Consider the following 144,179-nt stretch of genomic DNA (forward strand, 5'->3'; position numbering starts at 1 on the left):
AAATAAAAACTGCAGAGAATTATTCTGGAAACGTCTTCCTGTTCTGTGCATTCAACTAACAGAATTTATGCTTACTTTTGACTGAGCAGTTCTGAAACACTCTTTCTGTGGAAACTGCAGGTGGACATTCGGGGAGCTAAGGGGCCTACAGTGGAAAAAGGAATATCTTCAAATAAAATTACACAGAAACATTCTGTGAAACTTCTTTCTTTTCTGTGCATTCACCTAACAGAATTGATGCTTAGTTTTGATTGAGCAGTTCTGAAACACTCTTTCTGTAGAAACTGCAAGTGGACATTCGGAGCGCTAAGGGGCCTATAGTGGAAAAAGGAATATCTCCAAATAAAAACTACACAGAAGCATTCTGTGAAACTACTTTCTGTTTTGTGCATTCAACTAACAGAGTTGAAGCTTAAATTTGTTTGAGTAGTTCTGACACACGCTTTCTGTAGAAACTTCAAGTAGACATCCCGAAAGCTAAGTGGCCTATAGTGGAAAAGGAATATCCTCACATAAAAACCACACAGAAGCATTCTGTGAAACATTTTTCTGTTCTGTGCGTTCAACTAAAAGATTTGAAGCTGCCTTTTGATTGAGCAGTTCTGAAACACTCTTTCTGTAGAAACTGCAAGTGGACATTCGGAACGCTAAGGGGATTATAGTAGAAAAAGGAATATATTCAAATAAAAATTACACAGAAGCATTCTGTGAAACTTCTCTAACTTCTGTGCATTCAAGTAGCAGAGTTGAAGCTTACCTTTGATTGAGCAGTTCTGAAACACTATTTCTGAAGAAACTGCAAGTGGACATTCTGAGCGCTAAGGGGCCTATAGTGGAAAAAGGAATAGCTTCAAATGAAAACTACACAGAAGCATTCTGTGAAACTTCTTTCTGTTCTGTTCATTCAACTAACAGATTTGAAGCTTACATTTGATTGAGCAGTTCTGAAACACTGTTTCTATAGAAATTGCAAGAGGACAGGCGGAACGCATTGTGGCCAATAGTGGAAAAAGGAATCTCTTCAAATCAATACTACACAGAAGCATTCTGTGAAACTTCTTTCTGTTCTGTGTATTCAACTAAACGAATTAAAGCTTACTTTTGATTGAGCAGTTCTGAAACATCATTTCTGTAGAAACTGAGAGTGGACATTCCGAACGCTAAGGTGCCTAGAGTAGAAAAAGGAATATCTTCAAATAAAAACTACACAGAAGGATTCTGTGAAACTTCTTTCACTTCTGTGCATTCAACTAACAGATTTGAAGCTTACGTTTGATTGAGCAGTTCTGAAACACTGTTTCTATAGAAATTGCAAGAGGACATGCGGAACGCTTTGTGGCCAATAGTGGAAAAAGGAATCTCTTCAAATCAATACTACACAGAAGCATTCTGTGAAACTTCTTTCTGTTCTGTGTATTCAACCAAACGAATTAAAGCTTACTTTTGATTGAGCAGTTCTGAAACATCATTTCTGTAGAAACTGAGAGTGGATATTCCGAACTCTAAGGTGCCTAGAGTAGAAAAAGGAATATCTTCAAATAAAAACTACACAGAAGCATTCTGTGAAACTTCTTTCACTTCTGTGCATTCAACTAACAGATTTGAAGCTTACGTTTGATTGAGCAGTTCTGAAATACTCTTTCTGTAGTAAGTGCATGTGGACATTCAGAGCGCTAAGGGACCTATAGTGGAAAAAGTAATATCTAAAAGTAAAAACTGCAGAGAAGTATTCTGTGAAACGTCTTTCTGTTCTCTGCATTCAACTAACAGAATTTTTGTTTACTTTTCATTGAGCAGTTCTGAAACAATCTTTCTTTGGAAACTGCAAGTGGACATTCGGAGAGCTAAGGGGCCTACAATGGAAAAAGGAATATCTTCAAATAAAACTACACAGAAGCATTCTGTGAAACTTCTTTCTGTTCTGTGCATTCACCTAACAGAATTGATGCTTAGTTTTGATTGAGCAGTTCTGAAAATCTCTTTCTGTAGAAACTGCAAGTGGACATTCGGAACGCTATGGGGCCTATAGTGGAAAAAGGAATATCTTCAAATCAAAACTACACAGAATCATTCTGTGAAACTACTTTCTGTTCTGTGCATTCAACTAACAGAGTTATAGCATACTTTTGTCTGAGCAGTTCTGAAACAATCCTTCTGTGGAAACTGCACGTGGACATTCCGAGCGCTCAGGGGCCTATAGTGCAAAAGGTAATATCTCCAAATAAAAACTACACAGAAGCATTCTCTGAAACTTCTTTCTGTTCTGTGCATTCAACTAACAGAGTTGAAGCTTACATTAGATTGAGCAGTTCTGAAACACTCTTTCTGTAGAAACTGCAAGTGCATATCCGTAACGCTTTGGGGCCTATAGTGGAAAAACGAATGACTTCAAATCAAAACTACACAGAAGCATTCTGTGAAACTACTTTCTGTTCTGTGCATTCAACTAACAGAGTTATAGCTTACTTTTGTCTGAGCAGGTTTGAAACAATCCTTCTGTAGAAAGTGCACGTGGACATTCCGAGCGCTCAGGGGCCTATAGTGGAAAAGAAATATCTCCAAATAAAAACTACACAGAAGCATTCTGTGAAACTTCTTTCTGTTCTGTGCATTCAACTAACAGAGTTGAAGCTTACATTAGATTGAGCAGTTCTGAAACACTCTTTCTGTAGAAACTGCAAATGCACATTCGTAACGCTTTGGGGCCTATAGTGGAAAAACTAATGACTTCAAATCAAAACTACACAGAAGCATTCTGTGAAAACACTTTCTGTACTCTGCATTCAACTAAAAGTGTTGAAGCTTATTTTATTCAGCTGTTCTGAAACATTCTTTGTGTAGAAGCTTCAAGTGGATATTCGGACCGCTAAGGTGCATATAGTGGAAAAAGAATATCATCAAATAAAAACTACACAAAAGCATTCTGTGAATCTTCTTTCTGATCTGTGCATTCAACTAACAGAGTTTAAGTTTACTTTTAGTTGAGCAGTTCTGAAATATTTTTTCTGTAGAAACTGCACGTGGACCATCGGAACGCTATAGGGATTATTGTAGAAAAAGGAATATATTCTAATAAATATTACACAGAAGCATTCTGTGAAACTTCTCTAACTTCTGTGCATTCAAGTAGCAGAGTTGAAGCTTACCTTTGATTGAGCAGTTCTGAAACACTATTTCTGTAGAAACTGCAAGTGGACATTCTGAGCGCTAAGGGGCCTATAGTGGAAAAAGGAATAGCTTCAAATAAAAACTACACAGAAGCATTCTGTGAAACTTCTTTCTGTTCTGTGCATTCAACTAACAGATTTGAAGCTTACCTTTGATTGAGCAGTTCTGAAACACTGTTTCTATAGAAATTGCAAGAGGACATTCGGAACGATTTGTGGCCAATAGTGGAAAAAGTAATGACTTCAAATCAATACTACACAGAAGCATTCTGTGAAACATCTTTCTATTCTGTGTATTCAACTAACAGAATTAAAGTTTACTTTTGATTGAGCAGTTCTGAAACACTATTTCTGAAGAAACTGCAAGTGGACATTCAGAGCGCTAAGGGGCCTATAGTGGAAAAAGTAATAGCTTCAAATAAAAACTACACAGAAGCATTCTATGAAACTTCTTTCTGTTCTGTGCATTCAACTAACAGATTTGAAGCTTACATTTGATTGAGCAGTTCTGAAACACTGTTTCTATAGAAATTGCAAGAGGACATGCGGAACGCTTTGTGGCCAATAGTGGAAAAAGTAATGTCTTCAAATCAATACTACACAGAAGCATTCTGTGAAACTTCTTTCTGTTCTGTGTATTCAACTAACAGAATTAAAGCTTACTTTTGATTGAGCAGTTCTGAAACATCATTTCTGTAGAAACTGAGAGTGGACATTCCGAACGCTAAGGTGCCTGGAGTAGAAAAAGGAATATCTTCAAATAAAAACTACACAGAAGCATTCTGTGAAAATTCTTTCACTTCTGTGCATTCAACTAACAGAGTTGAAGCTTACTTTTGATTGAGCAGTTCTGAAATACTCTTTCTGTAGAAAGTGCATGTGGACATTCAGAGCGCTAAGGGACCTATAGTGGAAAAAGTAATATCTAAAAGTAAAAACTGCAGAGAAGTATTCTGTGAAACGTCGTTCTGTTCTGTGCATTCAACTAACAGAATTTTTGTTTACTTTTCATTGAGCAGTTCTGAAACAATCTTTCTTTGGAAACTGCAAGTGGATATTCGGAGAGCTAAGGGGCCTACAATGGAAAAAGGAATATCTTCAAATAAAACTACACAGAAGCATTCTGTGAAACTTCTTTCTGTTCTGTGCATTCACCTAACAGAATTGATGCTTAGTTTTGATTGAGCAGTTCTGAAACATTCTTTCTGTAGAAACTGCAAGTGGACATTCGGAACTCTATGAGGCCTATAGTGGAAAAAAGGAATATCTTCAAATCAAAACTACACAGAATCATTCTGTGAAACTACTTTCTGTTCTGTGCATTCAACTAACAGAGTTATAGCTTACTTTTGTCAGAGCAGTTCTGAAACAATCCTTCTGTAGAAACTGCACGTGGACATTCCGAGCGCTCAGGGGCCTATAGTGGAAAAGGTAATATCTCCAAATAAAAACTACACAGAAGCATTCCGTGAAACTACTTTCTGTTCTGCCCATACAACTAACAGAGCTGAAGCTTACTTTTGATTGAGAAGTTCTGAAACACTCTTTCTGTAGAAACTGCATGTGGACATTCGGAGCGCTAAGGGGCCTATAGTGGAAAAAGGAATATCTGCAAATAAAAACTACACAGAAGCATTCTGTGAAACTTCTTTCTGTTCTGCCCATTCAACTAACAGAGTTGAAGCTTACTTTTGATTGATCAGTTCTGAAACACTCTTTCTGTAGAAACTGCAAGTGGACATTCAGATCGCTTAGGGGCCTATTGTGGAAAAAGGAATATCTCCAAATAAAAACTACACAGAAGCATTCTGTGAAACTTCTTTCTGTTCTGTGCATTCAACTAACAGAGTTGAAGCTTACATTAGATTGAGCAGTTCTGAAACACTCTTTCTGTAGAAACTGCAAGTGCACATCCGTAACGCTTTGGGGCCTATAGTGGAAAAACGAATGACTTCAAATCAAAACTACACAGAAGCATTCTGTGAAACTACTTTCTGTTCTGTGCATTCAACTAACAGATTTATAGCTTACTTTTGTCTTAGCAGGTTTGAAACAATCCTTCTGTAGAAACTGCACGTGGACATTCCCAGCGCTCAGGGGCCTATAGTGGAAAAGGTAATATCTCCAAATAAAAACTACACAGAAGCATTCTGTGAAACTTCTTTCTGTTCTGTGCATTCAACTAACAGAGTTGAAGCTTACATTAGATTGAGCAGTTCTGAAACACTCTTTCTGTAGAAACTGCAAATGCACATTCGTAACGCTTTGGAGCCTATAGTGGAAAAACTAATGACTTCAAATCAAAACTACACAGAAGCATTCTGTGAAAACACTTTCTGTACTCTGCATTCAACTAAAAGTGTTGAAGCTTACTTTTATTCAGCTGTTCTGAAACATTCTTTGTGTAGAAGCTTCAAGTGGATATTCGGACCGCTAAGGTGCATATAGTGGAAAAAGAATATCATCAAATAAAAACTACACAAAAACATTCTGTGAATCTTCTTTCTGATATGTGCATTCAACTAACAGAGTTTAAGTTTACTTTTAGTTGAGCAGTTCTGAAATATTTTTTCTGTAGAAACTGCACGTGGACCTTCGGAACGCTAAGGGGATTATAGTAGAAAAAGGAATATATTCAAATAAAAATTACACAGAAGCATTCTGTGAAACTTCTCTAACTTCTGTGCATTCAAGTAGCAGAGTTGAAGCTTACCTTTGATTGAGCAGTTCTGAAACACTATTTCTGTAGAAACTGCAAGTGGACATTCTGAGCGCTAAGGGGCCTATAGTGGAAAAAGGAATAGCTTCAAATAAAAACTACACAGAAGCATTCTGTGAAACTTCTTTCTGTTCTGTGCATTCAACTAACAGAATTGAAGCTTACCTTTGATTGAGCAGTTCTGAAACACTGTTTCTATAGAAATTGCAAGAGGACATGCGGAACGATTTGTGGCCTATAGTGGAAAAAGTAATGTCTTCAAATCAATACTACACAGAAGCATTCTGTGAAACATCTTTCTATTCTGTGTATTCAACTAACAGAATTAAAGTTTACTTTTGATTGAGCAGTTCTGAAACACTATTTCTGAAGAAACTGCAAGTGGACATTCTGAGCGCTAAGGGGCCTATAGTGGAAAAAGGAATAGCTTCAAATAAAAACTACACAGAAGCACTGACTTCCACAATGGTTGAACTAGTTTACAGTCCCACCAACAGTGTAAAAAAGTGTGTGGCGATTCCTCAGGGATCTAGAACTAGAAATACCATTTGACCCAGCCATCCCATTACTGGGTATATACCCAAAGGACTATAAATCATGCTGCTATAAAGACACATGCACACGTATGTTTATTGCAGCACTATTCACAATAGCAAAGACTTGGAACTAACCCAAATGTCCAATAATGATAGACTGGATTAAGAAAATGTGGCACATATACACCATGGAATACTATGCAGCCATAAAAAAGATGAGTTCATGTCCTGTGTAGGGACATGGATGAAACTGGAAAACATCATTCTCAGTAAACTATCGCAAGGAGAAAAAACCAAACACCGCATGTTCTCACTCATAGGTGGGAATTGAACAATGAGAACTCATGGACACGGGAAGGGGAACATCACACTCTGGGGACTGTTGTGGGGTGGGGGGAGGGGGGAGGGACAGCATTAGTAGATATACCTAATGCTAAATGACGAGTTAATGGGTGCAACACACCAACATGGCACATGGATACATATGTAACAAACCTGCACATTGTGCACATGTACCCTAAAACCTAAAGTATAATAATAAAATAAAACAAAATAAAAAAATAAAATAAAATGCTACTAAACTAAAAAAAAAAAAAAAAAAAAAAAAAACTACACAGAAGCATTCTGTGAAACTTCTTTCTGTTCTGTGCATTCAACTAACAGATTTGAAGCTTACATTTGATTGATCAGTTCTGAAACAATGTTTCTATAGAAATTGCAAGAGGACATGCGGAACGCTTTGTGGCCAATAGTGGAAAAAGGAATCTCTTCAAATCAATACTACACAGAAGCATTCTGTGAAACTTCTTTCTGTTCTGTGTATTCAACTAACAGAATTAAAGCTTACTTTTGATTGAGCAGTTCTGAAACATCATTTCTGTAGAAACTGTGAGTGGACATTCCGAACGCTAAGGTGCCTAGAGTAGAAAAAGGAATATCTTCAAATAAAAACTACACAGAAGCATTCTGTGAAACTTCTTTCACTTCTGTGCATTCAACTAACAGAGTTGAAGCTTCCCTTTGATTGAGCAGTTCTGAAATACTCTTTCTGTAGAAAGTGCATGTGGACATTCAGAGCGCTAAGGGACCTATAGTGGAAAAAGTAATATCTAAAAGTAAAAACTGCAGAGAAGTATTCTGTGAAACGTCTTTCTGTTCTGTGTATTCAACTAACAGAATTTTTGTTTACTTTTCATTGAGCAGTTCTGAAACAATCTTTCTTTGGAAACTGCAAGTGGACATTCGGAGAGCTAAGGGGACTACAATGGAAAAAGGAATATCTTCAAATAAAACTACACAGAAGCATTCTGTGAAACTTCTTTCTGTTCTGTGCATTCACCTAACAGAATTGATGCTTAGTTTTGATTGAGCAGTTCTGAAAATCTCTTTCTGTAGAAACTGCAAGTGGACATTCGGAACGCTATGGGGCCTATAGTGGAAAAAGGAATATCTTCAAATCAAACTACCCAGAATCATTCTGTGAAACTACTTTCTGTTCTGTGCATTCAACTAACAGTGTTATAGCTTACTTTTGTCAGAGCAGTTCTGAAACAATCCTTCTGTACAAACCGCACGTGGACATTCCGAGCGCTGAGGGGCCTATAGTGGAAAAGGTAATATCTCCAAATAAAAACTACACAGAAGCATTCTGTGAAACTGCTTTCTGTTCTGCCCATTCATCTAACAGAGCTGAAGCTTACTTTTGATTGAGAAGTTCTGAAACACTCTTTCTGTAGAAACTGCATGTGGAAATTCGGAGCACTAAGGGGCCTATAGTGGAAAAAGGAATATCTGCAAATAAAAACTACACAGAAGCATTCTGTGAAACTACTTTCTGTTCTGCCCATTCAACTAACAGAGTTGAAGCTTACTTTTGATTGATCACTTCTGAAACACTCTTTCTGTAGAAACTGCAAGTGGACATTCAGAGCTCTAAGGGGCCTATTGTGGAAAAAGGAATATCTCCAAATAAAAACTACACAGAAGCATTCTGTGAAACTTCTTTCTGTTCTGTGCATTCAACTAACAGAATTGATGCTTACTTTTGATGTAGCAGTTCTGAAACCCTCTTTCTGTACAAACTGCAAGTGGACATTCTGAGTGCTAAGGGGCCTATTGTAGAAAAAGAAATATCTTCAAATAAAAACTGCACAGAAGCATTCTGTGAAACTACTTTCTGTTCTGTGCATTCAACTAAAAGAGTTAAAGCTTACTTTTGATTGAGCAGTTCTGAAACACTCTTTCTGTAGAAACTGCAAGTGGACATTCGGAGTGCTAAGGGGCCTACAGTGGAAAAAGTAATATCTCAAATTAAAAACTAAACAGAAGCATTCAGTGAAACTTCTTTCTGTTCTTTGCATTCAACTAACAGAGTGGAAGCTTACTTTAAATTGAGCAGTTCTGAAAAACTCTTTGTGTAGAAACTGCATGTGGACATTCAGAGCTCTAAGGGGCCTATACTGGAAAAAGGAATATCATCAAATAAAACTACACAAAAGCATTCTGTGAAACTTCTTCCTGTTCTGTGCATTCCACTAACAGAGTAAAAGCTTACTTTTGATTGAACAGTTCTGAAACATCATTTCTGTAGAAACAGCAAGTGGACAGTCCGAACGCTAAGGGGCCTAGAGTAGAAAAAGGAATATCTTCAAATAAAAAGTACACAGAAGCATTCTATGAAACTTCTTTCATTTCTGTGCATTCAACTAACAGAGTTAAAGCTTATTTTTGATTAAGCAGTTCTGAAACACTCTTTCTGTAGAAACTGGAAGTGGACATTCGGAGCGCTAAGGGACCTATTTTGGAAAAAGGAATATCTCCAAAGAAAAACTACACAGAAGCGTTCTGTGAAACTCCTTTGTGTTCTGTGCATTCAACTAACGGAATTGATGCTTACGTTTGATTGAGCAGTTCTGAAACACTCTTTCTGTAGAAACTGCAACTGGAATTTCGGAGCGCTAAGGTGCCTATAGTGGAAAAAGAAATATCTCCAAATAAAAACTACACAGAAGCATTTGGTGAAACTACTTTCTGTTCTGTGCATTTACCTAACAAAGTTGAAGCTTACTTTTGATTGAGCAGTTCCGAAACACTCTTTCTGTAAAAACTGCTAGTGGACATCCGGAACGCAATGTGGCCTATACTGGAAAAAGGAATATCTTCCAATCAAAACTACACAGAAGCATTCTGTGAAACTTCTTTCTGTTCTGTGCATTCAACTAAAAGAGTTAAAGATTTCTTTTGTTGGAGCAGTTCTGAAACACTCTTTCCGTAGAAATTGCAAGTGGACATTCGGAGAGCTAAGGGGCCGACAGTGGAAAAAGGAATATCTTCAAATGAAAACTACACAGAAGCATTCTGTGAAACTGATTTCTGTTCTGCCCATTCAACTAACAGTGTTGAAGCTTACTTTTGATTGAGAAGTTCTGAAACACTCTTTCTGTAGAAACTACAAGTGGAAATTCGGAGCGCTAAGGGGCCTATAGTGGAAAAAGGAATATCTCCAAATAAAAACTACACAGAAGCATTCTGTGAAACTTCTTTCTGTTCTGCCCATTCAACTAAAAGAGTTGAAGCTTACTTTTGATTGATCAGTTCTGAAACACTCTTTCTGTAGAAACTGCAACTGGACATTCGGAGCGCTAAGGGGCCTATAGTGGAAAAAGGAATATCTCCAAATAAAAACTACACAGAAGCATTCTGTGAAACTCCTTTCTGTTCTGTGCATTCAACTAATAGAGTGGAAGCTTACTTTAAATTGAGCAGTTCTGAAAAACTCTTTGTGTAGAAACTGCATGCGGACATTCAGAGCGCTAAGGGGCCTATACTGGAAAAAAGAATATCATCAAATAAAACTACACAAAAGCATTCTGTGAAACTTCTTCCTGTTCTGTGCATTCCACTAACAGAGTAAAAGCTTACTTTTGACTGAACAGTTCTGAAACCTCATTTCTGTAGAAACTGCAAGTGGATAGTCCGATCGCTAAGGGGCCTAGAGTAGAAAAAGGAATATCTTCAAATAAAAACTACACAGAAACATTCTATGAAACTTCTTTCATTTCTGTGCATTCAACTAACAGAGGTAAAGCTTATTTTTGATTGAGCAGTTCTGAAACACTCTTTCTGTAGAAACTGGAAGTGGACATTCAAAGCGCTAAGGGACCTGTTTTGGAAAAAGGAATATCTCCAAAGAAAAACTACACGGAAGCATTCTGTGAAACTCCTTTCTGTTCTGTGCATTCAACTAACGGAATGGATGCTTACGTTTGATTGAGCAGTTCTGAAACACTCTTTCTGTAGAAACGGCAACTGGAATTTCGGAGCGCTAAGGTGCCTATAGTGGAAAAAGAAATATCCCCAAATAAAAACTACACAGAAGCATTCTGTGAAACTACTTTCTGTTCTGTGCATTTACCTAACAGAGTTGAAGCTAACTTTTGATTGAGCAGTTCCGAAACACTCTTTCTGTAAAAACTGCTAGTGGACATTCGGAACGCAATGTGGCCTATACTGGAAAAAGGAATATCTTCCAATCAAAACTACACAGAAGCATTCTGTGAAACTTCTTTCTGTTCTGTGCATTCAACTAAAAGATTTAAAGCTTTCTTTTGATGGAGCAGTTCTGAAACACTCTTTCCGTAGAAAATGCCAGTGGACATTTGGAGAGCTAAGGGGCCGACAGTGGAAAAAGGAATATCTTCAAATGAAAACTACACAGAAGCATTCTGTGAAACTGCTTTCTGTTCTGCCCATTCAACTAACAGAGTTGAAGCTTACTTTTGATTGAGAAGTTCTGAAACACACTTTCTGTAGAAACTGCAAGTGGACATTCGGAGCGCTAAGGGGCCTATAGTTGAAAAAGGAATATCTCCATATAAAAACCACATAGAAGCATTCTGTGAAACTTCTTTCTGTTCTGCCCATTCAACTAACAGAGTTGAAGCTTTCTTTTGATTGATCAGTTCTGAAACACTCTTTCTGTAGAAACTGCAAGTGGACATTCAGAGCGCTAAGGGGCCTATTGTGGAAAAAGGAATATCTCCAAATAAAAACTACACAGAAGCATTCTGTGAAACTTCTTTCTGTTCTGTGCATTCAACTAACAGAATTGACGCTTACTTTTGATGTAGCAGTTCTGAAACCCTCTTTCTGTACAAACTGCAAGTGGACATTCTGAGTGCTAAGGGGCCAATAGTGGAAAAAGTAATGTCTTCAAATCAATACTACACAGAAGCATTCTGTGAAACTTCTTTCTGTTCTGTGCATTCAACTAACAGAGTTGAAGCTTACATTAGATTGAGCAGTTCTGAAACCCTCTTTCTGTAGAAACTGCAAATGCACATTCGTAACGCTTTGGAGCCTATAGTGGAAAAACTAATGACTTCAAATCAAAACTACACAGAAGGATTCTGTGAAAACCCTTTCTGTACTCTGCATTCAACTAAAAGTGTTGAAGCTTACTTTTATTCAGCTGTTCTGAAACATTCTTTGTGTAGAAGCTTCAAGTGGATATTCGGACCGCTAAGGTGCATATAGTGGAAAAAGAATATCATCAAATTAAAACTACACAAAAGCCTTCTGTGAATCTTCTTTCTGATCTGTGCATTCAACTAACAGAGTTTAAGTTTACTTTTAGTTGAGGAGTTCTGAAATATTTTTTCTGTAGAAACTGCACGTGGACCTTCGGAACGCTAAGGGGATTATAGTAGAAAAAGGAATATATTCAAATAAAAATTACACAGAAGCATTCTGTGAAACTTCTCTAACTTCTGTGCATTCAAGTAGCAGAGTTGAAGCTTACCTTTGATTGAGCAGTTCTGAAACACTATTTCTGTAGAAACTGCAAGTGGACATTCTGAGCGCTAAGGGGCCTATAGTGGAAAAAGGAATAGCTTCAAATAAAAACTACACAGAAGCATTCTGTGAAACTTCTTTCTGTTCTGTGCATTCAACTAACAGATTTGAAGCTTACCTTTGATTGAGCAGTTATGAAACACTGTTTCTATAGAAATTGCAAGAGGACATGCGGAACGATTTGTGGCAATAGTGGAAAAAGTAATGTCTTCAAATCAATACTACACAGAAGCATTCTGTGAAACTTCTTTCTGTTCTGTGTATTCAACTAACAGAATTAAAATTTACTTTTGATTGAGCATTTCTGAAACACTATTTCTGAAAAAACTGCAAGTGGACATTCTGAGCGCTAAGGGGCCTATAGTGGAAAAAGGAATAGCTTCAAATAAAAACTACACAGAAGCATTCTGTGAAACTTCTTTCTGTTCTGTGCATTCAACTAACAGATTTGAAGCTTACATTTGATTGAGCAGTTCTGAAACACTGTTTCTATAGAAATTGCAAGAGGACATGCGGAACGCTTTGTGGCCAATAGTGGAAAAAGTAATGTCTTCAAATCAATACTACACAGAAGCATTCTGTGAAACTTCTTTCTGTTCTGTGTATTCAACTAACAGAATTAAAGCTTACTTTTGATTGAGCAGTTCTGAAACATCATTTCTGTAGAAACTGAGAGTGGACATTAAGAACGCTAAGGTGCCTGGAGTAGAAAAAGGAATATCTTCAAATAAAAACTACACAGAAGCATTCTGTGAAAATTCTTTCACTTCTGTGCATTCAACTAACAGAGTTGAAGCTTACTTTTGATTGAGCAGTTCTGAAATACTCTTTCTGTAGAAAGTGCATGTGGACATTCAGAGCGCTAAGGGACCTATAGTGGAAAAAGTAATATCTAAAAGTAAAAACTGCAGAGAAGTATTCTGTGAAACGTCGTTCTGTTCTGTGCATTCAACTAACAGAATTTTTGTTTACTTTTCATTGAGCAGTTCTGAAACAATCTTTCTTTGGAAACTGCAAGTGGATATTCGGAGAGCTAAGGGGCCTACAATGGAAAAAGGAATATCTTCAAATAAAACTACACAGAAGCATTCTGTGAAACTTCTTTCTGTTCTGTGCATTCACCTAACAGAATTGATGCTTAGTTTTGATTGAGCAGTTCTGAAACATTCTTTCTGTAGAAACTGCAAGTGGACATTCGGAACTCTATGAGGCCTATAGTGGAAAAAGGAATATCTTCAAATCAAAACTACACAGAATCATTCTGTGAAACTACTTTCTGTTCTGTGCATTCAACTAACAGAGTTATAGCTTACTTTTGTCAGAGCAGTTCTGAAACAATCCTTCTGTAGAAACTGCACGTGGACATTCCGAGCGCTCAGGGGCCTATAGTGGAAAAGGTAATATCTCCAAATAAAAACTACACAGAAGCATTCCGTGAAACTACTTTCTGTTCTGCCCATACAACTAACAGAGCTGAAGCTTACTTTTGATTGAGAAGTTCTGAAACACTCTTTCTGGAGAAACTGCATGTGGACATTCGGAGCGCTAAGGGGCCTATAGTGGAAAAAGGAATATCTGCAAATAAAAACTACACAGAAGCATTCTGTGAAACTTCTTTCTGTTCTGCCCATTCAACTAACAGAGTTGAAGCTTACTTTTGATTGATCAGTTCTGAAACACTCTTTCTGTAGAAACTGCAAGTGGACATTCAGATCGCTTAGGGGCCTATTGTGGAAAAAGGAATATCTCCAAATAAAAACTACACAGAAGCATTCTGTGAAACTTCTTTCTGTTCTTTGCATTCAACTAACAGAGTTGAAGCTTACATTAGATTGAGCAGTTCTGAAACACTCTTTCTGTAGAAACTGCAAGTGCACATCCGTAACGCTTTGGGGCCTATAGTGGAAAAACGAATGACTTCAAATCAAAACTACACAGAAGCATTCTGTGAAACTACTTTCTGTTCTGTGCATTCAACTAACAGATTTATAGCTTACTTTTGTCTTAGCAGGTTTGAAACAATCCTTCTGTAGAAACTGCACGTGGACATTCCGAGCGCTCAGGGGCCTATAGTGGAAAAGGTAATATCTCCAAATAAAAACTACACAGAAGCATTCTGTGAAACTTCTTTCTGTTCTGTGCATTCAACTAACAGAGTTGAAGCTTACATTAGATTGAGCAGTTCTGAAACACTCTTTCTGTAGAAACTGCAAATGCACATTCGTAACGCTTTGGAGCCTATAGTGGAAAAACTAATGACTTCAAATCAAAACTACACAGAAGCATTCTGTGAAAACACTTTCTGTACTCTGCATTCAACTAAAAGTGTTGAAGCTTACTTTTATTCAGCTGTTCTGAAACATTCTTTGTGTAGAAGCTTCAAGTGGATATTCGGACCGCTAAGGTGCATATAGTGGAAAAAGAATATCATCAAATAAAAACTACACAAAAACATTCTGTGAATCTTCTTTCTGATATGTGCATTCAACTAACAGAGTTTAAGTTTACTTTTAGTTGAGCAGTTCTGAAATATTTTTTCTGTAGAAACTGCACGTGGACCTTCGGAACGCTAAGGGGATTATAGTAGAAAAAGGAATATATTCAAATAAAAATTACACAGAAGCATTCTGTGAAACTTCTCTAACTTCTGTGCATTCAAGTAGCAGAGTTGAAGCTTACCTTTGATTGAGCAGTTCTGAAACACTATTTCTGTAGAAACTGCAAGTGGACATTCTGAGCGCTAAGGGGCCTATAGTGGAAAAAGGAATAGCTTCAAATAAAAACTACACAGAAGCATTCTGTGAAACTTCTTTCTGTTCTGTGCATTCAACTAACAGATTTGAAGCTTACCTTTGATTGAGCAGTTATGAAACACTGTTTCTATAGAAATTGCAAGAGGACATGCGGAACGATTTGTGGCAATAGTGGAAAAAGTAATGTCTTCAAATCAATACTACACAGAAGCATTCTGTGAAACTTCTTTCTGTTCTGTGTATTCAACTAACAGAATTAAAATTTACTTTTGATTGAGCATTTCTGAAACACTATTTCTGAAAAAACTGCAAGTGGACATTCTGAGCGCTAAGGGGCCTATAGTGGAAAAAGGAATAGCTTCAAATAAAAACTACACAGAAGCATTCTGTGAAACTTCTTTCTGTTCTGTGCATTCAACTAACAGATTTGAAGCTTACATTTGATTGAGCAGTTCTGAAACACTGTTTCTATAGAAATGGCAAGAGGACATGCGGAACGCTTTGTGGCCAATAGTGGAAAAAGTAATGTCTTCAAATCAATACTACACAGAAGCATTCTGTGAAACTTCTTTCTGTTCTGTGTATTCAACTAACAGAATTAAAGCTTACTTTTGATTGAGCAGTTCTGAAACATCATTTCTGTAGAAACTGAGAGTGGACATTCCGAACGCTAAGGTGCCTGGAGTAGAAAAAGGAATATCTTCAAATAAAAACTACACAGAAGCATTCTGTGAAAATTCTTTCACTTCTGTGCATTCAACTAACAGAGTTGAAGCTTACTTTTGATTGAGCAGTTCTGAAATACTCTTTCTGTAGAAAGTGCATGTGGACATTCAGAGCGCTAAGGGACCTATAGTGGAAAAAGTAATATCTAAAAGTAAAAACTGCAGAGAAGTATTCTGTGAAACGTCGTTCTGTTCTGTGCATTCAACTAACAGAATTTTTGTTTACTTTTCATTGAGCAGTTCTGAAACAATCTTTCTTTGGAAACTGCAAGTGGATATTCGGAGAGCTAAGGGGCCTACAATGGAAAAAGGAATATCTTCAAATAAAACTACACAGAAGCATTCTGTGAAACTTCTTTCTGTTCTGTGCATTCACCTAACAGAATTGATGCTTAGTTTTGATTGAGCAGTTCTGAAACATTCTTTCTGTAGAAACTGCAAGTGGACATTCGGAACTCTATGAGGCCTATAGTGGAAAAAAGGAATATCTTCAAATCAAAACTACACAGAATCATTCTGTGAAACTACTTTCTGTTCTGTGCATTCAACTAACAGAGTTATAGCTTACTTTTGTCAGAGCAGTTCTGAAACAATCCTTCTGTAGAAACTGCACGTGGACATTCCGAGCGCTCAGGGGCCTATAGTGGAAAAGGTAATATCTCCAAATAAAAACTACACAGAAGCATTCCGTGAAACTACTTTCTGTTCTGCCCATACAACTAACAGAGCTGAAGCTTACTTTTGATTGAGAAGTTCTGAAACACTCTTTCTGGAGAAACTGCATGTGGACATTCGGAGCGCTAAGGGGCCTATAGTGGAAAAAGGAATATCTGCAAATAAAAACTACACAGAAGCATTCTGTGAAACTTCTTTCTGTTCTGCCCATTCAACTAACAGAGTTGAAGCTTACTTTTGATTGATCAGTTCTGAAACACTCTTTCTGTAGAAACTGCAAGTGGACATTCAGATCGCTTAGGGGCCTATTGTGGAAAAAGGAATATCTCCAAATAAAAACTACACAGAAGCATTCTGTGAAACTTCTTTCTGTTCTGTGCATTCAACTAACAGAGTTGAAGCTTACATTAGATTGAGCAGTTCTGAAACACTCTTTCTGTAGAAACTGCAAGTGCACATCCGTAACGCTTTGGGGCCTATAGTGGAAAAACGAATGACTTCAAATCAAAACTACACAGAAGCATTCTGTGAAACTACTTTCTGTTCTGTGCATTCAACTAACAGATTTATAGCTTACTTTTGTCTTAGCAGGTTTGAAACAATCCTTCTGTAGAAACTGCACGTGGACATTCCGAGCGCTCAGGGGCCTATAGTGGAAAAGGTAATATCTCCAAATAAAAACTACACAGAAGCATTCTGTGAAACTTCTTTCTGTTCTGTGCATTCAACTAACAGAGTTGAAGCTTACATTAGATTGAGCAGTTCTGAAACACTCTTTCTGTAGAAACTGCAAATGCACATTCGTAACGCTTTGGAGCCTATAGTGGAAAAACTAATGACTTCAAATCAAAACTACACAGAAGCATTCTGTGAAAACACTTTCTGTACTCTGCATTCAACTAAAAGTGTTGAAGCTTACTTTTATTCAGCTGTTCTGAAACATTCTTTGTGTAGAAGCTTCAAGTGGATATTCGGACCGCTAAGGTGCATATAGTGGAAAAAGAATATCATCAAATAAAAACTACACAAAAACATTCTGTGAATCTTCTTTCTGATATGTGCATTCAACTAACAGAGTTTAAGTTTACTTTTAGTTGAGCAGTTCTGAAATATTTTTTCTGTAGAAACTGCACGTGGACCTTCGGAACGCTAAGGGGATTATAGTAGAAAAAGGAATATATTCAAATAAAAATTACACAGAAGCATTCTGTGAAACTTCTCTAACTTCTGTGCATTCAAGTAGCAGAGTTGAAGCTTACCTTTGATTGAGCAGTTCTGAAACACTATTTCTGTAGAAACTGCAAGTGGACATTCTGAGCGCTAAGGGGCCTATAGTGGAAAAAGGAATAGCTTCAAATAAAAACTACACAGAAGCATTCTGTGAAACTTCTTTCTGTTCTGTGCATTCAACTAACAGAATTGAAGCTTACCTTTGATTGAGCAGTTCTGAAACACTGTTTCTATAGAAATTGCAAGAGGACATGCGGAACGATTTGTGGCCTATAGTGGAAAAAGTAATGTCTTCAAATCAATACTACACAGAAGCATTCTGTGAAACATCTTTCTATTCTGTGTATTCAACTAACAGAATTAAAGTTTACTTTTGATTGAGCAGTTCTGAAACACTATTTCTGAAGAAACTGCAAGTGGACATTCTGAGCGCTAAGGGGCCTATAGTGGAAAAAGGAATAGCTTCAAATAAAAACTACACAGAAGCACTGACTTCCACAATGGTTGAACTAGTTTACAGTCCCACCAACAGTGTAAAAAAGTGTGTGGCGATTCCTCAGGGATCTAGAACTAGAAATACCATTTGACCCAGCCATCCCATTACTGGGTATATACCCAAAGGACTATAAATCATGCTGCTATAAAGACACATGCACACGTATGTTTATTGCAGCACTATTCACAATAGCAAAGACTTGGAACTAACCCAAATGTCCAATAATGATAGACTGGATTAAGAAAATGTGGCACATATACACCATGGAATACTATGCAGCCATAAAAAAGATGAGTTCATGTCCTGTGTAGGGACATGGATGAAACTGGAAAACATCATTCTCAGTAAACTATCGCAAGGAGAAAAAACCAAACACCGCATGTTCTCACTCATAGGTGGGAATTGAACAATGAGAACTCATGGACACGGGAAGGGGAACATCACACTCTGGGGACTGTTGTGGGGTGGGGGGAGGGGGGAGGGACAGCATTAGTAGATATACCTAATGCTAAATGACGAGTTAATGGGTGCAACACACCAACATGGCACATGGATACATATGTAACAAACCTGCACATTGTGCACATGTACCCTAAAACCTAAAGTATAATAATAAAATAAAACAAAATAAAAAAATAAAATAAAATGCTACTAAACTAAAAAAAAAAAAAAAAAAAAAAAAAACTACACAGAAGCATTCTGTGAAACTTCTTTCTGTTCTGTGCATTCAACTAACAGATTTGAAGCTTACATTTGATTGATCAGTTCTGAAACAATGTTTCTATAGAAATTGCAAGAGGACATGCGGAACGCTTTGTGGCCAATAGTGGAAAAAGGAATCTCTTCAAATCAATACTACACAGAAGCATTCTGTGAAACTTCTTTCTGTTCTGTGTATTCAACTAACAGAATTAAAGCTTACTTTTGATTGAGCAGTTCTGAAACATCATTTCTGTAGAAACTGTGAGTGGACATTCCGAACGCTAAGGTGCCTAGAGTAGAAAAAGGAATATCTTCAAATAAAAACTACACAGAAGCATTCTGTGAAACTTCTTTCACTTCTGTGCATTCAACTAACAGAGTTGAAGCTTCCCTTTGATTGAGCAGTTCTGAAATACTCTTTCTGTAGAAAGTGCATGTGGACATTCAGAGCGCTAAGGGACCTATAGTGGAAAAAGTAATATCTAAAAGTAAAAACTGCAGAGAAGTATTCTGTGAAACGTCTTTCTGTTCTGTGTATTCAACTAACAGAATTTTTGTTTACTTTTCATTGAGCAGTTCTGAAACAATCTTTCTTTGGAAACTGCAAGTGGACATTCGGAGAGCTAAGGGGACTACAATGGAAAAAGGAATATCTTCAAATAAAACTACACAGAAGCATTCTGTGAAACTTCTTTCTGTTCTGTGCATTCACCTAACAGAATTGATGCTTAGTTTTGATTGAGCAGTTCTGAAAATCTCTTTCTGTAGAAACTGCAAGTGGACATTCGGAACGCTATGGGGCCTATAGTGGAAAAAGGAATATCTTCAAATCAAACTACCCAGAATCATTCTGTGAAACTACTTTCTGTTCTGTGCATTCAACTAACAGTGTTATAGCTTACTTTTGTCAGAGCAGTTCTGAAACAATCCTTCTGTACAAACCGCACGTGGACATTCCGAGCGCTGAGGGGCCTATAGTGGAAAAGGTAATATCTCCAAATAAAAACTACACAGAAGCATTCTGTGAAACTGCTTTCTGTTCTGCCCATTCATCTAACAGAGCTGAAGCTTACTTTTGATTGAGAAGTTCTGAAACACTCTTTCTGTAGAAACTGCATGTGGAAATTCGGAGCACTAAGGGGCCTATAGTGGAAAAAGGAATATCTGCAAATAAAAACTACACAGAAGCATTCTGTGAAACTACTTTCTGTTCTGCCCATTCAACTAACAGAGTTGAAGCTTACTTTTGATTGATCACTTCTGAAACACTCTTTCTGTAGAAACTGCAAGTGGACATTCAGAGCTCTAAGGGGCCTATTGTGGAAAAAGGAATATCTCCAAATAAAAACTACACAGAAGCATTCTGTGAAACTTCTTTCTGTTCTGTGCATTCAACTAACAGAATTGATGCTTACTTTTGATGTAGCAGTTCTGAAACCCTCTTTCTGTACAAACTGCAAGTGGACATTCTGAGTGCTAAGGGGCCTATTGTAGAAAAAGAAATATCTTCAAATAAAAACTGCACAGAAGCATTCTGTGAAACTACTTTCTGTTCTGTGCATTCAACTAAAAGAGTTAAAGCTTACTTTTGATTGAGCAGTTCTGAAACACTCTTTCTGTAGAAACTGCAAGTGGACATTCGGAGTGCTAAGGGGCCTACAGTGGAAAAAGTAATATCTCAAATTAAAAACTAAACAGAAGCATTCAGTGAAACTTCTTTCTGTTCTTTGCATTCAACTAACAGAGTGGAAGCTTACTTTAAATTGAGCAGTTCTGAAAAACTCTTTGTGTAGAAACTGCATGTGGACATTCAGAGCTCTAAGGGGCCTATACTGGAAAAAGGAATATCATCAAATAAAACTACACAAAAGCATTCTGTGAAACTTCTTCCTGTTCTGTGCATTCCACTAACAGAGTAAAAGCTTACTTTTGATTGAACAGTTCTGAAACATCATTTCTGTAGAAACAGCAAGTGGACAGTCCGAACGCTAAGGGGCCTAGAGTAGAAAAAGGAATATCTTCAAATAAAAAGTACACAGAAGCATTCTATGAAACTTCTTTCATTTCTGTGCATTCAACTAACAGAGTTAAAGCTTATTTTTGATTAAGCAGTTCTGAAACACTCTTTCTGTAGAAACTGGAAGTGGACATTCGGAGCGCTAAGGGACCTATTTTGGAAAAAGGAATATCTCCAAAGAAAAACTACACAGAAGCGTTCTGTGAAACTCCTTTGTGTTCTGTGCATTCAACTAACGGAATTGATGCTTACGTTTGATTGAGCAGTTCTGAAACACTCTTTCTGTAGAAACTGCAACTGGAATTTCGGAGCGCTAAGGTGCCTATAGTGGAAAAAGAAATATCTCCAAATAAAAACTACACAGAAGCATTTGGTGAAACTACTTTCTGTTCTGTGCATTTACCTAACAAAGTTGAAGCTTACTTTTGATTGAGCAGTTCCGAAACACTCTTTCTGTAAAAACTGCTAGTGGACATCCGGAACGCAATGTGGCCTATACTGGAAAAAGGAATATCTTCCAATCAAAACTACACAGAAGCATTCTGTGAAACTTCTTTCTGTTCTGTGCATTCAACTAAAAGAGTTAAAGATTTCTTTTGTTGGAGCAGTTCTGAAACACTCTTTCCGTAGAAATTGCAAGTGGACATTCGGAGAGCTAAGGGGCCGACAGTGGAAAAAGGAATATCTTCAAATGAAAACTACACAGAAGCATTCTGTGAAACTGATTTCTGTTCTGCCCATTCAACTAACAGTGTTGAAGCTTACTTTTGATTGAGAAGTTCTGAAACACTCTTTCTGTAGAAACTACAAGTGGAAATTCGGAGCGCTAAGGGGCCTATAGTGGAAAAAGGAATATCTCCAAATAAAAACTACACAGAAGCATTCTGTGAAACTTCTTTCTGTTCTGCCCATTCAACTAAAAGAGTTGAAGCTTACTTTTGATTGATCAGTTCTGAAACACTCTTTCTGTAGAAACTGCAACTGGACATTCGGAGCGCTAAGGGGCCTATAGTGGAAAAAGGAATATCTCCAAATAAAAACTACACAGAAGCATTCTGTGAAACTCCTTTCTTTTCTGTGCATTCAACTAATAGAGTGGAAGCTTACTTTAAATTGAGCAGTTCTGAAAAACTCTTTGTGTAGAAACTGCATGCGGACATTCAGAGCGCTAAGGGGCCTATACTGGAAAAAAGAATATCATCAAATAAAACTACACAAAAGCATTCTGTGAAACTTCTTCCTGTTCTGTGCATTCCACTAACAGAGTAAAAGCTTACTTTTGACTGAACAGTTCTGAAACCTCATTTCTGTAGAAACTGCAAGTGGATAGTCCGATCGCTAAGGGGCCTAGAGTAGAAAAAGGAATATCTTCAAATAAAAACTACACAGAAACATTCTATGAAACTTCTTTCATTTCTGTGCATTCAACTAACAGAGGTAAAGCTTATTTTTGATTGAGCAGTTCTGAAACACTCTTTCTGTAGAAACTGGAAGTGGACATTCAAAGCGCTAAGGGACCTGTTTTGGAAAAAGGAATATCTCCAAAGAAAAACTACACGGAAGCATTCTGTGAAACTCCTTTCTGTTCTGTGCATTCAACTAACGGAATGGATGCTTACGTTTGATTGAGCAGTTCTGAAACACTCTTTCTGTAGAAACGGCAACTGGAATTTCGGAGCGCTAAGGTGCCTATAGTGGAAAAAGAAATATCCCCAAATAAAAACTACACAGAAGCATTCTGTGAAACTACTTTCTGTTCTGTGCATTTACCTAACAGAGTTGAAGCTAACTTTTGATTGAGCAGTTCCGAAACACTCTTTCTGTAAAAACTGCTAGTGGACATTCGGAACGCAATGTGGCCTATACTGGAAAAAGGAATATCTTCCAATCAAAACTACACAGAAGCATTCTGTGAAACTTCTTTCTGTTCTGTGCATTCAACTAAAAGATTTAAAGCTTTCTTTTGATGGAGCAGTTCTGAAACACTCTTTCCGTAGAAAATGCCAGTGGACATTTGGAGAGCTAAGGGGCCGACAGTGGAAAAAGGAATATCTTCAAATGAAAACTACACAGAAGCATTCTGTGAAACTGCTTTCTGTTCTGCCCATTCAACTAACAGAGTTGAAGCTTACTTTTGATTGAGAAGTTCTGAAACACACTTTCTGTAGAAACTGCAAGTGGACATTCGGAGCGCTAAGGGGCCTATAGTTGAAAAAGGAATATCTCCATATAAAAACCACATAGAAGCATTCTGTGAAACTTCTTTCTGTTCTGCCCATTCAACTAACAGAGTTGAAGCTTTCTTTTGATTGATCAGTTCTGAAACACTCTTTCTGTAGAAACTGCAAGTGGACATTCAGAGCGCTAAGGGGCCTATTGTGGAAAAAGGAATATCTCCAAATAAAAACTACACAGAAGCATTCTGTGAAACTTCTTTCTGTTCTGTGCATTCAACTAACAGAATTGACGCTTACTTTTGATGTAGCAGTTCTGAAACCCTCTTTCTGTACAAACTGCAAGTGGACATTCTGAGTGCTAAGGGGCCAATAGTGGAAAAAGTAATGTCTTCAAATCAATACTACACAGAAGCATTCTGTGAAACTTCTTTCTGTTCTGTGCATTCAACTAACAGAGTTGAAGCTTACATTAGATTGAGCAGTTCTGAAACCCTCTTTCTGTAGAAACTGCAAATGCACATTCGTAACGCTTTGGAGCCTATAGTGGAAAAACTAATGACTTCAAATCAAAACTACACAGAAGGATTCTGTGAAAACCCTTTCTGTACTCTGCATTCAACTAAAAGTGTTGAAGCTTACTTTTATTCAGCTGTTCTGAAACATTCTTTGTGTAGAAGCTTCAAGTGGATATTCGGACCGCTAAGGTGCATATAGTGGAAAAAGAATATCATCAAATTAAAACTACACAAAAGCCTTCTGTGAATCTTCTTTCTGATCTGTGCATTCAACTAACAGAGTTTAAGTTTACTTTTAGTTGAGGAGTTCTGAAATATTTTTTCTGTAGAAACTGCACGTGGACCTTCGGAACGCTAAGGGGATTATAGTAGAAAAAGGAATATATTCAAATAAAAATTACACAGAAGCATTCTGTGAAACTTCTCTAACTTCTGTGCATTCAAGTAGCAGAGTTGAAGCTTACCTTTGATTGAGCAGTTCTGAAACACTATTTCTGTAGAAACTGCAAGTGGACATTCTGAGCGCTAAGGGGCCTATAGTGGAAAAAGGAATAGCTTCAAATAAAAACTACACAGAAGCATTCTGTGAAACTTCTTTCTGTTCTGTGCATTCAACTAACAGATTTGAAGCTTACCTTTGATTGAGCAGTTATGAAACACTGTTTCTATAGAAATTGCAAGAGGACATGCGGAACGATTTGTGGCAATAGTGGAAAAAGTAATGTCTTCAAATCAATACTACACAGAAGCATTCTGTGAAACTTCTTTCTGTTCTGTGTATTCAACTAACAGAATTAAAATTTACTTTTGATTGAGCATTTCTGAAACACTATTTCTGAAAAAACTGCAAGTGGACATTCTGAGCGCTAAGGGGCCTATAGTGGAAAAAGGAATAGCTTCAAATAAAAACTACACAGAAGCATTCTGTGAAACTTCTTTCTGTTCTGTGCATTCAACTAACAGATTTGAAGCTTACATTTGATTGAGCAGTTCTGAAACACTGTTTCTATAGAAATTGCAAGAGGACATGCGGAACGCTTTGTGGCCAATAGTGGAAAAAGTAATGTCTTCAAATCAATACTACACAGAAGCATTCTGTGAAACTTCTTTCTGTTCTGTGTATTCAACTAACAGAATTAAAGCTTACTTTTGATTGAGCAGTTCTGAAACATCATTTCTGTAGAAACTGAGAGTGGACATTAAGAACGCTAAGGTGCCTGGAGTAGAAAAAGGAATATCTTCAAATAAAAACTACACAGAAGCATTCTGTGAAAATTCTTTCACTTCTGTGCATTCAACTAACAGAGTTGAAGCTTACTTTTGATTGAGCAGTTCTGAAATACTCTTTCTGTAGAAAGTGCATGTGGACATTCAGAGCGCTAAGGGACCTATAGTGGAAAAAGTAATATCTAAAAGTAAAAACTGCAGAGAAGTATTCTGTGAAACGTCGTTCTGTTCTGTGCATTCAACTAACAGAATTTTTGTTTACTTTTCATTGAGCAGTTCTGAAACAATCTTTCTTTGGAAACTGCAAGTGGATATTCGGAGAGCTAAGGGGCCTACAATGGAAAAAGGAATATCTTCAAATAAAACTACACAGAAGCATTCTGTGAAACTTCTTTCTGTTCTGTGCATTCACCTAACAGAATTGATGCTTAGTTTTGATTGAGCAGTTCTGAAACATTCTTTCTGTAGAAACTGCAAGTGGACATTCGGAACTCTATGAGGCCTATAGTGGAAAAAGGAATATCTTCAAATCAAAACTACACAGAATCATTCTGTGAAACTACTTTCTGTTCTGTGCATTCAACTAACAGAGTTATAGCTTACTTTTGTCAGAGCAGTTCTGAAACAATCCTTCTGTAGAAACTGCACGTGGACATTCCGAGCGCTCAGGGGCCTATAGTGGAAAAGGTAATATCTCCAAATAAAAACTACACAGAAGCATTCCGTGAAACTACTTTCTGTTCTGCCCATACAACTAACAGAGCTGAAGCTTACTTTTGATTGAGAAGTTCTGAAACACTCTTTCTGGAGAAACTGCATGTGGACATTCGGAGCGCTAAGGGGCCTATAGTGGAAAAAGGAATATCTGCAAATAAAAACTACACAGAAGCATTCTGTGAAACTTCTTTCTGTTCTGCCCATTCAACTAACAGAGTTGAAGCTTACTTTTGATTGATCAGTTCTGAAACACTCTTTCTGTAGAAACTGCAAGTGGACATTCAGATCGCTTAGGGGCCTATTGTGGAAAAAGGAATATCTCCAAATAAAAACTACACAGAAGCATTCTGTGAAACTTCTTTCTGTTCTTTGCATTCAACTAACAGAGTTGAAGCTTACATTAGATTGAGCAGTTCTGAAACACTCTTTCTGTAGAAACTGCAAGTGCACATCCGTAACGCTTTGGGGCCTATAGTGGAAAAACGAATGACTTCAAATCAAAACTACACAGAAGCATTCTGTGAAACTACTTTCTGTTCTGTGCATTCAACTAACAGATTTATAGCTTACTTTTGTCTTAGCAGGTTTGAAACAATCCTTCTGTAGAAACTGCACGTGGACATTCCGAGCGCTCAGGGGCCTATAGTGGAAAAGGTAATATCTCCAAATAAAAACTACACAGAAGCATTCTGTGAAACTTCTTTCTGTTCTGTGCATTCAACTAACAGAGTTGAAGCTTACATTAGATTGAGCAGTTCTGAAACACTCTTTCTGTAGAAACTGCAAATGCACATTCGTAACGCTTTGGAGCCTATAGTGGAAAAACTAATGACTTCAAATCAAAACTACACAGAAGCATTCTGTGAAAACACTTTCTGTACTCTGCATTCAACTAAAAGTGTTGAAGCTTACTTTTATTCAGCTGTTCTGAAACATTCTTTGTGTAGAAGCTTCAAGTGGATATTCGGACCGCTAAGGTGCATATAGTGGAAAAAGAATATCATCAAATAAAAACTACACAAAAACATTCTGTGAATCTTCTTTCTGATATGTGCATTCAACTAACAGAGTTTAAGTTTACTTTTAGTTGAGCAGTTCTGAAATATTTTTTCTGTAGAAACTGCACGTGGACCTTCGGAACGCTAAGGGGATTATAGTAGAAAAAGGAATATATTCAAATAAAAATTACACAGAAGCATTCTGTGAAACTTCTCTAACTTCTGTGCATTCAAGTAGCAGAGTTGAAGCTTACCTTTGATTGAGCAGTTCTGAAACACTATTTCTGTAGAAACTGCAAGTGGACATTCTGAGCGCTAAGGGGCCTATAGTGGAAAAAGGAATAGCTTCAAATAAAAACTACACAGAAGCATTCTGTGAAACTTCTTTCTGTTCTGTGCATTCAACTAACAGATTTGAAGCTTACCTTTGATTGAGCAGTTATGAAACACTGTTTCTATAGAAATTGCAAGAGGACATGCGGAACGATTTGTGGCAATAGTGGAAAAAGTAATGTCTTCAAATCAATACTACACAGAAGCATTCTGTGAAACTTCTTTCTGTTCTGTGTATTCAACTAACAGAATTAAAATTTACTTTTGATTGAGCATTTCTGAAACACTATTTCTGAAAAAACTGCAAGTGGACATTCTGAGCGCTAAGGGGCCTATAGTGGAAAAAGGAATAGCTTCAAATAAAAACTACACAGAAGCATTCTGTGAAACTTCTTTCTGTTCTGTGCATTCAACTAACAGATTTGAAGCTTACATTTGATTGAGCAGTTCTGAAACACTGTTTCTATAGAAATGGCAAGAGGACATGCGGAACGCTTTGTGGCCAATAGTGGAAAAAGTAATGTCTTCAAATCAATACTACACAGAAGCATTCTGTGAAACTTCTTTCTGTTCTGTGTATTCAACTAACAGAATTAAAGCTTACTTTTGATTGAGCAGTTCTGAAACATCATTTCTGTAGAAACTGAGAGTGGACATTCCGAACGCTAAGGTGCCTGGAGTAGAAAAAGGAATATCTTCAAATAAAAACTACACAGAAGCATTCTGTGAAAATTCTTTCACTTCTGTGCATTCAACTAACAGAGTTGAAGCTTACTTTTGATTGAGCAGTTCTGAAATACTCTTTCTGTAGAAAGTGCATGTGGACATTCAGAGCGCTAAGGGACCTATAGTGGAAAAAGTAATATCTAAAAGTAAAAACTGCAGAGAAGTATTCTGTGAAACGTCGTTCTGTTCTGTGCATTCAACTAACAGAATTTTTGTTTACTTTTCATTGAGCAGTTCTGAAACAATCTTTCTTTGGAAACTGCAAGTGGATATTCGGAGAGCTAAGGGGCCTACAATGGAAAAAGGAATATCTTCAAATAAAACTACACAGAAGCATTCTGTGAAACTTCTTTCTGTTCTGTGCATTCACCTAACAGAATTGATGCTTAGTTTTGATTGAGCAGTTCTGAAACATTCTTTCTGTAGAAACTGCAAGTGGACATTCGGAACTCTATGAGGCCTATAGTGGAAAAAAGGAATATCTTCAAATCAAAACTACACAGAATCATTCTGTGAAACTACTTTCTGTTCTGTGCATTCAACTAACAGAGTTATAGCTTACTTTTGTCAGAGCAGTTCTGAAACAATCCTTCTGTAGAAACTGCACGTGGACATTCCGAGCGCTCAGGGGCCTATAGTGGAAAAGGTAATATCTCCAAATAAAAACTACACAGAAGCATTCCGTGAAACTACTTTCTGTTCTGCCCATACAACTAACAGAGCTGAAGCTTACTTTTGATTGAGAAGTTCTGAAACACTCTTTCTGGAGAAACTGCATGTGGACATTCGGAGCGCTAAGGGGCCTATAGTGGAAAAAGGAATATCTGCAAATAAAAACTACACAGAAGCATTCTGTGAAACTTCTTTCTGTTCTGCCCATTCAACTAACAGAGTTGAAGCTTACTTTTGATTGATCAGTTCTGAAACACTCTTTCTGTAGAAACTGCAAGTGGACATTCAGATCGCTTAGGGGCCTATTGTGGAAAAAGGAATATCTCCAAATAAAAACTACACAGAAGCATTCTGTGAAACTTCTTTCTGTTCTGTGCATTCAACTAACAGAGTTGAAGCTTACATTAGATTGAGCAGTTCTGAAACACTCTTTCTGTAGAAACTGCAAGTGCACATCCGTAACGCTTTGGGGCCTATAGTGGAAAAACGAATGACTTCAAATCAAAACTACACAGAAGCATTCTGTGAAACTACTTTCTGTTCTGTGCATTCAACTAACAGATTTATAGCTTACTTTTGTCTTAGCAGGTTTGAAACAATCCTTCTGTAGAAACTGCACGTGGACATTCCGAGCGCTCAGGGGCCTATAGTGGAAAAGGTAATATCTCCAAATAAAAACTACACAGAAGCATTCTGTGAAACTTCTTTCTGTTCTGTGCATTCAACTAACAGAGTTGAAGCTTACATTAGATTGAGCAGTTCTGAAACACTCTTTCTGTAGAAACTGCAAATGCACATTCGTAACGCTTTGGAGCCTATAGTGGAAAAACTAATGACTTCAAATCAAAACTACACAGAAGCATTCTGTGAAAACACTTTCTGTACTCTGCATTCAACTAAAAGTGTTGAAGCTTACTTTTATTCAGCTGTTCTGAAACATTCTTTGTGTAGAAGCTTCAAGTGGATATTCGGACCGCTAAGGTGCATATAGTGGAAAAAGAATATCATCAAATAAAAACTACACAAAAACATTCTGTGAATCTTCTTTCTGATATGTGCATTCAACTAACAGAGTTTAAGTTTACTTTTAGTTGAGCAGTTCTGAAATATTTTTTCTGTAGAAACTGCACGTGGACCTTCGGAACGCTAAGGGGATTATAGTAGAAAAAGGAATATATTCAAATAAAAATTACACAGAAGCATTCTGTGAAACTTCTCTAACTTCTGTGCATTCAAGTAGCAGAGTTGAAGCTTACCTTTGATTGAGCAGTTCTGAAACACTATTTCTGTAGAAACTGCAAGTGGACATTCTGAGCGCTAAGGGGCCTATAGTGGAAAAAGGAATAGCTTCAAATAAAAACTACACAGAAGCATTCTGTGAAACTTCTTTCTGTTCTGTGCATTCAACTAACAGAATTGAAGCTTACCTTTGATTGAGCAGTTCTGAAACACTGTTTCTATAGAAATTGCAAGAGGACATGCGGAACGATTTGTGGCCTATAGTGGAAAAAGTAATGTCTTCAAATCAATACTACACAGAAGCATTCTGTGAAACATCTTTCTATTCTGTGTATTCAACTAACAGAATTAAAGTTTACTTTTGATTGAGCAGTTCTGAAACACTATTTCTGAAGAAACTGCAAGTGGACATTCTGAGCGCTAAGGGGCCTATAGTGGAAAAAGGAATAGCTTCAAATAAAAACTACACAGAAGCACTGACTTCCACAATGGTTGAACTAGTTTACAGTCCCACCAACAGTGTAAAAAAGTGTGTGGCGATTCCTCAGGGATCTAGAACTAGAAATACCATTTGACCCAGCCATCCCATTACTGGGTATATACCCAAAGGACTATAAATCATGCTGCTATAAAGACACATGCACACGTATGTTTATTGCAGCACTATTCACAATAGCAAAGACTTGGAACTAACCCAAATGTCCAATAATGATAGACTGGATTAAGAAAATGTGGCACATATACACCATGGAATACTATGCAGCCATAAAAAAGATGAGTTCATGTCCTGTGTAGGGACATGGATGAAACTGGAAAACATCATTCTCAGTAAACTATCGCAAGGAGAAAAAACCAAACACCGCATGTTCTCACTCATAGGTGGGAATTGAACAATGAGAACTCATGGACACGGGAAGGGGAACATCACACTCTGGGGACTGTTGTGGGGTGGGGGGAGGGGGGAGGGACAGCATTAGTAGATATACCTAATGCTAAATGACGAGTTAATGGGTGCAACACACCAACATGGCACATGGATACATATGTAACAAACCTGCACATTGTGCACATGTACCCTAAAACCTAAAGTATAATAATAAAATAAAACAAAATAAAAAAATAAAATAAAATGCTACTAAACTAAAAAAAAAAAAAAAAAAAAAAAAAACTACACAGAAGCATTCTGTGAAACTTCTTTCTGTTCTGTGCATTCAACTAACAGATTTGAAGCTTACATTTGATTGATCAGTTCTGAAACAATGTTTCTATAGAAATTGCAAGAGGACATGCGGAACGCTTTGTGGCCAATAGTGGAAAAAGGAATCTCTTCAAATCAATACTACACAGAAGCATTCTGTGAAACTTCTTTCTGTTCTGTGTATTCAACTAACAGAATTAAAGCTTACTTTTGATTGAGCAGTTCTGAAACATCATTTCTGTAGAAACTGTGAGTGGACATTCCGAACGCTAAGGTGCCTAGAGTAGAAAAAGGAATATCTTCAAATAAAAACTACACAGAAGCATTCTGTGAAACTTCTTTCACTTCTGTGCATTCAACTAACAGAGTTGAAGCTTCCCTTTGATTGAGCAGTTCTGAAATACTCTTTCTGTAGAAAGTGCATGTGGACATTCAGAGCGCTAAGGGACCTATAGTGGAAAAAGTAATATCTAAAAGTAAAAACTGCAGAGAAGTATTCTGTGAAACGTCTTTCTGTTCTGTGTATTCAACTAACAGAATTTTTGTTTACTTTTCATTGAGCAGTTCTGAAACAATCTTTCTTTGGAAACTGCAAGTGGACATTCGGAGAGCTAAGGGGACTACAATGGAAAAAGGAATATCTTCAAATAAAACTACACAGAAGCATTCTGTGAAACTTCTTTCTGTTCTGTGCATTCACCTAACAGAATTGATGCTTAGTTTTGATTGAGCAGTTCTGAAAATCTCTTTCTGTAGAAACTGCAAGTGGACATTCGGAACGCTATGGGGCCTATAGTGGAAAAAGGAATATCTTCAAATCAAACTACCCAGAATCATTCTGTGAAACTACTTTCTGTTCTGTGCATTCAACTAACAGTGTTATAGCTTACTTTTGTCAGAGCAGTTCTGAAACAATCCTTCTGTACAAACCGCACGTGGACATTCCGAGCGCTGAGGGGCCTATAGTGGAAAAGGTAATATCTCCAAATAAAAACTACACAGAAGCATTCTGTGAAACTGCTTTCTGTTCTGCCCATTCATCTAACAGAGCTGAAGCTTACTTTTGATTGAGAAGTTCTGAAACACTCTTTCTGTAGAAACTGCATGTGGAAATTCGGAGCACTAAGGGGCCTATAGTGGAAAAAGGAATATCTGCAAATAAAAACTACACAGAAGCATTCTGTGAAACTACTTTCTGTTCTGCCCATTCAACTAACAGAGTTGAAGCTTACTTTTGATTGATCACTTCTGAAACACTCTTTCTGTAGAAACTGCAAGTGGACATTCAGAGCTCTAAGGGGCCTATTGTGGAAAAAGGAATATCTCCAAATAAAAACTACACAGAAGCATTCTGTGAAACTTCTTTCTGTTCTGTGCATTCAACTAACAGAATTGATGCTTACTTTTGATGTAGCAGTTCTGAAACCCTCTTTCTGTACAAACTGCAAGTGGACATTCTGAGTGCTAAGGGGCCTATTGTAGAAAAAGAAATATCTTCAAATAAAAACTGCACAGAAGCATTCTGTGAAACTACTTTCTGTTCTGTGCATTCAACTAAAAGAGTTAAAGCTTACTTTTGATTGAGCAGTTCTGAAACACTCTTTCTGTAGAAACTGCAAGTGGACATTCGGAGTGCTAAGGGGCCTACAGTGGAAAAAGTAATATCTCAAATTAAAAACTAAACAGAAGCATTCAGTGAAACTTCTTTCTGTTCTTTGCATTCAACTAACAGAGTGGAAGCTTACTTTAAATTGAGCAGTTCTGAAAAACTCTTTGTGTAGAAACTGCATGTGGACATTCAGAGCTCTAAGGGGCCTATACTGGAAAAAGGAATATCATCAAATAAAACTACACAAAAGCATTCTGTGAAACTTCTTCCTGTTCTGTGCATTCCACTAACAGAGTAAAAGCTTACTTTTGATTGAACAGTTCTGAAACATCATTTCTGTAGAAACAGCAAGTGGACAGTCCGAACGCTAAGGGGCCTAGAGTAGAAAAAGGAATATCTTCAAATAAAAAGTACACAGAAGCATTCTATGAAACTTCTTTCATTTCTGTGCATTCAACTAACAGAGTTAAAGCTTATTTTTGATTAAGCAGTTCTGAAACACTCTTTCTGTAGAAACTGGAAGTGGACATTCGGAGCGCTAAGGGACCTATTTTGGAAAAAGGAATATCTCCAAAGAAAAACTACACAGAAGCGTTCTGTGAAACTCCTTTGTGTTCTGTGCATTCAACTAACGGAATTGATGCTTACGTTTGATTGAGCAGTTCTGAAACACTCTTTCTGTAGAAACTGCAACTGGAATTTCGGAGCGCTAAGGTGCCTATAGTGGAAAAAGAAATATCTCCAAATAAAAACTACACAGAAGCATTTGGTGAAACTACTTTCTGTTCTGTGCATTTACCTAACAAAGTTGAAGCTTACTTTTGATTGAGCAGTTCCGAAACACTCTTTCTGTAAAAACTGCTAGTGGACATCCGGAACGCAATGTGGCCTATACTGGAAAAAGGAATATCTTCCAATCAAAACTACACAGAAGCATTCTGTGAAACTTCTTTCTGTTCTGTGCATTCAACTAAAAGAGTTAAAGATTTCTTTTGTTGGAGCAGTTCTGAAACACTCTTTCCGTAGAAATTGCAAGTGGACATTCGGAGAGCTAAGGGGCCGACAGTGGAAAAAGGAATATCTTCAAATGAAAACTACACAGAAGCATTCTGTGAAACTGATTTCTGTTCTGCCCATTCAACTAACAGTGTTGAAGCTTACTTTTGATTGAGAAGTTCTGAAACACTCTTTCTGTAGAAACTACAAGTGGAAATTCGGAGCGCTAAGGGGCCTATAGTGGAAAAAGGAATATCTCCAAATAAAAACTACACAGAAGCATTCTGTGAAACTTCTTTCTGTTCTGCCCATTCAACTAAAAGAGTTGAAGCTTACTTTTGATTGATCAGTTCTGAAACACTCTTTCTGTAGAAACTGCAACTGGACATTCGGAGCGCTAAGGGGCCTATAGTGGAAAAAGGAATATCTCCAAATAAAAACTACACAGAAGCATTCTGTGAAACTCCTTTCTTTTCTGTGCATTCAACTAATAGAGTGGAAGCTTACTTTAAATTGAGCAGTTCTGAAAAACTCTTTGTGTAGAAACTGCATGCGGACATTCAGAGCGCTAAGGGGCCTATACTGGAAAAAAGAATATCATCAAATAAAACTACACAAAAGCATTCTGTGAAACTTCTTCCTGTTCTGTGCATTCCACTAACAGAGTAAAAGCTTACTTTTGACTGAACAGTTCTGAAACCTCATTTCTGTAGAAACTGCAAGTGGATAGTCCGATCGCTAAGGGGCCTAGAGTAGAAAAAGGAATATCTTCAAATAAAAACTACACAGAAACATTCTATGAAACTTCTTTCATTTCTGTGCATTCAACTAACAGAGGTAAAGCTTATTTTTGATTGAGCAGTTCTGAAACACTCTTTCTGTAGAAACTGGAAGTGGACATTCAAAGCGCTAAGGGACCTGTTTTGGAAAAAGGAATATCTCCAAAGAAAAACTACACGGAAGCATTCTGTGAAACTCCTTTCTGTTCTGTGCATTCAACTAACGGAATGGATGCTTACGTTTGATTGAGCAGTTCTGAAACACTCTTTCTGTAGAAACGGCAACTGGAATTTCGGAGCGCTAAGGTGCCTATAGTGGAAAAAGAAATATCCCCAAATAAAAACTACACAGAAGCATTCTGTGAAACTACTTTCTGTTCTGTGCATTTACCTAACAGAGTTGAAGCTAACTTTTGATTGAGCAGTTCCGAAACACTCTTTCTGTAAAAACTGCTAGTGGACATTCGGAACGCAATGTGGCCTATACTGGAAAAAGGAATATCTTCCAATCAAAACTACACAGAAGCATTCTGTGAAACTTCTTTCTGTTCTGTGCATTCAACTAAAAGATTTAAAGCTTTCTTTTGATGGAGCAGTTCTGAAACACTCTTTCCGTAGAAAATGCCAGTGGACATTTGGAGAGCTAAGGGGCCGACAGTGGAAAAAGGAATATCTTCAAATGAAAACTACACAGAAGCATTCTGTGAAACTGCTTTCTGTTCTGCCCATTCAACTAACAGAGTTGAAGCTTACTTTTGATTGAGAAGTTCTGAAACACACTTTCTGTAGAAACTGCAAGTGGACATTCGGAGCGCTAAGGGGCCTATAGTTGAAAAAGGAATATCTCCATATAAAAACCACATAGAAGCATTCTGTGAAACTTCTTTCTGTTCTGCCCATTCAACTAACAGAGTTGAAGCTTTCTTTTGATTGATCAGTTCTGAAACACTCTTTCTGTAGAAACTGCAAGTGGACATTCAGAGCGCTAAGGGGCCTATTGTGGAAAAAGGAATATCTCCAAATAAAAACTACACAGAAGCATTCTGTGAAACTTCTTTCTGTTCTGTGCATTCAACTAACAGAATTGACGCTTACTTTTGATGTAGCAGTTCTGAAACCCTCTTTCTGTACAAACTGCAAGTGGACATTCTGAGTGCTAAGGGGCCAATAGTGGAAAAAGTAATGTCTTCAAATCAATACTACACAGAAGCATTCTGTGAAACTTCTTTCTGTTCTGTGCATTCAACTAACAGAGTTGAAGCTTACATTAGATTGAGCAGTTCTGAAACCCTCTTTCTGTAGAAACTGCAAATGCACATTCGTAACGCTTTGGAGCCTATAGTGGAAAAACTAATGACTTCAAATCAAAACTACACAGAAGGATTCTGTGAAAACCCTTTCTGTACTCTGCATTCAACTAAAAGTGTTGAAGCTTACTTTTATTCAGCTGTTCTGAAACATTCTTTGTGTAGAAGCTTCAAGTGGATATTCGGACCGCTAAGGTGCATATAGTGGAAAAAGAATATCATCAAATTAAAACTACACAAAAGCCTTCTGTGAATCTTCTTTCTGATCTGTGCATTCAACTAACAGAGTTTAAGTTTACTTTTAGTTGAGGAGTTCTGAAATATTTTTTCTGTAGAAACTGCACGTGGACCTTCGGAACGCTAAGGGGATTATAGTAGAAAAAGGAATATATTCAAATAAAAATTACACAGAAGCATTCTGTGAAACTTCTCTAACTTCTGTGCATTCAAGTAGCAGAGTTGAAGCTTACCTTTGATTGAGCAGTTCTGAAACACTATTTCTGTAGAAACTGCAAGTGGACATTCTGAGCGCTAAGGGGCCTATAGTGGAAAAAGGAATAGCTTCAAATAAAAACTACACAGAAGCATTCTGTGAAACTTCTTTCTGTTCTGTGCATTCAACTAACAGATTTGAAGCTTACCTTTGATTGAGCAGTTATGAAACACTGTTTCTATAGAAATTGCAAGAGGACATGCGGAACGATTTGTGGCAATAGTGGAAAAAGTAATGTCTTCAAATCAATACTACACAGAAGCATTCTGTGAAACTTCTTTCTGTTCTGTGTATTCAACTAACAGAATTAAAATTTACTTTTGATTGAGCATTTCTGAAACACTATTTCTGAAAAAACTGCAAGTGGACATTCTGAGCGCTAAGGGGCCTATAGTGGAAAAAGGAATAGCTTCAAATAAAAACTACACAGAAGCATTCTGTGAAACTTCTTTCTGTTCTGTGCATTCAACTAACAGATTTGAAGCTTACATTTGATTGAGCAGTTCTGAAACACTGTTTCTATAGAAATTGCAAGAGGACATGCGGAACGCTTTGTGGCCAATAGTGGAAAAAGTAATGTCTTCAAATCAATACTACACAGAAGCATTCTGTGAAACTTCTTTCTGTTCTGTGTATTCAACTAACAGAATTAAAGCTTACTTTTGATTGAGCAGTTCTGAAACATCATTTCTGTAGAAACTGAGAGTGGACATTAAGAACGCTAAGGTGCCTGGAGTAGAAAAAGGAATATCTTCAAATAAAAACTACACAGAAGCATTCTGTGAAAATTCTTTCACTTCTGTGCATTCAACTAACAGAGTTGAAGCTTACTTTTGATTGAGCAGTTCTGAAATACTCTTTCTGTAGAAAGTGCATGTGGACATTCAGAGCGCTAAGGGACCTATAGTGGAAAAAGTAATATCTAAAAGTAAAAACTGCAGAGAAGTATTCTGTGAAACGTCGTTCTGTTCTGTGCATTCAACTAACAGAATTTTTGTTTACTTTTCATTGAGCAGTTCTGAAACAATCTTTCTTTGGAAACTGCAAGTGGATATTCGGAGAGCTAAGGGGCCTACAATGGAAAAAGGAATATCTTCAAATAAAACTACACAGAAGCATTCTGTGAAACTTCTTTCTGTTCTGTGCATTCACCTAACAGAATTGATGCTTAGTTTTGATTGAGCAGTTCTGAAACATTCTTTCTGTAGAAACTGCAAGTGGACATTCGGAACTCTATGAGGCCTATAGTGGAAAAAGGAATATCTTCAAATCAAAACTACACAGAATCATTCTGTGAAACTACTTTCTGTTCTGTGCATTCAACTAACAGAGTTATAGCTTACTTTTGTCAGAGCAGTTCTGAAACAATCCTTCTGTAGAAACTGCACGTGGACATTCCGAGCGCTCAGGGGCCTATAGTGGAAAAGGTAATATCTCCAAATAAAAACTACACAGAAGCATTCCGTGAAACTACTTTCTGTTCTGCCCATACAACTAACAGAGCTGAAGCTTACTTTTGATTGAGAAGTTCTGAAACACTCTTTCTGGAGAAACTGCATGTGGACATTCGGAGCGCTAAGGGGCCTATAGTGGAAAAAGGAATATCTGCAAATAAAAACTACACAGAAGCATTCTGTGAAACTTCTTTCTGTTCTGCCCATTCAACTAACAGAGTTGAAGCTTACTTTTGATTGATCAGTTCTGAAACACTCTTTCTGTAGAAACTGCAAGTGGACATTCAGATCGCTTAGGGGCCTATTGTGGAAAAAGGAATATCTCCAAATAAAAACTACACAGAAGCATTCTGTGAAACTTCTTTCTGTTCTTTGCATTCAACTAACAGAGTTGAAGCTTACATTAGATTGAGCAGTTCTGAAACACTCTTTCTGTAGAAACTGCAAGTGCACATCCGTAACGCTTTGGGGCCTATAGTGGAAAAACGAATGACTTCAAATCAAAACTACACAGAAGCATTCTGTGAAACTACTTTCTGTTCTGTGCATTCAACTAACAGATTTATAGCTTACTTTTGTCTTAGCAGGTTTGAAACAATCCTTCTGTAGAAACTGCACGTGGACATTCCGAGCGCTCAGGGGCCTATAGTGGAAAAGGTAATATCTCCAAATAAAAACTACACAGAAGCATTCTGTGAAACTTCTTTCTGTTCTGTGCATTCAACTAACAGAGTTGAAGCTTACATTAGATTGAGCAGTTCTGAAACACTCTTTCTGTAGAAACTGCAAATGCACATTCGTAACGCTTTGGAGCCTATAGTGGAAAAACTAATGACTTCAAATCAAAACTACACAGAAGCATTCTGTGAAAACACTTTCTGTACTCTGCATTCAACTAAAAGTGTTGAAGCTTACTTTTATTCAGCTGTTCTGAAACATTCTTTGTGTAGAAGCTTCAAGTGGATATTCGGACCGCTAAGGTGCATATAGTGGAAAAAGAATATCATCAAATAAAAACTACACAAAAACATTCTGTGAATCTTCTTTCTGATATGTGCATTCAACTAACAGAGTTTAAGTTTACTTTTAGTTGAGCAGTTCTGAAATATTTTTTCTGTAGAAACTGCACGTGGACCTTCGGAACGCTAAGGGGATTATAGTAGAAAAAGGAATATATTCAAATAAAAATTACACAGAAGCATTCTGTGAAACTTCTCTAACTTCTGTGCATTCAAGTAGCAGAGTTGAAGCTTACCTTTGATTGAGCAGTTCTGAAACACTATTTCTGTAGAAACTGCAAGTGGACATTCTGAGCGCTAAGGGGCCTATAGTGGAAAAAGGAATAGCTTCAAATAAAAACTACACAGAAGCATTCTGTGAAACTTCTTTCTGTTCTGTGCATTCAACTAACAGATTTGAAGCTTACCTTTGATTGAGCAGTTATGAAACACTGTTTCTATAGAAATTGCAAGAGGACATGCGGAACGATTTGTGGCAATAGTGGAAAAAGTAATGTCTTCAAATCAATACTACACAGAAGCATTCTGTGAAACTTCTTTCTGTTCTGTGTATTCAACTAACAGAATTAAAATTTACTTTTGATTGAGCATTTCTGAAACACTATTTCTGAAAAAACTGCAAGTGGACATTCTGAGCGCTAAGGGGCCTATAGTGGAAAAAGGAATAGCTTCAAATAAAAACTACACAGAAGCATTCTGTGAAACTTCTTTCTGTTCTGTGCATTCAACTAACAGATTTGAAGCTTACATTTGATTGAGCAGTTCTGAAACACTGTTTCTATAGAAATGGCAAGAGGACATGCGGAACGCTTTGTGGCCAATAGTGGAAAAAGTAATGTCTTCAAATCAATACTACACAGAAGCATTCTGTGAAACTTCTTTCTGTTCTGTGTATTCAACTAACAGAATTAAAGCTTACTTTTGATTGAGCAGTTCTGAAACATCATTTCTGTAGAAACTGAGAGTGGACATTCCGAACGCTAAGGTGCCTGGAGTAGAAAAAGGAATATCTTCAAATAAAAACTACACAGAAGCATTCTGTGAAAATTCTTTCACTTCTGTGCATTCAACTAACAGAGTTGAAGCTTACTTTTGATTGAGCAGTTCTGAAATACTCTTTCTGTAGAAAGTGCATGTGGACATTCAGAGCGCTAAGGGACCTATAGTGGAAAAAGTAATATCTAAAAGTAAAAACTGCAGAGAAGTATTCTGTGAAACGTCGTTCTGTTCTGTGCATTCAACTAACAGAATTTTTGTTTACTTTTCATTGAGCAGTTCTGAAACAATCTTTCTTTGGAAACTGCAAGTGGATATTCGGAGAGCTAAGGGGCCTACAATGGAAAAAGGAATATCTTCAAATAAAACTACACAGAAGCATTCTGTGAAACTTCTTTCTGTTCTGTGCATTCACCTAACAGAATTGATGCTTAGTTTTGATTGAGCAGTTCTGAAACATTCTTTCTGTAGAAACTGCAAGTGGACATTCGGAACTCTATGAGGCCTATAGTGGAAAAAAGGAATATCTTCAAATCAAAACTACACAGAATCATTCTGTGAAACTACTTTCTGTTCTGTGCATTCAACTAACAGAGTTATAGCTTACTTTTGTCAGAGCAGTTCTGAAACAATCCTTCTGTAGAAACTGCACGTGGACATTCCGAGCGCTCAGGGGCCTATAGTGGAAAAGGTAATATCTCCAAATAAAAACTACACAGAAGCATTCCGTGAAACTACTTTCTGTTCTGCCCATACAACTAACAGAGCTGAAGCTTACTTTTGATTGAGAAGTTCTGAAACACTCTTTCTGGAGAAACTGCATGTGGACATTCGGAGCGCTAAGGGGCCTATAGTGGAAAAAGGAATATCTGCAAATAAAAACTACACAGAAGCATTCTGTGAAACTTCTTTCTGTTCTGCCCATTCAACTAACAGAGTTGAAGCTTACTTTTGATTGATCAGTTCTGAAACACTCTTTCTGTAGAAACTGCAAGTGGACATTCAGATCGCTTAGGGGCCTATTGTGGAAAAAGGAATATCTCCAAATAAAAACTACACAGAAGCATTCTGTGAAACTTCTTTCTGTTCTGTGCATTCAACTAACAGAGTTGAAGCTTACATTAGATTGAGCAGTTCTGAAACACTCTTTCTGTAGAAACTGCAAGTGCACATCCGTAACGCTTTGGGGCCTATAGTGGAAAAACGAATGACTTCAAATCAAAACTACACAGAAGCATTCTGTGAAACTACTTTCTGTTCTGTGCATTCAACTAACAGATTTATAGCTTACTTTTGTCTTAGCAGGTTTGAAACAATCCTTCTGTAGAAACTGCACGTGGACATTCCGAGCGCTCAGGGGCCTATAGTGGAAAAGGTAATATCTCCAAATAAAAACTACACAGAAGCATTCTGTGAAACTTCTTTCTGTTCTGTGCATTCAACTAACAGAGTTGAAGCTTACATTAGATTGAGCAGTTCTGAAACACTCTTTCTGTAGAAACTGCAAATGCACATTCGTAACGCTTTGGAGCCTATAGTGGAAAAACTAATGACTTCAAATCAAAACTACACAGAAGCATTCTGTGAAAACACTTTCTGTACTCTGCATTCAACTAAAAGTGTTGAAGCTTACTTTTATTCAGCTGTTCTGAAACATTCTTTGTGTAGAAGCTTCAAGTGGATATTCGGACCGCTAAGGTGCATATAGTGGAAAAAGAATATCATCAAATAAAAACTACACAAAAACATTCTGTGAATCTTCTTTCTGATATGTGCATTCAACTAACAGAGTTTAAGTTTACTTTTAGTTGAGCAGTTCTGAAATATTTTTTCTGTAGAAACTGCACGTGGACCTTCGGAACGCTAAGGGGATTATAGTAGAAAAAGGAATATATTCAAATAAAAATTACACAGAAGCATTCTGTGAAACTTCTCTAACTTCTGTGCATTCAAGTAGCAGAGTTGAAGCTTACCTTTGATTGAGCAGTTCTGAAACACTATTTCTGTAGAAACTGCAAGTGGACATTCTGAGCGCTAAGGGGCCTATAGTGGAAAAAGGAATAGCTTCAAATAAAAACTACACAGAAGCATTCTGTGAAACTTCTTTCTGTTCTGTGCATTCAACTAACAGAATTGAAGCTTACCTTTGATTGAGCAGTTCTGAAACACTGTTTCTATAGAAATTGCAAGAGGACATGCGGAACGATTTGTGGCCTATAGTGGAAAAAGTAATGTCTTCAAATCAATACTACACAGAAGCATTCTGTGAAACATCTTTCTATTCTGTGTATTCAACTAACAGAATTAAAGTTTACTTTTGATTGAGCAGTTCTGAAACACTATTTCTGAAGAAACTGCAAGTGGACATTCTGAGCGCTAAGGGGCCTATAGTGGAAAAAGGAATAGCTTCAAATAAAAACTACACAGAAGCATTCTGTGAAACTTCTTTCTGTTCTGTGCATTCAACTAACAGATTTGAAGCTTACATTTGATTGATCAGTTCTGAAACAATGTTTATATAGAAATTGCAAGAGGACATGCGGAATGCTTTGTGGCCAATAGTGGAAAAAGGAATCTCTTCAAATCAATACTACACAGAAGCATTCTGTGAAACTTCTTTCTGTTCTGTGTATTCAACTAACAGAATTAAAGCTTACTTTTGATTGAGCAGTTCTGAAACATCATTTCTGTAGAAACTGTGAGTGGACATTCCGAACGCTAAGGTGCCTAGAGTAGAAAAAGGAATATCTTCAAATAAAAACTACACAGAAGCATTCTGTGAAACTTCTTTCACTTCTGTGCATTCAACTAACAGAGTTGAAGCTTCCCTTTGATTGAGCAGTTCTGAAATACTCTTTCTGTAGAAAGTGCATGTGGACATTCAGAGCGCTAAGGGACCTATAGTGGAAAAAGTAATATCTAAAAGTAAAAACTGCAGAGAAGTATTCTGTGAAACGTCTTTCTGTTCTGTGTATTCAACTAACAGAATTTTTGTTTACTTTTCATTGAGCAGTTCTGAAACAATCTTTCTTTGGAAACTGCAAGTGGACATTCGGAGAGCTAAGGGGACTACAATGGAAAAAGGAATATCTTCAAATAAAACTACACAGAAGCATTCTGTGAAACTTCTTTCTGTTCTGTGCATTCACCTAACAGAATTGATGCTTAGTTTTGATTGAGCAGTTCTGAAAATCTCTTTCTGTAGAAACTGCAAGTGGACATTCGGAACGCTATGGGGCCTATAGTGGAAAAAGGAATATCTTCAAATCAAACTACCCAGAATCATTCTGTGAAACTACTTTCTGTTCTGTGCATTCAACTAACAGTGTTATAGCTTACTTTTGTCAGAGCAGTTCTGAAACAATCCTTCTGTACAAACCGCACGTGGACATTCCGAGCGCTGAGGGGCCTATAGTGGAAAAGGTAATATCTCCAAATAAAAACTACACAGAAGCATTCTGTGAAACTGCTTTCTGTTCTGCCCATTCATCTAACAGAGCTGAAGCTTACTTTTGATTGAGAAGTTCTGAAACACTCTTTCTGTAGAAACTGCATGTGGAAATTCGGAGCACTAAGGGGCCTATAGTGGAAAAAGGAATATCTGCAAATAAAAACTACACAGAAGCATTCTGTGAAACTTCTTTCTGTTCTGCCCATTCAACTAACAGAGTTGAAGCTTACTTTTGATTGATCACTTCTGAAACACTCTTTCTGTAGAAACTGCAAGTGGACATTCAGAGCTCTAAGGGGCCTATTGTGGAAAAAGGAATATCTCCAAATAAAAACTACACAGAAGCATTCTGTGAAACTTCTTTCTGTTCTGTGCATTCAACTAACAGAATTGATGCTTACTTTTGATGTAGCAGTTCTGAAACCCTCTTTCTGTACAAACTGCAAGTGGACATTCTGAGTGCTAAGGGGCCTATAGTAGAAAAAGAAATATCTTCAAATAAAAACTGCACAGAAGCATTCTGTGAAACTTCTTTCTGTTCTCTGCGTTCAACTAACCGTGTTGAACGTTACTTTTGATTGAACAGTTCTGAAACACTCTTTCTGTAGAAACTGCAAGTGGACATTCGGAGTGCTAAGGGGCCTACAGTGGAAAAAGTAATATCTCAAATTAAAAACTAAACAGAAGCATTCAGTGAAACTTCTTTCTGTTCTTTGCATTCAACTAACAGAGTGGAAGCTTACTTTAAATTGAGCAGTTCTGAAAAACTCTTTGTGTAGAAACTGCATGTGGACATTCAGAGCTCTAAGGGGCCTATACTGGAAAAAGGAATATCATCAAATAAAACTACACAAAAGCATTCTGTGAAACTTCTTCCTGTTCTGTGCATTCCACTAACAGAGTAAAAGCTTACTTTTGATTGAACAGTTCTGAAACATCATTTCTGTAGAAACAGCAAGTGGACAGTCCGAACGCTAAGGGGCCTAGAGTAGAAAAAGGAATATCTTCAAATAAAAAGTACACAGAAGCATTCTATGAAACTTCTTTCATTTCTGTGCATTCAACTAACAGAGTTAAAGCTTATTTTTGATTAAGCAGTTCTGAAACACTCTTTCTGTAGAAACTGGAAGTGGACATTCGGAGCGCTAAGGGACCTATTTTGGAAAAAGGAATATCTCCAAAGAAAAACTACACAGAAGCGTTCTGTGAAACTCCTTTGTGTTCTGTGCATTCAACTAACGGAATTGATGCTTACGTTTGATTGAGCAGTTCTGAAACACTCTTTCTGTAGAAACTGCAACTGGAATTTCGGAGCGCTAAGGTGCCTATAGTGGAAAAAGAAATATCTCCAAATAAAAACTACACAGAAGCATTTGGTGAAACTACTTTCTGTTCTGTGCATTTACCTAACAAAGTTGAAGCTTACTTTTGATTGAGCAGTTCCGAAACACTCTTTCTGTAAAAACTGCTAGTGGACATCCGGAACGCAATGTGGCCTATACTGGAAAAAGGAATATCTTCCAATCAAAACTACACAGAAGCATTCTGTGAAACTTCTTTCTGTTCTGTGCATTCAACTAAAAGAGTTAAAGATTTCTTTTGTTGGAGCAGTTCTGAAACACTCTTTCCGTAGAAATTGCAAGTGGACATTCGGAGAGCTAAGGGGCCGACAGTGGAAAAAGGAATATCTTCAAATGAAAACTACACAGAAGCATTCTGTGAAACTGATTTCTGTTCTGCCCATTCAACTAACAGTGTTGAAGCTTACTTTTGATTGAGAAGTTCTGAAACACTCTTTCTGTAGAAACTACAAGTGGAAATTCGGAGCGCTAAGGGGCCTATAGTGGAAAAAGGAATATCTCCAAATAAAAACTACACAGAAGCATTCTGTGAAACTTCTTTCTGTTCTGCCCATTCAACTAAAAGAGTTGAAGCTTACTTTTGATTGATCAGTTCTGAAACACTCTTTCTGTAGAAACTGCAACTGGACATTCGGAGCGCTAAGGGGCCTATAGTGGAAAAAGGAATATCTCCAAATAAAAACTACACAGAAGCATTCTGTGAAACTGCTTTCTGTTCTGTGCATTCAACTAACAGAGTGGAAGCTTACTTTAAATTGAGCAGTTCTGAAAATCTCTTTGTGTAGAAACTGCATGCGGACATTCAGAGCGCTAAGGGGCCTATACTGGAAAAAAGAATATCATCAAATAAAACTACACAAAAGCATTCTGTGAAACTTCTTCCTGTTCTGTGCATTCCACTAACAGAGTAAAAGCTTACTTTTGACTGAACAGTTCTGAAACCTCATTTCTGTAGAAACTGCAAGTGGATAGTCCGATCGCTAAGGGGCCTAGAGTAGAAAAAGGAATATCTTCAAATAAAAACTACACAGAAACATTCTATGAAACTTCTTTCATTTCTGTGCATTCAACTAACAGAGGTAAAGCTTATTTTTGATTGAGCAGTTCTGAAACACTCTTTCTGTAGAAACTGGAAGTGGACATTCAAAGCGCTAAGGGACCTGTTTTGGAAAAAGGAATATCTCCAAAGAAAAACTACACGGAAGCATTCTGTGAAACTCCTTTCTGTTCTGTGCATTCAACTAACGGAATGGATGCTTACGTTTGATTGAGCAGTTCTGAAACACTCTTTCTGTAGAAACGGCCACTGGAATTTCGGAGCGCTAAGGTGCCTATAGTGGAAAAAGAAATATCCCCAAATAAAAACTACACAGAAGCATTCTGTGAAACTACTTTCTGTTCTGTGCATTTACCTAACAGAGTTGAAGCTAACTTTTGATTGAGCAGTTCCGAAACACTCTTTCTGTAAAAACTGCTAGTGGACATTCGGAACGCAATGTGGCCTATACTGGAAAAAGGAATATCTTCCAATCAAAACTACACAGAAGCATTCTGTGAAACTTCTTTCTGTTCTGTGCATTCAACTAAAAGATTTAAAGCTTTCTTTTGATGGAGCAGTTCTGAAACACTCTTTCCGTAGAAAATGCCAGTGGACATTTGGAGAGCTAAGGGGCCGACAGTGGAAAAAGGAATATCTTCAAATGAAAACTACACAGAAGCATTCTGTGAAACTGCTTTCTGTTCTGCCCATTCAACTAACAGAGTTGAAGCTTACTTTTGATTGAGAAGTTCTGAAACACACTTTCTGTAGAAACTGCAAGTGGACATTCGGAGCGCTAAGGGGCCTATAGTTGAAAAAGGAATATCTCCATATAAAAACCACATAGAAGCATTCTGTGAAACTTCTTTCTGTTCTGCCCATTCAACTAACAGAGTTGAAGCTTTCTTTTGATTGATCAGTTCTGAAACACTCTTTCTGTAGAAACTGCAAGTGGACATTCAGAGCGCTAAGGGGCCTATTGTGGAAAAAGGAATATCTCCAAATAAAAACTACACAGAAGCATTCTGTGAAACTTCTTTCTGTTCTGTGCATTCAACTAACAGAATTGACGCTTACTTTTGATGTAGCAGTTCTGAAACCCTCTTTCTGTACAAACTGCAAGTGGACATTCTGAGTGCTAAGGGGCCAATAGTGGAAAAAGTAATGTCTTCAAATCAATACTACACAGAAGCATTCTGTGAAACTTCTTTCTGTTCTGTGCATTCAACTAACAGAGTTGAAGCTTACATTAGATTGAGCAGTTCTGAAACCCTCTTTCTGTAGAAACTGCAAATGCACATTCGTAACGCTTTGGAGCCTATAGTGGAAAAACTAATGACTTCAAATCAAAACTACACAGAAGGATTCTGTGAAAACCCTTTCTGTACTCTGCATTCAACTAAAAGTGTTGAAGCTTACTTTTATTCAGCTGTTCTGAAACATTCTTTGTGTAGAAGCTTCAAGTGGATATTCGGACCGCTAAGGTGCATATAGTGGAAAAAGAATATCATCAAATTAAAACTACACAAAAGCCTTCTGTGAATCTTCTTTCTGATCTGTGCATTCAACTAACAGAGTTTAAGTTTACTTTTAGTTGAGGAGTTCTGAAATATTTTTTCTGTAGAAACTGCACGTGGACCTTCGGAACGCTAAGAGGATTATAGTAGAAAAAGGAATATATTCAAATAAAAAGTACACAGAAGCATTCTGTGAAACTTCTCTAACTTCTGTGCATTCAAGTAGCAGAGTTGAAGCTTACATTTGATTGAGCAGTTCTGAAACACTATTTCTGTAGAAACTGCAAGTGGACATTCTGAGCGCTAAGGGGCCAATAGTGGAAAAAGGAATAGCTTCAAATAAAAACTACACAGAAGCATTCTGTGAAACTTCTTTCTGTTCTGTGCATTCAACTAACAGATTTGAAGCTTACCTTTGATTGAGCAGTTATGAAACACTGTTTCTATAGAAATTGCAAGAGGACATGCGGAACGATTTGTGGCAATAGTGGAAAAAGTAATGTCTTCATATCAATACTATACAGAAGCATTCTGTGAAACTTCTTTCTGTTCTGTGTATTCAACTAACAGAATTAAAATTTACTTTTGATTGAGCATTTCTGAAACACTATTTCTGAAGAAACTGCAAGTGGACATTCTGAGCGCTAAGGGGCCTATAGTGGAAAAAGGAATAGCTTCAAATAAAAACTACACAGAAGCATTCTGTGAAACTTCTTTCTGTTCTGTGCATTCACCTAACAGATTTGAAGCTTACATTTGATTGAGCAGTTCTGAAACACTGTTTCTATAGAAATTGCAAGAGGACATGCGGAATGCTTTGTGGCCAATAGTGGAAAAAGTAATGTCTTCAAATCAATACTACACAGAAGCATTCTGTGAAACTTCTTTCTGTTCTGTGTATTCAACTAACAGAATTAAAGCTCAGTTTTGATTGAGCAGTTCTGAAACATCATTTCTGTAGAAACTGAGAGTGGACATTCCGAACGCTAAGGTGCCTAGAGTAGAAAAAGGAATATCTTCAAATAAAAACTACACAGAAGCATTCTGTGAAACTTCTTTCACTTCTGTGCATTCAACTAACAGAGTTGAAGCTTACTTTTGATTTAGCAGTTCTGAAATACTCTTTCTGTAGAAAGTGCATGTGGACATTCAGAGCGCTAAGGGACCTATAGTGGAAAAAGTAATATCTAAAAGTAAAAACTGCAGAGAAGTATTCTCTGAAACGTCTTTCTGTTCTGTGCATTCAACTAACAGAATTTTTGTTTGCCTTTCATTGAGCAGTTCTGAAACAATCTTTCTTTGGAAACTGCAAGGGGACATTCGGAGAGCTAAGGGGCCTACAATGGAAAAAGGAATATCTTCAAATAAAACTACACAGAAGCATTCTGTGAAACTTCTTTCTGTTCTGTGGATTCACCTAACAGAATTGAAGCTTAGTTTTGATTGAGCAGTTCTGAAAATCTCTTTCTGTAGAAACTGCAATTGGACATTCGGAACGCTATGGGGCCTATAGTGGAAAAAGGAATATCTTCAAATCAAAATTACACAGAATCATTCTGTGAAATTACTTTCTGTTCTGTGCATTCAACTAACAGAGTTATAGCTTACTTTTGTCAGAGCAGTTCTGAAACAATCCTTCTGTAGAAACTGCACGTGGACATTCGGAGCGCTCAGGGGCCTATAGTGGAAAAGGTAATATCTCCAAATAAAAACTACACAGAAGCATTCTGTGAAACTTCTTTCTGTTCTGTGCATTCAACTAACAGATTTGAAGCTTACATTTGATTGAGCAGTTCTGAAACACTGTTTCTATAGAAATTGCAAGAGGACATGCGGAATGATTTGTGGCCAATAGTGGAAAAAGTAATGTCTTCAAATCAATACTACACAGAAGCATTCTGTGAAACTTCTTTCTGTTCTGTGTATTCAACTAACAGAATTAAAGCTCAGTTTTGATTGAGCAGTTCTGAAACATCATTTCTGTAGAAACTGAGAGTGGACATTCCGAACGCTAAGGTGCCTAGAGTAGAAAAAGGAATATCTTCAAATAAAAACTTCACAGAAGCATTCTGGGAAACTTCTTTCACTTCTGTGCATTCAACTAACAGAGCTGAAGCTTACTTTTGATTGAGCAGTTCTGAAATACTCTTTCTGTAGAAAGTGCATGTGGACATTCAGAGCGCTAAGGGACCTATAGTGGAAAAAGTAATATCTAAAATAAAAACTGCAGAGAAGTATTCTGTGAAACGTCTTTCTGTTCTGTGCATTCAACTAACAGAATTTTTGTTTGCTTTTCATTGAGCAGTTCTGAAACAATCTTTCTTTGGAAACTGCAAGTGGACATTCGGAGAGCTAAGGGGCCTACAATGGAAAAAGGAATATCTTCAAATAAAACTACACAGAAGTATTCTGTGAAACTTCGTTCTGTTCTGTGCATTCACCTAACAGAATTGATGCTTAGTTTTGATTGAGCAGTTCTGAAACACTCTTTCTGTAGAAACTGCAAGTGGACATTCGGAGCGCTAAGGGGCCTATAGTGTAAAAAGGAATATCTCCAAATAAAAACTACACAGAAGCATTCTGTGAAACTACTTTCTGTTTTGTGCATTCAACTAACAGAGTTGAAGATTAAATTTGTTTGAGTAGCTTTGACACACTCTTTCTGTAGAAACTTCAAGTAGACATCCCGAATGCTAAGGTGCCTATTGTGGAAAAAGGAATATCCTCACATAAAAACCACACAGAAGCATTCTGTGAAACATTTTTCTGTTCTGTGCGTTCAACTAAAAGAGTTGAAGCTTCCTTTTGATTGAGCAGTTCTGAAACACTCTTTCTGTAGAAACTGCAAGTGGACATTTGGAACGCTAAGGGGATTATAGTAGAAAAAGGAATATATTCAAATAAAAATTACACAGAAGCATTCTGTGAAACTTCTCTAACTTCTGTGCATTCAAGTAGCAGAGTTGAAGCTTACCTCTGATTGAGCAGTTCTGAAACACTATTTCTGTAGAAACTGCAAATGGACATTCTGAGCGCTAAGGGACCTATAGTGGAAAAAGTAATATCTAAAAGTAAAAACTGCAGAGAAGTATCCTGTGAAAGTTCTTTCTGTTCTGTGCATTCAACCAACAGAATTTTTCTTTACTTTTCATTGAGCAGTTCTGAAACAATCTTTCTTTGGAAACTGCAAGTGGACATTCGGAGAGCTAAGGGGCCTACAATGGAAAAAGGAATATCTTCAAATAAAACTACACAGAAGCATTCTGTGAAACTTCTTTCTGTTCTGTGCATTCACCTAACAGAATTGATGCTTAGTTTTGATTGAGCAGTTCTGAAAATCTCTTTCTGTAGAAACTGCAAGTGGACATTCGGAACGCTATGGGCCCTAGAGTGGAAAAAAGAATATCTTCAAATCAAAACTACACAGAATCATTCTGTGAAACTACATTCTGTTCTGTGCATTCAACTAACAGAGTTATAGCATACTTTTGTCTGAGCAGTTCTGAAACAATCCTTCTGTAGAAAATGCACGTGGACATTCCGAGCGCTCGGGGGCCTATAGTGCAAAAGGTAATATCTCCAAATAAAAACTACACAGAAGCATTCTCTGAAACTTCTTTCTGTTCTGTGCATTCAACTAACAGAGTTGAAGCTTACATTAGATTCAGCAGTTCTGAAACACTCTTTCTGTAGAAACTGCAAGTGCACATCCGTAACGCTTTGGGGCCTATAGTGGAAAAACGAATGACTTCAAATCAAAACTACACAGAAGCATTCTGTGAAACTTCTTTCTGTTCTGTGCATTCAACTAACAGAGTTGAAGCTTACATTAGATTGAGCAGTTCTGAAACACTCTTTCTGTAGAAACTGCAAATGCACATTCGTAACGCTTTGGGGCCTATAGTGGAAAAACGAATGACTTCAAATCAAAACTACACAGAAGCATTCTGTGAAACTACTTTCTGTTCTGTGCATTCAACTAACAGAGTTATAGCTTACTTTTGTCTGAGCAGTTCTGAAACAATCCTTCTGTAGAAACTGCACGTGGACATTCCGAGCGCTCAGGGGCCTATATTGGAAAAGGTAATATCTCCAAATAAAAACTACACAGAAGCATTCTGTGAAACTTCTTTCTGTTCTGTGCATTCAACTAACAGAGTTGAAGCTTACATTAGATTGAGCAGTTCTGAAACACTCTTTCTGTAGAAACTGCAAGTGCACTTCCGTAACGCTTTGGGGCATTTAGTGGAAAAACAAATGACTTCAATTCAAAACTACACAGAAGCATTCTGTGAAAACACTTTCTGTACTCTGCATTCAACTAAAAGTGTTGAAGCTTACTTTTGATTCAGCTGTTCTGAAACATTCTTTGTGTAGAAGCTTCAAGTGGATATTCGGACCGCTAAGGTGCGTATAGTGGAAAAAGGAATATCATCAAATAAAAACTACACAAAAGCATTATGTGAATCTTCTTTCTGATCTTTGCATTCAACTAACAGAGTTTAAGTTTACTTTTAATTGAGCAGTTCTGAAGTATTTTTTCTGTAGAAACTGCACGTGGACCTTCGGAACGCTAAGGGGATTATAGTAGAAAAAGGAATATATTCAAATAAAAATTACACAGAAGCATTCTGTGAAACTTCTCTAACTTCTGTGCATTCAAGTAGCAGAGTTGAAGCTTACCTTTGATTGAGCAGTTCTGAAACACTATTTCTGTAGAAACTGCAAGTGGACATTCTGAGCGCTAAGGGGCCTATAGTGGAAAAAGGAATAGCTTCAAATAAAAACTACACAGAAACATTCTGTGAAACTTCTTTCTGTTCTGTGCATTCAAATAACAGATTTGAAGCTTACCTTTGATTGAGCAGTTATGAAACCCTGTTTCTATAGAAATTGCAAGAGGACATGCGGAACGATTTGTGGCCAATAGTGGAAAAAGTAATGTCTTCAAATCAATACTACACAGAAGCATTCTGTGAAACTTCTTTCTGTTCTGTGTATTCAACTAACAGAATTAAAGTTTACTTTTGATTGAGCAGTTATGAAACACTATTTCTGAAGAAACTGCAAGTGGACATTCTGAGCGCTAAGGGGCCTATAGTGGAAAAAGGAATAGCTTCAAATAAAAACTACACAGAAGCATTCTGTGAAACTTCTTTCTGTTCTGTGCATTCAACTAACAGATTTGAAGCTTACATTTGATTGAGCAGTTCTGAAACACTGTTTCTATAGAAATTGCAAGAGGACATGCGGAATGCTTTGTGGCCAATAGTGGAAAAAGTAATGTCTTCAAATCAATACTACACAGAAGCATTCTCTGAAACTTCTTTCTGTTCTGTGTATTCAACTAACAGAATTAAAGCTCAGTTTTGATTGAGCAGTTCTGAAACATCATTTCTGTAGAAACTGAGAGTGGACATTCCGAACGCTAAGGTGCCTAGAGTAGAAAAAGGAATATCTTCAAATAAAAACTACACAGAAGCATTCTGTGAAACTTCTTTCACTTCTGTGCATTCAACTAACAGAGTTGAAGCTTACTTTTGATTGAGCAGTTCTGAAATACTCTTTCTGTAGAAAGTGCATGTGGACATTCAGAGCGCTAAGGGACCTATAGTGGAAAAAGTAATATCTAAAAGTAAAAACTGCAGAGAAGTATTCTGTGAAACGTCTTTCTGTTCTGTGCATTCAACTAACAGAATTTTTGTTTACTTTTCATTGAGCAGTTCTGAAACTATCTTTCTTTGGAAACTGCAAGTGGACATTCGGAGAGCTAAGGGGCCTACAATGGAAAAAGGAATATCTTCAAATAAAACTACACAGAAGCATTCTGTGAAACTTCTTTCTGTTCTGTGCATTCACCTAACAGAATTGATGCTTAGTTTTGATTGAGCAGTTCTGAAAATCTCTTTCTGTAGAAACTGCAAGTGGACATTCGGAACGCTATGGGGCCTATAGTGGAAAAAGGAATATCTTCAACTCAAAACTACACAGAATCATTCTGTGAAACTACTTTCTGTTCTGTGCATTCAACTAACAGAGGTATAGCTTACTTTTGTCTGAGCAGTTCTGAAACAATCCTTTTGTAGAAACTGCACGTGGACATTCCGAGCGCTCAGGGGCCTATATTGGAAAAGGTAATATCTCCAAATAAAAACTACACAGAAGCATTCTGTGAAACTGCTTTCCGTTCTGCCCATTCAACTAACAGAGCTGAAGCTTACTTTTGATTGAGAAGTTCTGAAACACTCTTTCTGTAGAATCTGCATGTGGACATTCGGAGCGCTAAGGAGCCTATAGTGGAAAAAGGAATATCTGCAAATAAAAACTACACAGAAGCATTCTGTGAAACTTCTTTCTGTTCTGCCCATTCAACTAACAGAGTTGAAGCTTACTTTTGATTGATCAGTTCTGAAACACTCTTTCTGTAGAAACTGCAAGCGGACATTCAGAGTGCTAAGGGGCCTATTGTGGAAAAAGGAATATCTCCAAATAAAAACTACACAGAAGCATTCTGTGAAACTACTTTCTGTTCTGTGCATTCAACTAACAGAGTTATAGCTTACTTTTGTCAGAGCAGTTCTGAAACAATCCTTCTGTAGAAACTGCACGTGGACATTCGGAGCCCTCAGGGGCCTATAGTGGAAAAGGTAATATCTCCAAATAAAAACTACACAGAAGCATTCTCTGAAACTTCTTTCTGTTCTGTGCATTCAACTAACAGAGTTGAAGCTTACATTATATTGAGCAGTTCTGAAACACTCTTTCTGTAGAAACTGCAAGTGCACATCCATAACGCTTTGGGGCCTATAGTGGAAAAACGAATGACTTCAAATCAAAACTACACAGAAGCATTCTGTGAAACTACTTTCTGTTCTGTGCATTCAACTAACAGAGTTATAGCTTTCTTTTGTCTGAGCTGGTTTGAAACAATCCTTCTGTAGAAACTGCACGTGGACATTCGGAACGCTATGGGGCCTATAGTGGAAAAAGGAATATCTTCAACTCAAAACTACACAGAATCATTCTGTGAAACTAGTTTCTGTTCTGTGCATTCAACTAACAGATTTATAGCTTACTTTTGTCTTAGCAGGTTTGAAACAATCCTTCTGTAGAAACTGCACGTGGACATTCCGAGCGCTCAGGGGCCTATAGTGGAAAAGGTAATATCTCCAAATAAAAACTACACAGAAGCATTCTGTGAAACTTCTTTCTGTTCTGTGCATTCAACTAACAGAGTTGAAGCTTACATTAGATTGAGCAGTTCTGAAACCCTCTTTCTGTAGAAACTGCAAATGCACATTCGTAACGCTTAAGAGCCTATAGTGGAAAAACTAATGACTTCAAATCAAAACTACACAGAAGCATTCTGTGAAAACACTTTCTGTACTCTGCATTCAACTAAAAGTGTTGAAGCTTACTTTTATTCAGCTGTTCTGAAACATTCTTTGTGTAGAAGCTTCAAGTGGATATTCGGACGGCTAAGGTGCATATAGTGGAAAAAGAATATCATCAAATAAAAACTACACAAAAGCATTCTGTGAATCTTCTTTCTGATCTGTGCATTCAACTAACAGAGTTTAAGTTTACTTTTAGTTGAGGAGTTCTGAAATATTTTTTCTGTAGAAACTGCACGTGGACCTTCGGAACGCTAAGGGGATTATAGTAGAAAAAGGAATATATTCAAATAAAAATTACACAGAAGCATTCTGTGAAACTTCTCTAACTTCTGTGCATTCAAGTAGCAGAGTTGAAGCTTACCTTTGATTGAGCAGTTCTGAAAGACTATTTCTGTAGAAACTGCAAGTGGACATTCTGAGCGCTAAGGGGCCTATAGTGGAAAAAGGAATAGCTTCAAATAAAAACTACACAGAAGCATTCTGTGAAACTTCTTTCTGTTCTGTGCATTCAACTAACAGATTTGAAGCTTACCTTTGATTGAGCAGTTATGAAACACTGTTTCTATAGAAATTGCAAGAGGACATGCGGAACGATTTGTGGCAATAGTGGAAAAAGTAATGTCTTCAAATCAATACTACACAGATGCATTCTGTGAAACTTCTTTCTGTTCTGTGTATTCAACTAACAGAATTAAAGTTTACTTTTGATTGAGCAGTTCTGAAACACTATTTCTGAAGAAACTGCAAGTGGACATTCTGAGCGCTAAGGGGCCTATAGTGGAAAAAGGAATAGCTTCAAATAAAAACTACACAGAAGCATTCTGTGAAACTTCTTTCTGTTCTGTGCATTCAGCTAACAGATTTGAAGCTTACATTTGATTGAGCAGTTCTGAAACACTGTTTCTATAGAAATTGCATGAGGACATGCGGAATGCTTTGTGGCCAATAGTGGAAAAAGAAATGTCTTCAAATCAATACTACACAGAAGCATTCTGTGAAAATTCTTTCTGTTCTGTGTATTCAACTAACAGAATTAAAGCTCAGTTTTGATTGAGCAGTTCTGAAACATCATTTCTGTAGAAACTGAGAGTGGACATTCCGAACGCTAAGGTGCCTAGAGTAGAAAAAGGAATATCTTCAAATAAAAACTACACAGAAGCATTCTGGGAAACTTCTTTCACTTCTGTGCATTCAACTAACAGAGTTGAAGCTTACTTTTGATTGAGCAGTTCTGAAATACTCTTTCTGTAGAAAGTGCATGTGGACTTTCAGAGCGCTAAGGGACCTATAGTGGAAAAAGTAATATCTAAAAGTAAAAACTGCAGAGAAGTATTCTGTGAAACGTCTTTCTGTTCTGTGCATTCAACTAACAGAATTTTTGTTTGCCTTTCATTGAGCAGTTCTGAAACAATCTTTCTTTGGAAACTGCAAGTGGACATTCGGAGAGCTAAGGGGCCTACAATGGAAAAAGGAATATCTTCAAATAAAACGACACAGAAGCATTCTGTGAAACTTCTTTCTGTTCTGTGCATTCACCTAACAGAATTGATGCTTAGTTTTGATTGAGCAGTTCTGAAAATCTCTTTCTGTAGAAACTGCAAGTGGACATTCGGAACGCTATGGGGCCCTGAGTGGAAAAAGGAATATCTTCAAATCGAAACTACACAGAATCATTCTGTGAAACTACTTTCTGTTCTGTGCATTCAACTAACAGAGTTATAGCTTACTTTTGTCAGAGCAGTTCTGAAACAATCCTTCTGTAGAAACTGCACGTGGACATTCCGAGCGCTCAGGGGCCTATAGTGGAAAAGGTAATATCTCCAAATAAAAACTACACAGAAGCATTCTCTGAAACTTCTTTCTGTTCTGTGCATTCAACTAACAGAGTTGAAGCTTACATTAGATTGAGAAGTTCTGAAACACTCTTTCTGTAGAAACTGCAAGTGCACATGCGTAACGCTTTGGGGCCTATAGTGGAAAAACGAATGACTTCAAATCAAAACTACACAGAAGCATTCTGTGAAACTACTTTCTGTTCTGTGCATTCAACTAACAGAGTTATAGCTTTCTTTTGTCTGAGCAGGTTTGAAACAATCCTTCTGTAGAAACTGCACGTGGACATTCCGAGCGCTCAGGGGCCTAAAGTGGAAAAGGTAATATCTCCAAATAAAAACTACACAGAAGCATTCTGTGAAACTTCTTTCTGTTCTGTGCATTCAACTAACAGAGTTGAAGCTTACATTAGATTGAGCAGTTCTGAAACACTCTTTCTGTAGAAACTGCAAATGCACATTCGTAACGCTTTGGGGCCTATAGTGAAAAAACAAATGACTTCAAATCAAAACTACACAGAAGCATTCTGTGAAAACACTTTCTGTACTCTGCATTCCACTAAAAGTGTTGAAGCTTACTTTTATTCAGCTGTTCTGAAACATTCTTTGTGTAGAAGCTTCAAGTGGATATTCGGACCGCTAAGGTGCATATAGTGGAAAAAGAATATCATCAAATAAAAACTACACAAAAGCATTCTGTGAATCTTCTTTCTGATCTGTGCATTCAACTAACAGAGTTTAAGTTTACTTTTAGTTGAGGAGTTCTGAAATATTTTTTCTGTAGAAACTGCACGTGGACCTTCGGAACGCTAAGGGGATTATAGTAGAAAAAGGAATATATTCAAATAAAAATTACACAGAAGCGTTCTGTGAAACTTCTCTAACTTCTGTGCATTCAAGTAGCAGAGTTGAAGCTTACCTTTGATTGAGCAGTTCTGAAACACTATTTCTGTAGAAACTGCAAGTGGACATTCTGAGCGCTAAGGGGCCTATAGTGGAAAAAGGAATAGCTTCAAATAAAAACTACACAGAAGCATTCTGTGAAACTTCTTTCTGTTCTGTGCATTCAACTAACAGATTTGAAGCTTACCTTTGATTGAGCAGTTATGAAACACTGTTTCTATAGAAATTGCAAGAGGACATGCGGAACGATTTGTGGCAATAGTGGAAAAAGTAATGTCTTCAAATCAATACTACACAGAAGCATTCTGTGAAACTTCTTTCTGTTCTGTGTATTCAACTAACAGAATTAAAGTTTACTTTTGATTGAGCAGTTCTGAAACACTATTTCTGAAGAAACTGCAAGTGGACATTCTGAGCGCTAAGGGGCCTATAGTGGAAAAAGGAATAGCTTCAAATAAAAACTACACAGAAGCATTCTGTGAAACTTCTTTCTGTTCTGTGCATTCAACTAACAGATTTGAAGCTTACATTTGATTGAGCAGTTCTGAAACACTGTTTCTATAGAAATTGCAAGAGGACATGCGGAACGCTTTGTAGCCAATAGTGGAAAAAGTAATGTCTTCAAATCAATACTACACAGAAGCATTGTGTGAAACTTCTTTCTGTTCTGTGTATTCAACTAACAGAATTAAAGCTTACTTTTGATTGAGCAGTTCTGAAACATCATTTCTGTAGAAACTGAGAGTGGACATTCCGAACGCTAAGGTGCCTAGAGTAGAAAAAGGAATATCTTCAAATAAAAACTACACAGAAGCATTCTGGGAAACTTCTTTCACTTCTGTGCATTCAACTAACAGAGTTGAAGCTTACTTTTGATTGAGCAGTTCTGAAATACTCTTTCTGTAGAAAGTGCATGTGGACATTCAGAGCGCTAAGGGACCTATAGTGGAAAAAGTAATATCTAAAAGTAAAAACTGCAGAGAAGTATTCTGTGAAACGTCTTTCTGTTCTGTGCATTCAACTAACAGAATTTTTGTTTACTTTTCATTGAGCAGTTCTGAAACAATCTTTCTTTGGAAACTGCAAGTGGACATTCGGAGAGCTAAGGGGCCTACAATGGAAAAAGGAATATCTTCAAATAAAACTACACAGAAGCATTCTGTGAAACTTCTTTCTGTTCTGTGCATTCACCTAACAGAATTGATGCTTAGTTTTGATTTAGCAGTTCTGAAACATTCTTTCTGTAGAAACTGCAACTGGACATTCGGAACGCTATGGGGCCTATAGTGGAAAAAGGAATATCTTCAAATCAAAACTACACAGAATCATTCTGTGAAACTACTTTCTGTTCTGTGCATTCAACTAACAGAGTTATAGCTTACTTTTGTCTGAGCAGTTCTGAAACAATCCTTCTGTAGAAACTGCACGTGGACATTCTGAGCGCTGAGGGGCCTATAGTGAAAAAGGGAATATCTCCAAATAAAAACTACACAGAGGAATTCTGTGAAACTTCTTTCTGTTCTGTGCATTCAACTAACAGAGTTGAAGCTTACATTAGATTGAGAAGTTCTGAAACACTCTTTCTGTAGAAACTGCAAGTGCACATTCGTAACGCTTTGGGGCCTATAGTGGAAAAACGAATGACTTCAAATCAAAACTACACAGAAGCATTCTGTGAAAATACTTTCTGTACTCTGCATTCAACTAAAAGTGTTGAAGCTTACTTTTGATTCAGCTGTTCTGAAACGTTCTTTCTGTAGAAGCTTCAAGTGGATATTCGGACCGCTAAGGTGCATATAGTGGAAAAAGGAATATCATCAAATAAAAACTACACAAAAGCATTCTGTGAATCTTCTTTCTGTTCTGTGCATTCAACTAACAGAGTTTAAGGTTACTTTTAATTGAGCAGTTATGAAATATTCTTTCTGTAGAAACTGCACGTGGACATTCTGAACGCTAAGGGGATTATAGTAGAAAAAGGAATATATTCAAATAAAAATTACACAGAAGCATTCTGTGAAACGTCTCTAACTTCTGTGCATTCAAGTAGCAGAGTTGAAGCTTACCTTTGATTGAGCAGTTCTGAAACACTATTTCTCTAGAAACTGCAAGTGGACATTCTGAGCTTTAAGGGGCCTATTGTGGAAAAAGGAATAGCTTCAAATAAAAACTACACAGAAGCATTCTGTGAAACTTCTTTCTGTTCTGTGCATTCAACTAACAGATTTGAAGCTTATTTTTGTTTCAGAAGTTCTGAAACCCTCTTTCGGTAGAAACTGCAAGTGGACATTCGGAGTGCTAAGGGGCCTGTAGTGGAAAAAGTAATATCTCCAAATAAAAACTACACAGAGACATTCTTTGAAACTTCTTTCTGTTCTGTGCATTCAACGAACAGATTTGAAGCTTACATTTGATTGAGCAGTTCTGAAACACTCTTTGTGCAGAAATTGCAAGAGGACATTCGGAACGCTTTGTGGCCAATAGTGGAAAAAGTAATGTCTTCAAATCAATACTACACAGAAGCATTCTGTGAAACTTCTTTCTGTTCTGTGTATTCAACTAACAGAATTAAAGCTTACTTTTGATTGTACAGTTCTGAAACATCATTTCTGTATAAAGTGAGAGTGGACATTCCGAACGCTAATGTGCCTGGAGTAGAAAAAGGAATATCTTCAAATAAAAACTACACAGAAGCATTCTGTGAAACATCTTTCACTTCTGTGCATTCAACTAACAGAGTTGAAGCTTACTTTTGATTGAGCAGTTCTGAAATACTCTTTCTGTAGAAACTGCATGTGGACATTCAGAGCGCTAAGGGGCCTATAGTTGAAAAAGAAATATCTCAAAATAAAAACTGCAGAGAATTATTCTGGAAACGTCTTCCTGTTCTGTGCATTCAACTAACAGAATTTATGCTTACTTTTGACTGAGCAGTTCTGAAACACTCTTTCTGTGGAAACTGCAAGTGGACATTCGGGGAGCTAAGGGGCCTACAGTGGAAAAAGGAATATCTTCAAATAAAATTACACAGAAGCATTCTGTGAAACTTCTTTCTGTTCTGTGCATTCACCTAACAGAATTGATGCTTAGTTTTGATTGAGCAGTTCTGAAACACTCTTTCTGTAGAAACTACAAGTGGACATTCGGAGCGCTAAGGGGCCTATAGTGGAAAAAGGAATATCTCCAAATAAAAACTACACAGAAGCATTCTGTGAAACTACTTTCTGTTTTGTGCATTCAACTAACAGAGTTGAAGCTTAAATTTGTTTGAGTAGTTCTGACACACGCTTTCTGTAGAAACTTCAAGTAGACATCCCGAAAGCTAAGTGGCCTATAGTGGAAAAGGAATATCCTCACATAAAAACCACACAGAAGCATTCTGTGAAACATTTTTCTGTTCTGTGCGTTCAACTAAAAGATTTGAAGCTGCCTTTTGATTGAGCAGTTCTGAAACACTCTTTCTGTAGAAACTGCAAGTGGACATTCGGAACGCTAAGGGGATTATAGTAGAAAAAGGAATATATTCAAATAAAAATTACACAGAAGCATTCTGTGAAACTTCTCTAACTTCTGTGCATTCAAGTAGCAGAGTTGAAGCTTACCTTTGATTGAGCAGTTCTGAAACACTATTTCTGAAGAAACTGCAAGTGGACATTCTGAGCGCTAAGGGGCCTATAGTGGAAAAAGGAATAGCTTCAAATGAAAACTACACAGAAGCATTCTGTGAAACTTCTTTCTGTTCTGTTCATTCAACTAACAGATTTGAAGCTTACATTTGATTGAGCAGTTCTGAAACACTGTTTCTATAGAAATTGCAAGAGGACATGCGGAACGCTTTGTGGCCAATAGTGGAAAAAGGAATCTCTTCAAATCAATACTACACAGAAGCATTCTGTGAAACTTCTTTCTGTTCTGTGTATTCAACTAAACGAATTAAAGCTTACTTTTGATTGAGCAGTTCTGAAACATCATTTCTGTAGAAACTGAGAGTGGACATTCCGAACGCTAATGTGCCTAGAGTAGAAAAAGGAATATCTTCAAATAAATACTACACAGAAGCATTCTGTGAAACTTCTTTCACTTCTGTGCATTCAACTAACAGATTTGAAGCTTACTTTTGATTGAGCAGTTCTGAAATACTCTTTCTGTAGAAAGTGCATGTGGACATTCAGAGCGCTAAGGGACCTATAGTGGAAAAAGTAATATCTAAAAGTAAAAACTGCAGAGAAGTATTCTGTGAAACGTCTTTCTGTTCTCTGCATTCAACTAACAGAATTTTTGTTTACTTTTCATTGAGCAGTTCTGAAACAATCTTTCTTTGGAAACTGCAAGTGGACATTCGGAGAGCTAAGGGGCCTACAATGGAAAAAGGAATATCTTCAAATAAAACTACACAGAAGCATTCTGTGAAACTTCTTTCTGTTCTGTGCATTCACCTAACAGAATTGATGCTTAGTTTTGATTGAGCAGTTCTGAAAATCTCTTTCTGTAGAAACTGCAAGTGGACATTCGGAACGCTTTGGGGCCTATAGTGGAAAAAGGAATATCTTCAAATCAAAACTACACAGAATCATTCTGTGAAACTACTTTCTGTTCTGCGCATTCAACTAACAGAGTTATAGCATACTTTTGTCTGAGCAGTTCTGAAACAATCCTTCTGTGGAAACTGCACGTGGACATTCCGAGCGCTCAGGGGCCTATACTGCAAAAGGTAATATCTCCAAATAAAAACTACACAGAAGCATTCTCTGAAACTTCTTTCTGTTCTGTGCATTCAACTAACAGAGTTGAAGCTTACATTAGATTGAGCAGTTCTGAAACACTCTTTCTGTAGAAACTGCAAGTGCATATCCGTAACGCTTTGGGGCCTATAGTGGAAAAACGAATGACTTCAAATCAAAACTACACAGAAGCATTCTGTGAAACTACTTTCTGTTCTGTGCATTCAACTAACAGAGTTATAGCTTACTTTTGTCTGAGCAGGTTTGAAACAATCCTTCTGTAGAAAGTGCACGTGGACATTCCGAGCGCTCAGGGGCCTATAGTGGAAAAGATAATATCTCCAAATAAAAACTACACAGAAGCATTCTGTGAAACTTCTTTCTGTTCTGTGCATTCAACTAACAGAGTTGAAGCTTACATTAGATTGAGCAGTTCTGAAACACTCTTTCTGTAGAAACTGCAAATGCACATTCGTAACGCTTTGGGGCCTATAGTGGAAAAACTAATGACTTCAAATCAAAACTACACAGAAGCATTCTGTGAAAACACTTTCTGTACTCTGCATTCAACTAAAAGTGTTGAAGCTTATTTTATTCAGCTGTTCTGAAACATTCTTTGTGTAGAAGCTTCAAGTGGATATTCGGACCGCTAAGGTGCATATAGTGGAAAAAGAATATCATCAAATAAAAACTACACAAAAGCATTCTGTGAATCTTCTTTCTGATCTGTGCATTCAACTAACAGAGTTTAAGTTTACTTTTAGTTGAGCAGTTCTGAAATATTTTTTCTGTAGAAACTGCACGTGGACCATCGGAACGCTATAGGGATTATTGTAGAAAAAGGAATATATTCTAATAAAAATTACACAGAAGCGTTCTGTGAAACTTCTCTAACTTCTGTGCATTCAAGTAGCAGAGTTGAAGCTTACCTTTGATTGAGCAGTTCTGAAACACTATTTCTGTAGAAACTGCAAGTGGACATTCTGAGCGCTAAGGGGCCTATAGTGGAAAAAGGAATAGCTTCAAATAAAAACTACACAGAAGCATTCTGTGAAACTTCTTTCTGTTCTGTGCATTCAACTAACAGATTTGAAGCTTACATTTGATTGATCAGTTCTGAAACACTGTTTCTATAGAAATTGCAAGAGGACATGCGGAACGCTTTGTGGCCAATAGTGGAAAAAGAAATGTCTTCAAATCAATACTACACAGAAGCATTCTGTGAAACTTCTTTTTGTTCTGTGTATTCAACTAACAGAATTAAAGCTTACTTTTGATTGAGCAGTTCTGAAACATCATTTCTGTAGAAACTGAGAGTGGACATTCCGAACGCTAAGGTGCCTAGAGTAGAAAAAGGAATATCTTCAAATAAAAACTACACAGAAGCATTCTGGGAAACTTCTTTCACTTCTGTGCATTCAACTAACAGAGTTGAAGCTTACTTTTGATTGAGCAGTTCTGAAATACTCTTTCTGTAGAAAGTGCATGTGGACATTCAGAGCGCTAAGGGACCTATAGTGGAAAAAGTAATATCTAAAAGTAAAAACTGCAGAGAAGTATTCTGTGAAACGTCTTTCTGTTCTGTGCATTCAATTAACAGAATTTTTGTTTACTTTTCATTGAGCAGTTCTGAAACAATCTTTCTTTGGAAACTGCAAGTGGACATTCGGAGAGCTAAGGGGCCTACAATGGAAAAAGGAATATCTTCAAATAAAACTACACAGAAGCATTCTGTGAAACTTCTTTCTGTTCTGTGCAATCACCTAACAGAATTGATGCTTAGTTTTGATTGAGCAGTTCTGAAACATTCTTTCTGTAGAAAGTGTAATTGGACATTCGGAACGCTATGGGGCCTATAGTGGAAAAAGGAATATCTTCAAATCAAAACTACACAGAATCATTCTGTGAAACTACTTTCTGTTCTGTGCATTCAACTAACAGATTTATAGCTTACTTTTGTCAGAGCAGTTCTGAAACAATCCTTCTGTAGAAACTGCACGTGGACATTCCGAGCGCTCAGGGGCCTATAGTGGAAAAGGTAATATCTCCAAATAAAAACTACACAGAAGCATTCTCTGAAACCACTTTCTGTTCTGCCCATTCAACTAACAGAGCTGAAGCTTACTTTTGATTGAGAAGTTCTGAAACACTCTTTCTGTAGAAACTGCATGTGGACATTCGGAGCGCTAAGGGGCCTATAGTGGAAAAAGGAATATCTGCAAATAAAAACTACACAGAAGCATTCTGTGAAACTTCTTTCTGTTCTGCCCATTCAACTAACAGAGTTGAAGCTTACTTTTGATTGATCACTTCTGAAACACTCTTTCTGTAGAAACTGCAAGTGGACATTCAGAGCGCTAAGGGGCCTATTGTGGAAAAAGGAATATCTCCAAATAAAAACTACACAGAAGCATTCTGTGAAACTTCTTTCTGTTCTGTGCATTCAACTAACAGAGTTGAAGCTTACATTAGATTGAGCAGTTCTGAAACCCTCTTTCTGTAGAAACTGCAAATGCACATTCGTAACGCTTTGGAGCCTATAGTGGAAAAACTAATGACTTCAAATCAAAACTACACAGAAGCATTCTGTCAAAACACTTTCTGTACTCTGCATTCCACTAAAAGTGTTGAAGCTTACTTTTGTTCAGCTGTTCTGAAACATTCTTTGTGTAGAAGCTTCAAGTGGATATTCGGACCGCTAAGGTGCATATAGTGGAAAAAGAATATCATCAAATAAAAACTACACAAAAACATTCTGTGAATCTTCTTTCTGATCTGTGCATTCAACTAACAGAGTTTAAGTTTACTTTTAGTTGAGCAGTTCTGAAATATTTTTTCTGTAGAAACTGCACGTGGACCTTCGGAACGCTAAGGGGATTATAGTAGAAAAAGGAATATATTCAAATAAAAATTACACAGAAGCATTCTGTGAAACTTCTCTAACTTCTGTGCATTCAAGTAGCAGAGTTGAAGCTTACCTTTGATTGAGCAGTTCTGAAAGACTATTTCTGTAGAAACTGCAAGTGGACATTCTGAGCGCTAAGGGGCCTATAGTGGAAAAAGGAATAGCTTCAAATAAAAACTACACAGAAGCATTCTGTGAAACTTCTTTCTGTTCTGTGCATTCAACTAACAGAATTGAAGCTTACCTTTGATTGAGCAGTTCTGAAACACTGTTTCTATAGAAATTGCAAGAGGACATGCGGAACGATTTGTGGCCTATAGTGGAAAAAGTAATGTCTTCAAATCAATACTACACAGAAGCATTCTGTGAAACATCTTTCTATTCTGTGTATTCAACGAACAGAATTAAAGTTTATTTTGATTGAGCAGTTCTGAAACACTATTTCTGAAGAAACTGCAAGTGGAGATTCTGAGCGCTAAGGGGCCTATAGTGGAAAAAGGAATAGCTTCAAATAAAAACTACACAGAAGCATTCTGTGAAACTTCTTTCTGTTCTGTGCATTCAACTAACAGATTTGAAGCTTACATTTGATTCATCAGTTCTGAAACAATGTTTCTATAGAAATTGCAAGAGGACATGCGGAACGCTTTGTGGCCAATAGTGGAAAAAGGAATCTCTTCAAATCAATACTACACAGAAGCATTCTGTGAAACTTCTTTCTGTTCTGTGTATTCAACTAACAGAATTAAAGCTTACTTTTGATTGAGCAGTTCTGAAACATCATTTCTGTAGAAACTGTGAGTGGACATTCCGAACGCTACGGTGCCTAGAGTAGAAAAAGGAATATCTTCAAATAAAAACTACACAGAAGCATTCTGTGAAACTTCTTTCACTTCTGTGCATTCAACTAACAGAGTTGAAGCTTCCCTTTGATTGAGCAGTTCTGAAATACTCTTTCTGTAGAAAGTGCATGTGGACATTCAGAGCGCTAAGGGACCTATAGTGGAAAAAGTAATATCTAAAAGTAAAAACTGCAGAGAAGTATTCTGTGAAACGTCTTTCTGTTCTGTGTATTCAACTAACAGAATTTTTGTTTACTTTTCATTGAGCAGTTCTGAAACAATCTTTCTTTGGAAACTGCAAGTGGACATTCGGAGAGCTAAGGGGACTACAATGGAAAAAGGAATATCTTCAAATAAAACTACACAGAAGCATTCTGTGAAACTTCTTTCTGTTCTGTGCATTCACCTAACAGAATTGATGCTTAGTTTTGATTGAGCAGTTCTGAAAATCTCTTTCTGTAGAAACTGCAAGTGGACATTCGGAACGCTATGGGGCCTATAGTGGAAAAAGGAATATCTTCAAATCAAAACTACCCAGAATCATTCTGTGAAACTACTTTCTGTTCTGTGCATTCAACTAACAGAGTTATAGCTTACTTTTGTCAGAGCAGTTCTGAAACAATCCTTCTGTAGAAACCGCACGTGGACATTCCTAGCGCTGAGGGGCCTATAGTGGAAAAGGTAATATCTCCAAATAAAAACTACACAGAAGCATTCTGTGAAACTGCTTTCTGTTCTGCCCATTCATCTAACAGAGCTGAAGCTTACTTTTGATTGAGAAGTTCTGAAACACTCTTTCTGTAGAAACTGCATGTGGAAATTCGGAGCGCTAAGGGGCCTATAGTGGAAACAGGAATATCTGCAAATAAAAACTACACAGAAGAATTCTGTGAAACTTCTTTCTGTTCTGCCCATTCAACTAACAGAGTTGAAGCTTACTTTTGATTGATCACTTCTCAGACACTCTTTCTGTAGAAACTGCAACTGGACATTCAGAGCGCTAAGGGGCCTATTGTGGAAAAAGGAATATCTCCAAATAAAAACTACACAGAAGCATTCTGTGAAACTTCTTTCTGTTCTGTGCATTCAACTAACAGAATTGATGCTTACTTTTGATGTAGCAGTTCTGAAACCCTCTTTCTGTACAAACTGCAAGTGGACATTCTGAGTGCTAAGGGGCCTATAGTAGAAAAAGAAATATCTTCATATAAAAACTGCACAGAAGCATTCTGTGAAACTTCTTTCTGTTCTCTGCGTTCAACTAACCGTGTTGAATGTTACTTTTGATTGAACAGTTCTGAAACACTCTTTCTGTAGAAACTGCAAGTGGACATTCGGAGTGCTAAGGGGCCTACAGTGGAAAAAGTAATATCTCAAATTAAATACTAAACAGAAGCATTCAGTGAAACTTCTTTCTGTTCTTTGCATTCAACTAACAGAGTGGAAGCTTACTTTAAATTGAGCAGTTCTGAAAAACTCTTTGTGTAGAAACTGCATGTGGACATTCAGAGCTCTAAGGGGCCTATACTGGAAAAAGGAATATCATCAAATAAAACTACACAAAAGCATTCTGTGAAACTTCTTCCTGTTCTGTGCATTCCACTAACAGAGTAAAAGCTTACTTTTGATTGAACAGTTCTGAAACATCATTTCTGTAGAAACAGCAAGTGGACAGTCCGAACGCTAAGGGGCCTAGAGTAGAAAAAGGAATATCTTCAAATAAAAAGTACACAGAAGCATTCTATGAAACTTCTTTCATTTCTGTGCATTCAACTAACAGAGTTAAAGCTTATTTTTGATTAAGCAGTTCTGAAACACTCTTTCTGTAGAAACTGGAAGTGGACATTCGGAGCGCTAAGGGACCTATTTTGGAAAAAGGAATATCTCCAAAGAAAAACTACACAGAAGCGTTCTGTGAAACTCCTTTGTGTTCTGTGCATTCAACTAACGGAATTGATGCTTACGTTTGATTGAGCAGTTCTGAAACACTCTTTCTGTAGAAACTGCAACTGGAATTTCGGAGCGCTAAGGTGCCTATAGTGGAAAAAGAAATATCTCCAAATAAAAACTACACAGAAGCATTTGGTGAAACTACTTTCTGTTCTGTGCATTTACCTAACAAAGTTGAAGCTAACTTTTGATTGAGCAGTTCCGAAACACTCTTTCTGTAAAAACTGCTAGTTGACATTCGGAACGCAATGTGGCCTATACTGGAAAAAGGAATATCTTCCAATCAAAACTACACAGAAGCATTCTGTGAAACTTCTTTCTGTTCTGTGCATTCAACTAAAAGAGTTAAAGATTTCTTTTGTTGGAGCAGTTCTGAAACACTCTTTCCGTAGAAATTGCAAGTGGACATTCGGAGAGCTAAGGGTCCTATAGTGGAAAAAGGAATATCTTCAAATAAAAACTACACAGAAGCATTCTGTGAAACTTCTTTCTGTTCTGCCCATTCAACTAAAAGAGTTGAAGCTTACTTTTGATTGATCAGTTCTGAAACACTCTTTCTGTAGAAACTGCAAGTGGACATTCGGAGCGCTAAGGGGCCTATAGTGGAAAAAGGAATATCTCCAAATAAAAACTACACAGAAGCATTCTGTGAAACTCCTTTCTGTTCTGTGCATTCAACTAACAGAGTGGAAGCTTACTTTAAATTGAGCAGTTCTGAAAAACTCTTTGTGTAGAAACTGCATGCGGACATTCAGAGCGCTAAGGGGCCTATACTGGAAAAAAGAATATCATCAAATAAAACTACACAAAAGCATTCTGTGAAACTTCTTCCTGTTCTGTGCATTCCACTAACATAGTAAAAGCTTACTTTTGACTGAACAGTTCTGAAACCTCATTTCTGTAGAAACTGCAAGTGGATAGTCCGATCGCTAAGGGGCCTAGAGTAGAAAAAGGAATATCTTCAAATAAAAACTACACAGAAACATTCTATGAAACTTCTTTCATTTCTGTGCATTCAACTAACAGAGGTAAAGCTTATTTTTGATTGAGCAGTTCTGAAACACTCTTTCTGTAGAAACTGGAAGTGGACATTCAAAGCGCTAAGGGACCTGTTTTGGAAAAAGGAATATCTCCAAAGAAAAACTACACGGAAGCATTCTGTGAAACTCCTTTCTGTTCTGTGCATTCAACTAACGGAATGGATGCTTACGTTTGATTGAGCAGTTCTGAAACACTCTTTCTGTAGAAACGGCAACTGGAATTTCGGAGCGCTAAGGTGCCTATAGTGGAAAAAGAAATATCCCCAAATAAAAACTACACAGAAGCATTCTGTGAAACTACTTTCTGTTCTGTGCATTTACCTAACAGAGTTGAAGCTAACTTTTGATTGAGCAGTTCCGAAACACTCTTTCTGTAAAAACTGCTAGTGGACATTCGGAACGCAATGTGGCCTATACTGGAAAAAGGAATATCTTCAAATCAAAACTACACAGAAGCATTCTGTGAAACTTCTTTCTGTTCTGTGCATTCAACTAAAAGATTTAAAGCTTTCTTTTGATGGAGCAGTTCTGAAACACTCTTTCCGTAGAAAATGCCAGTGGACATTTGGAGAGCTAAGGGGCCGACAGTGGAAAAAGGAATATCTTCAAATGAAAACTACACAGAAGCATTCTGTGAAACTGCTTTCTGTTCTGCCCATTCAACTAACAGAGTTGAAGCTTACTTTTGATTGAGAAGTTCTGAAACACACTTTCTGTAGAAACTGCAAGTGGACATTCGGAGCGCTAAGGGGCCTATAGTTGAAAAAGGAATATCTCCATATAAAAACCACATAGAAGCATTCTGTGAAACTTCTTTCTGTTCTGCCCATTCAACTAACAGAGTTGAAGCTTTCTTTTGATTGATCAGTTCTGAAACACTCTTTCTGTAGAAACTGCAAGTGGACATTCAGAGCGCTAAGGGGCCTATTGTGGAAAAAGGAATATCTCCAAATAAAAACTACACAGAAGCATTCTGTGAAACTTCTTTCTGTTCTGTGCATTCAACTAACAGAATTGATGCTTACTTTTGATGTAGCAGTTCTGAAACCCTCTTTCTGTACAAACTGCAAGTGGACATTCTGAGTGCTAAGGGGCCTATAGTAGAAAAAGGAATATCTTCACATAAAAATTGCACAGAAGCATTCTGTGAAACTTGTTTCTGTTCTGTGCGTTCAACTAACCGTGTTGAATGTTACTTTTGATTGAACAGTTCTGAAACACTCTTTCTGTAGAAACTGCAATTGGACATTCGGAGTGCTAAGGGCCTACAGTGGAAAAAGTAATATCTCAAATTAAAAACTAAACAGAAGCATTCAGTGAAACTTCTTTCTGTTCTTTGCTTTCAACTAACAGAGTGGAAGCTTACTTTAAATTGAGCAGTTCTGAAAAACTCTTTGTGTAGAAACTGCATGTGGACATTCAGAGCTCTAAGGGGCCTATACTGGAAAAAGGAATATCATCAAATAAAACTACACAAAAGCATTCTGTGAAACTTCTTCCTGTTCTGCGCATTCCACTAACAGAGTAAAAGCTTACTTTTGATTGAACAGTTCTGAAACATCATTTCTGTAGAAACAGCAAGTGGACAGTCCGAACGCTAAGGGGCCTAGAGTAGAAAAAGGAATATCTTCAAATAAAAACTACACAGAAGCATTCTATGAAACTTCTTTCATTTCTGTGCATTCAACTAACAGAGTAAAAGCTTATTTTTGATTAAGCAGTTCTGAAACACTCTTTCTGTAGAAACTGGAAGTGGACATTCGGAGCGCTAAGGGACCTATTTTGGAAAAAAGAATATCTCCAAAGAAAAACTACACAGAAGCGTTCTGTGAAACTCCTTTGTGTTCTGTGCATTCAACTAACGGAATTGATGCTTACGTTTGATTGAGCAGTTCTGAAACACTCTTTCTGTAGAAACTGCAACTGGAATTTCGGAGCGCTAAGGTGCCTATAGTGGAAAAAGAAATATCTCCAAATAAAAACTACACAGAAGCATTTGGTGAAACTACTTTCTGATCTGTGCATTTACCTAACAGATTTGAAGCTTACTTTTGATTGAGCAGTTCCGAAACACTCTTTCTGTAAAAACTGCTAGTGGACATTCAGAACGCAATGTGGCATATACTGGAAAAAGGAATATCTTCCAATCAAAACTACACAGAAGCATTCTGTGAAACTTCTTTCTGTTCTGTGCATTCAACTAAAAGAGTTAAAGATTTCTTTTGTTGGAGCAGTTCTGAAACACTCTTTCCGTAGAAATTGCAAGTGGACATTCAGAGAGCTAAGGGGCCGACAGTGGAAAAAGGAATATCTTCAAATGAAAACTACACAGAAGCATTCTGTGAAACTGATTTCTGTTCTGCCCATTCAACTAACAGTGTTGAAGCTTACTTTTGATTGAGAAGTTCTGAGACACTCTTTCTGTAGAAACTGCAAGTGGAAATTCGGAGCGCTAAGGGGCCTATAGTGGAAAAAGGAATATCTCCAAATAAAAACTACACAGAAGCATTCTGTGAAACTTCTTTCTGTTCTGCCCATTCAACTAAAAGAGTTGAAGCTTACTTTTGATTGATCAGTTCTGAAACAATCTTTCTGTGGAAACTGCAAGTGGACATTCGGAGCGCTAAGGGGCCTATAGTGGAAAAAGGAATATCTCCAAATAAAAACTACACAGAAGCATTCTGTGAAACTCCTTTCTGTTCTGTGCATTCAACTAACAGAGTGGAAGCTTACTTTAAATTGAGCAGTTCTGAAAAACTCTTTGTGTAGAAACTGCATGCGGACATTCAGAGCGCTAAGGGGCCTATACTGGAAAAAAGAATATCATCAAATAAAACTACACAAAAGCATTCTGTGAAACTTCTTCCTGTTCTGTGCATTCCACTAACAGAGTAAAAGCTTACTTTTGATTGAACAGTTCTGAAACCTCATTTCTGTAGAAACTGCAAGTGGATAGTCCGATCGCTAATGGGCCTAGAGTAGAAAAAGGAATATCTTCAAATAAAAACTACACAGAAACATTCTATGAAACTTCTTTCATTTCTGTGCATTCAACTAACAGAGGTAAAGTTTATTTTTGATTGAGCAGTTCTGAAACACTCTTTCTGTAGAAACTGGAAGTGGACATTCAAAGCGCTAAGGGACCTGTTTTGGAAAAAGGAATATCTCCAAAGAAAAACTACACGGAAGCATTCTGTGAAACTCCTTTCTGTTCTGTGCATTCAACTAACGGAATTGATGCTTACGTTTGATTGAGCAGTTCTGAAACACTCTTTCTGTAGAAACGGCAACTGGAATTTCGGAGCGCTAAGGTGCCTATAGTGGAAAAAGAAATATCCCCAAATAAAAACTACACAGAAGCATTCTGTGAAACTACTTTCTGTTCTGTGCATTTACCTAACAGAGTTGAAGCTAACTTTTGATTGAGCAGTTCCGAAACTCTCTTTCTGTAAAAACTGCTAGTGGACATTCGGAACGCAATGTGGCCTATACTGGAAAAAGGAATATCTTCAAATCAAAACTACACAGAAGCATTCTGTGAAACTTCTTTCTGTTCTGTGCATTCAACTAAAAGATTTAAAGCTTTCTTTTGATGGAGCAGTTCTGAAACACTCTTTCCGTAGAAATTGCCAGTGGACATTTGGAGAGCTAAGGGGCCGACAGTGGAAAAAGGAATATCTTCAAATGAAAACTACACAGAAGCATTCTGTGAAACTGCTTTCTGTTCTGCCCATTCAACTAACAGAGTTGAAGCTTACTTTTGATTGAGAAGTTCTGAAACACACTTTCTGTAGAAACTGCAAGTGGACATTCGGAGCGCTAAGGGGCCTATAGTTGAAAAAGGAATATCTCCATATAAAAACCACATAGAAGCATTCTGTGAAACTTCTTTCTGTTCTGCCCATTCAACTAACAGAGTTGAAGCTTACTTTTGATTGATCAGTTCTGAAACACTCTTTCTGTAGAAACTGCAAGTGGACATACAGAGCGCTAAGGGGCCTATTGTGGAAAAAGGAATATCTCCAAATAAAAACTACACAGAAGCATTCTGTGAAACTTCTTTCTGTTCTGTGCATTCAACTAACAGAATTGATGCTTACTTTTGATGTAGCAGTTCTGAAACCCTCTTTCTGTACAAACTGCAAGTGGACATTCTAAGTGCTAAGGGGCCTATAGTAGAAAAAGGAATATCTTCAAATAAAAACTGCACAGAAGCATTCTGTGAAACTTCTTTCTGTTCTGTGCGTTCAACTAACCGTGTTGAACGTTACTGTTGATTGAACAGTTCTGAAACACTCTTTCTGTAGAAACTGCAATTGGACATTCGGAGTGCTAAGGGCCTACAGTGGAAAAAGTAATATCTCAAATTAAAAACTAAACAGAAGCATTCAGTGAAACTTCTTTCTGTTCTTTGCTTTCAACTAACAGAGTGGAAGCTTACTTTAAATTGAGCAGTTCTGAAAAACTCTTTGTGTAGAAACTGCATGTTGACATTCAGAGCTCTAAGGGGCCTATACTGGAAAAAGGAATATCATCAAATAAAACTACACAAAAGCATTCTGTGAAACTTCTTCCTGTTCTGTGCATTCCACTAACAGAGTAAAAGCTTACTTTTGATTGAACAGTTCTGAAACATCATTTCTGTAGAAACTGCAAGTGGACAGTCCGAACGCTAAGGGGCCTAGAGTAGAAAAAGGAATATCTTCAAATAAAAACTACACAGAAGCATTCTATGAAACTTCTTTCATTTCTGTGCATTCAACTAACAGAGTTAAAGATTATTTTTGATTAAGCAGTTCTGAAACACTCTTTCTGTAGAAACTGGAAGTGGACATTCGGAGCGCTAAGGGACCTATTTTGGAAAAAGGAATATCTCCAAAGAAAAACTACACAGAAGCGTTCTGTAAAACTCCTTTCTGTTCTGTGCATTCAACTAACGGAATTGATGCTTACGTTTGATTGAGCAGTTCTGCAACACTCTTTCTGTAGAAACTGCAACTGGAATTTCGGAGCGCTAAGGTGCCTATAGTGGAAAAAGAAATATCTCCAAATAAAAACTACACAGAAGCATTTGGTGAAACTACTTTCTGATCTGTGCATTTACCTAACAGATTTGAAGCTTACTTTTGATTGAGCAGTTCCGAAACACTCTTTCTGTAAAAACTGCCAGTGGACATTCGGAACGCAATGTGGCCTATACTGGAAAAAGGAATATCTTCCAATCAAAACTACACAGAAGCATTCTGTGAAACTTCTTTCTGTTCTGTGCATTCAACTAAAAGAGTTAAAGATTTCTTTTGTTGGAGCAGTTCTGAAACACTCTTTCCATAGAAATTGCAAGTGGACATTCGGAGAGCTAAGGGGCCGACAGTGGAAAAAGGAATATCTTCAAATGAAAACTACACAGAAGCATTCTGTGAAACTGATTTCTGTTCTGCCCATTCAACTAACAGTGTTGAAGCTTACTTTTGATTGAGAAGTTCTGAAACACTCTTTCTGTAGAAACTGCAAGTGGAAATTCGGAGCGCTAAGTGGCCTATAGTGGAAAAAGGAATATCTCCAAATAAAAACTACACAGAAGCATTCTGTGAAACTTCTTTCTGTTCTGCCATTCAACTTAAAGAGTTGAAGCTTACTTTTGATTGATCAGTTCTGAAACACTCTTTCTGTAGAAACTGCAAGTGGACATTCTGAGTGCTAAGGGGCCTATAGTGGAAAAAGGAATATCTCCAAATAAAAACTACACAGAAGCATTCTGTGAAACTCCTTTCTGTTCTGTGCATTCAACTAACAGAATGGAAGCTTACTTTAAATTGAGCAGTTCTGAAAAACTCTTTGTGTAGAAACTGCATGTGGACATTCAGAGCGCTAAGGGGCCTATACTGGAAAAAAGAATATCATCAAATAAAACTACACAAAAGCATTCTGTGAAACTTCTTCCTGTTCTGTGCATTCCACTAACAGAGTAAAAGCTTACTTTTAATTGAACAGTTCTGAAACCTCATTTCTGTAGAAACTGCAAGTGGATAGTCCGATCGCTAAGGGGCCTAGAGTAGAAAAAGGAATATCTTCAAATAAAAACTGCACAGAAGCATTCTGTGAAACTTCTTTCTGTTCTTTGCATTCAACTAACAGAGTTAAAGCTTACTTTTGATTGAGCAGTTCTGAAACACTCTTTATGTAGAAACTGCAAGTGGACATTCAGAGCGCTAAGGGGCCTATAGTGGAAAAAGGAATATGTCCAAATAAAAACTACACAGAAGCATTCTGTGAAACTACTTCCTGTTGTGTACATTCAACTAACAGAGTTGAAGGTTCCTTGTAATTGAACAGTTCTGAAACACTCTTTCTGTAGAAACTGCAAGTGGACAATCAGAGCGCCAAGGGGCCTATAGTGGAAAAAGGAAAATCTTCAAATCAAAACTACACAGAAGCATACTGTGAAACTTCTTCCAGTTGTGTGCCTTCAACTAACAGAGTAGAAGCTTACTTTTGATTGAGCAGTTCTGAAACTCTCTTTCTGTAGGAACTGCAAGTTGACATTCTGAGTGCTAAGGGGCCTATATTGAAAAAAGGTATATCTTAAAATAAAAGCTACACAGAACCATTCTGTTAAACTTCTTTCTGTTCTGTGCATTCAACTAACAGAGTTGAAGCTTACTTTTGATTGAGAAGTTCTGAAACACTCTTTCTGTAGAAACCGCAATGGACATTCTGAGTGCTAAGGGGCCTGTAGGGAAAAAGGAATATCTCCAAATTCAAACCACACAGAAGCATTCTGTGAAACTTCTTTCTGTTCTGTGCATTCTACTAACCGAGTTTCACCTTACTTTTGATTGAGCAGTTCTGAAACACTATTTTTGTAGAAAGACCAAGTGGAAATTCGGAGCGCTAATGGGCCTATAGTGGAAAAAGGAATATCTTCAAATAAAAACTACACAGAAGCATTATGAGAATCTTCTTTCTGTTCTGTGCATTCAACTAACAGCGTGGAAGCTAACTTTTGAATGAGCAGTTCAGAAACACTCTTTCTGTAGAAACTGCAAGTGGACTTTCGGAGCGCTAAAGGGCCTACAGTGGAAAAAGGAATATCTCAAATAAAATCTACACAGAAGCATTAGTGAGGCTTTTTTCTATTCCGTGCATTCAACTAACAGTGTTGATGCTTACTTTTGATTAATCAGTTCTGAAACACTCTTTCTGTACAAACAGCTAGTCGACAATCGGAGCGCTAAGGGTCCTACAGTGGAAAAACAAGTATCTTCAAATAAAAACTACACAGAAGCATTGTGTGAAACTACTTTCTGTTCTCTTCATTCAACCAAAAGAGCTGAAGCTTATTTTTGATGGAGCAGTTCTGAAACACTCTTTCTGTTGAAACTGCAAGTGGACATTCTGAGCGCTAAGGGGCCTATAGAGGAAAAAGGAATATCTCCAAATAAAAACTACACAGAAGCATTCTGTGAAACTTCTTTCACTTCTGTACATTCAACTAACACAGTTGAAGCATAATTTTGATTGAGTAGTTCTGAAACACTCTTTCTGTCGAAACTGCATGTGGACATTAAGAAACTTAGGGGCATATAGTGGAAAAAGGAATATCTTCAAATCAAATCTACACAGAAGCATTCTGTGAAACATCTTTCTGTTATGTGCATTGGGCTAACAGAGTTGAAGCTTACTTCTGATTGAGCAGTTCTGCAAAACTCTTTCTGTAGTAACTGGAAGTGGACATTCGGAACAATATGGGGCCTGTAGTGGAGAAAAGGAATATCTTCAAATGAAACTACACAGAAGCATTCTGTGAAACTACTTTCTGTTCTTTTTATTCAACTAACAGATTTGAAACTTACTTTTGATTGAACACTTCTGAAACACTCTTTCTGTAGCAACGGCAAGTGGAGATTCGGAACTTTAAGGGGCCTACAGTGGAAAAAGGAATATCTTCAAATCAAAACTACACAGAAGCATTCTGTGAAACTTCTTTCTGCTCTGTGCATTCAACTGAAAGTGTTCAAGCTTACTTTTGATTGAGCAGTTCTGAGACACTCTTTCTGTAGATACTGCAAGTGGACATTCCGAACGCGAAGGGGCCTATAGTGGAAAAAGAAATATCATCAAATTAAAACTACACAAAGCATTCTGTGAAACTTCTTTCTGTTCTGTGCATTCAACTAACCGAGTTGAAGCTTACTTTTGATAGAGCAGTTCTGAAACACTCTTTCTGTAGAAAAAGCAAGTGGACATTCTGAGCGCTAAGGGGCCTGTAGGGAAAAAGGAATATCTCCAAACAAAAACCACACAGAAGAATTCTGTGAAACTTCTTTCTGTTCTGAGCATTCAACTAAGTGACTTGAACCTTACTTTTGATTTAGCAGTTCTGCAACACTCTTTTTGTAGAAAGACAAAGTGGAATTTCGGAGGGCTAATGGGCGTATGGTGGAAAAAGGAATATCTTCATTTAAAAACTACACAGAAGCATTATGAGAAACTTCTTTCTGTTCTGTGCATTCAACTAACAGCGTGGAAGCTAACTTTGTATGAGCAGTTCTGAAACACTCTTTCTGTAGAAACTGCAAGTGGACATTCGGAGCGCTAAAGCGCCTAATGTGGAAAAAGGAATATCTCCAAATGAAAACTACACAGAAGCATTAGTGAGCCTTCTTTCTATTCCGTGCATTCAACTAACAGTGTTGATGATTACTTTTGATTGAGCAGTTCTGAAACACTCTTTCTGTACAAACAGCAAGTGGACAATCGGAGCGCTAAGGGTCCTACAGTGGAAAAACAAGTATCTTCAAATAAAAACTACACAGAAGCATTCTGTGAAACTACTTTCTGTTCTCTTCATTCAACCAACAGGGCTGAAGCTTATCTTTGATTGAGCAGTTCTGAAACACTCTTTCTGTTGAAACTGCAAGTGGACATTCTGAACACTAAGGGGCCTATAGTGGAAAAAGGAATATCTCCAAATAAAAACTACACAGAAGCATCTGTGAAACTTCTTTCTCTTCTGTGCATTCAGCTAACACATTTGAAGCATAATTTTGATCGAGTAGTTCTGAAACACTCTTTCTGTCGAAACTGCATGTGGACATTCAGAACCCTAGGGGCCTATAGTGGAAAAAGGAATATCTTCAAATAAAAACTACACAGAAGCATTCTGTGAAACTTTTTTCTGTTCTGCGCATTGAGCTAACAGAGTTGAAGCTTACTTTTTGTTGAGCAGTTCTGAAACACTCTTTCTGTAGAAACTGCAAGTGGACATTCAGAGTGCTAAGGGGCCTACAGTGGAAAAAGGAATATCTTCAAATAAAAACTACACAGAAGCATTCTGTGAAACTACTTCCTGTTCTGTGCATTCAACTAACAGTGTGGAAGCTTACTTTTGATTGAGCAGTTCTGAAACACTCTTTCTGTAGAAACTGCAACTGGACATTCTGAGCGCTAAGGGGCCTATAGTGGAAAAAGGAATACTTCCGAATAAAAATAACACAGAAGCATTCTGTGAAACTCCTTTCTGTTCAGTGCTTTCAACTAACAGAGTGGATGCTTACTTTTGATCGAGCAGTTCTGAAACACTCTTTCTGTAGAAACTGCAAGTGGACATTCGGAGCACTATGGGGCCTATAGTGGATAAAGGAATATCTTCAAATACAAACTACACAGAAGCATTCTGTGAAATTACTTTCTGTTCTGTGCATTCAACTAACAGAGTTGAAGCTTACATTTGATTGAGCAGTTCTGAAACACTCTTTCTGTAGAAACTGCAAGTGGACATTCGGAGCGCTAAGGGGCCTATAGTGGAAAAAGGAATATCTCCAAATAAAAACTACACAGAAGCATTCTGTGAAACATTTTCAGTTCTGTAGATTCAACTAACAGAGTTGAAGCCTACTTTTGTTTGAGTATCTCTGAAACAAACTTTCTATAGAAACTGCAAGTGGACTTTCTTAAAGCTTAGGGGCCTACAGTGGAAAAAGGAATATCCTCAAATAAAAACTGCACAGAATCATTCTGTGAAACTTCTTTCTGTTTTCTGTTCTGTGCATTCAACTAATAGAATTGAAGCTTACTTTTGATAGAGCAGTTCTGATACACTCTTTTTGTGGAAAGTGGAAGTGGACATTCGCAGCGCTAAGGGGCCTATATTGGAAAAAGGAGTATCTTCAAATAAAAACTACACAGAGGCATTCTGTGAAACTACTTTCTGTTCAATTCATTCAACTAACAGACTTGAAGCTTACTTTTGTTTGAGCAGTTAGGAAACACTCTTTCTGTTCAAACTGCAAGTGGACATTCTGAGCGCTAAGGGGCCTATATTAGAAAAAGGAATATCTCCATATAAAAACTGCACAGAAGCATTCTGTGAAACTTCATTCTCTTCTGCGCATTCAACTAACAGAGTTGAAGCATAATTTTGATCGAGTAGTTCTGAAACGCTCTTTCTGTAGAAACTGCATGTGGACATTCGGAACCCTAGGGGCCTAGAGTGGAAAAAGGAATATTTTCAAATAAAAACTACACAGAAGCATTCGGTGAAACTTCTTTCTGTTCTGTGCATTAAACCAACAGAGTTGAAGCTTACTTTTGATTGAGCAGTTCTGAAACACTCTTTCTGTTGAAACTGCAACTGGACATTCGGAGTGCTTAGTGGCCTATAGTGGAAAAAGTAATATCGCGAAATAAAAACTACACAGAAGCATTCTGTGAAACTACTTTCTGTTCTGTGCATTCAACTAACAGAGTGTAAGCTTACTTTTGTTTGAGTAGTTCTTAAACACTCTTTCTATAGAAACTGCAAGTGGACATTCCAAATGCTAAGTGGCCTATTTTGGGAAAAGGAATATCCTCTAATAAAAACTACACAGAAGCATTCTGTGAAACTTCTTTCTGTTCTGTGCATTCAACTAACAGAGTTGAAGCTTACTTTTGGTTGAGCAGTTCTGAAACACTCTTTCTGTAGGAACTGCAAGTGGACATTTTGAGTGGTAAAGGGCCTAAAGTGGAAAAAGGAATATCTTCAAATAAAAACTACACAGAAGCATTCTGTGAAAATTCTTTCTGTTCTGTGCATTCAACTAACAGAGTTGAAGCTTACATTTGACTGAGCAGTTCTGAAACACTCTTTGTGTAGGAACTGCAAGTGGACATTCGGAACGCTAAGGGGTCTATAGTGCAAAAAGGAATATCATTCAATTAAAACTACACAAAAGCATTCTGTGTAACTTCTTTATGTTCTGTGCATTCAAATAACCGAGTTGAAGCTTACTTTTGATTGAGCAGTTCTGAAACACTCTTCCTGTACAATCTGCAAGTGGACATTCGGAGCGCTAAGGGGCCTATAGTGGAAAAAGTAACATCTTCAAATAAAAACTACACAGAAGCATTATGTGAAACTTTTTCTGTTCTGTACATTCAACTAACAGAGTTGAAGCATACCTTTGTTTGAGTATCTCTGCAACACCCTTTCTATAGAAACTGCAAGTGGACCTTCTGAAAGCTAAGGGGCCTATACTGCAAAAAGGAATATCCTCAAAAAAAAACTGCACAGAAGCATTCTGTGAAATTTCTTTCTGTTTTCTGTTCTGTGCATTCAACTAACAGAGCTGAAGCTTACTTTTTTTGAGCAGTTCTGAAACACTCTTTTTGTAGAAAGTGCAAGTGGACATTCGGAGCGCTAACGGGCATATAGTGGAAAAAGGAGTATCTTCAAGTAAAAACTACACCGAAGCATTCTGTGAAGCTACATTTTATTCTGTTCATTCAACTAACAGAGTTGAAGCTTACTTTTGATAGAGCAGTTCTGTAACACTCTTTCTGTTGAAACTGCAAGTGGACATTCTGAGTGCTAAGGGGCCTATAGTGGAAAAAGGAATATCTCCATATAAAAACTACAAAGAAGCATACTGTGAAACTTCTTTCTCTTCTGCGCATTCAACTAACAGAGTTGAAGCATAATTTTGATCGAGTAGTTCTGAAACGCTCTTTCTGTAGAAATTGCATGTGGACATTCGGAACCCTAGGGGCCTAGAGTCGAAAAATTAATATTTTCAAATAAAAACTACAGAGAAGCATTCTGTGAAACTTCCTTCTTTTCTGTGCATTCAACTAACAGAGTTGAAGCTGACCTTTGTTTGAGGAGCTCTGAAACACACTTTCTGTAGAAATTGCAAGTGGAGATTCGGAGTGCCAAGGGGCCTATAGTGGAAAAAGGAATATCTCCAAATAAAAAAAACACAGAGGCATCCTGTGAAACTCCTTTCCGTTCTGTGCATTCAATTAAGAGAGTTCATGCTTACTTTTGTTTGAGCAGTTCTGAAACACTCTTTCTGTAGAAATTGAAAGTGGACATTCGGAGCGCTAAGTGGCCTATAGTGGAAAAAGGAATATCTCCAAATAAAAACTACACAGAAGCATTTGTGAACCTTCTTTCTTTTCTGTGCATTCAACTAACTGAGTTGATGCTAACTTTTTATTGAGCAGTTCTGAAACACTCTTTCTGTAGAAACAGCAAGTGGACAATCAGAGCGCTAAGGGGCCTGTGGTGGAAAAAGGAATATCTTCAAATAAAAACTACACAGAAGCATTCTGTGAAACTACTTCCTGTTGTGTACATTCAACTAACAGAGTTGAAGCTTAATTTTGATTGAGCAGTTCTGCAAATCTCTTTCTGTAGAAACTGGAAGTGGACATTCGGAACAATATGGGACCTGTAGTGGAGAAAAGGAATATCTTCAAATGAAACTACACAGAAGCATTCTGTGAAATTCTTTCTGTTCTGTTTATTCAACTAACAGATTTGAAACTTACTTTTGATTGAGCACTTCTGAAACACTCTTTCTGTAGCAACGGCAAGTGGAGATTCGGAACTTTATGGCGCCTACACTGGAAAAAGGAATATCTTCAAATCAAAACTACACAGAAGCATTCTGTGAAACTTCTTTCTGCTCTGTGCATTCAACTGACAGAGTTCAAGCTTACTTTTGATTGAGCAGTTCTGAGACACTCTTTCTGTAGAAACTGCAAGTGGACATTCGGAACGCTAAGGGGCCTATAGTGGAAAAAGAAATATCATCAAATTAAAACTACACAAAGCATTCTGTGAAACTTCTTTCTGTTCTGTGCATTCAACTAACCGAGTTGAAGCTTACTTTTTATTGAGAAGTTCTGAAACAATCTTCCTGTACAAACTGCAAGTGGACATTCAGAGGGCTAGGGGGCCTATAGAGGAAAAAGTAATATCTTCAATTAAAAACTACACAGAAGCATTCTGTGAAACTTCTTTCTGTTCTGTGCATTCAACTAACAGATTTGAAGCTTGCTTTTGATAGAGCAGTTCTGAAACAATCTTTCTGAAGAAACTGCAAGTGGACATTCTGAGTGCTAAGGGGCCTATAGTGGAAAAAGGAACATCTCCAAATGAAAACTACACAGAAGCATTCTGTGAAACTGCTTTCTGTTCTGCCCATTCAACTAACAGAGTTGAAGCTTACTTTTGATTGTGCAGTTCTGAAACACTCTTTCTGTAGGAACTGCAACTGGAATTTCGGAGCGCTAAGGTGCCTATAGTGGAAAAATAAATATCTCCAAATAAAAACTACACAGAAACATTCTGTGAAACTACTTTCTGTTCTGTGCATTTATCTAACAGAGTTGAAGCTTACTTTTGATTGAGCAGTTCTGAAACACTCTTTCTGTAAAAACTGCTAGTGAACATTCGGAAGGCAATGTGGCCTATACTGGAAAAGGGAATATCTTCAAATCAAAACTACACAGAAGCATTCTGTGAAACTTCTTTCTGTTCTGTGCATTCAATTAACAGAGTTTAAGCTTACTTTTGATTGAGCAGTTCTGACACACTCTTTCTGTAGAATCTGCTAGTGGACATTCGGATCGCTAAGGGGCCTATACTGGAAAAAGGAATATCATCAAATAAAAACTACACAAAAGCATTCTGTGAAACTTCTTCCTGTTCTGTGCATTCAACTAAGCGAGTTAAAGTTTACCTTTGATTGAGCAGTTCTGAAACACTCTTGCTGTAGAAACTGCAAGTGGACATTCGGAGCGCTAAGGGGCCTATAGTGTAAAAAGGAATATCTCCAAATAAAAACTACACAGAAGCATTCTGTGAAACATCTTTCTGTTCTACCCATTCAATTAACAGAGTTGAAGCTTACTTTTGATTGTGCAGTTCTGAAACACTCTTTCTGTAGAAACTGTAATTCGACATTCGGAGCGCTAAGGGGCCTATAGTGGAAAAAGGAATATCTCCAAATAAAAACTACACAGAAGCATTCTGTGAAACTTCTTTCTGTTCTGTGCATTCAAGTAACAGAATTGATGCTTACTTTTGATGTCGCAGTTCTGAAACACTCTTTCTGTACAAACTGCAAGTGGACATTCTGAGTGCTAAGGGGCCTATAGTAGAAAAAGGAATATCTTCAAATAAAAACTGCACAGAAGCATTCTGTGAAACTTCTTTCTGTTCTGTGCGTTCAACTAACTGAGTTGAACGTTACTTTTGATTGAACAGTTCTGAAACACTCTTTCTGTAGAAACTGCAAGTGGACATTCGGAGCGCTAAGGGACCTATTTTGGAAAAAGGAATATCTCCAAAGAAAAACTACACAGAAGCATTCTGTGAAACTCCTTTCTGTTCTGTGCATTCATCTAACGGAATTGATGCTTACGTTTGATTGAGTGGTTCTGAAACACTCTTTCTGTAGGAACTGCAACTGGAATTTCGGAGCGCTAAGGTGCCTATAGTGGAAAAAGAAATATCTCCAAATAAAAACTACACAGAAACATTCTGTGAAACTACTTTCTGTTCTGTGCATTTACCTAACAGAGTTGAAGCTTACATTTGATTGAGCAGGTCTGAAACACTCTTTCTGTAAAAACTGCTGGTGGACATTCGGAACGCGATGTGGCCTATACTGGAAAAAGGAATATCTTCAAATCAAAACTACACAGAAGCATTCTGTGAAACTACTTTCTGTTCTGTGCATTCAACTAAAAGAGTTAAAGCTTACTTTTGATTGAGCAGTTCTGAAACACTCTTTCTGTAGAAACTGCAAGTGGACATTCAGAGCGCTAAGGGGCCTATAGTGGAAAAAGGAATATGTCCAAATAAAAACTACACAGAAGCATTCTGTGAAACTACTTCCTGTTGTGTACATTCAACTAACAGAGTTGAAGGTTCCTTGTGATTGAACAGTTCTGAAACACTCTTTCTGTAGAAACTGCAAGTGGACAATCAGAGCGCCAAGGGGCCTATAGTGGAAAAAGGAAAATCTTCAAATCAAAACTACACAGAAGCATACTGTGAAACTTCTTCCAGTTGTGTGCCTTCAACTAACAGAGTAGAAGCTTACTTTTGATTGAGCAGTTCTGAAACTCTCTTTCTGTAGGAACTGCAAGTTGACATTCTGAGTGCTAAGGGGCCTATATTGAAAAAAGGTATATCTTAAAATAAAAGCTACACAGAACCATTCTGTTAAACTTCTTTCTGTTCTGTGCATTCAACTAACAGAGTTGAAGCTTACTTTTGATTGAGAAGTTCTGAAACACTCTTTCTGTAGAAACCGCAATGGACATTCTGAGTGCTAAGGGGCCTGTAGGGAAAAAGGAATATCTCCAAATTCAAACCACACAGAAGCATTCTGTGAAACTTCTTTCTGTTCTGTGCATTCTACTAACCGAGTTTCACCTTACTTTTGATTGAGCAGTTCTGAAACACTATTTTTGTAGAAAGACCAAGTGGAAATTCGGAGCGCTAATGGGCCTATAGTGGAAAAAGGAATATCTTCAAATAAAAACTACACAGAAGCATTATGAGAATCTTCTTTCTGTTCTGTGCATTCAACTAACAGCGTGGAAGCTAACTTTTGAATGAGCAGTTCAGAAACACTCTTTCTGTAGAAACTGCAAGTGGACTTTCGGAGCGCTAAAGGGCCTACAGTGGAAAAAGGAATATCTCAAATAAAATCTACACAGAAGCATTAGTGAGGCTTTTTTCTATTCCGTGCATTCAACTAACAGTGTTGATGCTTACTTTTGATTAATCAGTTCTGAAACACTCTTTCTGTACAAACAGCTAGTCGACAATCGGAGCGCTAAGGGTCCTACAGTGGAAAAACAAGTATCTTCAAATAAAAACTACACAGAAGCATTGTGTGAAACTACTTTCTGTTCTCTTCATTCAACCAAAAGAGCTGAAGCTTATTTTTGATGGAGCAGTTCTGAAACACTCTTTCTGTTGAAACTGCAAGTGGACATTCTGAGCGCTAAGGGGCCTATAGAGGAAAAAGGAATATCTCCAAATAAAAACTACACAGAAGCATTCTGTGAAACTTCTTTCACTTCTGTACATTCAACTAACACAGTTGAAGCATAATTTTGATTGAGTAGTTCTGAAACACTCTTTCTGTCGAAACTGCATGTGGACATTAAGAAACTTAGGGGCATATAGTGGAAAAAGGAATATCTTCAAATCAAATCTACACAGAAGCATTCTGTGAAACATCTTTCTGTTATGTGCATTGGGCTAACAGAGTTGAAGCTTACTTCTGATTGAGCAGTTCTGCAAAACTCTTTCTGTAGTAACTGGAAGTGGACATTCGGAACAATATGGGGCCTGTAGTGGAGAAAAGGAATATCTTCAAATGAAACTACACAGAAGCATTCTGTGAAACTACTTTCTGTTCTTTTTATTCAACTAACAGATTTGAAACTTACTTTTGATTGAACACTTCTGAAACACTCTTTCTGTAGCAACGGCAAGTGGAGATTCGGAACTTTAAGGGGCCTACAGTGGAAAAAGGAATATCTTCAAATCAAAACTACACAGAAGCATTCTGTGAAACTTCTTTCTGCTCTGTGCATTCAACTGAAAGTGTTCAAGCTTACTTTTGATTGAGCAGTTCTGAGACACTCTTTCTGTAGATACTGCAAGTGGACATTCCGAACGCGAAGGGGCCTATAGTGGAAAAAGAAATATCATCAAATTAAAACTACACAAAGCATTCTGTGAAACTTCTTTCTGTTCTGTGCATTCAACTAACCGAGTTGAAGCTTACTTTTGATAGAGCAGTTCTGAAACACTCTTTCTGTAGAAAAAGCAAGTGGACATTCTGAGCGCTAAGGGGCCTGTAGGGAAAAAGGAATATCTCCAAACAAAAACCACACAGAAGAATTCTGTGAAACTTCTTTCTGTTCTGAGCATTCAACTAAGTGACTTGAACCTTACTTTTGATTTAGCAGTTCTGCAACACTCTTTTTGTAGAAAGACAAAGTGGAATTTCGGAGGGCTAATGGGCGTATGGTGGAAAAAGGAATATCTTCATTTAAAAACTACACAGAAGCATTATGAGAAACTTCTTTCTGTTCTGTGCATTCAACTAACAGCGTGGAAGCTAACTTTGTATGAGCAGTTCTGAAACACTCTTTCTGTAGAAACTGCAAGTGGACATTCGGAGCGCTAAAGCGCCTAATGTGGAAAAAGGAATATCTCCAAATGAAAACTACACAGAAGCATTAGTGAGCCTTCTTTCTATTCCGTGCATTCAACTAACAGTGTTGATGATTACTTTTGATTGAGCAGTTCTGAAACACTCTTTCTGTACAAACAGCAAGTGGACAATCGGAGCGCTAAGGGTCCTACAGTGGAAAAACAAGTATCTTCAAATAAAAACTACACAGAAGCATTCTGTGAAACTACTTTCTGTTCTCTTCATTCAACCAACAGGGCTGAAGCTTATCTTTGATTGAGCAGTTCTGAAACACTCTTTCTGTTGAAACTGCAAGTGGACATTCTGAACACTAAGGGGCCTATAGTGGAAAAAGGAATATCTCCAAATAAAAACTACACAGAAGCATCTGTGAAACTTCTTTCTCTTCTGTGCATTCAACTAACACATTTGAAGCATAATTTTGATCGAGTAGTTCTGAAACACTCTTTCTGTCGAAACTGCATGTGGACATTCAGAACCCTAGGGGCCTATAGTGGAAAAAGGAATATCTTCAAATAAAAACTACACAGAAGCATTCTGTGAAACTTTTTTCTGTTCTGCGCATTGAGCTAACAGAGTTGAAGCTTACTTTTTGTTGAGCAGTTCTGAAACACTCTTTCTGTAGAAACTGCAAGTGGACATTCAGAGTGCTAAGGGGCCTACAGTGGAAAAAGGAATATCTTCAAATAAAAACTACACAGAAGCATTCTGTGAAACTACTTCCTGTTCTGTGCATTCAACTAACAGTGTGGAAGCTGACTTTTGATCGAGCAGTTCTGAAACACTCTTTCTGTAGAAACTGCAACTGGACATTCTGAGCGCTAAGGGGCCTATAGTGGAAAAAGGAATACTTCCGAATAAAAATAACACAGAAGCATTCTGTGAAACTCCTTTCTGTTCAGTGCTTTCAACTAACAGAGTGGATGCTTACTTTTGATCGAGCAGTTCTGAAACACTCTTTCTGTAGAAACTGCAAGTGGACATTCGGAGCACTATGGGGCCTATAGTGGATAAAGGAATATCTTCAAATACAAACTACACAGAAGCATTCTGTGAAATTACTTTCTGTTCTGTGCATTCAACTAACAGAGTTGAAGCTTACATTTGATTGAGCAGTTCTGAAACACTCTTTCTGTAGAAACTGCAAGTGGACATTCGGAGCGCTAAGGGGCCTATAGTGGAAAAAGGAATATCTCCAAATAAAAACTACACAGAAGCATTCTGTGAAACATTTTCAGTTCTGTAGATTCAACTAACAGAGTTGAAGCCTACTTTTGTTTGAGTATCTCTGAAACAAACTTTCTATAGAAACTGCAAGTGGACTTTCTTAAAGCTTAGGGGCCTACAGTGGAAAAAGGAATATCCTCAAATAAAAACTGCACAGAATCATTCTGTGAAACTTCTTTCTGTTTTCTGTTCTGTGCATTCAACTAATAGAATTGAAGCTTACTTTTGATAGAGCAGTTCTGATACACTCTTTTTGTGGAAAGTGGAAGTGGACATTCGCAGCGCTAAGGGGCCTATATTGGAAAAAGGAGTATCTTCAAATAAAAACTACACAGAGGCATTCTGTGAAACTACTTTCTGTTCAATTCATTCAACTAACAGACTTGAAGCTTACTTTTGTTTGAGCAGTTAGGAAACACTCTTTCTGTTCAAACTGCAAGTGGACATTCTGAGCGCTAAGGGGCCTATATTAGAAAAAGGAATATCTCCATATAAAAACTGCACAGAAGCATTCTGTGAAACTTCATTCTCTTCTGCGCATTCAACTAACAGAGTTGAAGCATAATTTTGATCGAGTAGTTCTGAAACGCTCTTTCTGTAGAAACTGCATGTGGACATTCGGAACCCTAGGGGCCTAGAGTGGAAAAAGGAATATTTTCAAATAAAAACTACACAGAAGCATTCGGTGAAACTTCTTTCTGTTCTGTGCATTAAACCAACAGAGTTGAAGCTTACTTTTGATTGAGCAGTTCTGAAACACTCTTTCTGTTGAAACTGCAACTGGACATTCGGAGTGCTTAGTGGCCTATAGTGGAAAAAGTAATATCGCGAAATAAAAACTACACAGAAGCATTCTGTGAAACTACTTTCTGTTCTGTGCATTCAACTAACAGAGTGTAAGCTTACTTTTGTTTGAGTAGTTCTTAAACACTCTTTCTATAGAAACTGCAAGTGGACATTCCAAATGCTAAGTGGCCTATTTTGGGAAAAGGAATATCCTCTAATAAAAACTACACAGAAGCATTCTGTGAAACTTCTTTCTGTTCTGTGCATTCAACTAACAGAGTTGAAGCTTACTTTTGGTTGAGCAGTTCTGAAACACTCTTTCTGTAGGAACTGCAAGTGGACATTTTGAGTGGTAAAGGGCCTAAAGTGGAAAAAGGAATATCTTCAAATAAAAACTACACAGAAGCATTCTGTGAAAATTCTTTCTGTTCTGTGCATTCAACTAACAGAGTTGAAGCTTACATTTGACTGAGCAGTTCTGAAACACTCTTTGTGTAGGAACTGCAAGTGGACATTCGGAACGCTAAGGGGTCTATAGTGCAAAAAGGAATATCATTCAATTAAAACTACACAAAAGCATTCTGTGTAACTTCTTTATGTTCTGTGCATTCAAATAACCGAGTTGAAGCTTACTTTTGATTGAGCAGTTCTGAAACACTCTTCCTGTACAATCTGCAAGTGGACATTCGGAGCGCTAAGGGGCCTATAGTGGAAAAAGTAACATCTTCAAATAAAAACTACACAGAAGCATTATGTGAAACTTTTTCTGTTCTGTACATTCAACTAACAGAGTTGAAGCATACCTTTGTTTGAGTATCTCTGCAACACCCTTTCTATAGAAACTGCAAGTGGACCTTCTGAAAGCTAAGGGGCCTATACTGCAAAAAGGAATATCCTCAAAAAAAAACTGCACAGAAGCATTCTGTGAAATTTCTTTCTGTTTTCTGTTCTGTGCATTCAACTAACAGAGCTGAAGCTTACTTTTTTTGAGCAGTTCTGAAACACTCTTTTTGTAGAAAGTGCAAGTGGACATTCGGAGCGCTAACGGGCATATAGTGGAAAAAGGAGTATCTTCAAGTAAAAACTACACCGAAGCATTCTGTGAAGCTACATTTTATTCTGTTCATTCAACTAACAGAGTTGAAGCTTACTTTTGATAGAGCAGTTCTGTAACACTCTTTCTGTTGAAACTGCAAGTGGACATTCTGAGTGCTAAGGGGCCTATAGTGGAAAAAGGAATATCTCCATATAAAAACTACAAAGAAGCATACTGTGAAACTTCTTTCTCTTCTGCGCATTCAACTAACAGAGTTGAAGCATAATTTTGATCGAGTAGTTCTGAAACGCTCTTTCTGTAGAAATTGCATGTGGACATTCGGAACCCTAGGGGCCTAGAGTCGAAAAATTAATATTTTCAAATAAAAACTACAGAGAAGCATTCTGTGAAACTTCCTTCTTTTCTGTGCATTCAACTAACAGAGTTGAAGCTGACCTTTGTTTGAGGAGCTCTGAAACACACTTTCTGTAGAAATTGCAAGTGGAGATTCGGAGTGCCAAGGGGCCTATAGTGGAAAAAGGAATATCTCCAAATAAAAAAAACACAGAGGCATCCTGTGAAACTCCTTTCCGTTCTGTGCATTCAATTAAGAGAGTTCATGCTTACTTTTGTTTGAGCAGTTCTGAAACACTCTTTCTGTAGAAATTGAAAGTGGACATTCGGAGCGCTAAGTGGCCTATAGTGGAAAAAGGAATATCTCCAAATAAAAACTACACAGAAGCATTTGTGAACCTTCTTTCTTTTCTGTGCATTCAACTAACTGAGTTGATGCTAACTTTTTATTGAGCAGTTCTGAAACACTCTTTCTGTAGAAACAGCAAGTGGACAATCAGAGCGCTAAGGGGCCTATGGTGGAAAAAGGAATATCTTCAAATAAAAACTACACAGAAGCATTCTGTGAAACTACTTCCTGTTGTGTACATTCAACTAACAGAGTTGAAGCTTAATTTTGATTGAGCAGTTCTGCAAATCTCTTTCTGTAGAAACTGGAAGTGGACATTCGGAACAATATGGGACCTGTAGTGGAGAAAAGGAATATCTTCAAATGAAACTACACAGAAGCATTCTGTGAAATTCTTTCTGTTCTGTTTATTCAACTAACAGATTTGAAACTTACTTTTGATTGAGCACTTCTGAAACACTCTTTCTGTAGCAACGGCAAGTGGAGATTCGGAACTTTATGGCGCCTACACTGGAAAAAGGAATATCTTCAAATCAAAACTACACAGAAGCATTCTGTGAAACTTCTTTCTGCTCTGTGCATTCAACTGACAGAGTTCAAGCTTACTTTTGATTGAGCAGTTCTGAGACACTCTTTCTGTAGAAACTGCAAGTGGACATTCGGAACGCTAAGGGGCCTATAGTGGAAAAAGAAATATCATCAAATTAAAACTACACAAAGCATTCTGTGAAACTTCTTTCTGTTCTGTGCATTCAACTAACCGAGTTGAAGCTTACTTTTTATTGAGAAGTTCTGAAACAATCTTCCTGTACAAACTGCAAGTGGACATTCAGAGGGCTAGGGGGCCTATAGAGGAAAAAGTAATATCTTCAATTAAAAACTACACAGAAGCATTCTGTGAAACTTCTTTCTGTTCTGTGCATTCAACTAACAGATTTGAAGCTTGCTTTTGATAGAGCAGTTCTGAAACAATCTTTCTGAAGAAACTGCAAGTGGACATTCTGAGTGCTAAGGGGCCTATAGTGGAAAAAGGAACATCTCCAAATGAAAACTACACAGAAGCATTCTGTGAAACTGCTTTCTGTTCTGCCCATTCAACTAACAGAGTTGAAGCTTACTTTTGATTGTGCAGTTCTGAAACACTCTTTCTGTAGGAACTGCAACTGGAATTTCGGAGCGCTAAGGTGCCTATAGTGGAAAAATAAATATCTCCAAATAAAAACTACACAGAAACATTCTGTGAAACTACTTTCTGTTCTGTGCATTTATCTAACAGAGTTGAAGCTTACTTTTGATTGAGCAGTTCTGAAACACTCTTTCTGTAAAAACTGCTAGTGAACATTCGGAAGGCAATGTGGCCTATACTGGAAAAGGGAATATCTTCAAATCAAAACTACACAGAAGCATTCTGTGAAACTTCTTTCTGTTCTGTGCATTCAATTAACAGAGTTTAAGCTTACTTTTGATTGAGCAGTTCTGACACACTCTTTCTGTAGAATCTGCTAGTGGACATTCGGATCGCTAAGGGGCCTATACTGGAAAAAGGAATATCATCAAATAAAAACTACACAAAAGCATTCTGTGAAACTTCTTCCTGTTCTGTGCATTCAACTAAGCGAGTTAAAGTTTACCTTTGATTGAGCAGTTCTGAAACACTCTTGCTGTAGAAACTGCAAGTGGACATTCGGAGCGCTAAGGGGCCTATAGTGTAAAAAGGAATATCTCCAAATAAAAACTACACAGAAGCATTCTGTGAAACATCTTTCTGTTCTACCCATTCAATTAACAGAGTTGAAGCTTACTTTTGATTGTGCAGTTCTGAAACACTCTTTCTGTAGAAACTGTAATTCGACATTCGGAGCGCTAAGGGGCCTATAGTGGAAAAAGGAATATCTCCAAATAAAAACTACACAGAAGCATTCTGTGAAACTTCTTTCTGTTCTGTGCATTCAAGTAACAGAATTGATGCTTACTTTTGATGTCGCAGTTCTGAAACACTCTTTCTGTACAAACTGCAAGTGGACATTCTGAGTGCTAAGGGGCCTATAGTAGAAAAAGGAATATCTTCAAATAAAAACTGCACAGAAGCATTCTGTGAAACTTCTTTCTGTTCTGTGCGTTCAACTAACTGAGTTGAACGTTACTTTTGATTGAACAGTTCTGAAACACTCTTTCTGTAGAAACTGCAAGTGGACATTCGGAGCGCTAAGGGACCTATTTTGGAAAAAGGAATATCTCCAAAGAAAAACTACACAGAAGCATTCTGTGAAACTCCTTTCTGTTCTGTGCATTCATCTAACGGAATTGATGCTTACGTTTGATTGAGTGGTTCTGAAACACTCTTTCTGTAGGAACTGCAACTGGAATTTCGGAGCGCTAAGGTGCCTATAGTGGAAAAAGAAATATCTCCAAATAAAAACTACACAGAAACATTCTGTGAAACTACTTTCTGTTCTGTGCATTTACCTAACAGAGTTGAAGCTTACATTTGATTGAGCAGGTCTGAAACACTCTTTCTGTAAAAACTGCTGGTGGACATTCGGAACGCGATGTGGCCTATACTGGAAAAAGGAATATCTTCAAATCAAAACTACACAGAAGCATTCTGTGAAACTACTTTCTGTTCTGTGCATTCAACTAAAAGAGTTAAAGCTTACTTTTGATTGAGCAGTTCTGAAACACTCTTTCTGTAGAAACTGCAAGTGGACATTCAGAGCGCTAAGGGGCCTATAGTGGAAAAAGGAATATGTCCAAATAAAAACTACACAGAAGCATTCTGTGAAACTACTTCCTGTTGTGTACATTCAACTAACAGAGTTGAAGGTTCCTTGTGATTGAACAGTTCTGAAACACTCTTTCTGTAGAAACTGCAAGTGGACAATCAGAGCGCCAAGGGGCCTATAGTGGAAAAAGGAAAATCTTCAAATCAAAACTACACAGAAGCATACTGTGAAACTTCTTCCAGTTGTGTGCCTTCAACTAACAGAGTAGAAGCTTACTTTTGATTGAGCAGTTCTGAAACTCTCTTTCTGTAGGAACTGCAAGTTGACATTCTGAGTGCTAAGGGGCCTATATTGAAAAAAGGTATATCTTAAAATAAAAGCTACACAGAACCATTCTGTTAAACTTCTTTCTGTTCTGTGCATTCAACTAACAGAGTTGAAGCTTACTTTTGATTGAGAAGTTCTGAAACACTCTTTCTGTAGAAACCGCAATGGACATTCTGAGTGCTAAGGGGCCTGTAGGGAAAAAGGAATATCTCCAAATTCAAACCACACAGAAGCATTCTGTGAAACTTCTTTCTGTTCTGTGCATTCTACTAACCGAGTTTCACCTTACTTTTGATTGAGCAGTTCTGAAACACTATTTTTGTAGAAAGACCAAGTGGAAATTCGGAGCGCTAATGGGCCTATAGTGGAAAAAGGAATATCTTCAAATAAAAACTACACAGAAGCATTATGAGAATCTTCTTTCTGTTCTGTGCATTCAACTAACAGCGTGGAAGCTAACTTTTGAATGAGCAGTTCAGAAACACTCTTTCTGTAGAAACTGCAAGTGGACTTTCGGAGCGCTAAAGGGCCTACAGTGGAAAAAGGAATATCTCAAATAAAATCTACACAGAAGCATTAGTGAGGCTTTTTTCTATTCCGTGCATTCAACTAACAGTGTTGATGCTTACTTTTGATTAATCAGTTCTGAAACACTCTTTCTGTACAAACAGCTAGTCGACAATCGGAGCGCTAAGGGTCCTACAGTGGAAAAACAAGTATCTTCAAATAAAAACTACACAGAAGCATTGTGTGAAACTACTTTCTGTTCTCTTCATTCAACCAAAAGAGCTGAAGCTTATTTTTGATGGAGCAGTTCTGAAACACTCTTTCTGTTGAAACTGCAAGTGGACATTCTGAGCGCTAAGGGGCCTATAGAGGAAAAAGGAATATCTCCAAATAAAAACTACACAGAAGCATTCTGTGAAACTTCTTTCACTTCTGTACATTCAACTAACACAGTTGAAGCATAATTTTGATTGAGTAGTTCTGAAACACTCTTTCTGTCGAAACTGCATGTGGACATTAAGAAACTTAGGGGCATATAGTGGAAAAAGGAATATCTTCAAATCAAATCTACACAGAAGCATTCTGTGAAACATCTTTCTGTTATGTGCATTGGGCTAACAGAGTTGAAGCTTACTTCTGATTGAGCAGTTCTGCAAAACTCTTTCTGTAGTAACTGGAAGTGGACATTCGGAACAATATGGGGCCTGTAGTGGAGAAAAGGAATATCTTCAAATGAAACTACACAGAAGCATTCTGTGAAACTACTTTCTGTTCTTTTTATTCAACTAACAGATTTGAAACTTACTTTTGATTGAACACTTCTGAAACACTCTTTCTGTAGCAACGGCAAGTGGAGATTCGGAACTTTAAGGGGCCTACAGTGGAAAAAGGAATATCTTCAAATCAAAACTACACAGAAGCATTCTGTGAAACTTCTTTCTGCTCTGTGCATTCAACTGAAAGTGTTCAAGCTTACTTTTGATTGAGCAGTTCTGAGACACTCTTTCTGTAGATACTGCAAGTGGACATTCCGAACGCGAAGGGGCCTATAGTGGAAAAAGAAATATCATCAAATTAAAACTACACAAAGCATTCTGTGAAACTTCTTTCTGTTCTGTGCATTCAACTAACCGAGTTGAAGCTTACTTTTGATAGAGCAGTTCTGAAACACTCTTTCTGTAGAAAAAGCAAGTGGACATTCTGAGCGCTAAGGGGCCTGTAGGGAAAAAGGAATATCTCCAAACAAAAACCACACAGAAGAATTCTGTGAAACTTCTTTCTGTTCTGAGCATTCAACTAAGTGACTTGAACCTTACTTTTGATTTAGCAGTTCTGCAACACTCTTTTTGTAGAAAGACAAAGTGGAATTTCGGAGGGCTAATGGGCGTATGGTGGAAAAAGGAATATCTTCATTTAAAAACTACACAGAAGCATTATGAGAAACTTCTTTCTGTTCTGTGCATTCAACTAACAGCGTGGAAGCTAACTTTGTATGAGCAGTTCTGAAACACTCTTTCTGTAGAAACTGCAAGTGGACATTCGGAGCGCTAAAGCGCCTAATGTGGAAAAAGGAATATCTCCAAATGAAAACTACACAGAAGCATTAGTGAGCCTTCTTTCTATTCCGTGCATTCAACTAACAGTGTTGATGATTACTTTTGATTGAGCAGTTCTGAAACACTCTTTCTGTACAAACAGCAAGTGGACAATCGGAGCGCTAAGGGTCCTACAGTGGAAAAACAAGTATCTTCAAATAAAAACTACACAGAAGCATTCTGTGAAACTACTTTCTGTTCTCTTCATTCAACCAACAGGGCTGAAGCTTATCTTTGATTGAGCAGTTCTGAAACACTCTTTCTGTTGAAACTGCAAGTGGACATTCTGAACACTAAGGGGCCTATAGTGGAAAAAGGAATATCTCCAAATAAAAACTACACAGAAGCATCTGTGAAACTTCTTTCTCTTCTGTGCATTCAACTAACACATTTGAAGCATAATTTTGATCGAGTAGTTCTGAAACACTCTTTCTGTCGAAACTGCATGTGGACATTCAGAACCCTAGGGGCCTATAGTGGAAAAAGGAATATCTTCAAATAAAAACTACACAGAAGCATTCTGTGAAACTTTTTTCTGTTCTGCGCATTGAGCTAACAGAGTTGAAGCTTACTTTTTGTTGAGCAGTTCTGAAACACTCTTTCTGTAGAAACTGCAAGTGGACATTCAGAGTGCTAAGGGGCCTACAGTGGAAAAAGGAATATCTTCAAATAAAAACTACACAGAAGCATTCTGTGAAACTACTTCCTGTTCTGTGCATTCAACTAACAGTGTGGAAGCTGACTTTTGATCGAGCAGTTCTGAAACACTCTTTCTGTAGAAACTGCAACTGGACATTCTGAGCGCTAAGGGGCCTATAGTGGAAAAAGGAATACTTCCGAATAAAAATAACACAGAAGCATTCTGTGAAACTCCTTTCTGTTCAGTGCTTTCAACTAACAGAGTGGATGCTTACTTTTGATCGAGCAGTTCTGAAACACTCTTTCTGTAGAAACTGCAAGTGGACATTCGGAGCACTATGGGGCCTATAGTGGATAAAGGAATATCTTCAAATACAAACTACACAGAAGCATTCTGTGAAATTACTTTCTGTTCTGTGCATTCAACTAACAGAGTTGAAGCTTACATTTGATTGAGCAGTTCTGAAACACTCTTTCTGTAGAAACTGCAAGTGGACATTCGGAGCGCTAAGGGGCCTATAGTGGAAAAAGGAATATCTCCAAATAAAAACTACACAGAAGCATTCTGTGAAACATTTTCAGTTCTGTAGATTCAACTAACAGAGTTGAAGCCTACTTTTGTTTGAGTATCTCTGAAACAAACTTTCTATAGAAACTGCAAGTGGACTTTCTTAAAGCTTAGGGGCCTACAGTGGAAAAAGGAATATCCTCAAATAAAAACTGCACAGAATCATTCTGTGAAACTTCTTTCTGTTTTCTGTTCTGTGCATTCAACTAATAGAATTGAAGCTTACTTTTGATAGAGCAGTTCTGATACACTCTTTTTGTGGAAAGTGGAAGTGGACATTCGCAGCGCTAAGGGGCCTATATTGGAAAAAGGAGTATCTTCAAATAAAAACTACACAGAGGCATTCTGTGAAACTACTTTCTGTTCAATTCATTCAACTAACAGACTTGAAGCTTACTTTTGTTTGAGCAGTTAGGAAACACTCTTTCTGTTCAAACTGCAAGTGGACATTCTGAGCGCTAAGGGGCCTATATTAGAAAAAGGAATATCTCCATATAAAAACTGCACAGAAGCATTCTGTGAAACTTCATTCTCTTCTGCGCATTCAACTAACAGAGTTGAAGCATAATTTTGATCGAGTAGTTCTGAAACGCTCTTTCTGTAGAAACTGCATGTGGACATTCGGAACCCTAGGGGCCTAGAGTGGAAAAAGGAATATTTTCAAATAAAAACTACACAGAAGCATTCGGTGAAACTTCTTTCTGTTCTGTGCATTAAACCAACAGAGTTGAAGCTTACTTTTGATTGAGCAGTTCTGAAACACTCTTTCTGTTGAAACTGCAACTGGACATTCGGAGTGCTTAGTGGCCTATAGTGGAAAAAGTAATATCGCGAAATAAAAACTACACAGAAGCATTCTGTGAAACTACTTTCTGTTCTGTGCATTCAACTAACAGAGTGTAAGCTTACTTTTGTTTGAGTAGTTCTTAAACACTTTTTCTATAGAAACTGCAAGTGGACATTCCAAATGCTAAGTGGCCTATTTTGGGAAAAGGAATATCCTCTAATAAAAACTACACAGAAGCATTCTGTGAAACTTCTTTCTGTTCTGTGCATTCAACTAACAGAGTTGAAGCTTACTTTTGGTTGAGCAGTTCTGAAACACTCTTTCTGTAGGAACTGCAAGTGGACATTTTGAGTGGTAAAGGGCCTAAAGTGGAAAAAGGAATATCTTCAAATAAAAACTACACAGAAGCATTCTGTGAAAATTCTTTCTGTTCTGTGCATTCAACTAACAGAGTTGAAGCTTACATTTGACTGAGCAGTTCTGAAACACTCTTTGTGTAGGAACTGCAAGTGGACATTCGGAACGCTAAGGGGTCTATAGTGCAAAAAGGAATATCATTCAATTAAAACTACACAAAAGCATTCTGTGTAACTTCTTTATGTTCTGTGCATTCAAATAACCGAGTTGAAGCTTACTTTTGATTGAGCAGTTCTGAAACACTCTTCCTGTACAATCTGCAAGTGGACATTCGGAGCGCTAAGGGGCCTATAGTGGAAAAAGTAACATCTTCAAATAAAAACTACACAGAAGCATTATGTGAAACTTTTTCTGTTCTGTACATTCAACTAACAGAGTTGAAGCATACCTTTGTTTGAGTATCTCTGCAACACCCTTTCTATAGAAACTGCAAGTGGACCTTCTGAAAGCTAAGGGGCCTATACTGCAAAAAGGAATATCCTCAAAAAAAAACTGCACAGAAGCATTCTGTGAAATTTCTTTCTGTTTTCTGTTCTGTGCATTCAACTAACAGAGCTGAAGCTTACTTTTTTTGAGCAGTTCTGAAACACTCTTTTTGTAGAAAGTGCAAGTGGACATTCGGAGCGCTAACGGGCATATAGTGGAAAAAGGAGTATCTTCAAGTAAAAACTACACCGAAGCATTCTGTGAAGCTACATTTTATTCTGTTCATTCAACTAACAGAGTTGAAGCTTACTTTTGATAGAGCAGTTCTGTAACACTCTTTCTGTTGAAACTGCAAGTGGACATTCTGAGTGCTAAGGGGCCTATAGTGGAAAAAGGAATATCTCCATATAAAAACTACAAAGAAGCATACTGTGAAACTTCTTTCTCTTCTGCGCATTCAACTAACAGAGTTGAAGCATAATTTTGATCGAGTAGTTCTGAAACGCTCTTTCTGTAGAAATTGCATGTGGACATTCGGAACCCTAGGGGCCTAGAGTCGAAAAATTAATATTTTCAAATAAAAACTACAGAGAAGCATTCTGTGAAACTTCCTTCTTTTCTGTGCATTCAACTAACAGAGTTGAAGCTGACCTTTGTTTGAGGAGCTCTGAAACACACTTTCTGTAGAAATTGCAAGTGGAGATTCGGAGTGCCAAGGGGCCTATAGTGGAAAAAGGAATATCTCCAAATAAAAAAAACACAGAGGCATCCTGTGAAACTCCTTTCCGTTCTGTGCATTCAATTAAGAGAGTTCATGCTTACTTTTGTTTGAGCAGTTCTGAAACACTCTTTCTGTAGAAATTGAAAGTGGACATTCGGAGCGCTAAGTGGCCTATAGTGGAAAAAGGAATATCTCCAAATAAAAACTACACAGAAGCATTTGTGAACCTTCTTTCTTTTCTGTGCATTCAACTAACTGAGTTGATGCTAACTTTTTATTGAGCAGTTCTGAAACACTCTTTCTGTAGAAACAGCAAGTGGACAATCAGAGCGCTAAGGGGCCTGTGGTGGAAAAAGGAATATCTTCAAATAAAAACTACACAGAAGCATTCTGTGAAACTACTTCCTGTTGTGTACATTCAACTAACAGAGTTGAAGCTTAATTTTGATTGAGCAGTTCTGCAAATCTCTTTCTGTAGAAACTGGAAGTGGACATTCGGAACAATATGGGACCTGTAGTGGAGAAAAGGAATATCTTCAAATGAAACTACACAGAAGCATTCTGTGAAATTCTTTCTGTTCTGTTTATTCAACTAACAGATTTGAAACTTACTTTTGATTGAGCACTTCTGAAACACTCTTTCTGTAGCAACGGCAAGTGGAGATTCGGAACTTTATGGCGCCTACACTGGAAAAAGGAATATCTTCAAATCAAAACTACACAGAAGCATTCTGTGAAACTTCTTTCTGCTCTGTGCATTCAACTGACAGAGTTCAAGCTTACTTTTGATTGAGCAGTTCTGAGACACTCTTTCTGTAGAAACTGCAAGTGGACATTCGGAACGCTAAGGGGCCTATAGTGGAAAAAGAAATATCATCAAATTAAAACTACACAAAGCATTCTGTGAAACTTCTTTCTGTTCTGTGCATTCAACTAACCGAGTTGAAGCTTACTTTTTATTGAGAAGTTCTGAAACAATCTTCCTGTACAAACTGCAAGTGGACATTCAGAGGGCTAGGGGGCCTATAGAGGAAAAAGTAATATCTTCAATTAAAAACTACACAGAAGCATTCTGTGAAACTTCTTTCTGTTCTGTGCATTCAACTAACAGATTTGAAGCTTGCTTTTGATAGAGCAGTTCTGAAACAATCTTTCTGAAGAAACTGCAAGTGGACATTCTGAGTGCTAAGGGGCCTATAGTGGAAAAAGGAACATCTCCAAATGAAAACTACACAGAAGCATTCTGTGAAACTGCTTTCTGTTCTGCCCATTCAACTAACAGAGTTGAAGCTTACTTTTGATTGTGCAGTTCTGAAACACTCTTTCTGTAGGAACTGCAACTGGAATTTCGGAGCGCTAAGGTGCCTATAGTGGAAAAATAAATATCTCCAAATAAAAACTACACAGAAACATTCTGTGAAACTACTTTCTGTTCTGTGCATTTATCTAACAGAGTTGAAGCTTACTTTTGATTGAGCAGTTCTGAAACACTCTTTCTGTAAAAACTGCTAGTGAACATTCGGAAGGCAATGTGGCCTATACTGGAAAAGGGAATATCTTCAAATCAAAACTACACAGAAGCATTCTGTGAAACTTCTTTCTGTTCTGTGCATTCAATTAACAGAGTTTAAGCTTACTTTTGATTGAGCAGTTCTGACACACTCTTTCTGTAGAATCTGCTAGTGGACATTCGGATCGCTAAGGGGCCTATACTGGAAAAAGGAATATCATCAAATAAAAACTACACAAAAGCATTCTGTGAAACTTCTTCCTGTTCTGTGCATTCAACTAAGCGAGTTAAAGTTTACCTTTGATTGAGCAGTTCTGAAACACTCTTGCTGTAGAAACTGCAAGTGGACATTCGGAGCGCTAAGGGGCCTATAGTGTAAAAAGGAATATCTCCAAATAAAAACTACACAGAAGCATTCTGTGAAACATCTTTCTGTTCTACCCATTCAATTAACAGAGTTGAAGCTTACTTTTGATTGTGCAGTTCTGAAACACTCTTTCTGTAGAAACTGTAATTCGACATTCGGAGCGCTAAGGGGCCTATAGTGGAAAAAGGAATATCTCCAAATAAAAACTACACAGAAGCATTCTGTGAAACTTCTTTCTGTTCTGTGCATTCAAGTAACAGAATTGATGCTTACTTTTGATGTCGCAGTTCTGAAACACTCTTTCTGTACAAACTGCAAGTGGACATTCTGAGTGCTAAGGGGCCTATAGTAGAAAAAGGAATATCTTCAAATAAAAACTGCACAGAAGCATTCTGTGAAACTTCTTTCTGTTCTGTGCGTTCAACTAACTGAGTTGAACGTTACTTTTGATTGAACAGTTCTGAAACACTCTTTCTGTAGAAACTGCAAGTGGACATTCGGAGCGCTAAGGGACCTATTTTGGAAAAAGGAATATCTCCAAAGAAAAACTACACAGAAGCATTCTGTGAAACTCCTTTCTGTTCTGTGCATTCATCTAACGGAATTGATGCTTACGTTTGATTGAGTGGTTCTGAAACACTCTTTCTGTAGGAACTGCAACTGGAATTTCGGAGCGCTAAGGTGCCTATAGTGGAAAAAGAAATATCTCCAAATAAAAACTACACAGAAACATTCTGTGAAACTACTTTCTGTTCTGTGCATTTACCTAACAGAGTTGAAGCTTACATTTGATTGAGCAGGTCTGAAACACTCTTTCTGTAAAAACTGCTGGTGGACATTCGGAACGCGATGTGGCCTATACTGGAAAAAGGAATATCTTCAAATCAAAACTACACAGAAGCATTCTGTGAAACTACTTTCTGTTCTGTGCATTCAACTAAAAGAGTTAAAGCTTACTTTTGATTGAGCAGTTCTGAAACACTCTTTCTGTAGAAACTGCAAGTGGACATTCAGAGCGCTAAGGGGCCTATAGTGGAAAAAGGAATATGTCCAAATAAAAACTACACAGAAGCATTCTGTGAAACTACTTCCTGTTGTGTACATTCAACTAACAGAGTTGAAGGTTCCTTGTGATTGAACAGTTCTGAAACACTCTTTCTGTAGAAACTGCAAGTGGACAATCAGAGCGCCAAGGGGCCTATAGTGGAAAAAGGAAAATCTTCAAATCAAAACTACACAGAAGCATACTGTGAAACTTCTTCCAGTTGTGTGCCTTCAACTAACAGAGTAGAAGCTTACTTTTGATTGAGCAGTTCTGAAACTCTCTTTCTGTAGGAACTGCAAGTTGACATTCTGAGTGCTAAGGGGCCTATATTGAAAAAAGGTATATCTTAAAATAAAAGCTACACAGAACCATTCTGTTAAACTTCTTTCTGTTCTGTGCATTCAACTAACAGAGTTGAAGCTTACTTTTGATTGAGAAGTTCTGAAACACTCTTTCTGTAGAAACCGCAATGGACATTCTGAGTGCTAAGGGGCCTGTAGGGAAAAAGGAATATCTCCAAATTCAAACCACACAGAAGCATTCTGTGAAACTTCTTTCTGTTCTGTGCATTCTACTAACCGAGTTTCACCTTACTTTTGATTGAGCAGTTCTGAAACACTATTTTTGTAGAAAGACCAAGTGGAAATTCGGAGCGCTAATGGGCCTATAGTGGAAAAAGGAATATCTTCAAATAAAAACTACACAGAAGCATTATGAGAATCTTCTTTCTGTTCTGTGCATTCAACTAACAGCGTGGAAGCTAACTTTTGAATGAGCAGTTCAGAAACACTCTTTCTGTAGAAACTGCAAGTGGACTTTCGGAGCGCTAAAGGGCCTACAGTGGAAAAAGGAATATCTCAAATAAAATCTACACAGAAGCATTAGTGAGGCTTTTTTCTATTCCGTGCATTCAACTAACAGTGTTGATGCTTACTTTTGATTAATCAGTTCTGAAACACTCTTTCTGTACAAACAGCTAGTCGACAATCGGAGCGCTAAGGGTCCTACAGTGGAAAAACAAGTATCTTCAAATAAAAACTACACAGAAGCATTGTGTGAAACTACTTTCTGTTCTCTTCATTCAACCAAAAGAGCTGAAGCTTATTTTTGATGGAGCAGTTCTGAAACACTCTTTCTGTTGAAACTGCAAGTGGACATTCTGAGCGCTAAGGGGCCTATAGAGGAAAAAGGAATATCTCCAAATAAAAACTACACAGAAGCATTCTGTGAAACTTCTTTCACTTCTGTACATTCAACTAACACAGTTGAAGCATAATTTTGATTGAGTAGTTCTGAAACACTCTTTCTGTCGAAACTGCATGTGGACATTAAGAAACTTAGGGGCATATAGTGGAAAAAGGAATATCTTCAAATCAAATCTACACAGAAGCATTCTGTGAAACATCTTTCTGTTATGTGCATTGGGCTAACAGAGTTGAAGCTTACTTCTGATTGAGCAGTTCTGCAAAACTCTTTCTGTAGTAACTGGAAGTGGACATTCGGAACAATATGGGGCCTGTAGTGGAGAAAAGGAATATCTTCAAATGAAACTACACAGAAGCATTCTGTGAAACTACTTTCTGTTCTTTTTATTCAACTAACAGATTTGAAACTTACTTTTGATTGAACACTTCTGAAACACTCTTTCTGTAGCAACGGCAAGTGGAGATTCGGAACTTTAAGGGGCCTACAGTGGAAAAAGGAATATCTTCAAATCAAAACTACACAGAAGCATTCTGTGAAACTTCTTTCTGCTCTGTGCATTCAACTGAAAGTGTTCAAGCTTACTTTTGATTGAGCAGTTCTGAGACACTCTTTCTGTAGATACTGCAAGTGGACATTCCGAACGCGAAGGGGCCTATAGTGGAAAAAGAAATATCATCAAATTAAAACTACACAAAGCATTCTGTGAAACTTCTTTCTGTTCTGTGCATTCAACTAACCGAGTTGAAGCTTACTTTTGATAGAGCAGTTCTGAAACACTCTTTCTGTAGAAAAAGCAAGTGGACATTCTGAGCGCTAAGGGGCCTGTAGGGAAAAAGGAATATCTCCAAACAAAAACCACACAGAAGAATTCTGTGAAACTTCTTTCTGTTCTGAGCATTCAACTAAGTGACTTGAACCTTACTTTTGATTTAGCAGTTCTGCAACACTCTTTTTGTAGAAAGACAAAGTGGAATTTCGGAGGGCTAATGGGCGTATGGTGGAAAAAGGAATATCTTCATTTAAAAACTACACAGAAGCATTATGAGAAACTTCTTTCTGTTCTGTGCATTCAACTAACAGCGTGGAAGCTAACTTTGTATGAGCAGTTCTGAAACACTCTTTCTGTAGAAACTGCAAGTGGACATTCGGAGCGCTAAAGCGCCTAATGTGGAAAAAGGAATATCTCCAAATGAAAACTACACAGAAGCATTAGTGAGCCTTCTTTCTATTCCGTGCATTCAACTAACAGTGTTGATGATTACTTTTGATTGAGCAGTTCTGAAACACTCTTTCTGTACAAACAGCAAGTGGACAATCGGAGCGCTAAGGGTCCTACAGTGGAAAAACAAGTATCTTCAAATAAAAACTACACAGAAGCATTCTGTGAAACTACTTTCTGTTCTCTTCATTCAACCAACAGGGCTGAAGCTTATCTTTGATTGAGCAGTTCTGAAACACTCTTTCTGTTGAAACTGCAAGTGGACATTCTGAACACTAAGGGGCCTATAGTGGAAAAAGGAATATCTCCAAATAAAAACTACACAGAAGCATCTGTGAAACTTCTTTCTCTTCTGTGCATTCAACTAACACATTTGAAGCATAATTTTGATCGAGTAGTTCTGAAACACTCTTTCTGTCGAAACTGCATGTGGACATTCAGAACCCTAGGGGCCTATAGTGGAAAAAGGAATATCTTCAAATAAAAACTACACAGAAGCATTCTGTGAAACTTTTTTCTGTTCTGCGCATTGAGCTAACAGAGTTGAAGCTTACTTTTTGTTGAGCAGTTCTGAAACACTCTTTCTGTAGAAACTGCAAGTGGACATTCAGAGTGCTAAGGGGCCTACAGTGGAAAAAGGAATATCTTCAAATAAAAACTACACAGAAGCATTCTGTGAAACTACTTCCTGTTCTGTGCATTCAACTAACAGTGTGGAAGCTGACTTTTGATCGAGCAGTTCTGAAACACTCTTTCTGTAGAAACTGCAACTGGACATTCTGAGCGCTAAGGGGCCTATAGTGGAAAAAGGAATACTTCCGAATAAAAATAACACAGAAGCATTCTGTGAAACTCCTTTCTGTTCAGTGCTTTCAACTAACAGAGTGGATGCTTACTTTTGATCGAGCAGTTCTGAAACACTCTTTCTGTAGAAACTGCAAGTGGACATTCGGAGCACTATGGGGCCTATAGTGGATAAAGGAATATCTTCAAATACAAACTACACAGAAGCATTCTGTGAAATTACTTTCTGTTCTGTGCATTCAACTAACAGAGTTGAAGCTTACATTTGATTGAGCAGTTCTGAAACACTCTTTCTGTAGAAACTGCAAGTGGACATTCGGAGCGCTAAGGGGCCTATAGTGGAAAAAGGAATATCTCCAAATAAAAACTACACAGAAGCATTCTGTGAAACATTTTCAGTTCTGTAGATTCAACTAACAGAGTTGAAGCCTACTTTTGTTTGAGTATCTCTGAAACAAACTTTCTATAGAAACTGCAAGTGGACTTTCTTAAAGCTTAGGGGCCTACAGTGGAAAAAGGAATATCCTCAAATAAAAACTGCACAGAATCATTCTGTGAAACTTCTTTCTGTTTTCTGTTCTGTGCATTCAACTAATAGAATTGAAGCTTACTTTTGATAGAGCAGTTCTGATACACTCTTTTTGTGGAAAGTGGAAGTGGACATTCGCAGCGCTAAGGGGCCTATATTGGAAAAAGGAGTATCTTCAAATAAAAACTACACAGAGGCATTCTGTGAAACTACTTTCTGTTCAATTCATTCAACTAACAGACTTGAAGCTTACTTTTGTTTGAGCAGTTAGGAAACACTCTTTCTGTTCAAACTGCAAGTGGACATTCTGAGCGCTAAGGGGCCTATATTAGAAAAAGGAATATCTCCATATAAAAACTGCACAGAAGCATTCTGTGAAACTTCATTCTCTTCTGCGCATTCAACTAACAGAGTTGAAGCATAATTTTGATCGAGTAGTTCTGAAACGCTCTTTCTGTAGAAACTGCATGTGGACATTCGGAACCCTAGGGGCCTAGAGTGGAAAAAGGAATATTTTCAAATAAAAACTACACAGAAGCATTCGGTGAAACTTCTTTCTGTTCTGTGCATTAAACCAACAGAGTTGAAGCTTACTTTTGATTGAGCAGTTCTGAAACACTCTTTCTGTTGAAACTGCAACTGGACATTCGGAGTGCTTAGTGGCCTATAGTGGAAAAAGTAATATCGCGAAATAAAAACTACACAGAAGCATTCTGTGAAACTACTTTCTGTTCTGTGCATTCAACTAACAGAGTGTAAGCTTACTTTTGTTTGAGTAGTTCTTAAACACTTTTTCTATAGAAACTGCAAGTGGACATTCCAAATGCTAAGTGGCCTATTTTGGGAAAAGGAATATCCTCTAATAAAAACTACACAGAAGCATTCTGTGAAACTTCTTTCTGTTCTGTGCATTCAACTAACAGAGTTGAAGCTTACTTTTGGTTGAGCAGTTCTGAAACACTCTTTCTGTAGGAACTGCAAGTGGACATTTTGAGTGGTAAAGGGCCTAAAGTGGAAAAAGGAATATCTTCAAATAAAAACTACACAGAAGCATTCTGTGAAAATTCTTTCTGTTCTGTGCATTCAACTAACAGAGTTGAAGCTTACATTTGACTGAGCAGTTCTGAAACACTCTTTGTGTAGGAACTGCAAGTGGACATTCGGAACGCTAAGGGGTCTATAGTGCAAAAAGGAATATCATTCAATTAAAACTACACAAAAGCATTCTGTGTAACTTCTTTATGTTCTGTGCATTCAAATAACCGAGTTGAAGCTTACTTTTGATTGAGCAGTTCTGAAACACTCTTCCTGTACAATCTGCAAGTGGACATTCGGAGCGCTAAGGGGCCTATAGTGGAAAAAGTAACATCTTCAAATAAAAACTACACAGAAGCATTATGTGAAACTTTTTCTGTTCTGTACATTCAACTAACAGAGTTGAAGCATACCTTTGTTTGAGTATCTCTGCAACACCCTTTCTATAGAAACTGCAAGTGGACCTTCTGAAAGCTAAGGGGCCTATACTGCAAAAAGGAATATCCTCAAAAAAAAACTGCACAGAAGCATTCTGTGAAATTTCTTTCTGTTTTCTGTTCTGTGCATTCAACTAACAGAGCTGAAGCTTACTTTTTTTGAGCAGTTCTGAAACACTCTTTTTGTAGAAAGTGCAAGTGGACATTCGGAGCGCTAACGGGCATATAGTGGAAAAAGGAGTATCTTCAAGTAAAAACTACACCGAAGCATTCTGTGAAGCTACATTTTATTCTGTTCATTCAACTAACAGAGTTGAAGCTTACTTTTGATAGAGCAGTTCTGTAACACTCTTTCTGTTGAAACTGCAAGTGGACATTCTGAGTGCTAAGGGGCCTATAGTGGAAAAAGGAATATCTCCATATAAAAACTACAAAGAAGCATACTGTGAAACTTCTTTCTCTTCTGCGCATTCAACTAACAGAGTTGAAGCATAATTTTGATCGAGTAGTTCTGAAACGCTCTTTCTGTAGAAATTGCATGTGGACATTCGGAACCCTAGGGGCCTAGAGTCGAAAAATTAATATTTTCAAATAAAAACTACAGAGAAGCATTCTGTGAAACTTCCTTCTTTTCTGTGCATTCAACTAACAGAGTTGAAGCTGACCTTTGTTTGAGGAGCTCTGAAACACACTTTCTGTAGAAATTGCAAGTGGAGATTCGGAGTGCCAAGGGGCCTATAGTGGAAAAAGGAATATCTCCAAATAAAAAAAACACAGAGGCATCCTGTGAAACTCCTTTCCGTTCTGTGCATTCAATTAAGAGAGTTCATGCTTACTTTTGTTTGAGCAGTTCTGAAACACTCTTTCTGTAGAAATTGAAAGTGGACATTCGGAGCGCTAAGTGGCCTATAGTGGAAAAAGGAATATCTCCAAATAAAAACTACACAGAAGCATTTGTGAACCTTCTTTCTTTTCTGTGCATTCAACTAACTGAGTTGATGCTAACTTTTTATTGAGCAGTTCTGAAACACTCTTTCTGTAGAAACAGCAAGTGGACAATCAGAGCGCTAAGGGGCCTGTGGTGGAAAAAGGAATATCTTCAAATAAAAACTACACAGAAGCATTCTGTGAAACTACTTCCTGTTGTGTACATTCAACTAACAGAGTTGAAGCTTAATTTTGATTGAGCAGTTCTGCAAATCTCTTTCTGTAGAAACTGGAAGTGGACATTCGGAACAATATGGGACCTGTAGTGGAGAAAAGGAATATCTTCAAATGAAACTACACAGAAGCATTCTGTGAAATTCTTTCTGTTCTGTTTATTCAACTAACAGATTTGAAACTTACTTTTGATTGAGCACTTCTGAAACACTCTTTCTGTAGCAACGGCAAGTGGAGATTCGGAACTTTATGGCGCCTACACTGGAAAAAGGAATATCTTCAAATCAAAACTACACAGAAGCATTCTGTGAAACTTCTTTCTGCTCTGTGCATTCAACTGACAGAGTTCAAGCTTACTTTTGATTGAGCAGTTCTGAGACACTCTTTCTGTAGAAACTGCAAGTGGACATTCGGAACGCTAAGGGGCCTATAGTGGAAAAAGAAATATCATCAAATTAAAACTACACAAAGCATTCTGTGAAACTTCTTTCTGTTCTGTGCATTCAACTAACCGAGTTGAAGCTTACTTTTTATTGAGAAGTTCTGAAACAATCTTCCTGTACAAACTGCAAGTGGACATTCAGAGGGCTAGGGGGCCTATAGAGGAAAAAGTAATATCTTCAATTAAAAACTACACAGAAGCATTCTGTGAAACTTCTTTCTGTTCTGTGCATTCAACTAACAGATTTGAAGCTTGCTTTTGATAGAGCAGTTCTGAAACAATCTTTCTGAAGAAACTGCAAGTGGACATTCTGAGTGCTAAGGGGCCTATAGTGGAAAAAGGAACATCTCCAAATGAAAACTACACAGAAGCATTCTGTGAAACTGCTTTCTGTTCTGCCCATTCAACTAACAGAGTTGAAGCTTACTTTTGATTGTGCAGTTCTGAAACACTCTTTCTGTAGGAACTGCAACTGGAATTTCGGAGCGCTAAGGTGCCTATAGTGGAAAAATAAATATCTCCAAATAAAAACTACACAGAAACATTCTGTGAAACTACTTTCTGTTCTGTGCATTTATCTAACAGAGTTGAAGCTTACTTTTGATTGAGCAGTTCTGAAACACTCTTTCTGTAAAAACTGCTAGTGAACATTCGGAAGGCAATGTGGCCTATACTGGAAAAGGGAATATCTTCAAATCAAAACTACACAGAAGCATTCTGTGAAACTTCTTTCTGTTCTGTGCATTCAATTAACAGAGTTTAAGCTTACTTTTGATTGAGCAGTTCTGACACACTCTTTCTGTAGAATCTGCTAGTGGACATTCGGATCGCTAAGGGGCCTATACTGGAAAAAGGAATATCATCAAATAAAAACTACACAAAAGCATTCTGTGAAACTTCTTCCTGTTCTGTGCATTCAACTAAGCGAGTTAAAGTTTACCTTTGATTGAGCAGTTCTGAAACACTCTTGCTGTAGAAACTGCAAGTGGACATTCGGAGCGCTAAGGGGCCTATAGTGTAAAAAGGAATATCTCCAAATAAAAACTACACAGAAGCATTCTGTGAAACATCTTTCTGTTCTACCCATTCAATTAACAGAGTTGAAGCTTACTTTTGATTGTGCAGTTCTGAAACACTCTTTCTGTAGAAACTGTAATTCGACATTCGGAGCGCTAAGGGGCCTATAGTGGAAAAAGGAATATCTCCAAATAAAAACTACACAGAAGCATTCTGTGAAACTTCTTTCTGTTCTGTGCATTCAAGTAACAGAATTGATGCTTACTTTTGATGTCGCAGTTCTGAAACACTCTTTCTGTACAAACTGCAAGTGGACATTCTGAGTGCTAAGGGGCCTATAGTAGAAAAAGGAATATCTTCAAATAAAAACTGCACAGAAGCATTCTGTGAAACTTCTTTCTGTTCTGTGCGTTCAACTAACTGAGTTGAACGTTACTTTTGATTGAACAGTTCTGAAACACTCTTTCTGTAGAAACTGCAAGTGGACATTCGGAGCGCTAAGGGACCTATTTTGGAAAAAGGAATATCTCCAAAGAAAAACTACACAGAAGCATTCTGTGAAACTCCTTTCTGTTCTGTGCATTCATCTAACGGAATTGATGCTTACGTTTGATTGAGTGGTTCTGAAACACTCTTTCTGTAGGAACTGCAACTGGAATTTCGGAGCGCTAAGGTGCCTATAGTGGAAAAAGAAATATCTCCAAATAAAAACTACACAGAAACATTCTGTGAAACTACTTTCTGTTCTGTGCATTTACCTAACAGAGTTGAAGCTTACATTTGATTGAGCAGGTCTGAAACACTCTTTCTGTAAAAACTGCTGGTGGACATTCGGAACGCGATGTGGCCTATACTGGAAAAAGGAATATCTTCAAATCAAAACTACACAGAAGCATTCTGTGAAACTACTTTCTGTTCTGTGCATTCAACTAAAAGAGTTAAAGCTTACTTTTGATTGAGCAGTTCTGAAACACTCTTTCTGTAGAAACTGCAAGTGGACATTCAGAGCGCTAAGGGGCCTATAGTGGAAAAAGGAATATGTCCAAATAAAAACTACACAGAAGCATTCTGTGAAACTACTTCCTGTTGTGTACATTCAACTAACAGAGTTGAAGGTTCCTTGTGATTGAACAGTTCTGAAACACTCTTTCTGTAGAAACTGCAAGTGGACAATCAGAGCGCCAAGGGGCCTATAGTGGAAAAAGGAAAATCTTCAAATCAAAACTACACAGAAGCATACTGTGAAACTTCTTCCAGTTGTGTGCCTTCAACTAACAGAGTAGAAGCTTACTTTTGATTGAGCAGTTCTGAAACTCTCTTTCTGTAGGAACTGCAAGTTGACATTCTGAGTGCTAAGGGGCCTATATTGAAAAAAGGTATATCTTAAAATAAAAGCTACACAGAACCATTCTGTTAAACTTCTTTCTGTTCTGTGCATTCAACTAACAGAGTTGAAGCTTACTTTTGATTGAGAAGTTCTGAAACACTCTTTCTGTAGAAACCGCAATGGACATTCTGAGTGCTAAGGGGCCTGTAGGGAAAAAGGAATATCTCCAAATTCAAACCACACAGAAGCATTCTGTGAAACTTCTTTCTGTTCTGTGCATTCTACTAACCGAGTTTCACCTTACTTTTGATTGAGCAGTTCTGAAACACTATTTTTGTAGAAAGACCAAGTGGAAATTCGGAGCGCTAATGGGCCTATAGTGGAAAAAGGAATATCTTCAAATAAAAACTACACAGAAGCATTATGAGAATCTTCTTTCTGTTCTGTGCATTCAACTAACAGCGTGGAAGCTAACTTTTGAATGAGCAGTTCAGAAACACTCTTTCTGTAGAAACTGCAAGTGGACTTTCGGAGCGCTAAAGGGCCTACAGTGGAAAAAGGAATATCTCAAATAAAATCTACACAGAAGCATTAGTGAGGCTTTTTTCTATTCCGTGCATTCAACTAACAGTGTTGATGCTTACTTTTGATTAATCAGTTCTGAAACACTCTTTCTGTACAAACAGCTAGTCGACAATCGGAGCGCTAAGGGTCCTACAGTGGAAAAACAAGTATCTTCAAATAAAAACTACACAGAAGCATTGTGTGAAACTACTTTCTGTTCTCTTCATTCAACCAAAAGAGCTGAAGCTTATTTTTGATGGAGCAGTTCTGAAACACTCTTTCTGTTGAAACTGCAAGTGGACATTCTGAGCGCTAAGGGGCCTATAGAGGAAAAAGGAATATCTCCAAATAAAAACTACACAGAAGCATTCTGTGAAACTTCTTTCACTTCTGTACATTCAACTAACACAGTTGAAGCATAATTTTGATTGAGTAGTTCTGAAACACTCTTTCTGTCGAAACTGCATGTGGACATTAAGAAACTTAGGGGCATATAGTGGAAAAAGGAATATCTTCAAATCAAATCTACACAGAAGCATTCTGTGAAACATCTTTCTGTTATGTGCATTGGGCTAACAGAGTTGAAGCTTACTTCTGATTGAGCAGTTCTGCAAAACTCTTTCTGTAGTAACTGGAAGTGGACATTCGGAACAATATGGGGCCTGTAGTGGAGAAAAGGAATATCTTCAAATGAAACTACACAGAAGCATTCTGTGAAACTACTTTCTGTTCTTTTTATTCAACTAACAGATTTGAAACTTACTTTTGATTGAACACTTCTGAAACACTCTTTCTGTAGCAACGGCAAGTGGAGATTCGGAACTTTAAGGGGCCTACAGTGGAAAAAGGAATATCTTCAAATCAAAACTACACAGAAGCATTCTGTGAAACTTCTTTCTGCTCTGTGCATTCAACTGAAAGTGTTCAAGCTTACTTTTGATTGAGCAGTTCTGAGACACTCTTTCTGTAGATACAGCAAGTGGACATTCCGAACGCGAAGGGGCCTATAGTGGAAAAAGAAATATCATCAAATTAAAACTACACAAAGCATTCTGTGAAACTTCTTTCTGTTCTGTGCATTCAACTAACCGAGTTGAAGCTTACTTTTGATAGAGCAGTTCTGAAACACTCTTTCTGTAGAAAAAGCAAGTGGACATTCTGAGCGCTAAGGGGCCTGTAGGGAAAAAGGAATATCTCCAAACAAAAACCACACAGAAGAATTCTGTGAAACTTCTTTCTGTTCTGAGCATTCAACTAAGTGACTTGAACCTTACTTTTGATTTAGCAGTTCTGCAACACTCTTTTTGTAGAAAGACAAAGTGGAATTTCGGAGGGCTAATGGGCGTATGGTGGAAAAAGGAATATCTTCATTTAAAAACTACACAGAAGCATTATGAGAAACTTCTTTCTGTTCTGTGCATTCAACTAACAGCGTGGAAGCTAACTTTGTATGAGCAGTTCTGAAACACTCTTTCTGTAGAAACTGCAAGTGGACATTCGGAGCGCTAAAGCGCCTAATGTGGAAAAAGGAATATCTCCAAATGAAAACTACACAGAAGCATTAGTGAGCCTTCTTTCTATTCCGTGCATTCAACTAACAGTGTTGATGATTACTTTTGATTGAGCAGTTCTGAAACACTCTTTCTGTACAAACAGCAAGTGGACAATCGGAGCGCTAAGGGTCCTACAGTGGAAAAACAAGTATCTTCAAATAAAAACTACACAGAAGCATTCTGTGAAACTACTTTCTGTTCTCTTCATTCAACCAACAGGGCTGAAGCTTATCTTTGATTGAGCAGTTCTGAAACACTCTTTCTGTTGAAACTGCAAGTGGACATTCTGAACACTAAGGGGCCTATAGTGGAAAAAGGAATATCTCCAAATAAAAACTACACAGAAGCATCTGTGAAACTTCTTTCTCTTCTGTGCATTCAACTAACACATTTGAAGCATAATTTTGATCGAGTAGTTCTGAAACACTCTTTCTGTCGAAACTGCATGTGGACATTCAGAACCCTAGGGGCCTATAGTGGAAAAAGGAATATCTTCAAATAAAAACTACACAGAAGCATTCTGTGAAACTTTTTTCTGTTCTGCGCATTGAGCTAACAGAGTTGAAGCTTACTTTTTGTTGAGCAGTTCTGAAACACTCTTTCTGTAGAAACTGCAAGTGGACATTCAGAGTGCTAAGGGGCCTACAGTGGAAAAAGGAATATCTTCAAATAAAAACTACACAGAAGCATTCTGTGAAACTACTTCCTGTTCTGTGCATTCAACTAACAGTGTGGAAGCTGACTTTTGATCGAGCAGTTCTGAAACACTCTTTCTGTAGAAACTGCAACTGGACATTCTGAGCGCTAAGGGGCCTATAGTGGAAAAAGGAATACTTCCGAATAAAAATAACACAGAAGCATTCTGTGAAACTCCTTTCTGTTCAGTGCTTTCAACTAACAGAGTGGATGCTTACTTTTGATCGAGCAGTTCTGAAACACTCTTTCTGTAGAAACTGCAAGTGGACATTCGGAGCACTATGGGGCCTATAGTGGATAAAGGAATATCTTCAAATACAAACTACACAGAAGCATTCTGTGAAATTACTTTCTGTTCTGTGCATTCAACTAACAGAGTTGAAGCTTACATTTGATTGAGCAGTTCTGAAACACTCTTTCTGTAGAAACTGCAAGTGGACATTCGGAGCGCTAAGGGGCCTATAGTGGAAAAAGGAATATCTCCAAATAAAAACTACACAGAAGCATTCTGTGAAACATTTTCAGTTCTGTAGATTCAACTAACAGAGTTGAAGCCTACTTTTGTTTGAGTATCTCTGAAACAAACTTTCTATAGAAACTGCAAGTGGACTTTCTTAAAGCTTAGGGGCCTACAGTGGAAAAAGGAATATCCTCAAATAAAAACTGCACAGAATCATTCTGTGAAACTTCTTTCTGTTTTCTGTTCTGTGCATTCAACTAATAGAATTGAAGCTTACTTTTGATAGAGCAGTTCTGATACACTCTTTTTGTGGAAAGTGGAAGTGGACATTCGCAGCGCTAAGGGGCCTATATTGGAAAAAGGAGTATCTTCAAATAAAAACTACACAGAGGCATTCTGTGAAACTACTTTCTGTTCAATTCATTCAACTAACAGACTTGAAGCTTACTTTTGTTTGAGCAGTTAGGAAACACTCTTTCTGTTCAAACTGCAAGTGGACATTCTGAGCGCTAAGGGGCCTATATTAGAAAAAGGAATATCTCCATATAAAAACTGCACAGAAGCATTCTGTGAAACTTCATTCTCTTCTGCGCATTCAACTAACAGAGTTGAAGCATAATTTTGATCGAGTAGTTCTGAAACGCTCTTTCTGTAGAAACTGCATGTGGACATTCGGAACCCTAGGGGCCTAGAGTGGAAAAAGGAATATTTTCAAATAAAAACTACACAGAAGCATTCGGTGAAACTTCTTTCTGTTCTGTGCATTAAACCAACAGAGTTGAAGCTTACTTTTGATTGAGCAGTTCTGAAACACTCTTTCTGTTGAAACTGCAACTGGACATTCGGAGTGCTTAGTGGCCTATAGTGGAAAAAGTAATATCGCGAAATAAAAACTACACAGAAGCATTCTGTGAAACTACTTTCTGTTCTGTGCATTCAACTAACAGAGTGTAAGCTTACTTTTGTTTGAGTAGTTCTTAAACACTCTTTCTATAGAAACTGCAAGTGGACATTCCAAATGCTAAGTGGCCTATTTTGGGAAAAGGAATATCCTCTAATAAAAACTACACAGAAGCATTCTGTGAAACTTCTTTCTGTTCTGTGCATTCAACTAACAGAGTTGAAGCTTACTTTTGGTTGAGCAGTTCTGAAACACTCTTTCTGTAGGAACTGCAAGTGGACATTTTGAGTGGTAAAGGGCCTAAAGTGGAAAAAGGAATATCTTCAAATAAAAACTACACAGAAGCATTCTGTGAAAATTCTTTCTGTTCTGTGCATTCAACTAACAGAGTTGAAGCTTACATTTGACTGAGCAGTTCTGAAACACTCTTTGTGTAGGAACTGCAAGTGGACATTCGGAACGCTAAGGGGTCTATAGTGCAAAAAGGAATATCATTCAATTAAAACTACACAAAAGCATTCTGTGTAACTTCTTTATGTTCTGTGCATTCAAATAACCGAGTTGAAGCTTACTTTTGATTGAGCAGTTCTGAAACACTCTTCCTGTACAATCTGCAAGTGGACATTCGGAGCGCTAAGGGGCCTATAGTGGAAAAAGTAACATCTTCAAATAAAAACTACACAGAAGCATTATGTGAAACTTTTTCTGTTCTGTACATTCAACTAACAGAGTTGAAGCATACCTTTGTTTGAGTATCTCTGCAACACCCTTTCTATAGAAACTGCAAGTGGACCTTCTGAAAGCTAAGGGGCCTATACTGCAAAAAGGAATATCCTCAAAAAAAAACTGCACAGAAGCATTCTGTGAAATTTCTTTCTGTTTTCTGTTCTGTGCATTCAACTAACAGAGCTGAAGCTTACTTTTTTTGAGCAGTTCTGAAACACTCTTTTTGTAGAAAGTGCAAGTGGACATTCGGAGCGCTAACGGGCATATAGTGGAAAAAGGAGTATCTTCAAGTAAAAACTACACCGAAGCATTCTGTGAAGCTACATTTTATTCTGTTCATTCAACTAACAGAGTTGAAGCTTACTTTTGATAGAGCAGTTCTGTAACACTCTTTCTGTTGAAACTGCAAGTGGACATTCTGAGTGCTAAGGGGCCTATAGTGGAAAAAGGAATATCTCCATATAAAAACTACAAAGAAGCATACTGTGAAACTTCTTTCTCTTCTGCGCATTCAACTAACAGAGTTGAAGCATAATTTTGATCGAGTAGTTCTGAAACGCTCTTTCTGTAGAAATTGCATGTGGACATTCGGAACCCTAGGGGCCTAGAGTCGAAAAATTAATATTTTCAAATAAAAACTACAGAGAAGCATTCTGTGAAACTTCCTTCTTTTCTGTGCATTCAACTAACAGAGTTGAAGCTGACCTTTGTTTGAGGAGCTCTGAAACACACTTTCTGTAGAAATTGCAAGTGGAGATTCGGAGTGCCAAGGGGCCTATAGTGGAAAAAGGAATATCTCCAAATAAAAAAAACACAGAGGCATCCTGTGAAACTCCTTTCCGTTCTGTGCATTCAATTAAGAGAGTTCATGCTTACTTTTGTTTGAGCAGTTCTGAAACACTCTTTCTGTAGAAATTGAAAGTGGACATTCGGAGCGCTAAGTGGCCTATAGTGGAAAAAGGAATATCTCCAAATAAAAACTACACAGAAGCATTTGTGAACCTTCTTTCTTTTCTGTGCATTCAACTAACTGAGTTGATGCTAACTTTTTATTGAGCAGTTCTGAAACACTCTTTCTGTAGAAACAGCAAGTGGACAATCAGAGCGCTAAGGGGCCTGTGGTGGAAAAAGGAATATCTTCAAATAAAAACTACACAGAAGCATTCTGTGAAACTACTTCCTGTTGTGTACATTCAACTAACAGAGTTGAAGCTTAATTTTGATTGAGCAGTTCTGCAAATCTCTTTCTGTAGAAACTGGAAGTGGACATTCGGAACAATATGGGACCTGTAGTGGAGAAAAGGAATATCTTCAAATGAAACTACACAGAAGCATTCTGTGAAATTCTTTCTGTTCTGTTTATTCAACTAACAGATTTGAAACTTACTTTTGATTGAGCACTTCTGAAACACTCTTTCTGTAGCAACGGCAAGTGGAGATTCGGAACTTTATGGCGCCTACACTGGAAAAAGGAATATCTTCAAATCAAAACTACACAGAAGCATTCTGTGAAACTTCTTTCTGCTCTGTGCATTCAACTGACAGAGTTCAAGCTTACTTTTGATTGAGCAGTTCTGAGACACTCTTTCTGTAGAAACTGCAAGTGGACATTCGGAACGCTAAGGGGCCTATAGTGGAAAAAGAAATATCATCAAATTAAAACTACACAAAGCATTCTGTGAAACTTCTTTCTGTTCTGTGCATTCAACTAACCGAGTTGAAGCTTACTTTTTATTGAGAAGTTCTGAAACAATCTTCCTGTACAAACTGCAAGTGGACATTCAGAGGGCTAGGGGGCCTATAGAGGAAAAAGTAATATCTTCAATTAAAAACTACACAGAAGCATTCTGTGAAACTTCTTTCTGTTCTGTGCATTCAACTAACAGATTTGAAGCTTGCTTTTGATAGAGCAGTTCTGAAACAATCTTTCTGAAGAAACTGCAAGTGGACATTCTGAGTGCTAAGGGGCCTATAGTGGAAAAAGGAACATCTCCAAATGAAAACTACACAGAAGCATTCTGTGAAACTGCTTTCTGTTCTGCCCATTCAACTAACAGAGTTGAAGCTTACTTTTGATTGTGCAGTTCTGAAACACTCTTTCTGTAGGAACTGCAACTGGAATTTCGGAGCGCTAAGGTGCCTATAGTGGAAAAATAAATATCTCCAAATAAAAACTACACAGAAACATTCTGTGAAACTACTTTCTGTTCTGTGCATTTATCTAACAGAGTTGAAGCTTACTTTTGATTGAGCAGTTCTGAAACACTCTTTCTGTAAAAACTGCTAGTGAACATTCGGAAGGCAATGTGGCCTATACTGGAAAAGGGAATATCTTCAAATCAAAACTACACAGAAGCATTCTGTGAAACTTCTTTCTGTTCTGTGCATTCAATTAACAGAGTTTAAGCTTACTTTTGATTGAGCAGTTCTGACACACTCTTTCTGTAGAATCTGCTAGTGGACATTCGGATCGCTAAGGGGCCTATACTGGAAAAAGGAATATCATCAAATAAAAACTACACAAAAGCATTCTGTGAAACTTCTTCCTGTTCTGTGCATTCAACTAAGCGAGTTAAAGTTTACCTTTGATTGAGCAGTTCTGAAACACTCTTGCTGTAGAAACTGCAAGTGGACATTCGGAGCGCTAAGGGGCCTATAGTGTAAAAAGGAATATCTCCAAATAAAAACTACACAGAAGCATTCTGTGAAACATCTTTCTGTTCTACCCATTCAATTAACAGAGTTGAAGCTTACTTTTGATTGTGCAGTTCTGAAACACTCTTTCTGTAGAAACTGTAATTCGACATTCGGAGCGCTAAGGGGCCTATAGTGGAAAAAGGAATATCTCCAAATAAAAACTACACAGAAGCATTCTGTGAAACTTCTTTCTGTTCTGTGCATTCAAGTAACAGAATTGATGCTTACTTTTGATGTCGCAGTTCTGAAACACTCTTTCTGTACAAACTGCAAGTGGACATTCTGAGTGCTAAGGGGCCTATAGTAGAAAAAGGAATATCTTCAAATAAAAACTGCACAGAAGCATTCTGTGAAACTTCTTTCTGTTCTGTGCGTTCAACTAACTGAGTTGAACGTTACTTTTGATTGAACAGTTCTGAAACACTCTTTCTGTAGAAACTGCAAGTGGACATTCGGAGCGCTAAGGGACCTATTTTGGAAAAAGGAATATCTCCAAAGAAAAACTACACAGAAGCATTCTGTGAAACTCCTTTCTGTTCTGTGCATTCATCTAACGGAATTGATGCTTACGTTTGATTGAGTGGTTCTGAAACACTCTTTCTGTAGGAACTGCAACTGGAATTTCGGAGCGCTAAGGTGCCTATAGTGGAAAAAGAAATATCTCCAAATAAAAACTACACAGAAACATTCTGTGAAACTACTTTCTGTTCTGTGCATTTACCTAACAGAGTTGAAGCTTACATTTGATTGAGCAGGTCTGAAACACTCTTTCTGTAAAAACTGCTGGTGGACATTCGGAACGCGATGTGGCCTATACTGGAAAAAGGAATATCTTCAAATCAAAACTACACAGAAGCATTCTGTGAAACTACTTTCTGTTCTGTGCATTCAACTAAAAGAGTTAAAGCTTACTTTTGATTGAGCAGTTCTGAAACACTCTTTCTGTAGAAACTGCAAGTGGACATTCAGAGCGCTAAGGGGCCTATAGTGGAAAAAGGAATATGTCCAAATAAAAACTACACAGAAGCATTCTGTGAAACTACTTCCTGTTGTGTACATTCAACTAACAGAGTTGAAGGTTCCTTGTGATTGAACAGTTCTGAAACACTCTTTCTGTAGAAACTGCAAGTGGACAATCAGAGCGCCAAGGGGCCTATAGTGGAAAAAGGAAAATCTTCAAATCAAAACTACACAGAAGCATACTGTGAAACTTCTTCCAGTTGTGTGCCTTCAACTAACAGAGTAGAAGCTTACTTTTGATTGAGCAGTTCTGAAACTCTCTTTCTGTAGGAACTGCAAGTTGACATTCTGAGTGCTAAGGGGCCTATATTGAAAAAAGGTATATCTTAAAATAAAAGCTACACAGAACCATTCTGTTAAACTTCTTTCTGTTCTGTGCATTCAACTAACAGAGTTGAAGCTTACTTTTGATTGAGAAGTTCTGAAACACTCTTTCTGTAGAAACCGCAATGGACATTCTGAGTGCTAAGGGGCCTGTAGGGAAAAAGGAATATCTCCAAATTCAAACCACACAGAAGCATTCTGTGAAACTTCTTTCTGTTCTGTGCATTCTACTAACCGAGTTTCACCTTACTTTTGATTGAGCAGTTCTGAAACACTATTTTTGTAGAAAGACCAAGTGGAAATTCGGAGCGCTAATGGGCCTATAGTGGAAAAAGGAATATCTTCAAATAAAAACTACACAGAAGCATTATGAGAATCTTCTTTCTGTTCTGTGCATTCAACTAACAGCGTGGAAGCTAACTTTTGAATGAGCAGTTCAGAAACACTCTTTCTGTAGAAACTGCAAGTGGACTTTCGGAGCGCTAAAGGGCCTACAGTGGAAAAAGGAATATCTCAAATAAAATCTACACAGAAGCATTAGTGAGGCTTTTTTCTATTCCGTGCATTCAACTAACAGTGTTGATGCTTACTTTTGATTAATCAGTTCTGAAACACTCTTTCTGTACAAACAGCTAGTCGACAATCGGAGCGCTAAGGGTCCTACAGTGGAAAAACAAGTATCTTCAAATAAAAACTACACAGAAGCATTGTGTGAAACTACTTTCTGTTCTCTTCATTCAACCAAAAGAGCTGAAGCTTATTTTTGATGGAGCAGTTCTGAAACACTCTTTCTGTTGAAACTGCAAGTGGACATTCTGAGCGCTAAGGGGCCTATAGAGGAAAAAGGAATATCTCCAAATAAAAACTACACAGAAGCATTCTGTGAAACTTCTTTCACTTCTGTACATTCAACTAACACAGTTGAAGCATAATTTTGATTGAGTAGTTCTGAAACACTCTTTCTGTCGAAACTGCATGTGGACATTAAGAAACTTAGGGGCATATAGTGGAAAAAGGAATATCTTCAAATCAAATCTACACAGAAGCATTCTGTGAAACATCTTTCTGTTATGTGCATTGGGCTAACAGAGTTGAAGCTTACTTCTGATTGAGCAGTTCTGCAAAACTCTTTCTGTAGTAACTGGAAGTGGACATTCGGAACAATATGGGGCCTGTAGTGGAGAAAAGGAATATCTTCAAATGAAACTACACAGAAGCATTCTGTGAAACTACTTTCTGTTCTTTTTATTCAACTAACAGATTTGAAACTTACTTTTGATTGAACACTTCTGAAACACTCTTTCTGTAGCAACGGCAAGTGGAGATTCGGAACTTTAAGGGGCCTACAGTGGAAAAAGGAATATCTTCAAATCAAAACTACACAGAAGCATTCTGTGAAACTTCTTTCTGCTCTGTGCATTCAACTGAAAGTGTTCAAGCTTACTTTTGATTGAGCAGTTCTGAGACACTCTTTCTGTAGATACTGCAAGTGGACATTCCGAACGCGAAGGGGCCTATAGTGGAAAAAGAAATATCATCAAATTAAAACTACACAAAGCATTCTGTGAAACTTCTTTCTGTTCTGTGCATTCAACTAACCGAGTTGAAGCTTACTTTTGATAGAGCAGTTCTGAAACACTCTTTCTGTAGAAAAAGCAAGTGGACATTCTGAGCGCTAAGGGGCCTGTAGGGAAAAAGGAATATCTCCAAACAAAAACCACACAGAAGAATTCTGTGAAACTTCTTTCTGTTCTGAGCATTCAACTAAGTGACTTGAACCTTACTTTTGATTTAGCAGTTCTGCAACACTCTTTTTGTAGAAAGACAAAGTGGAATTTCGGAGGGCTAATGGGCGTATGGTGGAAAAAGGAATATCTTCATTTAAAAACTACACAGAAGCATTATGAGAAACTTCTTTCTGTTCTGTGCATTCAACTAACAGCGTGGAAGCTAACTTTGTATGAGCAGTTCTGAAACACTCTTTCTGTAGAAACTGCAAGTGGACATTCGGAGCGCTAAAGCGCCTAATGTGGAAAAAGGAATATCTCCAAATGAAAACTACACAGAAGCATTAGTGAGCCTTCTTTCTATTCCGTGCATTCAACTAACAGTGTTGATGATTACTTTTGATTGAGCAGTTCTGAAACACTCTTTCTGTACAAACAGCAAGTGGACAATCGGAGCGCTAAGGGTCCTACAGTGGAAAAACAAGTATCTTCAAATAAAAACTACACAGAAGCATTCTGTGAAACTACTTTCTGTTCTCTTCATTCAACCAACAGGGCTGAAGCTTATCTTTGATTGAGCAGTTCTGAAACACTCTTTCTGTTGAAACTGCAAGTGGACATTCTGAACACTAAGGGGCCTATAGTGGAAAAAGGAATATCTCCAAATAAAAACTACACAGAAGCATCTGTGAAACTTCTTTCTCTTCTGTGCATTCAACTAACACATTTGAAGCATAATTTTGATCGAGTAGTTCTGAAACACTCTTTCTGTCGAAACTGCATGTGGACATTCAGAACCCTAGGGGCCTATAGTGGAAAAAGGAATATCTTCAAATAAAAACTACACAGAAGCATTCTGTGAAACTTTTTTCTGTTCTGCGCATTGAGCTAACAGAGTTGAAGCTTACTTTTTGTTGAGCAGTTCTGAAACACTCTTTCTGTAGAAACTGCAAGTGGACATTCAGAGTGCTAAGGGGCCTACAGTGGAAAAAGGAATATCTTCAAATAAAAACTACACAGAAGCATTCTGTGAAACTACTTCCTGTTCTGTGCATTCAACTAACAGTGTGGAAGCTGACTTTTGATCGAGCAGTTCTGAAACACTCTTTCTGTAGAAACTGCAACTGGACATTCTGAGCGCTAAGGGGCCTATAGTGGAAAAAGGAATACTTCCGAATAAAAATAACACAGAAGCATTCTGTGAAACTCCTTTCTGTTCAGTGCTTTCAACTAACAGAGTGGATGCTTACTTTTGATCGAGCAGTTCTGAAACACTCTTTCTGTAGAAACTGCAAGTGGACATTCGGAGCACTATGGGGCCTATAGTGGATAAAGGAATATCTTCAAATACAAACTACACAGAAGCATTCTGTGAAATTACTTTCTGTTCTGTGCATTCAACTAACAGAGTTGAAGCTTACATTTGATTGAGCAGTTCTGAAACACTCTTTCTGTAGAAACTGCAAGTGGACATTCGGAGCGCTAAGGGGCCTATAGTGGAAAAAGGAATATCTCCAAATAAAAACTACACAGAAGCATTCTGTGAAACATTTTCAGTTCTGTAGATTCAACTAACAGAGTTGAAGCCTACTTTTGTTTGAGTATCTCTGAAACAAACTTTCTATAGAAACTGCAAGTGGACTTTCTTAAAGCTTAGGGGCCTACAGTGGAAAAAGGAATATCCTCAAATAAAAACTGCACAGAATCATTCTGTGAAACTTCTTTCTGTTTTCTGTTCTGTGCATTCAACTAATAGAATTGAAGCTTACTTTTGATAGAGCAGTTCTGATACACTCTTTTTGTGGAAAGTGGAAGTGGACATTCGCAGCGCTAAGGGGCCTATATTGGAAAAAGGAGTATCTTCAAATAAAAACTACACAGAGGCATTCTGTGAAACTACTTTCTGTTCAATTCATTCAACTAACAGACTTGAAGCTTACTTTTGTTTGAGCAGTTAGGAAACACTCTTTCTGTTCAAACTGCAAGTGGACATTCTGAGCGCTAAGGGGCCTATATTAGAAAAAGGAATATCTCCATATAAAAACTGCACAGAAGCATTCTGTGAAACTTCATTCTCTTCTGCGCATTCAACTAACAGAGTTGAAGCATAATTTTGATCGAGTAGTTCTGAAACGCTCTTTCTGTAGAAACTGCATGTGGACATTCGGAACCCTAGGGGCCTAGAGTGGAAAAAGGAATATTTTCAAATAAAAACTACACAGAAGCATTCGGTGAAACTTCTTTCTGTTCTGTGCATTAAACCAACAGAGTTGAAGCTTACTTTTGATTGAGCAGTTCTGAAACACTCTTTCTGTTGAAACTGCAACTGGACATTCGGAGTGCTTAGTGGCCTATAGTGGAAAAAGTAATATCGCGAAATAAAAACTACACAGAAGCATTCTGTGAAACTACTTTCTGTTCTGTGCATTCAACTAACAGAGTGTAAGCTTACTTTTGTTTGAGTAGTTCTTAAACACTCTTTCTATAGAAACTGCAAGTGGACATTCCAAATGCTAAGTGGCCTATTTTGGGAAAAGGAATATCCTCTAATAAAAACTACACAGAAGCATTCTGTGAAACTTCTTTCTGTTCTGTGCATTCAACTAACAGAGTTGAAGCTTACTTTTGGTTGAGCAGTTCTGAAACACTCTTTCTGTAGGAACTGCAAGTGGACATTTTGAGTGGTAAAGGGCCTAAAGTGGAAAAAGGAATATCTTCAAATAAAAACTACACAGAAGCATTCTGTGAAAATTCTTTCTGTTCTGTGCATTCAACTAACAGAGTTGAAGCTTACATTTGACTGAGCAGTTCTGAAACACTCTTTGTGTAGGAACTGCAAGTGGACATTCGGAACGCTAAGGGGTCTATAGTGCAAAAAGGAATATCATTCAATTAAAACTACACAAAAGCATTCTGTGTAACTTCTTTATGTTCTGTGCATTCAAATAACCGAGTTGAAGCTTACTTTTGATTGAGCAGTTCTGAAACACTCTTCCTGTACAATCTGCAAGTGGACATTCGGAGCGCTAAGGGGCCTATAGTGGAAAAAGTAACATCTTCAAATAAAAACTACACAGAAGCATTATGTGAAACTTTTTCTGTTCTGTACATTCAACTAACAGAGTTGAAGCATACCTTTGTTTGAGTATCTCTGCAACACCCTTTCTATAGAAACTGCAAGTGGACCTTCTGAAAGCTAAGGGGCCTATACTGCAAAAAGGAATATCCTCAAAAAAAAACTGCACAGAAGCATTCTGTGAAATTTCTTTCTGTTTTCTGTTCTGTGCATTCAACTAACAGAGCTGAAGCTTACTTTTTTTGAGCAGTTCTGAAACACTCTTTTTGTAGAAAGTGCAAGTGGACATTCGGAGCGCTAACGGGCATATAGTGGAAAAAGGAGTATCTTCAAGTAAAAACTACACCGAAGCATTCTGTGAAGCTACATTTTATTCTGTTCATTCAACTAACAGAGTTGAAGCTTACTTTTGATAGAGCAGTTCTGTAACACTCTTTCTGTTGAAACTGCAAGTGGACATTCTGAGTGCTAAGGGGCCTATAGTGGAAAAAGGAATATCTCCATATAAAAACTACAAAGAAGCATACTGTGAAACTTCTTTCTCTTCTGCGCATTCAACTAACAGAGTTGAAGCATAATTTTGATCGAGTAGTTCTGAAACGCTCTTTCTGTAGAAATTGCATGTGGACATTCGGAACCCTAGGGGCCTAGAGTCGAAAAATTAATATTTTCAAATAAAAACTACAGAGAAGCATTCTGTGAAACTTCCTTCTTTTCTGTGCATTCAACTAACAGAGTTGAAGCTGACCTTTGTTTGAGGAGCTCTGAAACACACTTTCTGTAGAAATTGCAAGTGGAGATTCGGAGTGCCAAGGGGCCTATAGTGGAAAAAGGAATATCTCCAAATAAAAAAAACACAGAGGCATCCTGTGAAACTCCTTTCCGTTCTGTGCATTCAATTAAGAGAGTTCATGCTTACTTTTGTTTGAGCAGTTCTGAAACACTCTTTCTGTAGAAATTGAAAGTGGACATTCGGAGCGCTAAGTGGCCTATAGTGGAAAAAGGAATATCTCCAAATAAAAACTACACAGAAGCATTTGTGAACCTTCTTTCTTTTCTGTGCATTCAACTAACTGAGTTGATGCTAACTTTTTATTGAGCAGTTCTGAAACACTCTTTCTGTAGAAACAGCAAGTGGACAATCAGAGCGCTAAGGGGCCTGTGGTGGAAAAAGGAATATCTTCAAATAAAAACTACACAGAAGCATTCTGTGAAACTACTTCCTGTTGTGTACATTCAACTAACAGAGTTGAAGCTTAATTTTGATTGAGCAGTTCTGCAAATCTCTTTCTGTAGAAACTGGAAGTGGACATTCGGAACAATATGGGACCTGTAGTGGAGAAAAGGAATATCTTCAAATGAAACTACACAGAAGCATTCTGTGAAATTCTTTCTGTTCTGTTTATTCAACTAACAGATTTGAAACTTACTTTTGATTGAGCACTTCTGAAACACTCTTTCTGTAGCAACGGCAAGTGGAGATTCGGAACTTTATGGCGCCTACACTGGAAAAAGGAATATCTTCAAATCAAAACTACACAGAAGCATTCTGTGAAACTTCTTTCTGCTCTGTGCATTCAACTGACAGAGTTCAAGCTTACTTTTGATTGAGCAGTTCTGAGACACTCTTTCTGTAGAAACTGCAAGTGGACATTCGGAACGCTAAGGGGCCTATAGTGGAAAAAGAAATATCATCAAATTAAAACTACACAAAGCATTCTGTGAAACTTCTTTCTGTTCTGTGCATTCAACTAACCGAGTTGAAGCTTACTTTTTATTGAGAAGTTCTGAAACAATCTTCCTGTACAAACTGCAAGTGGACATTCAGAGGGCTAGGGGGCCTATAGAGGAAAAAGTAATATCTTCAATTAAAAACTACACAGAAGCATTCTGTGAAACTTCTTTCTGTTCTGTGCATTCAACTAACAGATTTGAAGCTTGCTTTTGATAGAGCAGTTCTGAAACAATCTTTCTGAAGAAACTGCAAGTGGACATTCTGAGTGCTAAGGGGCCTATAGTGGAAAAAGGAACATCTCCAAATGAAAACTACACAGAAGCATTCTGTGAAACTGCTTTCTGTTCTGCCCATTCAACTAACAGAGTTGAAGCTTACTTTTGATTGTGCAGTTCTGAAACACTCTTTCTGTAGGAACTGCAACTGGAATTTCGGAGCGCTAAGGTGCCTATAGTGGAAAAATAAATATCTCCAAATAAAAACTACACAGAAACATTCTGTGAAACTACTTTCTGTTCTGTGCATTTATCTAACAGAGTTGAAGCTTACTTTTGATTGAGCAGTTCTGAAACACTCTTTCTGTAAAAACTGCTAGTGAACATTCGGAAGGCAATGTGGCCTATACTGGAAAAGGGAATATCTTCAAATCAAAACTACACAGAAGCATTCTGTGAAACTTCTTTCTGTTCTGTGCATTCAATTAACAGAGTTTAAGCTTACTTTTGATTGAGCAGTTCTGACACACTCTTTCTGTAGAATCTGCTAGTGGACATTCGGATCGCTAAGGGGCCTATACTGGAAAAAGGAATATCATCAAATAAAAACTACACAAAAGCATTCTGTGAAACTTCTTCCTGTTCTGTGCATTCAACTAAGCGAGTTAAAGTTTACCTTTGATTGAGCAGTTCTGAAACACTCTTGCTGTAGAAACTGCAAGTGGACATTCGGAGCGCTAAGGGGCCTATAGTGTAAAAAGGAATATCTCCAAATAAAAACTACACAGAAGCATTCTGTGAAACATCTTTCTGTTCTACCCATTCAATTAACAGAGTTGAAGCTTACTTTTGATTGTGCAGTTCTGAAACACTCTTTCTGTAGAAACTGTAATTCGACATTCGGAGCGCTAAGGGGCCTATAGTGGAAAAAGGAATATCTCCAAATAAAAACTACACAGAAGCATTCTGTGAAACTTCTTTCTGTTCTGTGCATTCAAGTAACAGAATTGATGCTTACTTTTGATGTCGCAGTTCTGAAACACTCTTTCTGTACAAACTGCAAGTGGACATTCTGAGTGCTAAGGGGCCTATAGTAGAAAAAGGAATATCTTCAAATAAAAACTGCACAGAAGCATTCTGTGAAACTTCTTTCTGTTCTGTGCGTTCAACTAACTGAGTTGAACGTTACTTTTGATTGAACAGTTCTGAAACACTCTTTCTGTAGAAACTGCAAGTGGACATTCGGAGCGCTAAGGGACCTATTTTGGAAAAAGGAATATCTCCAAAGAAAAACTACACAGAAGCATTCTGTGAAACTCCTTTCTGTTCTGTGCATTCATCTAACGGAATTGATGCTTACGTTTGATTGAGTGGTTCTGAAACACTCTTTCTGTAGGAACTGCAACTGGAATTTCGGAGCGCTAAGGTGCCTATAGTGGAAAAAGAAATATCTCCAAATAAAAACTACACAGAAACATTCTGTGAAACTACTTTCTGTTCTGTGCATTTACCTAACAGAGTTGAAGCTTACATTTGATTGAGCAGGTCTGAAACACTCTTTCTGTAAAAACTGCTGGTGGACATTCGGAACGCGATGTGGCCTATACTGGAAAAAGGAATATCTTCAAATCAAAACTACACAGAAGCATTCTGTGAAACTACTTTCTGTTCTGTGCATTCAACTAAAAGAGTTAAAGCTTACTTTTGATTGAGCAGTTCTGAAACACTCTTTCTGTAGAAACTGCAAGTGGACATTCAGAGCGCTAAGGGGCCTATAGTGGAAAAAGGAATATGTCCAAATAAAAACTACACAGAAGCATTCTGTGAAACTACTTCCTGTTGTGTACATTCAACTAACAGAGTTGAAGGTTCCTTGTGATTGAACAGTTCTGAAACACTCTTTCTGTAGAAACTGCAAGTGGACAATCAGAGCGCCAAGGGGCCTATAGTGGAAAAAGGAAAATCTTCAAATCAAAACTACACAGAAGCATACTGTGAAACTTCTTCCAGTTGTGTGCCTTCAACTAACAGAGTAGAAGCTTACTTTTGATTGAGCAGTTCTGAAACTCTCTTTCTGTAGGAACTGCAAGTTGACATTCTGAGTGCTAAGGGGCCTATATTGAAAAAAGGTATATCTTAAAATAAAAGCTACACAGAACCATTCTGTTAAACTTCTTTCTGTTCTGTGCATTCAACTAACAGAGTTGAAGCTTACTTTTGATTGAGAAGTTCTGAAACACTCTTTCTGTAGAAACCGCAATGGACATTCTGAGTGCTAAGGGGCCTGTAGGGAAAAAGGAATATCTCCAAATTCAAACCACACAGAAGCATTCTGTGAAACTTCTTTCTGTTCTGTGCATTCTACTAACCGAGTTTCACCTTACTTTTGATTGAGCAGTTCTGAAACACTATTTTTGTAGAAAGACCAAGTGGAAATTCGGAGCGCTAATGGGCCTATAGTGGAAAAAGGAATATCTTCAAATAAAAACTACACAGAAGCATTATGAGAATCTTCTTTCTGTTCTGTGCATTCAACTAACAGCGTGGAAGCTAACTTTTGAATGAGCAGTTCAGAAACACTCTTTCTGTAGAAACTGCAAGTGGACTTTCGGAGCGCTAAAGGGCCTACAGTGGAAAAAGGAATATCTCAAATAAAATCTACACAGAAGCATTAGTGAGGCTTTTTTCTATTCCGTGCATTCAACTAACAGTGTTGATGCTTACTTTTGATTAATCAGTTCTGAAACACTCTTTCTGTACAAACAGCTAGTCGACAATCGGAGCGCTAAGGGTCCTACAGTGGAAAAACAAGTATCTTCAAATAAAAACTACACAGAAGCATTGTGTGAAACTACTTTCTGTTCTCTTCATTCAACCAAAAGAGCTGAAGCTTATTTTTGATGGAGCAGTTCTGAAACACTCTTTCTGTTGAAACTGCAAGTGGACATTCTGAGCGCTAAGGGGCCTATAGAGGAAAAAGGAATATCTCCAAATAAAAACTACACAGAAGCATTCTGTGAAACTTCTTTCACTTCTGTACATTCAACTAACACAGTTGAAGCATAATTTTGATTGAGTAGTTCTGAAACACTCTTTCTGTCGAAACTGCATGTGGACATTAAGAAACTTAGGGGCATATAGTGGAAAAAGGAATATCTTCAAATCAAATCTACACAGAAGCATTCTGTGAAACATCTTTCTGTTATGTGCATTGGGCTAACAGAGTTGAAGCTTACTTCTGATTGAGCAGTTCTGCAAAACTCTTTCTGTAGTAACTGGAAGTGGACATTCGGAACAATATGGGGCCTGTAGTGGAGAAAAGGAATATCTTCAAATGAAACTACACAGAAGCATTCTGTGAAACTACTTTCTGTTCTTTTTATTCAACTAACAGATTTGAAACTTACTTTTGATTGAACACTTCTGAAACACTCTTTCTGTAGCAACGGCAAGTGGAGATTCGGAACTTTAAGGGGCCTACAGTGGAAAAAGGAATATCTTCAAATCAAAACTACACAGAAGCATTCTGTGAAACTTCTTTCTGCTCTGTGCATTCAACTGAAAGTGTTCAAGCTTACTTTTGATTGAGCAGTTCTGAGACACTCTTTCTGTAGATACTGCAAGTGGACATTCCGAACGCGAAGGGGCCTATAGTGGAAAAAGAAATATCATCAAATTAAAACTACACAAAGCATTCTGTGAAACTTCTTTCTGTTCTGTGCATTCAACTAACCGAGTTGAAGCTTACTTTTGATAGAGCAGTTCTGAAACACTCTTTCTGTAGAAAAAGCAAGTGGACATTCTGAGCGCTAAGGGGCCTGTAGGGAAAAAGGAATATCTCCAAACAAAAACCACACAGAAGAATTCTGTGAAACTTCTTTCTGTTCTGAGCATTCAACTAAGTGACTTGAACCTTACTTTTGATTTAGCAGTTCTGCAACACTCTTTTTGTAGAAAGACAAAGTGGAATTTCGGAGGGCTAATGGGCGTATGGTGGAAAAAGGAATATCTTCATTTAAAAACTACACAGAAGCATTATGAGAAACTTCTTTCTGTTCTGTGCATTCAACTAACAGCGTGGAAGCTAACTTTGTATGAGCAGTTCTGAAACACTCTTTCTGTAGAAACTGCAAGTGGACATTCGGAGCGCTAAAGCGCCTAATGTGGAAAAAGGAATATCTCCAAATGAAAACTACACAGAAGCATTAGTGAGCCTTCTTTCTATTCCGTGCATTCAACTAACAGTGTTGATGATTACTTTTGATTGAGCAGTTCTGAAACACTCTTTCTGTACAAACAGCAAGTGGACAATCGGAGCGCTAAGGGTCCTACAGTGGAAAAACAAGTATCTTCAAATAAAAACTACACAGAAGCATTCTGTGAAACTACTTTCTGTTCTCTTCATTCAACCAACAGGGCTGAAGCTTATCTTTGATTGAGCAGTTCTGAAACACTCTTTCTGTTGAAACTGCAAGTGGACATTCTGAACACTAAGGGGCCTATAGTGGAAAAAGGAATATCTCCAAATAAAAACTACACAGAAGCATCTGTGAAACTTCTTTCTCTTCTGTGCATTCAACTAACACATTTGAAGCATAATTTTGATCGAGTAGTTCTGAAACACTCTTTCTGTCGAAACTGCATGTGGACATTCAGAACCCTAGGGGCCTATAGTGGAAAAAGGAATATCTTCAAATAAAAACTACACAGAAGCATTCTGTGAAACTTTTTTCTGTTCTGCGCATTGAGCTAACAGAGTTGAAGCTTACTTTTTGTTGAGCAGTTCTGAAACACTCTTTCTGTAGAAACTGCAAGTGGACATTCAGAGTGCTAAGGGGCCTACAGTGGAAAAAGGAATATCTTCAAATAAAAACTACACAGAAGCATTCTGTGAAACTACTTCCTGTTCTGTGCATTCAACTAACAGTGTGGAAGCTGACTTTTGATCGAGCAGTTCTGAAACACTCTTTCTGTAGAAACTGCAACTGGACATTCTGAGCGCTAAGGGGCCTATAGTGGAAAAAGGAATACTTCCGAATAAAAATAACACAGAAGCATTCTGTGAAACTCCTTTCTGTTCAGTGCTTTCAACTAACAGAGTGGATGCTTACTTTTGATCGAGCAGTTCTGAAACACTCTTTCTGTAGAAACTGCAAGTGGACATTCGGAGCACTATGGGGCCTATAGTGGATAAAGGAATATCTTCAAATACAAACTACACAGAAGCATTCTGTGAAATTACTTTCTGTTCTGTGCATTCAACTAACAGAGTTGAAGCTTACATTTGATTGAGCAGTTCTGAAACACTCTTTCTGTAGAAACTGCAAGTGGACATTCGGAGCGCTAAGGGGCCTATAGTGGAAAAAGGAATATCTCCAAATAAAAACTACACAGAAGCATTCTGTGAAACATTTTCAGTTCTGTAGATTCAACTAACAGAGTTGAAGCCTACTTTTGTTTGAGTATCTCTGAAACAAACTTTCTATAGAAACTGCAAGTGGACTTTCTTAAAGCTTAGGGGCCTACAGTGGAAAAAGGAATATCCTCAAATAAAAACTGCACAGAATCATTCTGTGAAACTTCTTTCTGTTTTCTGTTCTGTGCATTCAACTAATAGAATTGAAGCTTACTTTTGATAGAGCAGTTCTGATACACTCTTTTTGTGGAAAGTGGAAGTGGACATTCGCAGCGCTAAGGGGCCTATATTGGAAAAAGGAGTATCTTCAAATAAAAACTACACAGAGGCATTCTGTGAAACTACTTTCTGTTCAATTCATTCAACTAACAGACTTGAAGCTTACTTTTGTTTGAGCAGTTAGGAAACACTCTTTCTGTTCAAACTGCAAGTGGACATTCTGAGCGCTAAGGGGCCTATATTAGAAAAAGGAATATCTCCATATAAAAACTGCACAGAAGCATTCTGTGAAACTTCATTCTCTTCTGCGCATTCAACTAACAGAGTTGAAGCATAATTTTGATCGAGTAGTTCTGAAACGCTCTTTCTGTAGAAACTGCATGTGGACATTCGGAACCCTAGGGGCCTAGAGTGGAAAAAGGAATATTTTCAAATAAAAACTACACAGAAGCATTCGGTGAAACTTCTTTCTGTTCTGTGCATTAAACCAACAGAGTTGAAGCTTACTTTTGATTGAGCAGTTCTGAAACACTCTTTCTGTTGAAACTGCAACTGGACATTCGGAGTGCTTAGTGGCCTATAGTGGAAAAAGTAATATCGCGAAATAAAAACTACACAGAAGCATTCTGTGAAACTACTTTCTGTTCTGTGCATTCAACTAACAGAGTGTAAGCTTACTTTTGTTTGAGTAGTTCTTAAACACTCTTTCTATAGAAACTGCAAGTGGACATTCCAAATGCTAAGTGGCCTATTTTGGGAAAAGGAATATCCTCTAATAAAAACTACACAGAAGCATTCTGTGAAACTTCTTTCTGTTCTGTGCATTCAACTAACAGAGTTGAAGCTTACTTTTGGTTGAGCAGTTCTGAAACACTCTTTCTGTAGGAACTGCAAGTGGACATTTTGAGTGGTAAAGGGCCTAAAGTGGAAAAAGGAATATCTTCAAATAAAAACTACACAGAAGCATTCTGTGAAAATTCTTTCTGTTCTGTGCATTCAACTAACAGAGTTGAAGCTTACATTTGACTGAGCAGTTCTGAAACACTCTTTGTGTAGGAACTGCAAGTGGACATTCGGAACGCTAAGGGGTCTATAGTGCAAAAAGGAATATCATTCAATTAAAACTACACAAAAGCATTCTGTGTAACTTCTTTATGTTCTGTGCATTCAAATAACCGAGTTGAAGCTTACTTTTGATTGAGCAGTTCTGAAACACTCTTCCTGTACAATCTGCAAGTGGACATTCGGAGCGCTAAGGGGCCTATAGTGGAAAAAGTAACATCTTCAAATAAAAACTACACAGAAGCATTATGTGAAACTTTTTCTGTTCTGTACATTCAACTAACAGAGTTGAAGCATACCTTTGTTTGAGTATCTCTGCAACACCCTTTCTATAGAAACTGCAAGTGGACCTTCTGAAAGCTAAGGGGCCTATACTGCAAAAAGGAATATCCTCAAAAAAAAACTGCACAGAAGCATTCTGTGAAATTTCTTTCTGTTTTCTGTTCTGTGCATTCAACTAACAGAGCTGAAGCTTACTTTTTTTGAGCAGTTCTGAAACACTCTTTTTGTAGAAAGTGCAAGTGGACATTCGGAGCGCTAACGGGCATATAGTGGAAAAAGGAGTATCTTCAAGTAAAAACTACACCGAAGCATTCTGTGAAGCTACATTTTATTCTGTTCATTCAACTAACAGAGTTGAAGCTTACTTTTGATAGAGCAGTTCTGTAACACTCTTTCTGTTGAAACTGCAAGTGGACATTCTGAGTGCTAAGGGGCCTATAGTGGAAAAAGGAATATCTCCATATAAAAACTACAAAGAAGCATACTGTGAAACTTCTTTCTCTTCTGCGCATTCAACTAACAGAGTTGAAGCATAATTTTGATCGAGTAGTTCTGAAACGCTCTTTCTGTAGAAATTGCATGTGGACATTCGGAACCCTAGGGGCCTAGAGTCGAAAAATTAATATTTTCAAATAAAAACTACAGAGAAGCATTCTGTGAAACTTCCTTCTTTTCTGTGCATTCAACTAACAGAGTTGAAGCTGACCTTTGTTTGAGCAGCTCTGAAACACACTTTCTGTAGAAATTGCAAGTGGAGATTCGGAGTGCCAAGGGGCCTATAGTGGAAAAAGGAATATCTCCAAATAAAAAAAACACAGAGGCATCCTGTGAAACTCCTTTCCGTTCTGTGCATTCAATTAAGAGAGTTCATGCTTACTTTTGTTTGAGCAGTTCTGAAACACTCTTTCTGTAGAAATTGAAAGTGGACATTCGGAGCGCTAAGTGGCCTATAGTGGAAAAAGGAATATCTCCAAATAAAAACTACACAGAAGCATTTGTGAACCTTCTTTCTTTTCTGTGCATTCAACTAACTGAGTTGATGCTAACTTTTTATTGAGCAGTTCTGAAACACTCTTTCTGTAGAAACAGCAAGTGGACAATCAGAGCGCTAAGGGGCCTATGGTGGAAAAAGGAATATCTTCAAATAAAAACTACACAGAAGCATTCTGTGAATCATCTTTCTATTCTGTGCATTCAGCTAACAGAGTTGAAGCTTAATTTTGATTGAGTAGTTCTGCAAATCTCTTTCTGTAGAAACTGGAAGTGGACATTCGGAACAATATGGGACCTGTAGTGGAGAAAAGGAATATCTTCAAATGAAACTACACAGAAGCGTTCTGTGAAATTCTTTCTGTTCTGTTTATTCAACTAACAGATTTGAAACTTACTTTTGATTGAGCACTTCTGAAACACTCTTTCGGTAGCAACGGCAAGTGGAGATTCGGAACTTTATGGCGCCTACACTGGAAAAAGGAATATCTTCAAATCAAAACTACACAGAAGCATTCTGTGAAACTTCTTTCTGCTCTGTGCATTCAACTGACAGAGTTCAAGCTTACTTTTGATTGAGCAGTTCTGAGACACTCTTTCTGTAGAAACTGCAAGTGGACATTCGGAACGCTAAGGGGCCTATAGTGGAAAAAGAAATATCATCAAATTAAAACTACACAAAGCATTCTGTGAAACTTCTTTCTGTTCTGTGCATTCAACTAACCGAGTTGAAGCTTACTTTTTATTGAGAAGTTCTGAAACAATCTTCCTGTACAAACTGCAAGTGGACATTCAGAGGGCTAGGGGGCCTATAGAGGAAAAAGTAATATCTTCAATTAAAAACTACACAGAAGCATTCTGTGAAACTTCTTTCTGTTCTGTGCATTCAACTAACAGATTTGAAGCTTGCTTTTGATAGAGCAGTTCTGAAACAATCTTTCTGAAGAAACTGCAAGTGGACATTCTGAGTGCTAAGGGGCCTATAGTGGAAAAAGGAACATCTCCAAATGAAAACTACACAGAAGCATACTGTGAAACTGCTTTCTGTTCTGCCCATTCAACTAACAGAGTTGAAGCTTACTTTTGATTGTGCAGTTCTGAAACACTCTTTCTGTAGGAACTGCAACTGGAATTTCGGAGCGCTAAGGTGCCTATAGTGGAAAAATAAATATCTCCAAATAAAAACTACACAGAAACATTCTGTGAAACTACTTTCTGTTCTGTGCATTTATCTAACAGAGTTGAAGCTTACTTTTGATTGAGCAGTTCTGAAACACTCTTTCTGTAAAAACTGCTAGTGAACATTCGGAAGGCAATGTGGCCTATACTGGAAAAGGGAATATCTTCAAATCAAAACTACACAGAAGCATTCTGTGAAACTTCTTTCTGTTCTGTGCATTCAATTAACAGAGTTTAAGCTTACTTTTGATTGAGCAGTTCTGACACACTCTTTCTGTAGAATCTGCTAGTGGACATTCGGATCGCTAAGGGGCCTATACTGGAAAAAGGAATATCATCAAATAAAAACTACACAAAAGCATTCTGTGAAACTTCTTCCTGTTCTGTGCATTCAACTAAGCGAGTTAAAGTTTACCTTTGATTGAGCAGTTCTGAAACACTCTTGCTGTAGAAACTGCAAGTGGACATTCGGAGCGCTAAGGGGCCTATAGTGTAAAAAGGAATATCTCCAAATAAAAACTACACAGAAGCATTCTGTGAAACATCTTTCTGTTCTACCCATTCAATTAACAGAGTTGAAGCTTACTTTTGATTGTGCAGTTCTGAAACACTCTTTCTGTAGAAACTGTAATTCGACATTCGGAGTGCTAAGGGGCCTATAGTGGAAAAAGGAATATCTCCAAATAAAAACTACACAGAAGCATTCTGTGAAACTTCTTTCTGTTCTGTGCATTCAAGTAACAGAATTGATGCTTACTTTTGATGTCGCAGTTCTGAAACACTCTTTCTGTACAAACTGCAAGTGGACATTCTGAGTGCTAAGGGGCCTATAGTAGAAAAAGGAATATCTTCAAATAAAAACTGCACAGAAGCATTCTGTGAAACTTCTTTCTGTTCTGTGCGTTCAACTAACTGAGTTGAACGTTACTTTTGATTGAACAGTTCTGAAACACTCTTTCTGTAGAAACTGCAAGTGGACATTCGGAGCGCTAAGGGACCTATTTTGGAAAAAGGAATATCTCCAAAGAAAAACTACACAGAAGCATTCTGTGAAACTCCTTTCTGTTCTGTGCATTCATCTAACGGAATTGATGCTTACGTTTGATTGAGTGGTTCTGAAACACTCTTTCTGTAGGAACTGCAACTGGAATTTCGGAGCGCTAAGGTGCCTATAGTGGAAAAAGAAATATCTCCAAATAAAAACTACACAGAAACATTCTGTGAAACTACTTTCTGTTCTGTGCATTTACCTAACAGAGTTGAAGCTTACATTTGATTGAGCAGGTCTGAAACACTCTTTCTGTAAAAACTGCTGGTGGACATTCGGAACGCGATGTGGCCTATACTGGAAAAAGGAATATCTTCAAATCAAAACTACACAGAAGCATTCTGTGAAACTACTTTCTGTTCTGTGCATTCAACTAAAAGAGTTAAAGCTTACTTTTGATTGAGCAGTTCTGAAACACTCTTTCTGTAGAAACTGCAAGTGGACATTCAGAGCGCTAAGGGGCCTATAGTGGAAAAAGGAATATGTCCAAATAAAAACTACACAGAAGCATTCTGTGAAACTACTTCCTGTTGTGTACATTCAACTAACAGAGTTGAAGGTTCCTTGTGATTGAACAGTTCTGAAACACTCTTTCTGTAGAAACTGCAAGTGGACAATCAGAGCGCCAAGGGGCCTATAGTGGAAAAAGGAAAATCTTCAAATCAAAACTACACAGAAGCATACTGTGAAACTTCTTCCAGTTGTGTGCCTTCAACTAACAGAGTAGAAGCTTACTTTTGATTGAGCAGTTCTGAAACTCTCTTTCTGTAGGAACTGCAAGTTGACATTCTGAGTGCTAAGGGGCCTATATTGAAAAAAAGTATATCTTAAAATAAAAGCTACACAGAACCATTCTGTTAAACTTCTTTCTGTTCTGTGCATTCAACTAACAGAGTTGAAGCTTACTTTTGATTGAGAAGTTCTGAAACACTCTTTCTGTAGAAACCGCAATGGACATTCTGAGTGCTAAGGGGCCTGTAGGGAAAAAGGAATATCTCCAAATTCAAACCACACAGAAGCATTCTGTGAAACTTCTTTCTGTTCTGTGCATTCTACTAACCGAGTTTCACCTTACTTTTGATTGAGCAGTTCTGAAACACTATTTTTGTAGAAAGACCAAGTGGAAATTCGGAGCGCTAATGGGCCTATAGTGGAAAAAGGAATATCTTCAAATAAAAACTACACAGAAGCATTATGAGAATCTTCTTTCTGTTCTGTGCATTCAACTAACAGCGTGGAAGCTAACTTTTGAATGAGCAGTTCAGAAACACTCTTTCTGTAGAAACTGCAAGTGGACTTTCGGAGCGCTAAAGGGCCTACAGTGGAAAAAGGAATATCTCAAATAAAATCTACACAGAAGCATTAGTGAGGCTTTTTTCTATTCCGTGCATTCAACTAACAGTGTTGATGCTTACTTTTGATTAATCAGTTCTGAAACACTCTTTCTGTACAAACAGCTAGTCGACAATCGGAGCGCTAAGGGTCCTACAGTGGAAAAACAAGTATCTTCAAATAAAAACTACACAGAAGCATTGTGTGAAACTACTTTCTGTTCTCTTCATTCAACCAAAAGAGCTGAAGCTTATTTTTGATGGAGCAGTTCTGAAACACTCTTTCTGTTGAAACTGCAAGTGGACATTCTGAGCGCTAAGGGGCCTATAGAGGAAAAAGGAATATCTCCAAATAAAAACTACACAGAAGCATTCTGTGAAACTTCTTTCACTTCTGTACATTCAACTAACACAGTTGAAGCATAATTTTGATTGAGTAGTTCTGAAACACTCTTTCTGTCGAAACTGCATGTGGACATTAAGAAACTTAGGGGCATATAGTGGAAAAAGGAATATCTTCAAATCAAATCTACACAGAAGCATTCTGTGAAACATCTTTCTGTTATGTGCATTGGGCTAACAGAGTTGAAGCTTACTTCTGATTGAGCAGTTCTGCAAAACTCTTTCTGTAGTAACTGGAAGTGGACATTCGGAACAATATGGGGCCTGTAGTGGAGAAAAGGAATATCTTCAAATGAAACTACACAGAAGCATTCTGTGAAACTACTTTCTGTTCTTTTTATTCAACTAACAGATTTGAAACTTACTTTTGATTGAACACTTCTGAAACACTCTTTCTGTAGCAACGGCAAGTGGAGATTCGGAACTTTAAGGGGCCTACAGTGGAAAAAGGAATATCTTCAAATCAAAACTACACAGAAGCATTCTGTGAAACTTCTTTCTGCTCTGTGCATTCAACTGAAAGTGTTCAAGCTTACTTTTGATTGAGCAGTTCTGAGACACTCTTTCTGTAGATACAGCAAGTGGACATTCCGAACGCGAAGGGGCCTATAGTGGAAAAAGAAATATCATCAAATTAAAACTACACAAAGCATTCTGTGAAACTTCTTTCTGTTCTGTGCATTCAACTAACCGAGTTGAAGCTTACTTTTGATAGAGCAGTTCTGAAACACTCTTTCTGTAGAAAAAGCAAGTGGACATTCTGAGCGCTAAGGGGCCTGTAGGGAAAAAGGAATATCTCCAAACAAAAACCACACAGAAGAATTCTGTGAAACTTCTTTCTGTTCTGAGCATTCAACTAAGTGACTTGAACCTTACTTTTGATTTAGCAGTTCTGCAACACTCTTTTTGTAGAAAGACAAAGTGGAATTTCGGAGGGCTAATGGGCGTATGGTGGAAAAAGGAATATCTTCATTTAAAAACTACACAGAAGCATTATGAGAAACTTCTTTCTGTTCTGTGCATTCAACTAACAGCGTGGAAGCTAACTTTGTATGAGCAGTTCTGAAACACTCTTTCTGTAGAAACTGCAAGTGGACATTCGGAGCGCTAAAGCGCCTAATGTGGAAAAAGGAATATCTCCAAATGAAAACTACACAGAAGCATTAGTGAGCCTTCTTTCTATTCCGTGCATTCAACTAACAGTGTTGATGATTACTTTTGATTGAGCAGTTCTGAAACACTCTTTCTGTACAAACAGCAAGTGGACAATCGGAGCGCTAAGGGTCCTACAGTGGAAAAACAAGTATCTTCAAATAAAAACTACACAGAAGCATTCTGTGAAACTACTTTCTGTTCTCTTCATTCAACCAACAGGGCTGAAGCTTATCTTTGATTGAGCAGTTCTGAAACACTCTTTCTGTTGAAACTGCAAGTGGACATTCTGAACACTAAGGGGCCTATAGTGGAAAAAGGAATATCTCCAAATAAAAACTACACAGAAGCATCTGTGAAACTTCTTTCTCTTCTGTGCATTCAACTAACACATTTGAAGCATAATTTTGATCGAGTAGTTCTGAAACACTCTTTCTGTCGAAACTGCATGTGGACATTCAGAACCCTAGGGGCCTATAGTGGAAAAAGGAATATCTTCAAATAAAAACTACACAGAAGCATTCTGTGAAACTTTTTTCTGTTCTGCGCATTGAGCTAACAGAGTTGAAGCTTACTTTTTGTTGAGCAGTTCTGAAACACTCTTTCTGTAGAAACTGCAAGTGGACATTCAGAGTGCTAAGGGGCCTACAGTGGAAAAAGGAATATCTTCAAATAAAAACTACACAGAAGCATTCTGTGAAACTACTTCCTGTTCTGTGCATTCAACTAACAGTGTGGAAGCTGACTTTTGATCGAGCAGTTCTGAAACACTCTTTCTGTAGAAACTGCAACTGGACATTCTGAGCGCTAAGGGGCCTATAGTGGAAAAAGGAATACTTCCGAATAAAAATAACACAGAAGCATTCTGTGAAACTCCTTTCTGTTCAGTGCTTTCAACTAACAGAGTGGATGCTTACTTTTGATCGAGCAGTTCTGAAACACTCTTTCTGTAGAAACTGCAAGTGGACATTCGGAGCACTATGGGGCCTATAGTGGATAAAGGAATATCTTCAAATACAAACTACACAGAAGCATTCTGTGAAATTACTTTCTGTTCTGTGCATTCAACTAACAGAGTTGAAGCTTACATTTGATTGAGCAGTTCTGAAACACTCTTTCTGTAGAAACTGCAAGTGGACATTCGGAGCGCTAAGGGGCCTATAGTGGAAAAAGGAATATCTCCAAATAAAAACTACACAGAAGCATTCTGTGAAACATTTTCAGTTCTGTAGATTCAACTAACAGAGTTGAAGCCTACTTTTGTTTGAGTATCTCTGAAACAAACTTTCTATAGAAACTGCAAGTGGACTTTCTTAAAGCTTAGGGGCCTACAGTGGAAAAAGGAATATCCTCAAATAAAAACTGCACAGAATCATTCTGTGAAACTTCTTTCTGTTTTCTGTTCTGTGCATTCAACTAATAGAATTGAAGCTTACTTTTGATAGAGCAGTTCTGATACACTCTTTTTGTGGAAAGTGGAAGTGGACATTCGCAGCGCTAAGGGGCCTATATTGGAAAAAGGAGTATCTTCAAATAAAAACTACACAGAGGCATTCTGTGAAACTACTTTCTGTTCAATTCATTCAACTAACAGACTTGAAGCTTACTTTTGTTTGAGCAGTTAGGAAACACTCTTTCTGTTCAAACTGCAAGTGGACATTCTGAGCGCTAAGGGGCCTATATTAGAAAAAGGAATATCTCCATATAAAAACTGCACAGAAGCATTCTGTGAAACTTCATTCTCTTCTGCGCATTCAACTAACAGAGTTGAAGCATAATTTTGATCGAGTAGTTCTGAAACGCTCTTTCTGTAGAAACTGCATGTGGACATTCGGAACCCTAGGGGCCTAGAGTGGAAAAAGGAATATTTTCAAATAAAAACTACACAGAAGCATTCGGTGAAACTTCTTTCTGTTCTGTGCATTAAACCAACAGAGTTGAAGCTTACTTTTGATTGAGCAGTTCTGAAACACTCTTTCTGTTGAAACTGCAACTGGACATTCGGAGTGCTTAGTGGCCTATAGTGGAAAAAGTAATATCGCGAAATAAAAACTACACAGAAGCATTCTGTGAAACTACTTTCTGTTCTGTGCATTCAACTAACAGAGTGTAAGCTTACTTTTGTTTGAGTAGTTCTTAAACACTCTTTCTATAGAAACTGCAAGTGGACATTCCAAATGCTAAGTGGCCTATTTTGGGAAAAGGAATATCCTCTAATAAAAACTACACAGAAGCATTCTGTGAAACTTCTTTCTGTTCTGTGCATTCAACTAACAGAGTTGAAGCTTACTTTTGGTTGAGCAGTTCTGAAACACTCTTTCTGTAGGAACTGCAAGTGGACATTTTGAGTGGTAAAGGGCCTAAAGTGGAAAAAGGAATATCTTCAAATAAAAACTACACAGAAGCATTCTGTGAAAATTCTTTCTGTTCTGTGCATTCAACTAACAGAGTTGAAGCTTACATTTGACTGAGCAGTTCTGAAACACTCTTTGTGTAGGAACTGCAAGTGGACATTCGGAACGCTAAGGGGTCTATAGTGCAAAAAGGAATATCATTCAATTAAAACTACACAAAAGCATTCTGTGTAACTTCTTTATGTTCTGTGCATTCAAATAACCGAGTTGAAGCTTACTTTTGATTGAGCAGTTCTGAAACACTCTTCCTGTACAATCTGCAAGTGGACATTCGGAGCGCTAAGGGGCCTATAGTGGAAAAAGTAACATCTTCAAATAAAAACTACACAGAAGCATTATGTGAAACTTTTTCTGTTCTGTACATTCAACTAACAGAGTTGAAGCATACCTTTGTTTGAGTATCTCTGCAACACCCTTTCTATAGAAACTGCAAGTGGACCTTCTGAAAGCTAAGGGGCCTATACTGCAAAAAGGAATATCCTCAAAAAAAAACTGCACAGAAGCATTCTGTGAAATTTCTTTCTGTTTTCTGTTCTGTGCATTCAACTAACAGAGCTGAAGCTTACTTTTTTTGAGCAGTTCTGAAACACTCTTTTTGTAGAAAGTGCAAGTGGACATTCGGAGCGCTAACGGGCATATAGTGGAAAAAGGAGTATCTTCAAGTAAAAACTACACCGAAGCATTCTGTGAAGCTACATTTTATTCTGTTCATTCAACTAACAGAGTTGAAGCTTACTTTTGATAGAGCAGTTCTGTAACACTCTTTCTGTTGAAACTGCAAGTGGACATTCTGAGTGCTAAGGGGCCTATAGTGGAAAAAGGAATATCTCCATATAAAAACTACAAAGAAGCATACTGTGAAACTTCTTTCTCTTCTGCGCATTCAACTAACAGAGTTGAAGCATAATTTTGATCGAGTAGTTCTGAAACGCTCTTTCTGTAGAAATTGCATGTGGACATTCGGAACCCTAGGGGCCTAGAGTCGAAAAATTAATATTTTCAAATAAAAACTACAGAGAAGCATTCTGTGAAACTTCCTTCTTTTCTGTGCATTCAACTAACAGAGTTGAAGCTGACCTTTGTTTGAGCAGCTCTGAAACACACTTTCTGTAGAAATTGCAAGTGGAGATTCGGAGTGCCAAGGGGCCTATAGTGGAAAAAGGAATATCTCCAAATAAAAAAAACACAGAGGCATCCTGTGAAACTCCTTTCCGTTCTGTGCATTCAATTAAGAGAGTTCATGCTTACTTTTGTTTGAGCAGTTCTGAAACACTCTTTCTGTAGAAATTGAAAGTGGACATTCGGAGCGCTAAGTGGCCTATAGTGGAAAAAGGAATATCTCCAAATAAAAACTACACAGAAGCATTTGTGAACCTTCTTTCTTTTCTGTGCATTCAACTAACTGAGTTGATGCTAACTTTTTATTGAGCAGTTCTGAAACACTCTTTCTGTAGAAACAGCAAGTGGACAATCAGAGCGCTAAGGGGCCTATGGTGGAAAAAGGAATATCTTCAAATAAAAACTACACAGAAGCATTCTGTGAATCATCTTTCTATTCTGTGCATTCAGCTAACAGAGTTGAAGCTTAATTTTGATTGAGTAGTTCTGCAAATCTCTTTCTGTAGAAACTGGAAGTGGACATTCGGAACAATATGGGACCTGTAGTGGAGAAAAGGAATATCTTCAAATGAAACTACACAGAAGCGTTCTGTGAAATTCTTTCTGTTCTGTTTATTCAACTAACAGATTTGAAACTTACTTTTGATTGAGCACTTCTGAAACACTCTTTCGGTAGCAACGGCAAGTGGAGATTCGGAACTTTATGGCGCCTACACTGGAAAAAGGAATATCTTCAAATCAAAACTACACAGAAGCATTCTGTGAAACTTCTTTCTGCTCTGTGCATTCAACTGACAGAGTTCAAGCTTACTTTTGATTGAGCAGTTCTGAGACACTCTTTCTGTAGAAACTGCAAGTGGACATTCGGAACGCTAAGGGGCCTATAGTGGAAAAAGAAATATCATCAAATTAAAACTACACAAAGCATTCTGTGAAACTTCTTTCTGTTCTGTGCATTCAACTAACCGAGTTGAAGCTTACTTTTTATTGAGAAGTTCTGAAACAATCTTCCTGTACAAACTGCAAGTGGACATTCAGAGGGCTAGGGGGCCTATAGAGGAAAAAGTAATATCTTCAATTAAAAACTACACAGAAGCATTCTGTGAAACTTCTTTCTGTTCTGTGCATTCAACTAACAGATTTGAAGCTTGCTTTTGATAGAGCAGTTCTGAAACAATCTTTCTGAAGAAACTGCAAGTGGACATTCTGAGTGCTAAGGGGCCTATAGTGGAAAAAGGAACATCTCCAAATGAAAACTACACAGAAGCATTCTGTGAAACTGCTTTCTGTTCTGCCCATTCAACTAACAGAGTTGAAGCTTACTTTTGATTGTGCAGTTCTGAAACACTCTTTCTGTAGGAACTGCAACTGGAATTTCGGAGCGCTAAGGTGCCTATAGTGGAAAAATAAATATCTCCAAATAAAAACTACACAGAAACATTCTGTGAAACTACTTTCTGTTCTGTGCATTTATCTAACAGAGTTGAAGCTTACTTTTGATTGAGCAGTTC

Source organism: Symphalangus syndactylus, chromosome 5 (assembly GCF_028878055.3).
Source record: "Symphalangus syndactylus isolate Jambi chromosome 5, NHGRI_mSymSyn1-v2.1_pri, whole genome shotgun sequence".
NCBI classification, from domain to species: domain Eukaryota; kingdom Metazoa; phylum Chordata; class Mammalia; order Primates; family Hylobatidae; genus Symphalangus; species Symphalangus syndactylus.